Genomic DNA, 144,179 nt, shown 5'->3' on the forward strand with positions numbered 1-144,179 from the left:
CTAATCCCAGCCTACAGTAGCCACCCATCTGCTTTCTATTTATATGCATTTACCTTTTCTGGATATTTCAAATAAGTACAGTAATGCAATCTGTGGCTTATGTCTGGCTTCTTTCACTTAGCATTATGTTTTCAAGGTTTGTCTATAATATAGTATATATCAGTAGTTCATTCCCTTTTATGGATGAATAATATTCCTTAGTATGCATATACCAAATTTTGTTCATCCATTCATCAGTTTATAAACCTTTGAGTTTTTCCCAATTTTGGGTTATTGTGAATAGTGCCGCTATGAGCACTTGTATTCACATATTTGTTTGAATACTTGTCTCCATTTTTTTAGTGTATTCCTAAATGTGTAATTGCTGGGTCATATAGTAATTCTATGTTTACCTTTTTTGAGGAAATGCTAAACTGTTTTCCACAGTGGCTTCACCATTTTACATTCACACCAGCAATGTTACAAAGTTCCAATTGCCAACACTCACTACTTTTCCTTTACAAAAAGAATTATAGCCACCCAAGTAGATATGAAGTGGTTTTCATTTAAGAATGAGATTAAGAATTTTTTATGTGCTTTATGACCATTTCTATATTTTTCATTCCTATTCAAGTCTTTTGCCCATATTTCAGTTGAGTTGTCTTTTTGTTGTTGATTTGTAAGAGTTCTTTATATATTCTGGATATGAGTCCCTCATTAGATATATGATTTGCAAGTGTTTTCTCTTATTACATAGGTTATCTTTTCACTTTTTTGATAGTGTCCTTATATATGCAAAAGGTTTTTTTAAAATTTTGATGAAATCCAATTTCTCTCTCTGTTTCTTGGCAGTGCTAGGGATTGAAATCTGGGTCTTGCACATGCTAGGCAGATGCTGTACCACTGTGCTATAACCCTAGCCCCAAATCCAATTTTTCTTTTTACTTTTTTTTGATCATGCTCTTGATGTCATATGTAAGAATTCACTGCCAAATCCACAGTCATAAAAATTTATCCCTGATTTCATCTTCTAAGACTTTTATTGTTTTCTCTTAAATTTGGACTTTGATGTATTTCAGGTTAATCTTGTATATGGTATGAGATAGAAATCTTTTTGTTTTTGCAGTACTCAGGATTGAACCCAGGAGTGCTCTATCACTTAGATACACCACATTCCTTTTTATTTTGTTATTTTGAGACAGGATCTTGCTAAGCTGCCCAGGCCTCAAACTTGTAATCTGCCTGCCTCAGCCTCCTGAGTAGCTGGGATTACAGGCATGCATCCCTGCACCCAGCTCAATTTTATTTTTTCACATGTTATCTACTCGTCCTAGTACTATTTTGTTTTGTTTTTGTTTTTGTTCTTTTTGTTTTTTGGTACTGCAGATTGAACCTGGGGGGCTTAACCACTGAACCACATTACCAGTCCTTTTTATATTTTATTTAAAGACAGTGTCTCACTGACTTTCTTATGACCTCACTAAATTGCTAACACTGGCTTTGAACTCATGATCCTCCTGTCTCAACCTCCTGAGTTACTGGGATTATAGGCACGCACCACACCTGGCTGTCCTAGCACTATTGTTAAAGAGACTCTTCTTTCTCCTTTGAATGGTATTGGCAAACCTGCTGAAAATCAAGATGTGTGGATTTATTTCTGGACTCTCAGTTACATTGCATTGATTTATAGGTCTATATATATGCCAATTCCACACCATTTTTTAATTACTGTTGCTTTGCAGTAAATTTGAATCTGGAAAGTGTGAGTCCTCCAACTATATTTTGTTTGTTTTCCTTTTCAAGATTATTTTGATCTCTTGGGGTTCCTTGCAATTCCATATGAATTTCAGTTCAGCTTTTCTATTACTGAAAAAAAAAAAGACCTTTGCGATTTTCATATGGATTGCATTCAATCTGTATATCTCTCTGGGCAGTATTACCATCTTAATAATCTTCCAATCCATGAATGTGGGATGTCTTTTCATTTACTTAGGTCTTTAATTTCTTTCTGTAATGTTTTATATTTTTCAGTGTATAAGTCTTTTTTTTTTTTAATCCAAAATGTGTTTATTAGGATGTTTTCCCACTCATCTTGATTCAGGCTGCTTTTAGCGCTGCTTCCTCCTGAAGGAACATCCTTCTGTAAGTCTTGCTTTTCCTCCCGTAGGCTGGCAGAGGACAGTTGAACAGCCAACACATAAAACTACTGTTTGTGCATGGCTAAAAACTGTCGTGATTTTATAGCATCCTGGGCATTTCACATCCATGAAATAGGAATTGGGGCTCTGCACCAGGTGCTTCTTCTTGTGTTTCCTTTTCTCCTCTTATGGAGAGGGATGAAGGAGATCTTTTGAAGGAGAGGTATGTTCTCGTGCGGAGGTCGTCACCGCCAGAAAGCTCAGTGTATAAGTCTTGTATGTCCTTGGTAAAGTTATTCTTAACTAGTATACTCTTTTTGATGTTGTCATAAACAGGGCAATGTGGGATTTTTAAAACATGCAAGAGATTTGAACATTAAAGACTGAATCAGTAGAGGGAAAGAGACTGGAGATAAAGGAGGGTGAGAGGAAACTTATATACCAATGTCACTGAGGAGGTAGGGGGAATGGGATACAGAGCACCAGTGGAAGGATTAGTCATCAGGAAAAAGGGCACCTCTTCTAGTGGGTTAGGAGAGAAGAGTGAGGAGAGGACAAGTTGTATGCTCATGAGTTTGTGTGCATTTCACGGAAAGAAATTGAGGATATTGCCGTCTGGGGTCTTCTATTTTAAGTGCAGAAGAATTTGAGGTGAGGGGGGAAAGAAAAGGGAGATGTAGGAGGTGGAGGAAATGGGAATTTGGCAAAGCTGTCATGGCAACTTGAACAACCAAGCAGAGGTTACTATGAATTTTTAGTGGCTTCTATCTGAGCAATTGTATGAGTTCAGAATTGACACAGGGAAAATGGGGAGTTGTATTCATCTGGGATTGGGGCTGTGATGAAGAAACAAGGCACATGAGTTGAGGATATTATTGGCTAGAGAATGTCAGCTTAGATAGATTTACTCTTTTCAGGGGAGAGGTAAGTTACATTTAAGTCAAGAGGGTAAAATATTAGTCAGTGAAGATGTAGACCAGAATGAACATTAGTAATATGGCTGTTCAGCATTCAAACACTCTTCCTATTTGGGAGGAATACTAAGATGGGTTTAGAGGCAGGGTCCTACCATGCCCTACTGTAAACCTGGGAGAGGGACATATATTTCTTCTCCCTATCCCCTGGTAGATGGTTCCTTAGCACTAGGGACTCAGCATGGCCAATCATATGATCCTGCACGGAACTTTGAATATTGAGGGAATGACACAAAAATGTGCAGGTTTATTTAGTGATTTTTCAGGTAGTTACTGCACAATCAAGAATCCAATAGTACAGTAATAGTGTTAAGGGAGAGTAGGGTCCAGGAATGTATAGGCAAGTGTTCACTTAAGAGTGAGAGCAAAAGGATTATCCTATCACACCATTCCTGTAGCAAAATCTGAGCTATCATGCCATCTTTAGGTTCATGTCATGCCACCCCTAGTTTATGACCTTGCCTGGTTCTCCAGGCCTCTCATAGATTCCACCAGTGACCTGACATTCTTTTCTATTAGGATAGATGGGATTTGCTTTGACAAATTAAAGAATCTTAACTATTTGACTCATATAAGCTTTATTTCTTGCTTTATGCAAAATCTGCAGGTGTAGTAGTTTTATAGCACATATTCCTTCCAAGTGGTAACTCAGGGATCTGGGCTGATGGAACATACCATCTCATGTCTTTGTCATCTCTCCTCCATGATTACCACATTAGAGAAAGAGAATGGGAGGATGGAGCACTAGTTCTTAAATGCACAGTCCATTGACTAGAGCTAGTTACATGGGTTCACCTAATTCTAATGTTGGGAAATTCAGTAAACTGTAAATGATTCTGCTGTACCTTCTAATTACAATGATTTCATTTTCTGCTACAGTTAGCCAAAGTCATTGCTGAAATGATGCACCATTTGCAATCAATAACCATGACTAGTAAAGGATATGGGGGTGAAAATATTTTAGAATATATATCTTCAATTTTTTTCTGATAATGAAAGTTTTACGTGTCAAAAATTTGAACATTATATAATAATTAGTGAAGAAAATGAAAAGTCCTTAATAATCCCACATCCCAAGATAGTTATTATTAATAGTTTGTTACATATTCTTTCTCTATATATTTTCTAGGTCAATAGTAGTAGTTTTATATAAACAAAAGTTTCACACTACACATACTGTTTTGTAAATGCCTTCTTCACTTAATGCTATATATTTGACATTATTCCATGAATGTGACATAATTACTTGAGCAAGTACCTATCAATGAACAATCAGCGTTTCGTTTTTTTAAAAAAAATTTTTTTTAGTTGTAGGTGGACACCTTTTTTAAAATTTTTTTAATGTGGTGCTGAGGATCGAACCCAGGGCCTCACACATGCTAGGTGAGGGGTCTACCACTGAGTCACAACCCCAGCCCAGATTTTCATTTTCACTGTGGGTTGCATCCAAATATTTTTCCAAATGTATAATTTGACTTCATTTATAATGTTATTCACCAAGCAGAAACTTAAAATCTATACTGATGAATGAATCTGCTTTATATTGTTAATTGGGAAAAAAGTGAAGAACAAAAAATTCTATATAGTATTACTATTTGTTTAAGAAAAAGAGAATGGGAATATTCATATTTGCAAAAGAAACAATGGAAAAACAGGCAAGAAGTAATTAAAATGGTCATCTACGTGAGTTAAGGGGAACAGATGGATGGGAACAGGATGCAGACAATAATTCTCAGCATACACTTTTTATATGGTTTTGATTTTTGAATTATTCGTATTAGCTTCCCATTGCTGCTAAAAGAAATTACCAAAAATAGGATTAAAATAACATAAATTGGGCTGGGCATATAGTTCGTGCTAGGTCACTTACTTTACATGTACAAGGCCCTAGGTTCAATCCCCAGTACCACAACACCCCCGACACAAATTTATCTTACAGTTCTAGAGTTCAGAAGTCTGAAATGGATCTCACAGGGCTAAAAGCAAAGGGAATGTTCTTTCTGGAAGTTCTAGGTGGGGAATTCATTTTCTTACCTTTTCCCACTTGTAGAGGCAACCTGCATTCCTTGGTTTATGGTTCCATCTTCAAATCTGTCTGTCTGTCTCTCTCTCTCTGTCTCTCTCTCTGTCTCTCTTTGTCTCTCTCTCTCTCTCTCTCTCTCTCTCTCTCTCCCTCTCTCACACACACACTCTCTTGCTCTCTCTCTCTCACACACACACACTCTTGTTCTCTCTCTCTCTCTCTCTCTCTCTCTCACACACACACACACACACACACACACACACACACACACACACTCTTGCTCTCTCTCTCTCTCTCATCTCTGCATCTATTGTCACACCGCCTTTTCTGATTCTCCTCCCTCTTTACACTTATAAGTACACTTGTGATTAGACTAACCCCACCCAAATAATCCAAATTAATGTCCCCATCTCCAGGTCCTTAACTGGATCACATCCACAAAGTTCCTTTTGTCATGTGTTTTTTTTTTTTTTTTTGGCGGTGCTGGGGATTGAACCCAGGGCGTTGTGCAAGCACTCTACCAACTGAGCTATCTCCCCAGCCCTTGCCATCTGTTATGATCTGAATATTCATGTTGCCCCAAAATTTATGTGTTGAAAAATAACCCTTGAGGTGATGGTGTTAAGAGCTATGGCCTTGAGGAGGCTCCACCCTCATGAATGGGATTAGTACCCTTAAAAAAGAAACCTAAGTGAGTTTGTTAGCCCCTTTTTGTCCATCAACCATATGAGATTGCAGCAAGAACACACTAGCTATGAGGATCAGTCACTCACCAGACACTGAATCTGCCAGTGTTTTGATCTTAGATTCTTCCTCCAGACTTGTGAGCAATAAATTCTGTAGTTTAAAAGTCTAAGGTATTTTGTTGTAGCAGTTGAGCAGACTAAAACACCATTTAAGGTAATATCAGCATGCAGACATCTTCGAGAGATCATTATTTAGCCTCACATAACATATAAATAAATTATCTATTCAATAAAATAATAAATATTGGACATGGTGGCACACATCTGTAATCCCAGTGACTCAAGATCACAAGTTCGAGGTCAGCCTCAACAACTTAGTGAGGCCCTGTCTCAAAATAAAAAGGCTGGGACTGCAGCTCAGTAGTAAAGTGCTCCTGGGTTCAGTCCCCAATACCAAAATAAAATAAAAAATAAAATAAACAACAAAACAAAATAAGATGAAAACTATAAAGGAAATCTTTTCCTTTATAGTTTCTGGGTTTTGAGTCACATAAAAAAGGTCTTCCCCATTGTAGACTACAAAAATATCTATTCACACTTTCTTTTAAAACTTTGAGTGATATTGTAACTAATAATAGTAATAATAGTTTATATTGGGGTATAATTTACATACAGTGAAATGCTCAGATCTTAAGTGAAAAGTTCAATCAGTTTTGACAAAAGCATGAACCCATGTCACCCACATCTCTATCAAGATGTAGAACATTTCCATCATCCTAATGACCCTTCAACATCAGCTGCTCCCAAAAGTGCCATTGTTCTGACTTCTATCAGTTTTAGAGTTTCATCTAGTTTTATCTGCTCTTGAACAATATAAAATGGAATCATACATTATGTGCTCTTTTTTGTGTGGCCTCATTCACTCAGCATAATGATTCTGAGATTTGTCCCAATTGTTGCCTGTATCAAGAGTCCATTACGTTTATTGCTGAGTAGTCCTTCAGTGTGTGGCTGTACCATAGTTTACCCATTCACGAGCTGATGAACATTTGGGTTTTCCATTGTTTTGGTGATAAAGTATGACTGGTTTTTTAATATGTTTTTTAAACACCTGTAATTCATTTTGGTGTAAGCAATGAAACAGTGATGCAACTCTATTTTTGCCAAATCACAAGACAATTATCCAAATGCCATTTATTGCACAATCCATCTGTTTACCAATAAATAAAACATTGTCTTTGATACCCTTAATTTTCTATGGACCTAATTTTTTTCCTGAACATTCTACTGTGTTCCATTGATTTAGTTGTTAGTTTTGAACCAGTACCAAGGTGTTTAAATTCTTATATCCTCATGATGTCCTTCAGTAAATGTAAGACTGGTTATTACTCATAACTCATTTTTATAATTTTCCTGATTATTTATGGATTCTTATTATTATAAATGGATGCAATTTATAAATGCAATGTCAGTTAAAAATTATTTGAGCTAGACATAGTGGCATATGCCTGTAATTCCAGGGTCTCTGGAAGCTGAGGCAGGAGGATTGCAAATTCAATATCATCCTTGGCAACTTAGCAAGACCCTCAACAATTCAGCAAGATCCTGCCTCAAAATAAAAAATAAAAAATGACCAGGGATATAGCTCAGTGGCAAAGCACCCCTGGTTCCAATCCCCCATCCCCCCACAAAAATCATGGTTATTATATTAGTTATTTATTGTTGAGTTACAAATGACCACAAATTTAGTGGCCTAAAACATTTATCTCATAGTTTCCATAGGTTGGGAATCTAAGCACAGCTTAATTCAGAGTCTCTCGCAAGGCTGCAATCAAAGTGTTAGTCAGGGCTGGGGTTTCATAAAAAGGCTTGAAGAGCTTGACAGTGCCCACTTCCAAGATCTCCAGGTTATTGTCAGATTTTCAGTTTCTCAAAGACTGTTGGAGTGAGAGCCTCAGTTTCTGGCTGGCTGTTGGTCTTCAGTTCCTTGACACATGGACTTCACCAACATGAAGACTCACTTTGTCAAAGCCAACAAAGGAAATAGGATGTAGCTCAGTGGTAGAACAGTTCCCTAGCATGTAAAAGGCCCTGGGCTTAATCTCCAGCAACACAAACACCACACACACACACACACAGAAAGAGATAACAAGAGAAATAATTATACTTTAGCAAGAAAGAAGTCACAGTTTAATATAGTCACATTAGAATGTGGGAAACATTAGCAGGGGGAAACAAGTCTCTAGCAGACACCAAAGGGGAAGGCATTACACAAGTGTGTGACTACCAAACATCACTGGGAGACATCCTAAAGTCTACCTGCCACAGTTACCAAGAAATGTAAGTTATAGTAGGTTTTGTGGCATTAACTAATTCAAAATTTGCCAAAGGAATATCCTAGAAATCCCATAGCATATGGGCAAAAGAAAGGGTACGGCTCTTTTCTTATAACCTAGATCAATTGTATTGCCAAGAGAATTATGGTCTCTGGCAGAAGAGGAGACTGCAGACTCTTAAGACCAGGTAAATAATAACTACTTCTGTTTGTGTAGCGATTCAGAATTTTGGAGTCATATTTAATTTGCTTCTCCTAACAACCCTGTGAGGTAACCAGGTAATGAAACTAAGATTCAAAGAGGCTATGATGGCCACACCAGGTCTCACAATTTGTGGGTGTCAGAGATGGAATGAGGTCATTTTTCTGCCAAGATGAGATTTGACTCCTCCCCTAAGTAAAGAAGAGCTTGCTGATCCCAGAACTGTTACATTCTGAATAAGCTCAGCATTGCCAATATAACTTTCTTAAAAGACAATGATGAGATGGGGTTTCAAGATGGCGGACTAGAGAGCAGCTGCATTTCATGTTGCTCCAGGACACAGGATTCAAAAGAGGAGATAGTGAGAGACTTGGGACCAACTCAAAGCTGCTGGGTGAGTCTCTCCCATTGGGGAGGTGTCCCGGATGGGGCGGTAGCCCTGGAAAGCAGGGAATTTGTGAAGTAGAGTTGTTTGGCGAGACGCCCCTCCACCCGCTGGAGCGGTAACCACGGACAACTGGGATCATCGTAGAGGAGGCGGCTCAGCACAGCACTTGGACTCAGAGCAACCACTGGGGCTCCGGGCGGCTGCCTGAGGAGGAGCTGCGTGGTGAGCTGTTTGGACTCAGAATGGCCGCTTCTGAACACTGGGGGGTTGCCCGGAGGAAGAGGAGAAGCGTGGCGGGTCGCTTGGTCTAGGAGTGACTGCATCAGAGCCACAGGCAGTTGCCAGAGGAGGAGCTGCGTGGCCAGCTGTTTAGACTCAGAGCAACCACTTCTGAACACCGGGGGCCTGTCCAGAGGAGGAAGAGGAGAAGCGCGGCGGGTCGCTTGGTCTAGGAGTGACTGCATCAGAGCCACAGGCGGTTGCCAGAGGAGGAGGCAAGTGGTGAGTTGTTTGGACTCAAAGCAACCGCTCCTGAACACTGGTGGCCAGCCTGGAGGAGGAGCGCAGTGGGTCGCCTGGTCTCTGAGCCACCGCTCCTGAACACCCCGGGGGCTACCCCGAGGAGGAGGAGGAACAGGGTGGGTCACTTGGACTCGGAGTGACTGCCTAGGGCAACGGGCGGTTGTCGGGAGGAGGAGACGCGAAGTGAGTTGCTTGGACTCCTAGTGACTGCGTCGGAAACCGGGCGGCTGTCGGGAGGAAGAGGTGTGTGGCGGGTCTCTGGGTCTCGGAGTATTGTACGGGGCTCCAGGTGGCAGAGGAGGGGCCGCATAACTAGGCGATTAGGTGCAGAGCAGGGTCCCAGGACCTAGGCGGCTTCTTGGTGGAAGAGCTGCACAGAGACACGCCTAGGGGCAGAGTGAAGGTTTCAGGACTGCGGGCAGATTCTCTGAGGAGAGGCAGCCTAAGGAGACTCGCCTGCAAAGGGTGAGGCTCCCAGGCCCAGGAGGTAGGTCCGGGCCCCTGGGAACGTTGCAGAGGAAGACAGCCCAGCCCAGGCGGTAGTTGTAGATTGAGGGGAACCTCTAGGAGGGGAACTGACCAGCAAGACCTCCCCACCGGATGAGTCTTCCCTGCCGGGTGAGGTTTTCCCACAAGGACGGTAAAACCAGAGACACAGGCACAAATAGGCCTTGCCTCAGCCCGCAGCCTAGTTCCCCTTTGGATGACCATTGGTCAACAAGTGGAGGCACCTCTGCCCACTAGCAGGGAATATACCTCACCTGAAGACCACCACCCCTAGAGAGGCAGCTTCCTTGTGGAGCACCGCATTATCAACTTCCTCCAAGACTGCAGGCTACTGTAGGATAAGAGGAGATATACTAGCAATCTTCAGGGACATTATAAGTCAGTAGAGGAAATCTGCAATATCTCAATGACCCACTGATTCCTGAACAAGATGAGAAAACAAGGGAAGAAAATGCCCCAAACAAATCTAGATGTTACATCAATAAAATCCAATGACAGCATGGCAGAAGAAATGACAGAAAGGGAGTTCAGAATGTACATAATTAAAATGATCAGGGAAGCAAACCATGAGATGAAAGAGCAAATGCAGGCATTGAATGATGAGATGAAAGAGCAAATGCAGGCAATGAATGATAGCAACAATCGACAGTAAAAAGAGCAAATACAGAAAGCAAAAGACCATTTCAATAAAGAGTTAGAGATATTGAAAAAAAACCAAACAGAAATCCTTGAAATGAAGGAAACAATAAACCAAATTAAGAACTCCATAGAAAGCACAACCAATAGGATAGAACACCTGGAAGACAGAACCTCAGATATTGAAGACAAAATATTTAACCTTGAAAACAAAGTTGAACAAACAGAGAAGATGGTAAGAAATCATGAACAGAATTTCCAAGAACTATGGGATAACATGAAAAGGCCAAATTTGAGAATTATTGGGATTGAGGAAGGCTTAGAGAAACAAACCAAAGGAATGAACAATCTATTCAATGAAATAATATTAGAAAATTTCCCAAATCTGAAGAATGAAATGGAAAATCAAGTCCAAGAGGCTTATAGGACTCCAAATACACAAAATTACAACAGACCCACACCAAGGCATGTTATAATGAAAATACCGAACATACAAAATAAAGACAGAATTTTAAAGGCTGTGAGAGAAAAGAACCAAATTACATTCAGGGGGAAACCAATACGGATATCAGCAGATTTTTCAATCCAGACCCTAAAAGCTAGAAGGGCCTGGAACAACATTTTTCAAGCACTGAAAGAAAATGGATGCCAACCAAGAATCTTATACCCAACAAAACTTACCTTCAAATTTGATGATGAAATAAAATCATTCCATGATAAACAAAAGCTAAAAGAATTTACAAAAAGAAAGCCAGCATTACAGAACATTCTCAGCAAAATATTCCATGAGGAAGAGATAAAAAACAAAGAAGCAAATCAGGAAAGGGAGGAATTATCCTAAAGGAACTGTCAAATAAAGGAGGAACCAAGTTGTGTCAAAAAAATAAATAAATAAATAAAATTTAAAAAATGAACCAAATGACCAGGAATACAAATCATATCTCAATAATAACCCTGAATGTTAATGGCCTGAATTCATCAATCAAAAGACATAGACTGGCGGACTGGATTAAAAAGAAAGATCCAACAATATGTTGCCTGCAAGAGACTCACCTCATAGAAAGAGATACCTATAGACTAAAGGTGAAAGGATGGGGAAAAACATACCATGCACATGGACTCAGCAAAAAAGCTGGAGTATACATCCTCATTTCAGATAATGTGGACTTCAAGCCAAAGTTAGTCAGAAGGGATAAAGAAGGACATTTCATAATGCTTAAGGGAAGCATAAATCAGCAAGATATAACAATCATAAACATCTATGCCCCAAACAGTGGCTCATCCATGTATGTCAAACAAATTCTTCTCAATTTTAGAAACCAAATAGACCATAACACAATAACACTAGGTGATTTTAACATGCCTCTCTCACCACTGGACAAATCTTCCAAACAAAAATTGAACAAAGAAACCATAGATCTCAATAACACAATCAATAATTTAGACTTAACAGACATTTATAGAATATGCCATCCAACCAAGAGTGAATACACTTTCTTCTCAGCAGCACATGGATCCTTCTCTAAAATAAACCATATATTATGCCACAAAGCTAATTTAGCAAATACAAGAAGATAGAGACACTACCTTGTATTCTATCAGATCATAATGGATTGAAGTTAGAAATAAATGAAAGAGTAAAAAACAGAAACTACTCCAACACCTGGAGATTAAACAACATGCTATTATATGATGAATGGATAACAGAAGATATTAGGAAGGAAATTAAAAAATTCTTAGAGGTAAATGAGAACAAAGAAACATCATATCAAAATCTCTGGGACGCTGTGAAAGCAGTACTTAGAGGAAAATTTATTTCATGGAGCACATTTAATAAAAGAAGTAAAACTCAACAAATAAACGACCTAACACTACAGCTCAAAGCCCTAGAAAAAGAAGAACAGACCAACACCAAAAGTAGTAGAAGACAGGAAATAGTTAAACTCAGCTGAAATCAACGAAATTGAAAGAAAAGAAACAATACAAAAAATTGACAAAATAAATAGTTGGTTCTTTGAAAAAATAAACAAAATTGATAAACCTTTAGCCACACTAACAAAGAGAAGACAAGAGAAAACCCAAGTCACTAAAATTCGGAATGAACAAGGAAATATCACAACAGACACAAGTGAAATACAAAACATAATTAGAAGCTATTTTGAAAATCTATACTCCAACAAAATAGAAAATTTCAAAGACATCAACAGGTTTCTAGAGACATATGAATAGCCTAAACTGAACGAGGAGGACATACACAATTTAAATAGACCAATTTCAAGTAATGAAATAGAAGAAGTTATCAAAAGCCTACCAACAAAGAAAAGTCCAGGACCAGATGGGTTCTCAGCCGAGTTCTACAAAACCTTTAAAGAAGAGCTCATTCCAATACTCCTCAAACTATTTCATGAAATAGAAGAGGAGGGAACCCTACCAAACTCATTCTATGAAGCCATTATTACCCTGATACCTAAACCAGACAGAGACACATCGAGGAAAGAAAATTTCAGACCAATATCCTTAATGAACATCAATGCAAAAATTCTCAACAAAATTTTAGCAAATTGCTTACAAAAACATATTAAAAAGATAGTGCACCATGATCAAGTGGGTTTCATCCCAGGAATGCAAGGTTGGTTCAACATCAGGAAATCAATAAATGTAATTCACCATATCAATAGACTTAAAGTCAAGAATCACATGATTATTTCGATAGATGCAGAAAAAGCATTTGATAAAATACGGCACCCCTTCATGCTCAAAACACTAGAAAAAATAGGGATAGTGGGAACATTTCTTAACTTTGTAAAGGCCATCTATGCTAAGCCCATAGCTAATATCATTCTAAATGGTGAAAAACTGAAAGCATTCCCCCTTAAAACTGGAACAAGGCAGGGATGCCCTCTTTTACCACTTCTTTTCAATATTGTCCTTGAAACTCTAGCTAGAGCAATTAGACAGACCAAAGAAATTAAAGGGATACAAATAGGAAAAGAAGAACTCAAACTATCCCTGTTTGCTGATGATATGATTATATACTTAGAGGAACCAGGAAATTCCACGAGAAAACTTTTAGATCTCATAAGTGAATTCATTAAAGTAGCGGGATATAAGATCAATGCACATAAATCTAATGCATTTTTATACATAAGTGATGAATCTTCAGAAAGAGAAATTAGGAAAACTACCCCATTCACAATAGCATCAGAAAAAATAAAATACTTGGGAATCAATCTCACAAAAGAGGTGAAAGACCTCTACAGTGAGAACTACAGAACACTGAAGAAAGAAATTGAAGAAAACCTCAGAAGATGGAAAGATCTCCCATGTTCTTGGATAGGCAGAATTAATATTGTCAAAATGGCCATACTACCAAAAGTGCTATACAGATTCAATGCAATTCCAATTAAAATCCCAATGATGTACCTTACAGAAATAGAGCAAGAAATTATGAAATTCATCTGGAAGAATAAAAAACCCAGAATATCTAAAGCAATCCTCAGTAGAAAGAGTGAAGCAGGGGGTATCGCAATACCAGACCTTCAACTCTACTACAAAGCAATAGTAACAAAAACGGCATGGTATTGGTACCAAAATAGAAAGGTGGATCAATGGTACAGAATAGAGGACACGGACACAAACCCAAATAAATACAATTTTCTCATACTAGACAAAGGGGCCACAAATATGCAATGGAGAAAAGATTGCCTCTTCAACAAATGGTGCTGGGAGAATTGGAAATCCATATGCAACAGAATGAAACTAAACCCATATCTCTCACCATGCATGAAACTAAACTCAAAATGGATTAAGGACCTCGGAATCAGACCAGAGACTGTGCATCTTATAGAAGAAAAAGTAGGTCCAGAGCTTCAACATGTCGGCTTAGGACCAGACTTCCTCAACAGGACTCCCATAGCACAAGAAATAAAAGCAAGAATCAATAACTGGGATAGATTCAAACTAAAAAGCTTTCTCTCAGCAAAGGAAACTATCAGCAATGTGAAGAAAGAGCCTACAGAGTGGGAGAAAATCTTTGCCAATCATACTTCAGATAGAGCACTAATCTCCAGAATCTATAAAGAACTCAAAAAACTCTACACCAAGAATGCAAATAATCCAATCGACAAATGGGCTAAGGAAATGAACAGACACTTCACAGAAGAAGATCTACAAGCAATCAACAAACATATGGAAAAATGTTCAATATCTCTAGTAATAAGAGAAATGCAAATCAAAACCACCCTAAGATTCCATCTCACCCCAATTAGAATGGCGATTATCAAGAATACAAGTAACAACAGGTGTTGGCGAGGATGTGGGGAGAAAGGTACACTCATACATTGCTGGTGGGGCTGCAAATTAGTGCAGCCACTCTGGAAAGCAGTGTGGAGACTCCTTAGAAAACTTGGAATGGAACCACCATTTGACCCAGCTATCCCACTCCTTGGCATATACCCAAAGGACTTAAAATCAGCATATTACAGAGATACAGCCACATCAATGTTCATAGCTGCTCAGTTCACAATAACCAGATTGTGGAACCAACCTAGATGTCCTTCAATTGATGAATGGATAAAGAAACTGTGGTATATATATACAATGGAATATTACTCAGTCATAAAGAATGATAAAATTATGGCATTTGCAGGTAAATGCATGAAATTGGAGAATATCATGCTAAGTGAGATAAGCCAATCTCAAAAAACCAAAGGACAAATGATATCGCTAAGAAGTGGATGATGACACATAATGGGGGGTGGGAGGGGTTAGTGTTAGGGTTAGAGTTAGGGTTAGGGAGGGGGGCAAGAATGGAGGAAGGAAGGACTGTATAGAGGGAAAAGAGGGGTGGGAGGGGTGGGGGGAAGGGAAAAAATAACAGAATGAATCAAACAGCATTACCCTATGTAAATTTATGATTACACAAATGGTATGCCTTTACGCCATGTACAAACAGAGAAACAACATGTATCCCATTTGTTTACAATAAAATTAAAAAAAAGAGAGATGGAATGAGAGCCTCAATCTTCATAGTCCTAGCTTATTATACCAGAGGACCTATTCTAAAACTTGGGAATATGTTTTTCCTGTTCAATGGTCTTTCCAACCATCTTCGTTCATCTCTGAGTTCTTACCTTTTCTCAGTTATTACTAGCCTGTCAGTAAACCTCATTCCATATTTCAGAGTTTTTGTAGGGATCAGGGAAAAGGTTTGTAAGATTCCCAACACACTATCTGGCACACAGTAAGTTGTCAATAAATGGAAATTATTAGCTGTTATTAGCCTTTTAACAGGTCCAGTCCAACCTCACTGCCAATTGCCTCTAATTCTGCTTCTTCCCTCTAACCTCTGTGTTACCACATCCCAAGGTGCAGCTTGCTCTCAGAATACATTAACCCCTAATAAATTTGGGCTGGGGATGTAACTTCATGGTACAGCATTTGCCATGTGTGAGGCACTGGTTTCCATTCCCAGCACTGAAAAATAAAGCTAATAACTTTTATAGGCAGACATTGCCCATCTCCAAATACTTCTAATAGTGTGGGTTCAGCTTTTTTTCTGAATTAAAAAAGCAAACTATTGAAATGCAAGAATAACACCTAGTACCCAAATATTGGTTTCTAAATGCTATTTTTATTACCAAAAATAACCAGAGCTTCATAGGAAAATGACTGATTCCAGTGCTAGGGCAGGGAAAAAATAAGAGGGCTGGAGCATCTTCTAGTGTCAGAAAACAAGGAAATGAAAGAAAAATGGAGTCAAAATGGCCACAAGGACAAAGAAGCAAGTTTAGAGGGAATGATGGTTAAATCTAATTGACAACTTGACTGGATTGAGAGGTGCCTAAAGAATTAATAAATCATTACTTCTTGATGTATCTGTGAGGGCACTTCCAGAAAAGATTGGCATGTGGATCAGTGAAATGAGTGGGGAAGAATCACTATGAATGTAACCAGGCACCATTCTAGCTTTTCCTTCTGGAATGGGTGTGTTTTCTGTTGCTGCTGCCTTTAAACATCAGACTCTAGGCCTTTGGACTCTGAGACTTGCACCAGCAGCCCTCCAGTTGCCTCTTGGGTCTTTAACTTTGGGCTGGGGATGAAGAACTACGTCATTGGCCTCTAGTTTTGAGGTTTCCAGCTCTCCAGCTTGCAGAGGGCCATTGTGAAATATTTTAGTCTCTGTGATCATGTAAGCCAATCTTATAAACCATCGATCAATCAATCAATCAATCCATCTATCATTTTTCTATCTAGATACACACACACACTCAGACATGCACATTTATCTGCTTGCTACTGGTCAAATAAAATAAGGAACTATATTAATATGTTATACCCTACTAAATAAAAGAGATAACCATGAGTCCATAAAGATGTAAACAAGTGCAAGAAAAAGGAAAGGTCTCCTTTACAACTAGAAAGATCAACTAATACATGTAATTGTTTCTACATGAAAAATTGGTGGGTTCAAGTTTGAATAATTGTATATTTACATAATCATAAGGCATCTTTCCACAAGATATTTATTAGTTATGGTAACTTTACAGAAGACTAACCTGGTGGACACTACCTTAAACAAATGATCAAAGCTAGTATGACCATTAATAGGACAAATAAACATCATATGTCCCGATATCACACATCAAAAAGGACATAGCATCACTTCCATGATATTTCAACCAAAATGCATAACCCAAATCTAATTATAAGGAAACACCAGACTCAAATTGAGGGATAGTCTAAAAATAACTAGCCTGCACTCTTAAAAAATGTCAGTATTTTGAAAAGCAAAGAAAGATTGAGGAACTCTTCAATACCGAAGGAGACTAAGAAGACATAACAGGAAAAAAAAAAAAAGACATAACAACCAAATGCACATTATTCAGAGAATTGTTGTTTTTGTTCTTCTTCTTCTTATTATTATTATTAGTAGTAGTAATTGAACCCGGTGATTGAATCTATGGGCCCTTAAACACTGAACCACATCCCCAGTCCTTTTCACATTTTATTTTGAGACAGGAACTCACTAAGTTGTTTAGGGCCTCACTAAGTTGCTGAGACTGGCTTTGAACTCTCCATCCTCCTGCCTCAGCCTCCTGAGTCACTGGAATTACAGGCGACTGAACCAGCTCATACAATTATTTTGCTATAAAGGATATTGTTGAGGAAAATTAGTAAGTTGTGAATAAGATCTGTAGATTACATATATAATATTATTGCATCAATGTGAATTTGAATTTCACAATTTTTGAAAATTGTTTTATGTTTACGTAAGACAACTTCTTGCTTAAGGAAATTCACAAAGTATTTAGTAATAAAAAGGCATTGTGTCTACAACTATCAATTGAGACAGAAGAAGAAATAGAATAGGATAAGCAAATATGGTCAAATGTTAACATTTGAGGAATTGAGGTGAAGAGTATATAGCAATTCTTTGTACTATTCTTGGAACTTTTCTGTAAGTCTGAAATTGTCAAAACAAAGATTTTAAAGAAAAATCCTAATTAAACAACACAGCTAAATAACATTTACAAAAACCCCACAGCTACTATCATATTTATTTGTGAGAAACTAGAAGCTGCTCCTACAAGATCAGGAAAAAGACAAGGATGTTCACTCTCACCACTCCTATTCAACATTATACTGGAAGTCATAGCTAATGCAGCAAGATAAGAAAAGGAAATAAACAAATATATCACTGGAACAGAACGGAGAGCCCAGAAATAGACACAAAATACAAACGACTGATCTTTGATAAAGGAGCAAAGACAATTCAATAGAGAAAGGATAATCCTTTTAACAAATGCTGGAACAACAGGACATCCATATGCAAAAACATTAATCTAGACACAGACCTTATATCATTCACAAATATTAACTCAAAATGAATCATAGGCTGAAAATGCAAAACTATAAAACTCCTAGAAGATAACAGAAGAAAATCCAGGTGACCCTTACTTTTGGCAATGAGTTTTAAGATACAATACCAAAAGCACAATGATGATAGAAAAAACAAGTTGGGTTTCATTAAATTAAAAACTGTTCTGCTGAAGATATCTTTAAGAGAATGAAAATAAAAGCCACACAAGGGGGGAAAATACCTGCAAAACATATATCTGATAAAGGATTAGTATCCAAAACACATATAACACATATGAAAATCTCCCTCTCTCTCTCTCTCTCTCTCTCTCTCTCTCTCTCTCTTGCTCACTTTGAATTGAACCTAGGGCTTTATGAATGCTAAGCATGCACTCTACCATAGAGCTATACACCCAACCAACAAAGCACCTTTAAAACTCAACAATAAGAAAGCAAACAATCCATTTTAAAAATGAGTAAAATATCTGAACAGACACTTCACCAAAGAATATACATAGCAAAGTAGCATGGGAAAAGATGTTCAACGTCATGTGTCACCGGGGGATTTCAAATTAAAACAACAATGATACCACCATACACCTATTAGAATGATTAAATTCCAAGACATTGACAGCATCAAATGCTGATAAGGATGTGGAACAACAAGAATTCTTATTCACTGCTCATGGGAATGCAAAATGGAACATCAATTTTGGAATACAGTTTGGCAGTTTCCTAAAATATAAACATCCTCTTACCATATAATCCAGAAATTGTACTTGGTAGGTACCCAAATGAGTTGAAAACAAACATGAACACAAATGTTTAGAGCAGATATTTTTTCATAATTTCCAAGACTTGAAGACAACCAAGATGTCCTTTAGTAGATGAGTGAATAAACATATTATGGTATATCTATATGATGAAATATTACTCAGCAATAAAAAGAAATAAGTGATTAAGCAATGAAGGTACATGGACAAAACTTAAATATGCATTTCTAAGTGAAGGAAGCCTAAATAACATATGATTCAACTGTATGACATTCTGGAAAAGGCAAAACTATGAAAATGGAAAAAGATCAGTGGTTACCAGGGTCTTGGGTGGAGTACAGAAGACTTTTTAAAAATTTTTTAGTTGTAAATGGACACAATACCTTTATTTTATTTGTTCATTTTATGTGGTGCTGAGGATCGAACCCAGTGCCTCATATGTGTGAGGCAAGCACTCTACAACTGAGCCACCATCCCAGTCCCACAGAAGATTTTTAGGGCAGTGAAACTACTATGTCTGATTCTATAATGGTGAATACATCATTATACATTTGTCAAAACTTATAGAATGACCCAGCGTCTTGGCAGGCTGAGGTAAGAGGATCACAAGTTCAAAGCCAGCCTCGGCAACTTAGCAGGGCCCTAAGTAACTTACAGTGACCCTGTCTCGAAATAAATATAAAAAACGATGGGGATGTGACTCAGTGGTTAAGCGTACCTGGGTTCAATCCCTGGTACCAAAAAAGAAAAAAAAACTTATAGAATGAGCCAGGTACAGTGGTTTGTGCCTCTAGTACTAGCTACTTGGGAGGCTGAAGTAGATAGATCACTTGAGCCCAGAAGTTTGAGACCAGCCTGAGCAACATAGATAGTGAGACTCTAAAAAGAAAACAAAAAGCAAACAAAGAAAAAAAAAACCCTCAGAATGTACAATAGCAAGAGCAAACCCTAATGTAAACTATGGTATTTAGTTAAAAACAATGTATTAATAGTGACTCATTGTTAGAGTTTGGATCTGGAATGTCCCCCAAAAGCTTACATGTTGAAAGTTTGGTCCTCTGTTAGTCCTTGAAAACTGTATCTTGTCACTCACCCCTTCCCACTAATTTTTCTGGCCACCATGAGTTGATTCACTCTGCTCCACCACCCACTCCCCACCATAATGTTCTGCCTCACCAAAGGCCCAAAATGATGGAGCCAAATGACCATGGACTGAAACCTCTAAAACCATGAGCCAAAATAAATCTTTCCCCCTCTAATTTTATTTTCTCAGGTATTTTGTCACAGCAACAGAAAGCAAACACACAAATAAATCTGTTATAATAATTATACTGCACTAATGTAAGATGTTAACAATAGAGGAAAGTAGGATAGGGTCAGGGATATGGGACCTCTCTGTACATTCTACCCAATTTTTATATAAATCTAAAATTGTCAGTAGGTCTATATGTATTTCTTTCTTTCTTTCTTTTTTTTTTTTTTTTTTTGCAGTGCTGGGGATTGAACCCAGGGCCTTGTGCATGTGAGGCAGGCACTCTACCAACTGAGCCATATCCCCAGCCCTATATGTATTTCTAAAGAGGAATAAAGTACTGCTATATGTTGCAACATGGATGAACCTTGAAAACATTGTGCTAAGTGAAAGAAGTCAGTCACAGAGGACACATTTTTATGCTTCCATTCCACTTATATGAGATGTTAAGAATTTGCAAATCTATAGATACAGAAAGTAGATTAGGTACCTAGTTATGGAGGGGGGACACTGCTGGGCAACAGTTAAGGGGTGTAAGCTTTCTTTTTGGGGAAATGAAAATATTCTAAAACTGATGGTGGTGATGATTGCACAACTCTGTGGATATACTAATAGCTGTTGTATTCTACACTCTAAGCAGATGAATTATATCTTAATAAACATATTTAAAAGAGCAAACATCATAGCTGCACACCCCCACACACTACTCCACATCCTTGTCCACATAACCTGTAAATACAGTTGGCCCTCACATCTGTGATTTCCACATCTGTAGATTCAAACGACTGAGATTATGGGGGAAAAAGTTAAAAATTGTGTCTTTACTGAATATATGCAGACTTTTTTCTTGTCAGTATTCCCTAAATGATACAATATAACAGCTATTTACATAGTATTTAAATTGCATTACATATTATAAGTAATCTAGAGATGATGTAAAGTAAATGAGAGGGGGCTGGGGCTGGAGCTCAGTGGTAGAGCACTTGTTTGGCATGTGTGAGGCACTGGGTTTGATTCTCAGCAGCACATATAAGTAAATAAAGTAAAGGCACTGTGTTCATTTACAACTAGAAAAAATAAAAATAAAGGGAGGATGTGTGTAGGTTATATGAAATAGTACACCATTTTATATAAGGAATTGAGTGCCTATGAGTTTTGGTATCCAAAGGGAGTCCTGGAAACAGTACCCCTAGGATACTGAAGCATGTACAGGTTCAGAAAATCCACACAAAGGCCATACCAGGGAGCGAAAACAGCGGAGGTCTCCAGTGGAGAACTAGGGAACCGAGGGTGAGGGATAAGACAATTATTTTCACTGTATATCTTTTTGGGTCATTTGAAGGCTTTGTCCTGCATATGTATTCCATACTTCAAGTTCCTGTAAAATACTTCCCAAAATAAGACACAGAATATCAAACCCCAAACCTGGCCAAACAAATCTGAAGAAAAAAATATAACAAAAGAAATGCCAAAATGGCATATTTACTCAATGGAATATTTTGCAATCATTTAAATGGTGTTTATAAAGAATTTTAAAGGGAACTGTTTATATGAAAGTGGCATTATAGAACATACAGCATGATCCCAAATATTTTTTTAAGATTACAATGTAGGCTAAGTACACCAAGATGCTAACAGTGGTTGTGTTTGGGTGGTAGAATGTTTTCATCAATGAACATGTATTAGTTTGGTGGAGATGGGGGTTTATTTAGTCATTTTGGGACTTCTGGGCACAGGATGAAGTTACTCATGCTCCTTGGCTCAGACACATTATCATTATTAGCTCATTTAAGGTTCCTTTTTCCTCTTTTTTTTTCCTTTGAAATATTGAGAATTTAACCCAGTGGTGCTTAAACATTGGTTACACCCCCAGACATTAATTTTATTTTTTAAATTTTAGACAGGGTCTCACTAAGTTCCAAGCTGGCCTTGAACTTGCAATCCTCCTGACTCATCTTCTTGATTCCCTGGGATGAGAGGTGGAGTTTCACCACACCTGTACTTAGTCCTATGGTTTTGGCAAGTCACCCTGTGCCTGTTTCCTTACTTACAAGGGAGAGGTAAAATAACAGCACATAACAGAGAACATTCCTTTATTTTCCATCCCCCATTCCTCCCATCATCTTGGTTATGACCTGGCTGATTCTGACTGCTGGGCAGCCATACCCTGCTTCAACTGGGTATGCTTCAGTTTATATTCCTTATAAACCACGCCTCTGGGCAGAGGGGAGATGCCAGGCAACAAGTGATGTCTTACATGCCTTTTTTGGGCAAGAATGTGCAATCACAGAACTCAACCCCAATTTCTTCCTGCTTCCTCTCTCTCTCTCTCTTTCCAGGGGTGATCTACCTCTACCGCTGAGCTACATTCCCAATCCCCTTTTTAAAAAAATTTTTAAATTTGTTCTAATTAGTTGTACAGTAGAATGCATTTATATATTTTGATAGATCATACATAGAGTATAATCTCTCATTTTTTCTGATTATACATATTGCAGGATCCCAATGGTCATGCAGTCATACATGTACATGAGGTGATAATGTCTGATTCACTCTACTATCCTTCCTATGCCCATAACCCCTCCCCTCCCTTCACTCCTCTCTACCTAATATAAAGTAACTCTAATCTTCCATAGCGCCCACCCCCCATTATTGTAAATTAGCATTCACATATCAGAAAAAACATTTGACCTTTGGGCTTGGCTTATTTCACTTTAGCATGATATTCTCTAACTCCATCCATTTACCAGCAAATGCCAGAATTTCATTCTTCTTAAGCTGAGTAATATAAAACTATGGAATGCTTCATGAATTTGCATGTCATGTTTGCACAGGGGCCATGCTAATCTTCTCTGTATCGTTCCGATTTTTAGTATATGTGCTGCTGAAGTGAGTACCCCACCCCTTTTTAATTTTCACTTTGACACAGGGTCTTGCTAAGTTTTCTTGAACTTGCCATTTTCCTGTCTCAGCCTACTGAATTACTGGGATTACAGGCATGGGCCTGAACCCAAATTTCATTCATCAATCAACTATTCATGCACTTGACTTCATTCAATGAATTTTTACTGACCTTTCATCTGGGACAGGCCATGCTTCTGGGTTTTGCTAGAGCTCCTCAGGGTGCTTCCAATCTGATAGGACAGAGAGTCCCAGGCATCAGGTCCACAAGGTGCAGGTACAATGGGGAGTTTTAGGAGATGTGGAAGCCCAGGTGAAGCCCAGATGACAGGGTTAGATCTAACTTGGGAATCAAGATGGGCTGCATGGATGAAGTCAAGCTTGAACAGCTGAGTTCATTGGGTTGGGGGAGCCAGTATGAAGATACTTCTATACAGAATACATTGCAGAGATACCCAGAAAAGTGAGATCCTGGGACATTCTAGGAAGCACTTATAGTTAGTTAGTGGTCAGAGCATAGTGTGTGAGGTTGAGTTGCAAGAGCTGAGTTTTGAGAGGTTTGGCAGGGGTCAGAACTTTGAATGATCTTACTATCAAAGAAGGAGTTAAACCTTTAGTATCATAGAAGGGAAGAATCTGTTGGCTTTTGGGTTGATGCCCTCTCACTGTGGGTGTGTGGCATGTTAGTTTGAAGATGGTTAGTTTAGAAGCCAGGATTTGGGGACATCCATCATTAACAGATGTTGAGGCTAGAGCAGGATGGTAGCAGAGGATGAGGAAGGAAGATAGATTTGACAGAAAGGAGAAAATCAAATGCACTCGGTCAGGGATTTGCTATAAGAAGACAGGAGTTCGTTGTGCACATAAGACAGGGAACAGAGGAAATGTATTGCACAAGTTGAAGGGGGTGAGTAAGACAAAGATAAGGGCCAGAAGAACTCTGAGAGCTGAGAAATCAGTGTGGGATAGAACAGGCAGAAACATCTTTCAGGAAAAGGGGGAGTTCAGGCTAGTACTGTGTGACTTTGGACCAGTCATGTTATCTTTCTCTGGTCCTTTAGGTTTCCACCTGCTAAATTGGGAGAAAGAAAATGATAATTATGAGGACTGAATTACATAAGAGAATGTTCAGGAAGTACCTAACCCTATGGGCGATTTGGAGACGGAGGCAAGTGGCAGGTGTGTTTGGGTCAGGAGAGAGTGAGGCTGGGCTGCTATTTGTGCAATAGTGTTGCCATAGGCAGGACACACATACATACAAGATGAAGGGGGTGTGTGTCTGTGTGGAGGGGAAATGTGACCCAAGCAAGCACATGTGTGTTGGATTTGGGGGTGTCAGAGGCCAATACTGTCACATCAGCCTTACTCAGGGATATCGCATCTTGCAGTCAGCAGAGAAGGACTTCTCTGAACTGTGAATCCCAGATTGCCATTTCCTTAGGAAGTACTCAGGCCTGAGAGGTCCAAGACCTTTGCATTCCGATTTCAAGGCAGCATCAAAATTGCTGTGTGAATACAACTACAATGTTTCAAGAAAAATATGGAAAAATTTAAAATAATAAGGATCCTTCTATTTTTTAAAAAATTGCTGTGCGATGCTAAGTCAGTTCTAAACCACTCTGGGCCCCTGGTTTCCCATATGAATAAGAACAACAAAAAGACATATGCATGCATGTCGGTAGCAAGATGGATTAAGTGTTTCCAGAATCTTCCTCCAGGTATGTTATGCTTCAATTCTATGACTCTGAGTCCTTTTTTAAAAAAAGTCTAGTCCTGCCAAGCACAGTGACATATGCCTGTAGTTCCAGCTATTTAGGAGGGTTAGGCAGAAGGATTGTTTGAGCTCAGGAGTTCAAGGCCAGCCCGGGCAACATAGGTAATAAGACTTCCTCCCCCCCCAAGAAAAAGAAAGAAAATGAATAAAAAAGAACAAAAACAAAAAGTCTAGTGCTGTCTCAGTCCCTGACTTATTGTGTGGCCTTGAGCCAGATGCTGGACCTCTCTTGGCCTATTTTCACATCTGAAATATCAGGAGATTGGGAAGGAGAGTCTCCAACATCCAATGATTCTCCCTAGAGGACGCTCACCCTCATCTCCAGCTGAAAGATTCAGGCAAATCAGAGGAAAGTGAGGCGCTGGTCACAGACGAACCCCCTTCCAAATCTTCCGTCTTCTCCCACTGCCCTCCCCTCCCCACTGTCAGGAGCTTGCAGCACTGGCTCGCTTGCCAAACTTGTTGCCATGACAACGGGTTACAAATAACTCAGATGCAGACGAAGATTTTAACCCAAGAACTGCTGGGCCAAGGGCTTCTTGCTCCCTCCCCCCGACCAGACTGAGGAAACAATCCAAATTCTTTAGGATCTGTTTGCTCCCCTGCTGACAAGCTTGCCAAGGTTCCTCAGTGTTACGAGAATAAGTCCTGGCATTGCAGGCCCTCTAAAAACCTGATTTAATTCTATCCAATCACATTTCTCACTTGCTTCCATTAAAAAGTGATCACTCCTATTTTTTAACACCTGCTGTCTGCCAAGCCCTGTGCTGGATGCTTTACATATAGTACCTAAGGAAATCTTACCCCAAACTCTATCAGGTAGACTCTATTATTCTTTCTGGGACTGTATTCTACCCAGGACACTATGTTGTGGAGGGGAAACTGAGGTGCATGGATGTAAGGATGCCAGGGAGTCAAAATTCCAACTCAAATCTGTAAGATTCCCAAACCCATGCTTTTTCCATGGTTGATGGCTCACAGATGTTGGTCTCCATACTTGGTATATCCAGATAATATAGGGGCAGTTAAAAATTCAGATTCTAATGGCCATTCAAGAAGGTGGAGCCCAGTGTGGTGACACATGCCTGTAATTCCAGTGACTCAGGAGGCTGAGGCAGGAGTCACAAGTTTGAGGCCAGCCTCAGCAATTTAGTGAAGCCCTAAGCAACTTAACAAGATCCTGTCTCAAAATAAATAATAAGACTGGGGATTTAGCTCAGTGGTGAAGTGCCCCTGGGTTCAATCTCTGGAACAAAAAAAAAAAAAAAAAAGAAAAAGAAAAAGAAAAGTAGAAGGCAGAATGCATTTATTTCCTCTAATTCCTGAGACTCCATAAAATAAGAGCAAAGGAATCAAGGGCATAAACTCACAACTCCAAAGAGTTCTCATCCATGGGAGAGATATTTTGATAATGTTCTGGTCAGCAGAAAAGGGCTAGAGGGGTGATGACTAAGAAAGCAGGGCAGGGAAAGACATAAGCATAATCCACACCTGGCGGGGCACCCACCAGGAGATAGCTGATCTACCCTGCAAACCCTGGAGAGGTACAGAAAAGGTACCCTGATGGTAGAAGCAAGACATACAGCACCAATCAGGGGTTAAAGTCCATTTTGGAGCCAGGAGCAGTGGCATACACCTGTAAACCAAGTTACTTGGGAGACTGAGACAGGATTGCAAATTTGAGGCCAGCTTAACAATTTAGTAAGATTCTGTCTCAAAATAAAATAAAAGGGGCTAGGAGGTGTACCTTGGTGGGTACATCTCCAGTACCACAAAAAAAAAAAAAAGAAAGAAAGAAAGAAAGAAAGGAGGAAGGAGAAAGAATGAGCATGTTGGAACCACTGATCTTCCCCACCTTCCTTTTACCTCCTCCATGTTCTCCATGTTTATGGGTAGAAATTACAAGAGTCAAGCACCTTCACTTCAGCAAAATATGAGGTTCTCCAAAGAAATCAAACAGTCTCAGAACAAAGTCCTCCACTTTCTGACTTACAGGTCTTCCAATAGATTGTGTAGGTCCCTACGCAGTTACTATAGAGGGAAGTCTAACAGTGGACTTGACAAAGCCCTGTTCCTTAGGGCTCCATATCAATGAACTTTTTGATTTCCTCTTTAATCAATGAGTTGATAGATTTGAGCATTTGTGAAAAATGTGCTAATAGATCTATGAACAAACTGATGAAACAAATGGAAAAATTGTGACTAGGCATGGTATAAGTAAAAATATATCAGGCAATTATTAAATTCAGGAAAACAAAAGAAAATGTGAAAAATAATCCAGGTAATAATAGCACATTTCTCAGTTTTGTAGTGAATACTAATTTATAGGAATTGAGATATAAATATGTTAGACAAAAGAAGACTGGGGATATAGTTTAGTGGTATAGCACTTGCCTAGCATGTGTGAAGTCCTGAGTTCCATCCCTAGCAACACGCACACACACACACACACACACACACACACACACGCAAATTAGAAAAAAAGAAGGGAAGGAAGTAGGGGTATGTGTAGAGGGGGATAAAAATTCTCTTCTACCTTATGAGATATCAAGAGATAATGTTTCAAACTGCTAAGTTAAGATAGTATAAGCATATTATAAAGAATCATGGTAGTCCATCAGTTAAAAATCCTTTGAATTATAAGCAATAAAAATACCCAACTGACAATGGCTTAAACACATATGGCTTTATTTATTTATTCATTCACTTTTTTAATTAACAGGAAGTGCAGCATGGGTTCAGCTGCCTGATGGGGAAGTGAATTCCTTCTAATTATTTCTTCCTTAATGTGTTATCTTTATCCTCATATTCATCTCCTCACGTTCACAAGATGGCTGTCATGGCTCCAGGCAGTACACCTATATTTCAGGTAGAAACAAGAAGGAAGCGGACAGGATCAGCTATGCATGTCTCTTTGCTCAGGAAATCAAAAGCTTTTCCAGAAGGCCCCAGCAAACATCTCATTGGCCATAGCTAGGTCGTATAACCACCCTTAGCTTCAAAGGAGGCTAAGAAAGCATCTGACTCTTCAGCCACTGAGTGTAATAGCAAGGAGAATTGGGTTTGGAATAATAAAAGCCAGAAGAAGCAGCAAAAAAAATCCCCAAACAAACAAACAAAAAACAAAACAACCAACAACTAAAACAGTTGACAGTAGTTGCCTCTAGGAAGTAAGACTTGCAGTCAGAAGGAGTGAGACAGGATATGGCTGGGTTTTACTAGGCTTAGCACTATTTTATTTTTTAAACTATGTGTATTGCTTTGATAAAATATAAAAATGAAAAAATAAAGTTATTGTTTCTATGAAAAAAAGTTTATGGATATAGCTCAGTGGTGGAGTGCTCCTGGGTTCAATCTCCAGTACCATAACACAAACAAAAGTTTAAAAATTAAAAGTTGGTAGTAGTTTTCTGTCACCAGAGCAGTGGGCATCAGTTCACCATAGAAGCAAACCTACCTGAATAGGCTTATCACTTAGACCAAGGTATCTTAGGTATCTGCCACCCATAGAGAAAACTGTGCTATCACCATTAATGTCAATGTGGTTGGTGGAAACCAGGGCAGCTCTGTGTAGCAGTTACAAGGGTTGCCTGTGGTTAGAATGCCATGGTGCAATTTCCTGCCTGCCATTTATTACCTCTGTGACCTTGGGCGAATGACACCTGGGAACTTCACTTTCCTCGTTTATGAAATGAAGGCAATTCAACGGCCTGGTACAGAGTAAGCAAATATTATCCACCATGATTAAAATGTTAACTGTTCCATGTAGTGACATAATCTGAGTGTAGGTTAGCAGTATTCTGCTTTCACTAAGTTAATATTTTTAAATCCTAAGCATGGATTTGGATTGGACTGTCACTGAAAATTACTGTTTGTGAGAGATGTACATTAGGATACATGCAGGTCTGAGCTGCTGTTGACTGACTCCTGTTGGAGGGAACCCTGTAAAGAGGAATGAGATTTTGATTGTTGGTTCCACTACAAATATTGTTAATATAACTAATAAACCATCCACTCTGTGAAATGTGCTGCTGACTACTATGATCACTGTGTGTGGGCCATGGGGACCAGGGTCACCATTGTGAGGTGGCTGTGAAAATGTACCAGAAAGAACATAAATATATGGAGTGTTATGTTGGAGCAGGAAATGTAGCTAGTCTGGGAGTAAGGAATGGGAAAATGATCTCTCTCTGATGCCAAGGTGAGAACTGGGGCTCTGGAATGCAGATAGGAAGCACATGGTCAAAACTATATAGTTGGTGGAAGGTAATCTGGCCCACACAGGCTATCAGACTAGGGGTCTATGGAGAGGGACAGCCAGGAGGCAGCTCTCCTCAGAGGGGCATGACTGATACTCTCTTGGAGAGGTAATATCTGTTATTCAATTTAATTTTTCCTTTCTGGCCTGCTAATTATCTGCTGTTATCCCCAAACTCCAGTAAAGTACTATTAAGTATACATACAAAGAAGATATTGCACCTATTTAAAAAAAGGATGCTATGAAAAAGACACCTTTGGGTTACTGGAGACTGGGAAGGATGTTGGGGGGAGTATGTAGAGAGGTAGAGGTGGATAGGAGGAATAACCCCTCATGTTCTATGGCACAGTAGGGTAACCATGGTTGACAACATTTAATTATACATTTCAAAATAGCTAGTAGAGAGGATTTTGAATGTCCTCTACACAAAGAAATGATAAATGTTTGAGGTTATGGATATGACAATTACCCTGATCTAATTGTTACACATTGTACACATGTATTGAAATGTCACAGTACAGCACATAAATGTACACAATTACTATGTGTCAATTAAAATATTTTTAAAGGCATCTTTGGAGAATAAGAGTGCTTAGAAGTTAAAAATGACTGCCAAAACTAAAAAGTCCAATAGAAGATAGTCAAAAAAGTTCCAGGATTCAGAATTAAAAAATGAAGGCATAGAAATTGAGAGTAATGGACAGACAGAAACACACATGCACTTATTCAAAGAGAGAGAGAGAGAGAGAGAGAGAGAGAGAGAGAGAGAGAGAGAGACAGAGAGAGACAGAGAGAGAGGAAAGAGATATGAAAAATTATGAGAGAAAATAAAGAGACAAAGACAAACCATCTAAGGAGATCAACATCCAACTAATAGGAGTTCTCAAAAGAACAGAGAAAATAAAGGAGAGAAAACTAGCAAAGAAATAAAACGGTAATTTCTCAGAATAGAGGGATGTGAGTCTAAAAGGGCTCACTCTTCAGGTGCGTAGCAAAATAGATGAGGGGAAAACACACATCTGGACATATTACTGTGGCATTTTAAAACATCGGCTATGAAGAAAAAAAACCATAAGCTTCCAGAAGTAGTGAAAACAGGTTGCTACCAAAAGAATGAAAATAATATTAGCATCTTACTTCTAATCAGAAAAACCATGTGTTAAACGTAATACCCTCAAAATTCAGAGGAAAAATTATTCTAACATAAAATTCTAAAACCAAACTATCATTGAAGTATGATGGTAAAAATAACATGTTTCACACATTTAACGAGCCTTAAATTTACCTTTCTCAAGAAGTTACTTGAGTCTGTTCTCCAACAAAATGCATGACCAGTCAGGATTCTTGGATGCAAATAACAGAAACGGATGCTAGTAAACTTAAGCAGAAAAGGTATTTATTGCAAGGTTATCAGGTAACTCACAGGAGTCCAGAAAATCAGGGTAAGAAAGTGGGGCAGGAACTAGGAGGCTAGGCAGGAAGAACCAAAGTTAAGGTTCTACTGTAGGAACAGCTTGGTTAGAAGGCAGCCACTGCCACCCCCATTGCTGCTCCCAGTGCACATGATATACCACTGCACATGAACTCTACATCCTTGGGTCTGTTACTTTGCCTTTTTGGTTGTGGATGTCAGGGTTCAGTTAATCGTAATGGTGCATTATGTGGCTGTTCTTTTCCTTTATTATTTTGCCCCCTCAGTTCCTATGCTCACTCCCATTCTCCTGTCCATTATGGCGAACCTCTCCAGTATAATTAATGTGTATATCTTTTGAATTCATCTTCCATATGTTTATTTGGATATATGCATACCCATGAAAATATGCAGTGTTGTTTTACATTTATATAAATTATAATATGGTATAAATCTTATTCTGTTTCTTACTTTCTTCATTCAACACTAGGTTTGGGGATCTACTCATGTGGCTATATGTAAATGTAGCTTACTACTTTTAATTGCTTTATACTTTTCCATCCTATGGATATACCTCAGTTTGCTTATCCAGTTCCATGGTGACACCTAGATTGCTTCCAATTCCCACTACCACACACAATGCTACAACAACCTCAAATGTATTTCCTTAGGACCTGTGTGAGAATTTCTCTGGAACATATACCTGGGAATTTCTGGGTTGCATGGTATACACATACTTAATGTTGTAAGACACTACCAAACTGCTCTGGAATACCTGTACCAGTTTATGCTCCCATCAATTGTTGTCCTTTTTCTCACATCTCCTCATCAGCAATTGATGATATTTAGCTTTCTATATGTTACCACTCTTATAGTGATTTCTCACTGTTTTAACTCATTTCTCTAACGAACAGAATTGACAATCTCTTAATATGTTCAAATTTTTGCCTGTGTAAATTACTCTCCATATCCTATGATCATTTTCCTGATGGTTTACTATCTCCTTTTTTATTGATTAATCTGTCAATTTAAAACATAACAAATATAGTCTCATCTGTTATCATTCTGTTAATTTGTATATTTCTGATTTCTGTGTGTTACTGACTCCAGATTGAAAGCTGTGAACACAGTATTCAGCCCTTGCTATCTGTTGCACAAGGAGAGGAAGTATCTGACCACCTTTAGTTTCCATAGTAGGAAATCCAGGGCCCTGCCTCCCATCAAGCCTCCCACTAGGGAAGAATCTCCCCCAAATAGCACTGTGATTTAGATGCTAGACCAACATTAGAGTTCACTTGGTTGTCCTACACCCACATATATCCTTTCTCCCGTATTCACACTTTGAAAAACTGCTTCCACTTAATATAGTGGCAATACACCTCATATCACCAAATCTGTACTCATCCTTTCCAAAGGGAGATGACCAAAAACAAAATGCTTTCAGATATAAGCAATAGAAAACCCAACTCAAACTGGCTTAAATAGTAAATGCAATTTATTGGCTCACTTAACTTAGGAGTCCACAGGCAGGGAGACTTCAGGTCTGGTACGATCTGGAATATGGTTCCATTTCTCTGTGATTCTCTTGGCTCTGCCTCCTCCACTTGTCAGTTCCAGCCTCAGGAAAGCCTTCCACATATTCACAAGATGGCTAACAGCAGCAACAGAGCCACATGCTTCTTTGTTCAGATACAGGAAAGAGGGGCTACCTCTTCCTTCAAAAGCTGAACAAAATTCCTAAGCCTCAGTATAATTGGATCATCCCTGAACCAATCATCACTTGGCTGGGGAACGAAATTACTCAGGTCAGTTTATACCAATAAGGGCCTATACCTAGAGCTGCTGGTAGGGTCAATCCCACTCAAATTGCACAGTTGTTATACAATGGGGGAGGAATGGAATGGATGTTGGAAAATAACCACAATGTCTTCTACAAGGGAGTAACTAAGAAAGAGGAAGATATGGGGTCCAAGAAAGATTGGGTCCAACCCAGAAGAGTAATGAAGGGACGTCCCAGGATGACAGCTGTGCCGCAGGCCTACAGAGCAATCAGTCCAAATTGGAGCAGGAAGACGGAGGCTCCAGGAGGAAGGTATCTGGGGAAAAAGGGGATTCAAATGATTTTATACTTTCCTTGAAAATTTGAAATAATTTGAGAAGATGATAAGTCAGACAACGCAAGGGAAAAAAGAAAGGCATTTAGAAACTGCAGGAAAAATACTGTATATAGAAAGATAGGTAATCCTATTGGATCTTTATGGAACAATATTTACATAATCATAAAAGCATAATACTTTATTGAATTTAAACTTTTAGAATGAACTATCAGCAAAGTATGGATGACTTAATTACGGTTACAGACAGAATGTAAACATCATTAATCTTGTTAATATAAAAGTCAAAGTAAAGATGACAGAATTAAGAAATAGAATATAAGTCTATTAGTTAAAGGTTAAAAGGTAAGGAATAGAGGATATATAATTGGCCATATCTCTATACTGAAAGCATAGGAGGAGGGTAGTTAGGTGGCATAAACAGCAGGATGTCAACAATGACTAAAATTGATAGATAAGTTGATAAATAGAAAATTTGTATATTATTTAGAGATATGAGGATAATTACCAGAAAAACTAAAAACAGTTAAAGGTAGACTAGTAGATTTTCAGGTCAAGATGACAGACTTACCATGTGTTTATCTCCACTCCCTCTTGAGATCCTGTTAAAATGATCATAAAGGAATAAAAAGGTATAAAAACACAATGATGAAGAGAATGGGAGCAGGTCCATCCGCAAAAGAGAGATTTCAACAAATTTCTGGAAGATAAGAAGTAAATGGAGTAATGGTGACTGATGAAGCATGGTGGAGGGAGCCATAGCCTGGAATATGCATGGAGGAAATGTCTCTGAGGAATGAGTTGGTCTTTCTCTGCAGAAGCCTGGAGACTCTTGGGTCTTGACAATGCCAAGTATGATGAAGGGTTGGGAGTGAGATGTGGGGGCTGAAAAAAGGGAAGGCCGTATATCAAACCATCAACCCATTCTCTTGTGTACAATTCATAGCAGTCAGGGAGGTGTCTACTTATTAGTCCAAAACCAGAGGGTTCTTCTCTAAGGAAACCGAACAATCTCAGAGAAAAGATCTTAACATTCTGGCATTCAGGGACTCTACAGCACATAGTTAGCTTTTCTTGAATTATCTATCCTAAAGGAAAATCACAAGTTCCTTAGCACTGCCCCCATACACAAAGTTTCCAATCAGATTTTCATTGCTACATTTAAAAATACCAGCAAACAACCATGGATCAACAGGTTTTCTTTGAGAACAGACTGAATCATGTAATAAAGAGATCAAAATAAGCAATCAAGGGAAAAAACAATCCCAAATGAAATAGATATTTCAAAGAATAGAAGGAAATATAAAAATACCTATATTATTTTCAGAGATATGCAAGATTATAGTACATCCATAAAACAAGAACAGAATGCTATAAGAAAGGAAAAGATAAATGAATGAATACTTGCAAATTTAAAATGTAATTGTCAAATAAAAGGAAATGCAACAGAAGGGTTGAAAGATAATGCTAAATCTTCCCCCAGAAGGTAACCAAAAGAAAAAAACCAGAGACGGAAAAATCTAGGGAGAAAGGGGAGTGGGAGTGAGAAAGAAAAAGGAGGGAGAAAAAGATGGAAAACAGGAGAAAATGGATTAAAAATTGTAAAAGACATATCTGCAAGTTCCACCATCCAACTTTATTTCCAAGAAAGAACAAAGAAAATAGAGAAGAGGAACATATCAAGGAAATAACATAAGAGAATCTTCCAGAGTTAAAGGGAAATAAAAGGACGTAACAAGTGACCAGGCAAATGAATGACAAAAGATCCCAAACTGAAGCACATAATTATGAAATTTTAGAACAGCAAAAACAAATTCTTTAAAAATAACAGGAAAGGGGGTAGATGAAGTAAAAGTACTTTTCCCATTCTTTCCACCAATTAAAAATCCTTCAACATTATATGTAAACATAAGACTCTGAAAGGTGGAAAGATGGTGGCAAATGTTGTAGGGAACCAGGTAGTAGAGAAGTGACAGGGTGGTGAGTTACCTGAGTTTTCACCTCAGATATCCAAGAATTATGGTCAGAGAAGTCATCAATTAGACAATAACTGCTCTACTCCACTCGAACACCACAGAAGAAAATTGTGGCCCTATACCCACTGCACCAATAAGGGAATCTAGACTTCCACCCTGTTTGTAAACGGATTGCCCCTTTCTCTTCCCACTGAGAAGTTGCATGGGTAGCTGGAACTCCCATCCTTGCATAGCAGTAAGGAGGAAACCCACCCCCTACTGTATCAATGGAGAGTGGGAACTTGAATTTGTACACCCACCTGACATTAATGAGGCAGTGTTCCCTCTTCCACTGTCAGAGTGGTGTTGGAGGAGGGAAGCTAAACCAGAATATTTAAATAAGATCCAGAATCTTGATTAGGGATGCAGCACAGTGGTAGAGTGCTTGCCAAGGGATGGTCCTGGGTTCCATCCCCACTACCACCAAAAAAGAAAAAAAAAATCAGCATCTCATAACACAATACCCAAATGCCCAGGTTTCAACTGAAAATCACTCATCATACCAAGAACCAGGGAAATCTCGAATGAGAAAAAGACACTCAATAGACACCAACACTGAGATGACAGAGATGTTAAAATAATCTGACAAGAATTTTCAACGAGCTATCATAAAAAATGCCTCAACGACTAGGAACATGTTCAAAACAAATGAAAAAGTAGAAACTGTCTGCAAAGAAGTAAAAGATATAAAGAACCATATGGATAATTTAGAACTGAAAAATAAAAACCTCAGTGGTTGGGCTAACAGCAAAATGGAGAGGACCAAGGAAAGAATCAATTAACTTGAAGACAGAGCAATAGAAATTACCCAGTCTGGAAAACAGAAAAAAGTAGAGTAGGGAAAAATGAACACAGCCTTGGTGACCTGTGAGACTATTAAAAAAGATCTAACATTTGTGTGCTTGGGTTCCTGAAAGGAAAGGAGAAAAAGTGATGGGAAAAGATACATATAAAGCAGTTATGTCTGTGACTGATAATCAGATTTTTGCTTTGTTTTGTTTTGTACTGGGGATGGAACCCAGGGGCATGTTACCAGAGCTACATCTGTAGTTTTTTTTTATTTTTTGAGATCAGATCTTACTATTTGCCAACACTGACCTTGAACTTGTGATCCTCAGACTTCTTATCATCAAAACTGGATGCTAGAAGAAAGTGGAGCAATGCCTTCAAAATTGTGTGGGAAATGATATCGAAACTCCAATTTTATAGCCAAGAGTGAGGAGGGAATAAAGGTATTTCTTGATATGCAAAGACTCAGTAAGTTGACTTTTTATACAGCCTTTCTAAAAAGGTACTTGAGGATGTGCTTCATCAAATCAATGGGAAAAACAAGCAAACAAAACAAAAACCCTGGGAATTAGTAAATAGTGAATATAATCCTGGAAAGCAGTGAAGGGAAATCCAAAAATGATAAGGTATAAATTATGCCTTAGAAAACAACTTTCAGATTTGAAAAGGGAATGAAGGGTTCCAGAAAGAAGGTCTCCTGGGGGGACATAAAGTAGATATGGAATAATTCTGAGTGTTAATGGAAATTTTGAAAGAAAAAAATGGAATATAAAATCAAATAAAATAGTAAAAGAAGAAAAATTAGAAACCTCAGAAAAGAGAGTTTGCTATAAGAAAAAATCATAAATTTCTTGGCCCTAAAAGGAAGAATAGAGCCAGTTATGGTGATGTATACCTGTAATCCCAGTGACTGGGGAGGTTGAGGCAGGAGGACTGCCAAGTTCAAGGCCAGACTGGGCAACTCAGTGAGACCCTGTCTCAAAATTTAAAAAATAAAATAAAATTAAGAATATTTACATAGTCATATTAATAGCTATTTATTGCCTTTCAACTTTGGGAATCAAACAGTAAAAATACCAAAACCAAACCAACTCCCTCGGTCATATTTACAGAACAGAATTCAATGTTGTTGGGTTTGAAAATATAAAAGGCCAGATGACAGAGGTTGGTAGGTTAACAGTGGGAACAAGGGCTAAAGGAAAAGTGTATTTTCTCATCTAACAAAATGCTGAACAAGAAATACTGTCTCTAGTTCATAGAACAAAATATAAAGGTGTTAAATAAATTCCAAAAGTTGGGCTGGGGCTGGGGCTCAGTGGCAAAGTGCTTTTCTCACATGCATGAGATCCTCAGCACCACATAAATAAATAAAATAAAGGTATTGTGTCCATCTACAACTAAAAATTTTTTTAAAATCCAAAAGTTAACCAATAAACTTAACTATATTAGAAGCGGGAAGAGTTGACCTTGGTGTAAATGATCTAAATTCTTGCCTGTCACAGAGGACATCAGTATGTAATGTCTGAAGTTGATGATTTAAAAAATGCCCATATATTATTTAGATATGAAGACAATTGGAAGAAATAACTGAAAATGGGTGCTGAAAGAGTGGGAGTGGGAATGTGTGGGGCAGTAAAAATTCTTGCTTTTTATAAGTCCTTCCATATGATTTTTTCAGATTTAAGTTTACTATATAACATGCATTCATTACTTCTATTCTTAAATATTTTTAAAATAAAATGAACATTTAAGGAAAACATTAGTTTTAAAAATCAAAAAAACAAACAAACAAAAAACCAAATCAAAGCAATACTCCTATCCATGACTCCCCTCCCCACTGTATTTCCTTGTCCTTCCAGACCTACTGCAGCAGAATATAATATAGTTTGGGAAAATCTGCGGTCTCTCTTCCTGACTCTCCCTTAAAAGTAGCCCCTGCTCCCACCAAACTGGAATGTTAACAAAAACAAAAACATGGTATATTTACTCTCACCTCCTTATGTCTCATCTTGCAGACCTGAAGTCTTTTCTCATCTCCACCAGTTGGGATCCTCCCTACTCTTTAAAGTTTAACTGAGCAATTGTACCTCTTCATAAATGTCTTCCTTGTCCCCTGGTAGAACTCTCTCCCTCCTCAAGGGCTTGCATACGTCCTCATTCATGCCTCCAGTTATGATACTTACATATACTTTACATAAATTATTTAGGTCAGTGTTTCATGCCCCCAATCTTCTTTCACTTTAGCTACCAGTCTGAGATTCCTAATACCAATCTGTCACTCCCCTACTGTTCATAGGATCAAAGATAAACTTCATTACCTAACTTCTAGCACTTCTTCCACTGCAATGGACAATACTTGAAACCTTTCCATATAAATTTGCTTAGGCAACTCTTCTGCTTGGAATGTTCTTTCCTCTCTTCCCACAGAGTAAACACCAATCCTTCTTTTAAGACTCAGTACGCCTTCCTCTATAAAGGCTTTCCTGAGTAATTCCTCCAATCTTCCCCACTCCAGTGGTTCCTAAATGCTCACTTTGCCTCAACTAGACTTCTATTGTATCATCTGCCACACTTGGTGCACTTACCTGATTATTTATCTGAGTCCCCAATTAAACTGTGAATTCCTGGAAGGGCAGGGAGTACATGTTAACCCCAGAACCTAGTACAGGGCCTGACATGAAGCAGGAATTCAAAATATACTTGTAGAATGAATGGACAGAAAAACAATGTGAGTGACTACAGCAAAGAACGAATGAATGAGTAAATGTTTATATACATTATAATGCATGAATAAACAAGTGAATGAGGTATGAGTTAGTGCATGAGTAATAAATGAACAAATGATAAGTAGATGTGTGAATGAGAAAAAAATAGTCAATAACCGAATGAAAAGTGTATGTGCCAGTGATGGCATGGGAAAGAATGAATTCCCACCTTCACATCTTGCTTCAAACCCACCAGAAAGAATTTGAGCCCTGCTCCCCACCCATCTGAACTGCACACCACAGTGTTAACCTTTTTTAGATTGTAAGGAACAAAGACACACTCAGGTTAGTGATTGGGATTTATTAAAGCATTCACAGGGAAATAAGGAAGACAAGAACAGTTACACAGGCAGCCTCGCTGAAGAACAGAAACTTGAAAATGGTTTATGATCCAAAGCAGCTCTAGAGCCTGGCTTATCTTGTCACCCCCTCAGCTGCAGGCATCTGTTGCTCCCTTCTCTAGTGTTTCCCAAAATGGTGACTCAACTACTTTCTGGCTGTATTTATACTCCTCCTACTGCTACTGACTAACTTCTTTCTGCTCCCCTCATTGCTAGCCCATGGCTTCTGCTGCCTCCCAGCTCCTGCAGCTCCGAGGCTCTTGGGGCTTCAGTTCCTATTAATCCGTGACTTCTCTGCTGTAGCTTCTGCCTGCACTGTAACTCCTGCTGTCTCTTCCATTTCTGTTGCCTTGCTGCCATGTGGTTCCAGCTACTTTGTGGCTCTTGCAGTCTCATCGCTTCTGCTGCTTCTTGGATCTTGTCTCTTCAAGCCTTCTGCTGCTTCATGGATCTCACATGATCAATTTTGACTCATGTGTTCCGTTCTTCATGGCTCTTGCGACACTGTGGGTCCTATTGTTTCATGGCTTCTACATCCTTTTGGCCCATTGTTGCCTTGCTGCTTCATGGCTTCTGTTATCTTGTGGCTCCATGATCTCATGATACAAATATCTCATGGCTTATGACTTTTGAAGCTTTCTCTTTGCTTTTGCTATTTAGTTTCTGGCTACCCCTCATCCACCACTTCTGCCTCATTAAATTCTAATTAATTGTTCACTTCTTAACACCTCATATTCAGTCTCCCTTAAAGATCTGATTGTTTCATGCATTTTCCATTAGAAACACACCACCTCTATGAGGTGGAATCCTTACACCAAGTCCACCTAATAGGCTTCTGGCTAGCCTAGAGATTGGCTGTCTTGAGTCAGGTACTATCCAAATCTAGCCATCTTTGGCCAGGTCTGTGAGGTCACATGGTACAGAGCATGACAACTTTTGCTAAAGAAACCTCTTAGAAATGACTGAGGGCATGGCAGGTTTGATGAGGGCTTCCAAAAGGGGGCAGTGTAATTGGAAAGCATCTTGTTCAGCCTGTACAGTACATTGTCCTTCATGGCTCAACCTAAGTCCCACCTTCTCCCTGACCACCTCTGCTGGTCCTGATCTGCAATGATATAGATCAAGACTGAGGCTCTAGAGGTGATGTGCAAAAGGAACTTGGGTTCCAGATCTGGCTCCAACTCTTTCTAATAGTGGGACCTTATTCCCCTCCAAGGGCCTCAGGAAGGGGTTGGGGAGTCTCTCAGTTCCCATGCAGGTCAACATTTTGGGCATCTATGTTATTGGATAAGGGATATGAGTCTTACCTGGGAAAGCCCTCAAAAACATCTCTTGAGATAGGAAAGAGGGAGTCAGAGTCCTGGCTTGAAGGAGCCTCACTGTACATAGGAGGTGCTTAGCCAAGACTTATTGAACTGAATGAATGAATCAATGGCTGGGGTGGGAGAAGTGAGAGACCACACAGCACACAGAATGTTGAACTGATCAAGGGAGGAGCTCCAGGTGCTGAGGAGGCTGGAAGGAGATTCTAATTCAGATGGATGAGGAGACAACTGGGATAGGGTAGGAATCTTGGCTATTTGTGGGTACTCATTCTATCCTCTCAATCACCCTCCACATCCAATAATCAGTCACCTAGTCCAGTTCATCATTTGAACAGCTCACATCTTATCACTTCCAATCTATTCCTATTGCCCTTGCCCTACAACAGGCTTCCTGGTCTTTTCGCCTAACTAATCTCCCTGTCTCCATTCTCTTCTCACAAATGCATTCGTTCATGCATTCATTCATTCAAATATTTTATTAGGTGCCTGTTTTGTCAGGTACCATGCTTTCTGTAAGGGATGTACATGTTATTCAGAGACAAAATAAGCAAATATAGGGCTGGGGATATAGCTCTGTTGGTAGAGTGCTTGCTTTGCAAGCACAAGGCCCTGGGTTCAATCCCCAGCACCGCTTAAAAAAAAAAAAAAAAAGCAAATACAGTGCAAGAAGTTGAATAACAGGGAAACTTACATGCATCCACTATGACTATCTAACCCATTTTCACCCTGGCTGGCTGGCCAGAAACAAGTTAATTCATATCTAGAGTACCCTCTGCTTAAAACCAGTTTTGTGTTTATCCCACTGCCTTCAAGCTATGGGTCCCAAATCTGCAGCATGCTGGTCATGTGACCTTTAAAAGCATTAACGAAAACTAAATTGCTGAAACTGTTTAGAGGTTGGGACCCAGAATGGCCTGTAGGTTTCCTGTGTACAGACAGTATGGAAACCACACTGTCCCACCAAACTCTAGCCAGGCCTACAACCCTCTTCCATTATGCTTCCTGACTACCCCTAGCTTTCCTTGTTGTTTTTCCTTTACCCCAGGGATCTTTATTCTTCAGTATTCCTGAATTGCTTTGCTATTTCTTGCCTTCAGGTCTTTGTGCATACATACTGTTTCCACTACCTGGAATTCCCTTTTTCTTTCTCAACTACCTAATGCCAACCAGTCCCTCAAGTCTCAGTTCAGGTGTCACCCCCTAGAGGATGCCTTCCCTGAATCTATCCAAGCTAGATGTCCCTCCTGTGATTCTGTCAGAGAACTGATCACCATATGGTTAATGGCCATCGTATGAATTACTTCCCCAACTAGAAAGCGAACTCCTCAAAGGCAGAAAAATGATTTGACTCATCTTTGTGTTCCTGGTATACCATACTATCATTCCCAGAGTGAAGCACATAATTAAAGGAAGATATTGTTGTGGAGTACTCTCAACTCCTTAAACCAAGGCAAATGGTTCCAGGGTATAAAGGAGTCAACTTGGTTCCTCCAACAAGCCCTAGAGATTCTACTTGGATCCAGCTTGCTTAGAAACACACCTCCTCTGAGCACAGCCTTCACTGACTTTTGCTGCCTTGCAGTGACAGGAAGTGGTGGGGCACAAGAGGAAAGAGCAGCAGGCAAGCACTAAGATCCAAGTGGAACTCTGGGCTCTGTCACTAAACCACTGGAATCTTGGACAAGTCATCTCACCTGCCCTTTGGACCTAAGTCTTTGAAGATCCTTTGTAGCACTTATGTGTCAAGGCCTTAGCCCTTTATATCTTGAAAGGTAGGGACTAGTTATCCAGGTTATTCTCCACACCTACTGAATCAGATTTCCAGAGGCGGGACCAGACCGATTTATTTTTAAAGAGTTCCACAATCCTTTGGATGTGGGGGTGCAGCAGGGAGCTGCTGCTTTTCATTAAAGCCCTTCTGTACTATTTTCACCTGTGTATATGTTGCTTTGATTTTTAAAAAGGGAAAAGGAAAAGCTTCACAAATAATTAATTCTGATGTACAGCCAAAGTTGATAATCACCTTTATAGTAGAAAAAGCACTAGAATGAATTGGAAGACCTGGTTTCAAGCTCGCACTGCTATCTGATAAGTGGATCACAAACCCTTTTAGGGTCTCAGTTTTCTCATCTGTAAAGCAGGGAGAATAGCAACCACTACCTTTAAAAAGTTGTGGTAATCTAGATATGCCAGCTAAATTGCTTCAAATATATTCACATAATCTTCCTTCACTGCTGCAAGGTAGGTGTTTATCTCCTTTTATTTTTTGGTCAGGGCTGTGAATCAAACCCCAGGTCTTATACATGTTAGGCAAGAGCTCTACCACTGAGCTACCCATCTATAAGTCCTATTTATCTCCTTTTATAGAATGAGGAAACTGAGGTTCAGTGAGGATGTAACTTGCCCAAGTTTCTACAGCTAGGATTTGAACCAGGTCTGATCCCCAAACTGTGCCAGCATTAGCCAAATTATGGCACATATACCACTGGTGGTATGTGATTTCTTTGGTTGAACACAGACAATTTTTTTTTGTTTAGATGTCATGCCTTTTAATACGTATTAGAAAAATACATAATTAGCACATCGAACTGCTGACTTCATGGATATCACTACTTAGAATGAAACTGATGTAGATAACAATGTTAGACCTCAATCACCTCACGAAAAATACTGAGTAAATAGTACAGGAGGGTAATTTGGAAATATCTATCAGAAACAAATATATAAATATCCTATGACTCTGCAATTCCACTTCTAGGAATCAACCCAGGTAAACTTTCAGACACACAGACACACTTTCACACAGATACAGGGATACTCCTATGTAGTATTTTGTAATAATAAAATTTAAAAAAGTCTTAATGTCCATCACAAGAGAAATGGGTAAATAAAATGTGGTAGAGTCATATGATGGCAATCTATACAGCAATTACAGAGGGTGGATTGATCTACACTTAGCAATGTGTAGCTTTCAAAAACACTGTTAAGCAAAGAAAGCAAACTGAAGAACAATTCAATATACCATTTGCATTAGACATGATATTTTCAGCAAATTCATATATGTATGTAAAATATTAAAGTCTAGATGGAAGCGTAATAAACCTAACAGCAGTTAAGAGGGGAAAGAGTAGGAGGGGGAGTAGTTGTAGTTGAATGAGGCTACCTTTATCTGTAACAATCTAATTTCTTAAAGAGAATGGATTCATGCATTATTCGTGTAGTTAGAACTCTGGTGGGGGGCAGCTAGGACTTGAACCTAGGGCCCTGCACATGCTAAGCATGTGCTCTACCAATGAACTACACCTTCAGTTGATTTAACTTTTTAAAAACAGAAAAGCAATAACATGGATCAGGATAAGACAAGTATGATGATGTATGTGAATGAGTGAAGGCTGAACTCATTGCATCAGGCTTTGTTGCCTTTACAGTCCTTACACCTAATGAGGTTAGGTCCCAACAGGATTCTCACATATTAGGCCCAGGTTACCTCTCCTCCTAGTTCCTCACAACCCAAATTGGGGCCCAAGCACCCAGTTATACATGGTTGAAGCTATAGGCTTTCTCGGGCCTTTCACTTACTAGGTAAACCCCATCATTTCCCTGGAACTTTCTCATTAACCAGAGCACCTCCAAGATTTGGAGGTTCCTTCTGTCCCTAAAAGCCAGGATCAGAAGCCCTCAAGGGTCCAGGCATGAGAAGGCTTGTATTCTGAGGGGTCGGCACCTAGTTGGCTCCACACATGGATAATACCTCCAGTGAGGAGCTTGACATCATTAAATCCTATGAGGTAGGTAATATTGTTAGCCCCATTTTACAGATGAGGGAACTGAGGCACAGAAAGGTAAAATGGTAAAATAACTTGCCCAATGTCAAACAACTACTAAGTGATAAAAAGTGGGACCAGAACCCATAATTGTCTGTCCCTAGAGCCCATGCTTTGCTTCTAGTGCCTGACCAAATCCTACCAATCTGTCAAGGTCCAGCTCAAACATGATCTTCTCCAGGAAACCTGGAGGTGATCATCCTCTTCTCAAATTGAACATTTGGCTAATCACTATAATTCATGAATCCACTACATCTCCTTACTGGGATACAGATCATGTCTAATTTAAACTCAGTAATCTAAGGAGAGCCTGACAAATAGAGGGTGTTCAGTATGTATCTGATGAATATAATATGAATGAGCAAATGAGGGCAGTTTCCAGTGACTGCCTAAGACTCCTATGAGATCCCGAGTACCTTTGCCCAGCTCTGGGTGCTGTCATCCTAAGGTCTCTTGGAATCAAATTCAGCCTAGGCTTCTTCTAAAACAGGTCTCCAATATTTTTTATTATTTTGCAAACACACCCACATGCACACAGGCAAACATACATAAGCACACATACATACCCACACACTCAGTGGGCCAGGAGCCCAAGGGACCCATGATTATGGGTGATGGGGGGACAGTCTGGGAGTGGGTGGTATGGACAGATGGCCCTGTTCAGCTCAGTTCAGCTCAGCTCAGCACCTCCTTCCAGAGGCCAGGATGCTCCCTGTAGCTCAGGAATTTTTGCTCCAGACCTAATATCACCTCTGTTCCTCTTCGTGCTTGATAGCAGTGCCTAAATCCCATGACTACACCAAACAGGGCCAGGAGGGAGGGGAAAGTTGGGTGCCAAATATTCAGATTGGGAGAGGGGCAGTTTAGGAATCCAGACAGGACGGGAGGGCAGAACTACTGCTACTGCTCATTGGGGTTGGGGTTGGCATCTGGGTACTTGGTGAGGTCGAAGGTCAGGACTTTGCTGATCACACAGTCCCCTTGCTGAAGGAGGAGGGAGAAAAAGAAAAATAAAATTGTAAGGAGAGAATTAAGAGGGGTCTAGCGCCCCAGGACCAGGGGCCTCAAACCCTCCTCCCTACATATCTGCCCATAGCCCAGGCAATTGTTCTCTCTGGTGTGAGATGATGTGTTCAGTCCCATGTGCCTTCTCTCCCTGCCTATTTTTGCACTCTCCTCCTTTCTCCACTGTCTGGCTGTCTCTTCCTGGCCTTTACACCTGTTCCCAAATGTAACAGCCTTGTCCGACTAGGCTGGCTAAGCCTCCAGGGCAGGGCTCCAAGGAGCCCAGATGGCCGTGCAGGACTTGATTCCCTATGCTCCCCCGCCCCTTGCCCCTCCACTGTAGCCTTCCCTTCCTGCCCTGGGAAGTCAGGCAGAGAGTGGGACTGGCTCCTGAGCCAGACCCGCCCTACCTCAGGATAGACTCCAATGAGGCTCTCAGCCTTGGTGTAGAACTCCTCCTTGAGAGAGATGACAATGGCCTGGAAGTTGCAAGTCGACTGCTCCTTGATATAATTTGCCACCTGTGGGGGCAGGGGGAAGGTGCCGGGCACTTAGAAGGGCTCAAACCCTAACACTCCCCCCTGTGTTTTCCAGTCAGAACCAGTAGGGAGACAGGGAGGGGTTGGGGGTGGAGTGGGGCAGGAAGAGAGGCTGAGAGAAGGCTACTGACTACAACATTGAGGATAACCCAGGGCCCAGCCTCCCGGGCACAGAGAGCAGGCTGCAGGAACGGCTAAGGCACACTCAGGAATTGCTCCCTGAAACCCAGTCCCAACCTGAGGTCCTCCCCCGCAGGGCCCCATCTTCCTTGCACCCACCTTGCCAATGTTGGTGTTATCCAAGGCAGCATCGATCTCATCCAGGACGAAGAAGGGGGCTGGCTTGTAGCTGGGAGGGAACCAGTAGGTGAGCTGACACTGAGGGGAAGCGGGTGGCAAGGCACGGTGGGACAGCCCCAAGGCCCATCAACCAGGTCAGCTTCCCCCTTCAATTCGTCCAAAACTAAAAAACCCAGGCCTTAATGTTGCCTGAGCCCCTAAAAGCCAATATATCAATGTAGCCCTCCTCTGCATCCAGTCCTATGACCCAGGATCCTGGAGAACCATGAAAAATGGGGTCTTCTCAGGAGCTTCTAGGCTGGCTGGGGGATGGAGCTGTCCTCCTCTCTGTTCATACTGACCAAGCTATCCAGAGGTCCACCCGACCCCAACACACCATGCTCTGCCATGCCTCCTTGCCTCTGCACATGCAGCACACTTGGTCCAGAATGCCTGCAGTCTCCCTGTATAACTCATCCTTTATACTGCTGCTGAAGTGTTACTTGCCCTCAAAAGTCTTCCCTAGCCCACCCACACCTTCCCCCGGACTGGGTTAGGTGTCTCTCCTCTATGTATCTACAGCACCCACGCTCACCCAGTTACAACACTTAGCACATTGTGTATGTGTCTGCCTTCCACTAATCTGTGAGCATCTCTAGGCCAGAGACCATGTCTGACTCATCTGTGTCCCCAATCCCTCCACAGGGTCTGGTACAGAGAAGCACTCAAGAAATGTTCACGGCATGACGCTGTACAATCAAGCACTAAGTTATGTAGGGGTCAGACTCAAGTACTATTGGCGTTCAGGAGAGGGAGGTCAGCGTATGCCACAGTGGTCAAACAGGGCTTCCTAGAGGAAGGGGAGGAGAATGAGGAGATATGAAGGTGTGGAAGGTGACAGTCAAGCTAGATTTTCACAGAAAGGGCTTATTAGCCAGCAACCATGTGAGCAAAAGCCTAGAGGTAGGACTGAATACATGCAGGGGCCAGTGAGAACATGCTGAGTAGATGAGGGTAGATGGGGAAGACAGGTCCAGGAAAACCAAGGCAAGATATACTGTAGTAGACAGGAAAACAGGGATGCAATCCAGATGCTACCAGAATATTTTCACCTCCGCAGACCTTTGTATATCCTCAGGCCCCAGAGCCTCTGGTGGCCTCAGTTCAGTCTCTCCACCAACTGCCCTGGGGGCAGAGCCTTACCTGTGGATGGCAAAGAGCAGGGCCAGAGCTGCCACTGTCTTCTCCCCGCCTGACAAGTTGTCCATAGGCCGGAAGCGTTTGCCAGGAGCCACACAATTATAGTTGATACCATCCAAGTAGGGCTCCTCAGGGTTCTCAGGGCCCAGGAATGCCTAGGGGAGAGCAGATGGGTCAAGATAGGTAGAGAGACTGGAAGCCTAGAGGGAAGAGCAACTGAGAATAGTAGAAGCTGGCTGGGTAAGGGGCTCCAGCCTACCTGGGCACTGCTGTTACGGGACAGAGCCTTGTAGATCTCATCAATGTTAGTAGCCACAGATTCAAAACAAGCATTGAAACGGTCAAAGCGCTCCTTCTTAATCTGTTCAAAAGCCTGTTTGGCCTTCTTTGCTCGCTTTCGGGCTGCCTCAAATTCTGCCGGAAGGAAGGACAGACGACTCCTCAGTGCCCTGGTTCTGCCAGGGTTGAGGACCACACCCTGGCAAGAATGACCTGAAAATGACTATCCAGAGAAGGAACATTTCACAAAGGGAGAGGAATGCCTGAAGAAGGTCTCATAATGATCTGTATCCCATGGGTGGGCTGCTGGACAGTCTAAAGGAAGAAACATGGATTCCTTCCTGGGCTCTATTGTTAACCATCTATTGTGACCTTTAGTCTCTAAAAAGCAAGTGAGATAATCTCACCAGTTTAGGGTATCTGGGAGTTTTAAGTAAGAAAAGCATGCAAAAACAGGAACTGTTGTGATGTAACAGTAGGACCTTAGAATACCTTCAGTCTTCTGCCCTTATTTGAGGCCCCAGAAGAAATTCAAACCTTACCATCTGAAGTCTCCTGGAACTTGTCTCGTACACTTTCCAGCTTTTCCATGGCCTTCATGTTGGGGGCAGCAATCCGCTGAAGCACACTCTGCTGCTCATTCAGCTTTTGCTGCAGTGTGTTCATTTCTTGCTTGATCTCCTCCTCAGCCTGGGCATCCTGTAACCCCAGCAATGTAAGCCCAGCAATATTAAGGAGGCCCTGGTCCTAATACTGAGGCCCTTTCAGAAATGATAAACTCAATGGGGCATGGGCAACTGCTCCTCTATAGAAGGCAAGTTCTTCTCCAACTTGGCTCCTTCCACCTGATCTTGCCCATGGTAACTGTTCCCACCATCCCTGAAAATTACAGGCTAAAGCTGTTTTTTCATCTCTAGTCCTCCCAGGCCCTGCCAACCTCTTTGTCTCTGGAAAAGCAGCTGGTGGTGCCCCTCCCTGGCTCTCAGCCCAGGCCATGAGCCAGCAAGCACCATTCCAGGGTGACCTACAGGCCCCCACAAAGGCTGCTATAGACTCCTTCAGCTCCACAACAACTAAGGCAACTCACATTTTCTGCTTAGATCACTACATCTGAGCAAATTCTACTCATTTGATTTTAGGTCTTGTAGTTATTGTAATACATGTATGGGCTTGTGCCTTTTTGGCACTTTTAATTAATAACTATTTACTGAATGCTTACCAGGGGCTATCATGTTCTATGAGCCTTAATCTTGAGTTCACAGAGCTCAGGGGCTAACAGTGGACACATAAACAAACAATCAGAATACTAAGGGATGAATGCAAAACAATGATAAGGAGACAATGCTGAATCAGCACAAAATAAGGGTCCCTAACTCAGACTTTGGGGCCAGACTAAGCTAAGGCATACAGGATGAATGGGTAAGGATGAGAGCAAAGGCAAAAGCAGGGGTGGGGCCATTCCTGATGCACAATATATTGAATTAAAAGTAATTCAAGAGTAATTAACTTTAATAAATTTCAAAAGCAAACAAAAAGTCAATATGGCAGTAGTAGCAATTATGTATGTGCATGCTTGAGTGTGTTCATGAATTCATACAAGTGTGCTGAGGAAAAGCACAGGAAAAGAAGCTGGATAGACAAGTGGAAGCCAGATTATGAAAGGCCTTATAAGGTTTAGTCTTTATCCTAAGGGAGGCCATGAATGATTTAAAGAATATATTTACATTTTAGAAAGCCCTTCTGAAGATCTCTTTACACTGCTGTGAAGTGGTCTCCAGGATAGGTTTTTAAGTGAAATATGAAAGGTGCATAATAGTGTACTATCTTTTATCTAAGAGAACAGGAAGGTATATGAATATATTTGCATGCAAATATATTTGTATTTTAAGCATATAAGCACAACAAAAGGATAATCCAAAACTAACTAAAAAGTGACTTATTGAGAAAGAGGTAAAGGGACAGGAATACAAGTTAGAGTTCACTCCATGTATACCTTGCTTTATTTTTTTGTGGTCCTAGGGATTGAACCTAGGGGTGCTCTACCACTGAGCTACATCCCTATTATTTATTTACACACACACATGCACACAAACACATACACACACACACACACACGTACATATATAGAAAGTCTCACTAAGTCACCCAAAGCTGGCCTTGAACTTGTGATCCTCCTGCCTCAGTTTCCTAAGTCACTGGATTACAAGAGAGCATCACTGTGCCCAGCCCATGTACCTTGTTTTTATACTTTTGGTTTTAGAACCACATGAAGATATCATATAATTATAAAATAAGATCAAATCAAAATGTGAAAACCACTGAGTAAAATACTGTTGGGCAACAAGATATTCATGAGATGCCAAAGCATCACTCTAAAGATTACTCATTAATGATGAAGGTTCAAGCATATATTTAGCACTAAAGGACCTGGCAACTGACACTAATAATGGGCAAACCATGATACAATACATCTCTTGATAAGATGCAACATCAAGTATACTGCATCACAAATGTAACGCTCTTGCAAGAAAAAAAATTTAGCCCCAATCCACTAGACTAGACAAAGTTCCAATTTATAGACAATACCAGGGTTGAAATAACACGTTAAAGAGGAAAGGAAACCAACATATCCACAAGGTGGGACATTTTCTGAGACAACTCAGACTCTGAAAGACCAATGCCATGATTAAAACGTGAAGGGACTGCCTCATATTAAAAGTAAATAAAGAAGGGGTGGGAGGGGTGGGGGGAAGGGAAAAAAATAACAGAATGAAACAAACATTACCCTATGTAAATTTATGATTACACATACGCCATGTACAAATAGAGAAACAACATGTATCCCATTTGTGTACAATAAAAAAAAAAAAAGTAAATAAAGAGATATAACAACCAAAAGCAATTCATAATTTTTGATTGGATCCTAACTTTTTAGAAAGGAAAGAAATTACAAAAAGATAATTTTGGACCACCCAAGAGAATTCAAATACAAGTTTAATAGTAAATATGAAATAATATGAAATTATTATTCATTTTTTAGGTACAATATGGAATTGCAGTTATGTAGGAGAATCCCTTATTTCCTGTACACCGAAAGTATTTAGGGTTGAAATATCATAACATTTGTACTTCATTCAAAAGGTTTAGGGGAAAAAAAGGTGTATAGTGGGGTGAGAGGGAGGCAAAGAAGAGCAATGAGAGAAAGCAAATGTGGTAAAATATTCACTGATGAATCTAAAGCGAAAGGTGTTTGGGAATTCACTGTTCTATTCTTTCAACTTTTCTATAAGTTTGAAGCATTTCACAATTGAAGAAGGGAAAAAATAAACTAAAATCCTAAAAAAAGCAATTCTTAAAAATAGAAAACAAAACAAAGAAACCTAACTATACATTAAGCTGGTTAAACACTCAAGAGAATTAGTTTGAATTACATTAAAATATAGCAACATGACTATACATGCTCAACGAGCTTAATGACAAAAAGAACCTCAATAAAATCTTTCAACTATTTAAAACTATATTCAATAATCAAATTGTTACTAATATCTTATTGTGATCCTTAAACTATTATATAGAGTAGGATACAGTAAATATGTTATTATGTTAGTGTTGCTAGGAACCAAGATTTCCAGTAAGAATAATTAGAGACTCAAACATAAAATCAATGATATTAAACTGTGAAAATTATAATTTCAATTGGAAGTATCAAATGAACTCATGGTGCATTTTCCCTTCAAAATAAAAAATGCATTTAGTGGCCCAATCTACTGAAAAGTTCTAGAGGCACTAACCAACCCAGCAGTCATGAGCATTCTAGTGTCCAGATGGTAGTTGCTAAATAATAACATTTCCCACTAAAAAAAGCCAGAGCTTCTTGAAGAAATGGCTCATTCCAGGTCTAGGCTGAGAAATGTAGAGATGAGCATGGACATATCAGGAAGCAAGGAAGATGACAAAGCTACAAGGGTTGCATCAAAATGATTCAGAAACCAACTTGAATGCATTCCCACTGGCCAAAGATAGGACAACCTGAGCACCAAAGATAACCACAACAAACTGAAACATACTAAATGTGTTTAAATTCATAATGACACAAAAACAATTCAGTGGACAAATATTAAGAATACCAAGGAATCAATTCCCTATTTTATAAACAGATGAATAAAGGGAAAGAATTGAACACATTGTTTTGCTTTAAACTACTTCAGGGTTACCAAATGATGAGAAGTATGTCTCTATGTACTGTAGCGAATAACAAAGAAATGATAAGATTAAGACTACCTTTCAGCAACCCCCAAATTGATTAAAGGAGCTAAGCAATCATTTTCATGGCTGCAAACCACACAAAAAGACCTACAACCAGACATTCTGTATTTCCTGATGGAAGTAACATCACCACCTGTGAGGGAGTCGCAACTACAACAAACAAGCCAACCCCCAAATTTAAGTCTAAACAAGCCTCTATATCTGTGCTGTCCAACAAGGTTACCACTAGCCACATGGAAGTGAAGTACTAATTTTATGGATTTTTAGTTCATTTAAATTGAAAACCAGATAATTCAGTTACTGGAAAATTTTTAAGTATATTTGGAACAACTTGGGTATATGGGTCTCCTTTTTCAACTGTAAATTTTAGGAAATCTAAATACAGATCAAGTATTTCTGAGGCTATTTTAGCATCTGAACTGAGATGTGCTGTAAGTGTAAAATATATACTGGATTTCGAAGACAGTACAAAAAAAGATCGTCAAATATCTCATCAATAATTTTTAAAGCTGGTTATACTGGTTGGTACATTTCTACAGTCCCCACTATTCAGGAGGCTGAGGCAAGCTCACTTGAGACCAGGAGTTAAAGGCCAGCCTGGGCAACATAGCTAGATCTTTCCTCAAAATATAATGATGATACTTTTTATATTGATCACATACTGAAATGATACTTTTGGATATGCTAGTATTAATAATATAGTATTAAAATTAATTTTTTTCTTATAACTTTCTAAAATATAGCTACTAGAAAATTTAAAATCACACATGAAGTCACATGTTCTTTCTATTAAGCAGCACTGATTTATGGAACTGAATGCATTCCTACTGTCCAAAGATGGGATAACATGAGCTCTACCCACTTACAGAAACTATAGCAAACAGCAGAACTATTTTTGTTTTGCTTTGGGAAGACAGTTACTGAATGTAATCAGCAAACTAAAGTGTATGGAAAATTCTTCAGGAGAAATGAGTCAATTTTTTCAATAACAAATACTACAAAGAAAAATAAAAATGGATAAAAGGGGCCCCATAAACCAAACAGACTTAAGAGATATATCAAATGATTTTATCAATCATTCTTATCTATCTATCCATGAAACATCTTATTTGACTCCCAATTCAAGCAAGCAAATTATGAGAATGTGAATGTGTATGCAATACTCAAGTACATGTAACACCTATCATCATATTAAGGAATTATTATTTTTTTGTGGTGCTAGGAATTAAACATAGGGCTTCTAGCATGTTAGGTAAATGCTGTATCACTGAGCTATATCTGTAACCAGGAATTATTATTTATGACAATGATAGTGATTCTAAGTATTTTGAAGGATGTTTTTCTGTTTTGAAGGTAAAATCTGCAACATTAACAAATGAAATGATATAATGTTTATGATTTACTACAGAGTATGTTGAGGTGCAAATGAAACAAGTTTGGCAATGAGCTGATGGTGGCTGAAACTGGTGATAGCTACATGAGGGAGCATTTTAATTTTTTTTACTTTTGCATGTGAATTTTTCTATAATAAAAATCTAAAAATAAAAAAGATCAATTTGAAATGGCTCCCACTGGCCAAGAATGGGAAAATATGAGCATCAAGAAGAAAAATGACTTCAATGGACCCAAACATATCAAATATATCCTAAATGGTTAAGTTTATAATGAACACAAATTAAAAACCTCATTGGTCACCTTTGAAAATTACAAGGGTAACCAATTCATCATTCTGAAAGCTGGGAAACAAAAGAAAAGGATTAAATATTTATTTATCCTATCTTTCCTGTACCAACTGTTCAGTAGTCCCATTATCCAGAGTGGATATGTTTCAAGACCCTTAGTGGATGCCTAGAACCACAAAGTAATGAATGCTATAGTGTATTTTTTTTCTTATATTCACATATCTCTGACAAAGTTTAATTAAGCACAGTATGAGATTAACAATAAAAACAATTATAGCAATACACTATAACAAATATGGGAATGTGGTTTCACTCTCAAAATATTTATTGAACTGTACTATGATACAATGCCTATGTGATAAGATTAAGTGGAGCTAAATGATGTGGGCATGTAGGCATTATAACACAGCATTAGGCTACTACATTAAAGTTACTTGATACCACCACAGTTGATCTGATAACCAAGATGGCTAAGTGATTAATATGGGGGGGTATAGCATATAGTGTGGATATGGTGGACAAAGGAATGATTCATGTCCCTGGGGTTGTAGCAGGAAGGCAAGATTTCATCATGCTGTTCAGAATGGTACACATCTCATAACTTTTTATTTGTGGAATTTTCTATTTTAATAATTTTGGACTGCAGTTGATCAAGAGTAACTCAAACTTTATAAGGTGAAGCCAGGAAGGTGGGGGCAGGGATACCATATTTCAAGGGAACTAGTTGATATGACAAAGTTTTTTTTAGAACTGCCAGGCACAGTGGTGCATGCCTGTAATCCCAGTTTCTCAGGAGGCTGAGGCAAGATGATCATAAGTTCAAGACCAGCCTGGGCAACTTAGTAAGAGTAAGACTGTCTCTCAAAATAAAAACTAAAAAGGGCTACAGATTTGGCTCAGTAGTGGAGCACCACTCGGTTCAGTACCTAGTACCTAAATAAACAAATAAATAAATACCATGAATAAATGGAAGAGGAATGAAAAGAACTGGATTATCCTTTTGCAACACTTAACAGATCTAGGCAATGACTGTCAACACCTGCTAAAACCAATTTGTTAAAAGGTAATAGGGAACTTCATAAAAATGGACCACCCAAACCAAATGATTATGGTTTTCTTTTAAAAAAAATTGTATTATGTAAATTATTGAATATATACAAAACCTCAGAGAACAATATAATGAAACCCATGTACCTACTACTTAGTTCCAACTATCAACTCATGACCAATACTCTTCCACCTATACTGCCCAACTTCAAAATAATCCATTATATCAAAGCAAATCTCAGACATTCATTTCAACCTCAAATACTTCAGTATACATCTCTAAAACAGGGTTTCTAAACCACAGGTCTATTAATATTTTAGGTTGGAATATTTGCTGTGGGGCTATTCTGTGTACTGTAAGGTTTTAGTAGCATCCTTGGCATCTGCCCACTAGATGCTAGTAGTAATACCTGCTCAAGCCATGACAAGTGGATGTGAAAAGAGTGTCTCCTACATTATCAAACGTCCCCTGGGGGACAAAATACCCACCCGACTACTAAGAATCACTGTTGTAAAAGATAAAGATAAAAAAAAAAATGAAACCACAAGACCATTATAGTAACCTAAAAAAATTAACAGCACTTCTCTAACATCAAAAACATCTGGTCAGTGTCCAAATTGCCCTGTTCTATAAATTGTTATAGGTTTTCCAAAGCTGATTCCAAACACAGTGCAATTACCTAATATGGCTCTTAAGTTTCCTTACCTTCTAAGTTCCCTCTTCCCTCTCTTCTTTACAATGAATTCAAGTAAGGTGCACACATTTCAATGGGTTGATTAGTCTTAGTCTGTAACAGCTCCCCTCCCTCTTTTTCTTCCATTTATGAATGAAATCAGATCTTTTCCCCCTTGTTTCTCATATGTAATCCCAGCTACTCAGGAGGCTGAAACCGGAAGATCGCTTGAGCCCAAATTTGAGGTCAGACTCAGCAACACTGCAAGACCCTGTCCCCAAAATAAATATGTAAAAATAAACAAATTTCCCCCATAGTTTAGATTTGGTCAATGTGTCCCTGTGCTTTATTTCACAGGTTCATCTGGCATCAGTGTTTCTTACACAATCAGCCCTCTGCAATCTCAGCTTCAAACAACCATGGATCAAAAATACTTTTAAGCAGGTCGTGGTGGTCGACACTGTTATCCCAGTAACTTGGGACACTAAGTAAGGAGGATCACAGATTCAAGGCCAGTAATTTAGTGAGACTATGTCTCAAAATGAAAAAAATAAATAAAAAGGTCTGGGGATATAGCTTAGTGGTGAAGCGCCCCTGGGTTCAATTCCCAGTACCAAAAAAAGAAAAAAAAAAAAAATTTAAATGTGCCTATACTGAACACGTACAGAATTTTTGTAATTATTTTCTAACAGTAGTGTAACAACTACTTAACATTGTATTAGGTATTATAAGTAATCTACAGATTATTTAAAGTATAAGGTATATATACATAAGTTATATGCAAATACGACAGCATTTTTTGTAGGGACTGGTGCATCTACAGACTTTGGTATCCTGGTGGAAGGGGCAGATTTCCTGGAATCAGACTGAGAGAAAAAGAGAGAGAGAGTGTGTGTGTGTGAGCTGGCACGCAGGTGAGCACACAAGACAAATGAATGCACCATGACAACAAATATTCATAATGTGATACAAAAGGAAGGTCACAAGTACACAGCACCAACTATGATACATTCTTTCCCCCTCCCAAAAAAAGAAAGGACTTTTTTTTTCAGTTCTAGGGATTTAACTCAGGGTCTTGTGCATGTTAGGCAAGTGCTCTAACACCGAGTTACATCCCCAGCCCTGCACCCCTCAAAAGAGAGAACCTAAATTCAATCAAAATCTAAATTTACCTACCAGTTGATAGGAAACGGGGAATAAAGAACATGTTAAATAACATCATGGGGACATTATCAGCCAAATTCAGAATGTGGAAAGTTAGAACTTTGATAGTGTTTGATCAATGATAGTGTCTTTCATAAATAAATAGAAAAAACAACAAGGGATAGAAAAATGTTATAGGCTAGTAGCAACCAATTTTAACATATGGACCTCAATTTGATCCTGATTTGAACATAAACTGAGAAAAAAGTGGGAGGGACTTTTCATAGAAATATAAACACTTATTGAATATTAGATTATTACAGAGTTATTCCAGTTTTTTAGACATGCTGCTGTGGTTAAGAGTCCTCATATTCTAGACACACTTGCTGAAGTAATTATGGATAAAATAATGTCTAGAATTTGCTTTAAAATAGTCCAATGGTGGTGGTGGGGGTATAAAAAATGAGACTGACCATATGTTGCTAACTGTTGAAGCTGGGTGATGGGTGCCTGGCATTCATTATATCATTCTCCTTACTTCTATATATGTTTGGAAATTTGCATAATTTTTTTAAAATCAAGTCCCTCTGGATAATGATGTGATATGGATTGGAAAGCATAAACTATTTAGGAGGTTCCTAAGAGTATGTGAGATGAGGGGGCTGGGGTTATGGCTCAGTGGTGGAGCACTTGCTTAGCATGTGTGAGGTGTTGGGTTCAATTCTCAGCACCACATATAAATAAATGAATAAAATAAAGGTCTATCAATATCTTAAAATGTACTTAAAAAGTTACATTGTTAAAAAAATGAGTATGTGAGATGAAAGTTGCATTCCCTAGAGAGATGTTGCAAACAGAAAAAAGAATTCAATATATTTAGGAGGCAGAATCAATGGGACTTGATATGTAAAACAAGAGAGGGAGGAGTCAAGCATGAGGCTCGGATTTCTGGAAGACCATGTGGTTGGCGCCAAGATAAGGGACAGATCTGGGAGGAAGGCTAGAGTTTGAGGTAACCTGTGGGACCTAGCACAGAGACAGCAGCTGAGGCATGGGGAATGAAAAGGGACAACCAGGATGATAGAATGCTATTATGAGGAGGATACCTGGGACATAACAATGTGGAACACCTGAGGCTAGTCTGTTACTATACACAAGCCTTTTGTCTGTGTATTTGAGCTCTGATGTGTACATACATGAAAACTGGTAACTAGCAGCAAACATGGACAAAAGCAATTGGGGGTTAAGGGTAGGAGATGTACATGTGTCTATTTGTACATATGAGGAAGAGACCTTGGCTCACAGCTCAATCCTCCTCTTAGCAGCTCTCTCCTTTCCGAGCCACGGTCTCAATAGGCTCCAAGATGGGCTGACCCATTCTCTCTAGACAGCAAGGAAGATGCTCCCCACACCCATGGTTGATCCTCACCTTCAGATCCTCACACAGGTCACCGTAGTCAATCTCAATGAGGGCTTCTCGTGCATAGATACTGGAAGTTCTCTGAGAACCACTCACTGACTCCTCCCCTTGGGAGCTACCCTGTGATGGTGAGAGAGAGAGAGTCAAATGGAGCAGACTGGCCAGGAGGGTGCCCTTCTAGTGGAAGGTTAGGGGCGGGTTCCTTTGCAGTTTTCAATGTCTTTGAGGAAGCACCTCTCAGGAATGCACTGGGGCAGAACCAACAGAGACTTTGCAGGCAAAAAGACATGAATTTTCAAAACAGGGATCTACCTCTTACTAACTGTGATCCTCAGCAAGTCATGATCTTAGATGCTGAGCTTCTTCATCTGTAATGTGGACTTTTTTTGGGGACAAAGCCTGCCTCACAGGACCACAATTAGGATTAGAGGTAATTATGTAACATGCTACCATGATGCCCAGAACATTTCTAGTGTTCAAAATATTTTACTGAATTGAACTGAGATGCTACTTGGGAAGAGGAAGGAAGAAAGACACATGGGACAGAGGTACATTACCAGGTAAAAGATATATATGAAATTTCTACCTCCTCTTGGTTAATATTTTCCACCCACTAGCTACCAATTTTCACTTCCAATGGATAAAATGCCTTGGCTCCCCTATTGTCTTAATGTCACTCCCTTTCCTGTAACTAAGCTTCCTCATCTCTGCATTGCTGATGCCCCTTAGCCAACCCTTTCCTGGCCAAAATCCCTTACTGCAGCTAAGCTTCAGGTCCCCCAGTTTCCCATCTTCCTTTGTTCTTGGCTAATGTCCCTCATTTCCCATACCTACCAAATTCATCACTGCTGGAGCTAAACTAACTTGTGTCCCTAAGATTAATGAATTACTTCATCCTTTCCTGGCTCAACTTTCTCATCACACACTGGCCTGCAGCTCTACTCCCAATTTGCCTTTCCTCTTACACCAAGGCCATTTTTTTGGTAGGTATTAGAAATTGAACCCAGAGGCGCTTTACCATGGAGCCACATCCGCAGCCCTTTTATTTTTTTGAGACAAGGCCTCGCTAATTTGCTAAGTCTGGCCTTGAATTTGCAATCCTCCTGCCTCAACCTCCTGAGTTGCTGGAATTATAGGCATATGCCATCTCTGGCAGCAAGATCATTATTTTTTTAACCTTACCTGCTCTCTTCTCTCACATGTATATCCCTTTTTATGTTCCTCCCACCCTCTGCCCACTCTCCTTCCCTCTGTCACCTGCATTCTTGGTCACTTTTACCCCCATCCATGGTTAATTTTGTTCACAGCCCATTACCACCTACCATAATACTCACCTCTTCCTGACTAATATCATCCATGGTGCCCTTTGACAGAGGCAACTTGATGTCCTGCATCTTGCAGGCCTGTAGCAAGTTGTGGCGATCACTGCGCTTCTGTTCAAGCTTGGTTTCAATGGCTGTCACCTCCTTCTGTAAGTGGGTCATTTCCCTAAAAAGTTCAGGGAGGTAAGTGAGACCCAAATCTGACAGGCTTCCTCTTCTACCTACTCCTCCCTCCCTATACCTGAGCCCACTCACTTGTTGGCACCCCCCAGTTTCTTCCGAATCTCTTCCATCTCATGATTCTTGTCATTCACTTCTGACTTCTTGGCCAGGTGCTGATTCTTCAGGTCTTGTAGTTGGGCCATGGTCTCATCTATGATCTTCATGTGTCTTTGTTCCTCCTGGTCCCAACAGGGAACAGGATAAGACATGAAGGTTTTCTCATATCACTGTAAGATCTTCTCTTGCCCCACCCTTCCCAACAGGCAGTTTGTTGGAGCCACTCATCAATGTGCTTTGCTTTCACGCCCCCATAACCTCTTAGCCTTCTTTATCTTATTTGGTTGCCCTTCCCCAAAACCCTAGTTACGTAAGTTACACTAGACAAGTTCAAAGTATAGAAAAAGAATAAAGGAGAAGGGAAGTATTCCCTTAATCCCACTAGCCAGAGATAACCAATTAACATTTTAGTATAGTTCCTCTCAGCATTATTTATAAATAGCTTTACATAATTGAGACTAGGTGGTAACTAAACAAGTCTGCATTCTGACAATGCTATATTTGAGCTTTTTTTTATAAATCAAAAATTTGTCAAGTATAGTATAACATGTTTTGTAAAAACCCACACAAACAATACTATGTATTTCTAAGAGTATGCATATATGAATGGACATGTATTTAAGTAAATCCAAAACGTCTCAAAGAATACAACTATCCTGGGCTTACCTCTGCAAAGAACAAGGGGACTAGGATTGAGAGTGGTCAGTCACAGGAGAATTGTAACTACTTGTAAAGTTCTGATTTTTGTATTGGAAGAATTTTTTTTCATTTTGATTTTAAGAAGTCATATAGGGCTGTGGATATAGCTCAGTTGGTAGAGTGCTTGCCTCACAAGCACAAGGCCCTGGGTTCAATCCCCAGTACCGTGCAAAAAAAAAACAACAACAAAAAAAGAAGTCATATAAAGAGGACATATTTGCAACTTACTCTCAAATGGTTCAAAAAAAAATAAGCATATACAGAGGGAGTATAAAGCAAATGTGGTAACATGTTCATGACTGATGAATCTTGGTGGTTGGCAGATAGAAGTTCTTTGACAGTTGGCCTTTCTTGTCTTCAGTTCTGCATCCAACCAACCACAGATCAAAAATACATGAGCTGGGCGTGGTGGCACACGCTTGTAATCCCAGCAGCTAGGGAGACTGAGGCAGGAGATCACAAGTTCAAAGCCAGCCTCAGCGAAAGTGAGGCACTAAGCAACTCAGTGAGACCTCGTCTCTAAATAAAATACAAAATAGGGCTGGGGATGAGGCTCTGTGGTCAAGTGCCCCTGAGTTCAATCCCCAGTACCAAAAAACAGAAAAGTTCTGAAAAAAATAATAGTGCCTATGCTGAATGTATACAGACATTTTTCTTGTTATTATTCCCTAAATATTAAAGTATAACAACTACTTGCACAGTCTTACATTATATTACATATTATAAATATAAAGATAATTTAAAGCATACAGGAGGATATATACATGAATTATGTATAAATAACACCATTTTATACAAATGACTTGAGCATCCTCAAATTTGGGTGTATATGAGGGAGGGTCTTAGAACCAGTCCCCCACGACTATTGAGGGATCACTGTACTACTCCTGCAACTCTCTGCTAAGTTGAAAATTATTTCAAAATAGTAAGTCCAAAAGTCACATAAATATGTTATCCTGGATCATCAAGATATAAATCTAGTCCTGCCCTAGGATTTTACTGCCCTATCTGAAATTGCATTTAAGATTCCAATGACACCAAGAGGACTACCTTAATCACAAGGGGTTAATGAAGAAAATACACAAGAATGATGAAACAGATATAAAACATAAAAGTCAAATGATATGTTCAAACCAAGAGAAAATCAAACCATATCAAGAGGGAATGCTGTAAGGAACAAAGGTTTTATGGTAACTTAAAGAGGAAAGATGTAGGAAAATAAAAGCCATCACAGAATACACGTTGACACAGGCATGCTAAACTCCAAAGAACTAAGATACAGTAGCCACTAGAAAAAAAAAAAATCACACTGTGAAGTGATGGGATTTCAGCAAAACATCATCATCTGTTGCACCAAATGAATACAGTTAATCTAAATTTGGGGTTGGCAATCTTTGAGGCTATACCTCTAAAGGTACTTTCAATTCACTCTTACACTATTAATTCTTCCTTCTTGCCATCTCTGTAGGCTCCCAGGAATCCTTGTGACTAGTCCAGCATGTCTTAAGACCAAACCCAGCAGCAGACAATGAGATGTTGTACCTCTTACAGTCAATACAAACGAGTGACTGTAGGTAACATAAATACAGAATAGCTCAGGATGCTGGACCTCAAAGGTAAGGCCAAGTGTGATTCCCAGAATTAGGTGAAAGGGACTACTAAGGGAAATGCCATGAAAGTTTATGTTGACAGAGTAGATCTAATGAGTAAATATGAAATATGAAAAAAACTGGATTTAGTTGCCAGACATAAATTCTGTGGATTATAAGTGGATGATGACACATAATGGGGGGTGGGAGGGGTTAGTGTTAGGGTTAGAGTTAGGGTTAGGGAGGGAGGCAAGAATGGAGGAAGGAAGGACTGTATAGAGGGAAAAAAGGGGTGGGAGGGGTGGGGGTAAGGGAAAAAATAACAGAATGAATCAAACAACATTACCCTATGTAAATTTATGATTACACAAATGGTATGCCTTTACTCCATATACAAACAGAGAAACATGTATCCCATTTGTTTACAATAAAAAAAAGAGGAAAAAAAAATAAATAAATTCTGTGGATGTGAAATAATAAAAAAAACCTAGTTAGTTCAGTTCCTCAAGGCTATTCAAGAAATGGCTCCAGCAGATTAGGGGCTGAAAAAATTATTGACCTTCCCTGAGTATTTTTTATCTAGCTCAATTAAAATATATTTGTTAAAGGACTTAAAATCAGCATACTATAGTAACACAACCATCAATGTTTATAGCAGCTCAATTCACAATAGCTAAACTATGGAACCAACCTAGGTGCCCTTCAACAGATGAATGGATAAAGAAACTGGTATAAATATGCAATGGAATATTACTCAGTCTTAAAGAATGAAATTTTGGCATTTGCTGGTAAATGGATGTAACTGGAGAATATCATACTAAGTGAAATAAGCCAGTCCCAAAAAACTAAAGATGAATGTTTTCTCTGATATGCAGATGCTAATTCCCAATGGGGGGGAAATAGAAGTACTTTGGACTAGACAGGGGAGTGAAGGGAGGGGAAGGGGAATGGGGGTAGGAATGACAGAATGAATTGGACATTATTACCCTATGTCCATATACAATTAAATGACCTTCACATCATGTACAACCAGACAAATGAGAAGTTATACTCCATTTATGTATGATGTGCCAAAATGCATTCTACTGTCATGTATAACTAATCAGAACAAAGAAAACTATATATAATATATATATATACACATACACACACACATATACATACATATATATGTCACTTTTTTAAAAATCTGAATTTTATTCATTTTGGTAGTATTTGTTTTGTGAGTTTTTCTTGGCTTTTAAGTATTCTAAGTATATATTTCAGTAACATCAAGGATTTAAGCCAATGTCTTAGGGGAGAGTTTGGCTTTAAAAGGGTTCTCTGTATTACTGAAATGTGAAGACCAATAAAGTATATAAATACGTATATTGATGTACCATGATGTGCCAAATTCCCACTTTCCAAGGGGCATGTGGGTAGTTACCAATTTGGAACTATAAATTACACTTGAAATAAACATCAATCTTTTTGCACAAAGCTTTGCCAGTGATCTCGATGATCTCTTTAGGTATTAGAGGGTTATTCCGAAGCCTCCTGATGGATGATGCCATACTGTGTAAGAATGCAGTTCTTCTGTACCATAACTGGTACTGAGTATTGTTCTTTTTTGTTTTTAAATCTTGAGTAACAGAATAAAAACAAACTATACCCAATTGTTTCTACTTTAATTTATTTGATTTCTAATAAGGATAAATTATTTGTATGTGTTCATGAGCTATTAGAATTTCTTGAATTGTTTATGCTACTTAACCACTTTTCCCCTATTTGTGTCTTGGTGTTTTTCTTATTAATCTAGGTGAGAGATTCATAAACTATGGACATTACCCTTCTGTCTGACATATTTACTCAAATTTTTCCTTTTTAATTTTCTCCTTCCTTACCTTCTTGAGTTTTTCTATCTCATTTTCATCCTTTTTCACTGTCTGTTCCCACATGTGTACTTTATCCTGGTCCTCCTTCAGCTGGTTCTTTTCAAAATCCAACTGGATGCCCAAGCGAGTCTTCTGATTTTCAAACTCCAAACTGAGGAGAGAAAGATGAACTAGGCCCAGGGCTCAGGGCCTCCAAATTACTGCCAGATTTCAGTCACCACCACTTCATCCACTGACATGCACATAAAATTGTTCTTAAAAGTTAAAAAACTAAATTCCCCTGTGGACATGGCACAAGGCAGGGTAAATGGTCAAAACCCATTTATCACCCTTCAAATGCTGGAGACTCCAGCACCTTTCCATTTTCCCATAAGAGGGCATAAAAAGGTCCATCTGAACCCACCAGCTATGGTTAATTCTTATTTATTAAGCTTCTATGTACTTTACACATTATCTCTAATCCTCTAATCAATAGCTTCACAAGTAGGCATTATTATCCTAATTTTACAAACAGAGAAAACAGGCTAAAAGACAAAAGACCTTGCCCAAGGCCACACAGCTAGTAAATGGCACACGAAATTAGAACCCAAGTCTAACACCTAAACCTGGGTTCATTCCCATGCATCATCATCACAATATAATGTAGTGGGTTTAGAGTATTGGTGTCCCAACACTGCCACTTAGTAGTAGTGTGATCTCAGGCAAGTTAGTTATATTATATTCTCCATTCCTCAGATTCTTCATCTGTGAAAATAACAACAGTACTTACCTCAGAATTACTGAGAGATTTTTCTCAATGAGTTAATATTAATAAAGTTCTTAGAATTATGCCTGGCACACAGTAACTATTCAATAAATTTTACTTATGCCGGGCACGGTGGTGCATACCTGTAATCCCAGTGGTTCGGGAGGCTGAGGCAGGAGTATTGCGAGTTCAAAGCCAGCCTCAGCAACTTAGCGAGGCACTAAGCAACTCAGCGAGACCCTGTCTCTAAATAAAATATAAAAAAGGGCTGGGGATGTAGTTCAGTGGTTAAGCACCCCTGAGTTCAATTCCCGGTAGAAAAAAAAAAAAAAATATATATATATATATATTTAGTTAGCATCACTTCCAGGTATACTAAATATATTCAGCTCATTTTTGCCCAAGGGTTTTGATTCTTTTCAGCATCCCAACCACTGCCCAAGATTTTAGAACCTCTTAAGGGGCAGAGCTTGGGTAGTACAAGACCATGGAGAAAATACTAGATCCTTACTATTGTCCTATCCCCCATCTTTTCAGAAACTCAGAGTATAATAACCAGTATATAGACACTAGCAGGTCAGGCAGGGTTAACAACTTTCAGCTGCCCCTCCAACCCCCAATATAGTGTGACAGATGCTGCCAGATGTCATGCTAGCAGCTTAAACCTATTACTCACTATAAGCCAAATGGAATGTAATTAACTCTATAATTTTGAGCCACGCAATTTTAAGTCTAATCTCCTAAGTATGACTCATAAAGTCCTCTGTGATCTGGCCCCTGCTGACCTCTCCACCACCCCCGCCTTCCTCCTGACCCTGTTTTATGCTCTAGACATTCAAAACTACTTAGTATCCAGAACAAGGCATGCTCTCTCACACCTCCAAGCATGCTGTTCTCACTGCCAGCAACTCTGTTCTTCCGCCACTACCTGGTTGGCTAAATCCTACTCACTCTTCAGGTCTTCAGTTCATCAATCCTTGTTCTGTAAAACCTTTCCTAGTGGTTCAGAGCAGGTTCTTAGTTTCTGTTATACTGTGCTGGGTTCCTCCCTTTTTGCACTTCAGTTGCAGAATTGAGTTAACCAAACCCCACAGCTCATAACACTTATCACTGTCTATGCAAGACCCTTCTGTTGTCTCCTTGTTTTAATTCCCAATTTCCACTCCGATTACCTTACCTATTATTAATACATACCACAAAGTGATATGTATACACACACACACACACCCTTAAAAATGCATCTTTATAAAATGTTGTTTCCGGCTGGGCATATAGCTCAGTTGTTAGAGTGCTTGTCTAGCATGCACAAGGCCCTGGGTTCAATCCCCAGTACCACCAAAAAAAATGAAAATAAAAATAAAATAAAATGTTGTTTCCAAATTTGCACAAATGCTTGGTGTTATAATTTTCATTCTTATTTTTTCAGTCAACACTGTTTATAATTTATCCATGTTACTGTCTAGAAATCTTGCTTTAAACTGCTCTACAGTATTGCAGTTTGTATAGTCATTTAACTATAAGTTAAATAAAGTCACATTTAACTTATACTTTAACCTAGTGATAGCCAATCAATTGTTACCAATGTCCTATTAACATAGATTATGCCAAGATGAACAACCTTGAATAGGCCTCTTTGTGATACTGTGGTAAGACTCTCTGGCATGTGTGTGTGTATGTGTGTGTGTGTGTGTGTGTGTGTGTGTGTGTGATCTCCATACTAAGGAGGACATATTTAGACTAATTTTCATCAAATATTGCTACATTTTTTTCTTTTCTGTAGTACTAGGGATTAAACCTAGGGCTTTGCACATGCTAGGCAAGTGCTCTACCACTGAACTACATCCTCAGATCTTGCTAATTGCTCTTAACTTGTATCCCTCTGGTTAAGAGACTGAACATTAATTCCTGTTAGCCATCCAAGTTTCTCTCCATAAAATGCCAACTCTATCTTCTGCCCATTTCCTACTTTTTTTATTTGTATTTTTCCTTTTACTGACTTGGAGCACCTTGAAAATGTCCTCTGTATTTTATATCTACCTAAATTACACTATCAATCACACTGTTCTGTTATCATTGATCTGTCTGTTTCCCCAAGTACTCCATAAGCTCCCTGAAAAAAAGATCCTCCAATTCAATTCTATATCCTTTCAGCCTGGCCTGTGGTAGGAGTGCAATGAATATTTACTGTATCAGTGAAGGGCTAGATAAACTGTTGACTGAGACCCAGGATCCAGAGGGTGACCTCCTTTAACAATGACTATGTCATGTTCACCTGTCTTACCCTCATCTCTCCTAGGCTCCTTTAATACCTAGCACAGGACAAACTGATATAAGATTATTGAATGAATTAAAAAACTAAAGTGACAAAGAGAAAAGCTTACTTTATTCTGGCTATTCCTTTAACCTAGAACCCCACCACCCAATCAGAATAATGAGAAAAAAAATCCTAATGTTTATTACTCTTAGCAGGTGCTAAGTATTATGCTAAATACTTCACGAGCATTATTTCATCCGATCCTCCCAATAATGTCACAAGATAGGTCTCATTATTATCCCATGTTATAGAAACTGTAGCTTATAGAAGTCAAGTCACTGACCAAGATAAGAGCTGCAGAGTTCATTTAATCCAGGTAAACCAAGTTTAAAACTGGCACTCTTAATCATGATTCTGTCATACTGCCTCCCTCATTTCCCTGTTCTTTGAGGCTTACCTATAATAAACTATTTAGGATCTAAGAGCTGGTCCATGTCTTATGACGGCATTTGACTTTCAAGGATGTCAGGTTGGAAGCTAAAGAGCATCCCAGTGTTTTCTACCAATACCTCTACCTACCGCTTCTTGGCAATTTCATTCTGTCGCTTCACCTTCTCTTCCTCAAACTCCCGGATGTTGCGCACACCAATCTCCCGACAAAACTCTTCAAACACCTCATCTTCTACCTGAAGGGAGAAGCCAGAGAGTGCAGAGGTTCTCTTGGTCAGAATCTGCTTCAAATCCCAGTCCTGCCCTGATACACATGCTGGCATGGCTTACCCCCTACCAACCTGGTTCATCTTCTCTTTCAAGTCCTTCATTTCTCTCTCTCGGCTCTGGATAATCCTCTTGATATCATTAATGCGAGGCCCGAAGTTGGCCAGCTCACTCTCCAGCTTGGACTTTTCCTATAGGCAACGGGTTGAAAGAAAAGAGACCAGATTCCTTGGAGGACAAGTGCTACCCTGTTTGCACTGGACTCACGATTAGGAAGGACAGGCTCTCCACACAAGAGAAAACCTGACTTTGCACCACCACCCTAGCTGAGTCTCCATTATCTCTTGCTGGAGCCATCACATGGCTTCTTTCCTGGCCTCCAGTTTAACCAGTTTCAATCCACAGGACTGGGCAACACAGTAAACATCTTTAACTACAGGTACACAGTCCCTTATCTATAGATACCCTGGAACTATATATGTCCTAGAATTCAGAACTTTTTTTAGATAAAGGTAAAATTTTTTATTCACACAAATACACACGTAATTTTGCATATAAACACACTATACATTATATTGCACCTCCAGAGTAAGCTGGGGGAGTACCCAATAATTGAAAAACACATTAAAATACCTAGAACTGTGCCCACCACCCACAGGGATTGAAATTCCTATGGCTCACTTTCAATTCACTTTTAGAAGTTCAAAAATTTGTTGAATGAATATGCTAATAATAGCATCTAACACGAACTGAGCACCTACTGGTCTAAGTACCTTACAGGTATTAACTTGTTCCATCTTTGTAAGGATCCTATAAAGTAGATATTAATTCCCATTTTATAGATAAAGATGAAAAAACTGACACTATGTAACTTGCTGAATGTTATACACATAGCTGAGCCAAGATCTGAACCCCTGACTGTCTGATGCTGTGCTCTGCTTGGTTTTCAAGAACAATCTGGGCAGAGAGGAACAAGTTCCCCATCCCCAGAGAAACCTGACTAGGAAAGTGAGGAGGACCTTTGGAGGACAGGGCTAAAGGCCAGGTCCCACCTGGAGATTTAGCGCCAGATGTCGTGTTTTGGTTTGTTCTAGGTCACTCTGTGAGTACTTGAGTCGCATCTGCAATCCATGGGCCTGAGACTGCACCTGACGCAGCTCTGCCTCTTTCCGCTTTGCCTTCATTTGCTCCTGAAGAAGACAAGGAAGGGGTAGGTAATAAGAAGGCAAATCAACATGGGCCAGAACCCCCTAGGGACCAGGGCTGTCCGTGGCTTACTTTCAGCTCCTCTGTCAACCGCTCCTTCTTCTCTTTTAATTTGTCTACTGCTTTCTCATCCCAGCGCCGTGCCTTGGCTTTCAGGTCACTGGCTCCACCAGAGATGACTCCTGACTTCTGGAACAGGGTCCCATCCAGTGCCACTGTCTATACACAGTATAGAGAAGAGAGAAGGAGAAGCTAAACAGGAATCTCCATTACTAAAAGTGTTCAGGGGATTCAAGATGGCAGACTAGAGGGAGGCTACGTTCCTTTTTGTTCTGTAACTCAGGTTTCAAGCAGAGGATATCTGTTTCTTGGTGAGGCAGTTTTTGCTGCTTATCGATCTCCTGTGGTTTACCCCATTTGTCTACTGCAATCACTTTCAGTCTGCCAGCATACTGACACCTTTTTGAATGCAGATTGCTGTCAGGCACCTATCATCCACCATTTGCCTGCCTCTTGCCTGTCCATCGCCTGCCTTTCACCTATGCATCACCCACCGCCCGAGGTTCACCTCCCAATCGTCCGACACCAGTAAGCAGACTGACCACAGACCACCAGTGGAGCGCCAGCTGCCTGCTGTTGCCTGAAAGTTCACTGTCACAGTACCTGCAGGTTTGGTTACACACGGCTGCTGCCATTTTGAGACAAAAGCCAGGCCCCATAGGACCCCTGGCCGGACTGACTGAGCCCCGTCTCTAGGATCCCTTAGCGTGACCCATCACTCCCTGCCTCTGGGGCCCTCACATCGACTGACTGCTCCCCGCCACCAGAACCCCCGATTGATTGCATCCCACCTCCAGGATCTGGCAAACAGACTGACCACACCCCACTTCCAGGACCCCTGCCCAACCAACCGCCCCCCACCTCCATGACTTCCAGCCAACCACACCCATACCCCAAGCTGCGGCTCCCCATTTGCCAACACATTGGAAGCCAGAGTGGCTATCTTGGATAATCCTGGACGCCGTAGCTCCGATCTTTAGGTGGGGCAAATCCCATCCTGAGATGCCTGCTGGAGACTTAAAGCTCATTGTCAGGTACCTCTCATACATCAGGTTACTGAAGACTGGGAGGTTTGATTACTATATGACTGTTATAGTGTAGATTTTCTTTTTTTCTCCTTATTGAAAAATTTTAAGTTTTTATTTCCTTACTTTTCTTGCTCTCTTTTCCTTTTGTTTACCTGTTCCCTCAGCGTCTCTTTCTCCCTTTTCGCATGTTAACAACCAACTTCTTTTGATTACACTCTCACTCTTTCTATTATCTAGAACTTCTATATATTCTTTTCTTATCCCATTAACAGCTACATCCTACATCCCTCTGCATCCTCTTTGTCCTCCATTAGAAACTATAGACCTTATCTATTTGTTATACTGAAGATAATAATTGAACTCATTCTGTTTATTATGACAATATTGTTAAAAGTGTTCAGCTCCAACCTGGTAAGGGAATCCGTACCTTGTGGCGCTGATGGCCTCCAAAGGCAATGCGGCGGGCATCTTCCACATTGTCACAGACAAGGGCATTGCCACAAGCATACTGCAGGGCTTTTTTGATGTGAGGTGGCTCATAGCGAATCACATCAATCACTAGCTTGGCCCCTTTCAGCTCCCGGAGTTTTTCATCCGTAGGTTTCACCTGTGGAAAGAAGCTCAGTAAGTGGCAGAACATGGAAGCCCAAGAGGAAGGGCCCTCCAACACTGCCCTGACCCCATTCTCACAAGCCTCACCTCCAGGTAGTCAAGAGGCAAAAAAGTCTCAGGCTCCCCACGCTGCTCCTTGATATATTGAATACAATCCCGGCCTGTCTTCTCTGAGTCTACAATAATGGCATCCATGTTCTTGCCCAAAACCTTGGTCACAGCAATCTGGTACTTCTTTTGTGTGGGCTGACAGAGGTCAATGAGGCGACCATACTAAGGAAAGAAGGAAGAAAAAAAAATTGAAGCATTAGTCTTTAGAGAGCTGGTTTAGGAAATCTCAATTATCAACTTAGAAAGGGCAGGCTACAATCTCTATCAGAAACAACATAACTATACTTCCTACTGGTCAAACTAGCCAGCTAGTTCTATATCTGTGTAACCCTACCTCATGTGAATAGGAATGGAATGAGGGGGGTACTTGCTAGACTAGTGCTGCCTGCAATTTAGAGCTGCACAGTGACCAATCCTAATGTTCCTCCTGAAAGTGGAAACATTTGGTTTAAGAGGCAAGCAAAGGAATGACTACATGGATTATATAATGTAGGAAAACCAACGTTACATTAATACCTTAAAAGAGGCTCAGAGCAAGAGATGACATTATCTTTCAGCTCAACTATACCAAATGCCTGAAAGGGTGAAGGTACAGGTTCTCCAACACTATTCCTGCTTTTAGAAGTTGACGAGAGTGAATGGAAGCCTATAAACCTGAGCTGCCTCACCCAGAAGACATTTACATATGATATGATAATGGACTAGATTAATTATTAATGAATAACTAAAGAATAGTCTAGTAATGTGCCAGTTTCTTTTGACTCATGATTGTTCTGCTATAAGGGATTTGTACTCAAAGACCAGGGTGGACTGTGATACTGTGAAATAAACATTTAGAGTTGGGTGCAGCACTGCATGCCTGTAATCCCAGGGAGACTAAGGCAGGAGGATTGCAAGTTCAAGGCCAACCTCAGCAACTCAGCAAGGTTCTAAGCAACTCAGCGAGACCCTATCTCAAAATAAAAAATAAAACAAAGGTTGGGGATGTAGCTCAGTGATTAAGTACCCCTAGGTTCAATCTCTGGTACCAAAATAAACAAACAAATAAATAGGACTGGGGACTGTGGATGAAGCTCAGTGGTAGAGTACCTCTGGCTTTAGTGCCCACTACTAAAAAAAGAAAAAAGAGAAAAAAAGAAATACATGTTTAGTCCTAGTCTCCAGTTCCTTACATACACAGCTCCAAACACCAGAGTGATAACATGGTGTTAACTGGTCACTGGTCACTCCTAGGTAGGTTCAATATGGGAGTTAGTCATTAGAAAGACCAAGGCAAGATTAGAAGGTTAAGACCAATAGCCCTACCCACCATAACCTCTGGTGAGGGGAAGATAGGCTGCAGGTTAAGTTGATCAGCAATGGTCAATGATTTAATCAATCCTACTATGTAAAGAGGTCTCCATAAAAACCTCAAAAATTCTGTGTTCAGAAACTTCTAGATACCTGAAGAAGAGGTGGTCCTTGGAGAGTGGTGTGCATATTGAGGAAATAGAAACTCCACAACCTGGGCTGAGATGTAGCTCAGTGGCAAAGCGCTTGCCTCACATTTGCAAAGCCCTGGGTTCAATCCCCAGTTCCAAAAACAGAAGAAAAAAAAAAAAAAGAAACTCTACGACCCTCCTCCCATACTTCACCCTATGCGTCACTTCTATCTGTATCCTTTGTTACATCCTTTATAAAAAATGGGTACAGCTAAGTGTCTCCCTCACCTCTATGAGCTGCCCTAGCAAATGAGTCAAATTCAAGAAGAGGGTCATGGGAACCCTATTTATAACAGGTCAGTAAAAACCACAGGTCACAACCTACCACTTACAATTGACATCTGAATTGAGAGGCAGTCTTGTCAGACTGAACCCTTAACATGTGGGATCTGACACTAAGTAGACAATGTCAGAACTGAACCGAATTATTGAACACCAAGCTGGTGTCTGGAGAACTGCTTGGTGTGTGGGGAGGAAAAAAATCCAAATATCTGGTATCAAAAGTGAAGTGCTGTATTAACTGTGTGAAAGTAAAGCACCATGGTATTTTCCCATCTCACAGAGAAACAGAATCCCCATCCTATTATGGCTCCAAAGCAACAATGACTCAAGGGAGTCATGTCTGAATCCAAAATCACTTTTCAAAACATCACTTTTACCATTTCACAGACCACTGCAACCCAGGCACTATGTCAAAAATGTTATATACATTATATCAAACTTTCATAAGTACCTAGCAAAATAAATCTCTTTTAATAGTGACCCTACATCACCCCCAACCAAAACCAAGTATGGTTTCCTAAGAACCATCAAATAAAGAATAAGATTTTCAAGGCCAGGAACTGACTCTAATTCATACTTATCTCCCCAGCAGTACCCAGAGGAATGATCAGGAAATATTTGTAGAACTAAACTAAGTTGAACTCAGGGACAGGATAATTCAGAGGGCTAATACTCAGGGAACAAAGGAACTCAGAATTTGGTGAAAGAGGTCAACAGATCTGATATAGTCCAGGGTGTCCCTAAAAGCTAATGGCCTCTCATGAAAATAGAAGGGAGAACAGTGGAGTAGTAGAAGGGGACAGAGGGGGAGGAAGGAGGGCTAGGAAAGGGGATAATAAAATTAACCAAATTATGCCATGAGCTTGTATATAAATTCCACTTTTATGCAAAATTGTAGCATACCAATTAAAGAAAAAACAATAAATAAAGCTAACAGGCTTATACATGTCAAAGGTGGTCACATGGAAGACTGCAGAGCTACTTCCTGGGAAAATAATTCCAGCACTATGATCCTTTCCCCTTCCAAAGTCTTCCCTGGTTTCCCTATCCCCACAAAGAGGAGTGGACACAAGACAAACCCTTCAGGAAGATGCAATTAGTATGGAAAAGAGAACATAAGCTTAAGGGTCAGGACAAATTGGGTTTGAATTTGCAGTTCTTCTGCTTACAAGATATGTTTCTTTGGATCAGTCTCTGAGTCTCAATTTCCCCAACTATAAAAGCAAGATTTAGCAACCCTGTCCTCACAGGGTTTTGGGAAAACTACACGATAGTGGGTATGAATAAATGCGTAGCAAGACTCCTTTTTCCTGTCTTACCACAGAGCCAGGGTAAAGGCGCTTGATGCTTTCCATTATCTCTGCCTTTCTCTGCTGACGGCTGCTTTCCTGGCGGTCAATGCGTGCATCCCCCAATTGCTCCATCACCTGATTCAGCTCCTTATTAATCTCATCAATTCGTCGCTTGGCCATCTCCACCTCCTCAGTCAATTCTCCCTCTAGCTTCTTCTGCTCCTCTAGGGACTGCCTATAAAGTAACAGAACACAAAAGTTACCCAGACTGGTAGAACAATATTCCTGACTGAGGGATTCTGGCCGTCCCGCCTAAAAAGGGACAGGACAGAAGTGGAAGGAGAGGAGAAGGCTGCTGAACCACATACTTGCTAGTAGTGATGTATTCCTCCAGCTTTTCAATCCGCTTCTGATTCTCTTCAATCTCTCGTAATTTCTGCTTGATCTTGGCCTAGGTAACAAGTAAATTCTATCACCAGGGGCTAAGCCAGTTAACTCCAAGACCACAGGGGCTTACTCACACTCTATATGTGACCACTCATCCAAGAGCCCAAGAGTCCAAGATTAAATTCAGGAAGCCTACTTAAAAGGAGACAAATAGATAGTGTCCAGTTTGGTCTGCTAACTTACAGAGGTCATCCAGGGTTCCAGAACCTCTCATAGGTGTTGTCCCCACTCCAGGATTCCTTACCAATCAGAGGATCAAACCAAGGCAAAGTAAGCTTCACAGGCCTTTCTGAACCTTTTCTTCATCTATTAAATGTGGATTACTTCCACTTCATAGAATACATGTTAAGCACTTAATACAGGGTAATAATTAACATCTACCACATTCTTTTAACTATTTAAAATAAGTGCTTAGCAGAATGCCTAGAACATTTCAGGCTCTTGGGGCAATATGACAACTTTCTATCATCATCATCATCATTGACATTAGAAAAACAGTAAGTAAAAGTATACCTAGTAAGAGGGTAAGAATATGAGCTTTAGAGTTAGACTGCCTGGGTTCATACCCTGGTTCTACTGCATAATAATTATATGACCTCAAACAAATGACTTCACCTCTGTGTTTCCTTATTTGGAAAGTGAGGATAATACTAACCATCCCACAAAGGTAGTCATAAATGAAGAATTAAGTGAGTGAATATATGTAAGGAACATTACCTATCACACAATAAGTACTTAAGAGTAAGCTACTGTCATTATTGTTAAGACTATCATTATTTCCTTTTATATGGACCATCATTCCTAATATTTTTGTGTGCTGGGATTGAACTGAGGGCCTTGCACTTGCTAAGCAGGCACTCTGCCACTGAGCTATATCCCAGTCCCCAGCCATAATCTTGTAACTTTTGCCCACCTCTGTCTCTACTTTCTTCCGCTCTTCCAGATCCAAACGGTCCTGGTCAGCTTTCTGATCTCGATTGAACTTCTCCAGCTCCTGGGCTAAAGTGGCTGCTCTCTTGCTGGCTTCTTCTTTCAGCCGGTGGTATTTCTTTACCTGTGGTAGGGAGAGAAAGGAGGATAAGAGTCAGCCCAGATCAGCCCAGCAATCTCCTCTCAACCAACTCCTTCCAAGGCTTACCTGATTCTCCTCCAGGGTCAAGTCTCTGCCCTGACTCTGACTCTCCTCTTCCATTCGTTCTTCAAACTCCTGCCGGGCCTTCTCCACCGAAAGCATCTCCTTCTCCAGTTCATCCATGTCACCTTTACGCTTCTTATAGTGCTTCTGAGCATTCTGCAGAGACTTCTTAGCTGCTTCCAGCTTCTTGATTTTGTGGGAGGTATTCTCCTTGGCTTTGATGTACTGAGGTCGCTTCTGATTCAGCTCTGAGTCCTTCTCCCTTTTGCCAGAGAGAAAGGGGACAATCAGTACTGTGGAAGAAGGGAGGAGTGCCAGGCTTTTGACTTAAAGAAAGAGGGGCCTGTGTTCTCCAGCTATTCTCAGTTAATCTAATGTTCCATGGATATTCAAAAAAGGGGCAGTACAACTACTACCTGGAACTATACCTATAGCCTCATGGTCTAGCCCTTTAGAGTCAAGAGGCAGTCTTGTCACCTACCTCTTCTTTCTCCTGTTTGGCCTCCTTGCTTTCAGCTACAAAGCTACCACCTCTGCTCCAATGTCATGCCAGGCCAGACCCTTTCATTAATAACATCCAAGAAGACCCTCTTTTACTGAGTTGTCCTTCCTTTGATCTAACTATTTCAAAGGTCTTTCATGTTTCAGTTTTCCTCTTCCAGGACAGTCTTCTTGGTTATTTCAATGGCTGGGCCTTTACTGCTTCTTCTAATCTGACAAGGCCACCACCCCTACCAAGTTCTCCCTCCTCTGAGAACCTGTCTATTCAGGTTCTAAATACTTAAATATTTTATCTGTTTTAAATGCAGGTCAAGAAATGTGTCTGGTTCTGGCCAAAGCAAGTCAAGTAGATAGAGAAACTAGTACAGGCCCTGGACTCTAGGCTCAAAGGAGCCCTAGGGAACAGCACAGATTCCCACAAATTGCAGGCTCAAGTCTGCTTCTTACTTGATCTCCTTCTCGATCTGCTGCTGCTCCCGCATCATTTTGCCCAGCTCCTTCTTCTTCTCCTTCAGCTCATCCTCTACCTTGTCCATTCGCTTCTTGTCTTTCTCAATCTCTTTGTTCTTTGAGGCCAGTTCCTTGTTGAGTTTCTCAATTTCTACTTCATTGTGGTAAAGCTTAAAGAGTTGCAGCTGTACCTGAGCTCGCACCACCTCGTCTTTCAGGCGCTGGTAGCGGTCCGCCTATGCAAATGGAATGGGGACAGGGTGCATCAGTAAGGCATTGGCTCCATTCAGGCCCCTCAGTCAAGAGGTAGCCCAGCCACCTACCTCTTCTTTCTCCTGTTTGGCCTCCTTTCGTTCAGCTGCAATGTTTTTCTTGCGATGGTAATTAAATTGTGTGTCCTCTTCAGCCTTCACCATTTCCTTCTTTCGCTTATCATACTCCTGGGCCAGCTCCCCAGAGCGACTGATCTCTTCAAATAGAGCTGTCCTTTCTTTGGGGTTCTTCATGGCAATAGATTCCACAGCACCCTAATAAAGGTCAAAACACTCTCCCATTTAGACCCTAGCTAACTCAGTTTTCCCTGCTCACTCTCTCTCATTCATTCAGAAAAAGGCCATTGATCCCACTCTTCCCAAATTTTCCCACATTTCACACTTGGGTTTTGAGGACACACTCTCTGCTTCTGAGGAGCATAGGGAGCAGAAAAGACAGACACAAAGATAACATAGTATTATGAACACTGACAGAAGCAAAACAGAAAAAGGATTAAATGATGCTTGGAGGACAGGAGAGTGGTAAAGATGCCTATCTTGGAAAGGCTTTCCAAATGTGACATCCAAGCTGAATTTTTAAGATGGGGGTTGGGGATATAGCTCAGGGGTATGGCACTCAGTAAGCATTTGTGAGGCTCTGGGTTCAATTCCTAGCACAGGAAGGGAGGGAGGGAGAAAATTAAGAGAAAAAGGTTATTCCATGGGGAAGAAAATTAATATGCAAAGACCAGTGGGGTAGAGATAGCAGGTGAATTTGGGGAAGTACAAATGGTTTAATTAGGCTGGAGTACAAGGTTATAGGGAAAGAGTATTGGCAGATAAGGCCAGTAAGGTGGGCAAGAACCAAGGGAAAGTGTTTCCTGAATGACAAACTTAGAAGTATGAATTTTCACCCTAAGGCAATTATTCTCAAATTTTAGCAGGCATCATAATAAATTGGAGAGCTTGGTAAAACAAACTGCTGTGTCCAATCCCACAGTCTCTTCAGTCCACAGGTCTGGAATGGGGCCTAAGAATGTTCATTTTTAACACATTCCCTCGTGGTGCTGCTATTGCTGGTCTGGGGACTATAATTTGAGAACATCATAAAGCAGGAAGAAATCACTTAAAATTTTTTTTTTTCCTGGTACCAGGGATTGAACCCAGAGGCACTCAACCACTGAGCAACATCCTTAGCCCTTTTTACATATATATATTTTTAGAGACAGGATCTCACTGAATTGCTTAGAGCCTTGCTAAGCTGAGGAAGCTAGCTTTGAACTCACAATCCTCCTGCCTCAGCCTCCTGAGCCACTGGGATTACAGGTGTGTGCTACCATGCCCAGCAATGAAAAGCATTAAGGAAAAAGAGAGAAACAGACTTGTGTCCTCATAAGAAGAACCTGACCTAGAGGATAACTGGAAGGGGCTGGAAAGGAATCAGGAAGCCTAGTAAAGAAAGTGCTACATTAATCCAGGACAGAAATGATGAAGCAGACCCAGCAGGGGCTAACAAAAAGCAAATAGCCCATAACTGTTTAAAATGCCCACCTGAAAGACAAGGAAGTTACGAGCTTTGATGAGAATGCCCAATTTCTCTAATTCCTCACTGTACTCATGTAGCTGCACCACTTTGTTGTTGATCTTGTATTCAGAAGAACCTCCTATGAGACAAAGCATGAGTTGGCAAGGATCAGGCCACCCTCCTATCCCACCAACTAGTCTTGCCACCTCCTAGGATCTAAAGAGAGCTTTCTGACCAGCCTTACCCACCTACAATGACACGAGCAAAGGTGCGATCCTCAGCACCCTCCTCAGAGTAGACCATGCTGACAAAGGCCCGGTTGGCAGCTGGTTTGCCCACAGGAGCTCCATGGATCAGGTCCCGCAGGGTCTTTACTCTCAGGTTGCTGGTTTTTTCACCTAGCACAAAGCTGATGGCATCCATGAGATTTGACTTACCTAAGGAAGGAAGGGAAAAAACAGAGGAGGGAAAGTCAGGAAAATGGGGAGAAAAAAATAGTATAAAGGAGACACTGAGAGGAACAGAAATGTCCTTTAATTAATCAGTGCTCAGATTAATATAAGAGACTACTCCTTTGCCCTCATAAAAACTGGGCCCAACCAAAGCTCCAAGTCAAAGATAGGAAAAACAGTTCCCTTGCAGTTATTATTTCTAGCAGCCAGAAACTAGAATTCCATCTAAGGAAAGAGTTTATTCATAAAATGGATTATACTAACCACCCTTAATAATATGGGCAAATGCCCACTATAGGCAAAACAAGCAAGATACAAAACTCTAGCATTTGATCTCACCAATGTAAAAACAAAAACAAAAAGACGTGTTTGAAAAGGGAAATAAAGAGTTTTTTAAAAATAGGTATGGAATCTCAGTGTTGCAAAATGAAGAAGTTCTGGAGATTTACTGCACAAGAAAGTAAATATATTTAACACTACTGAACCATATACTTGAAAAGTAGTTCGTTTGGTAATTTTTTGTTATTTTATCACATTTTTTGAAGGGCTTATTACAGTTATTGTACAAAAAGCACACAGCATCAGCTATAAAGTATCTTATAAAAAATACAAAATCTAAATCTAAACAAGTCTTTAGACTTATATCCGTTTCTAAGAAATACAACAGAGGAACCTGGTAAATGATACCATGAAGAAATTTTAGGACAGACACAGATTGTGGAATATTCTACAAGACAATTGCCCTGGTCCTTTCAAAAAGTCAATGTCTGGGTATGGACACACCTGAAGTAGAGTGCTTGCATGCGCAAGGCCCTGAGCAACACAAACACACACACACCTGAAGTAGAGTGCTTGCATGCGCAAGGCCCTGAGCAACACAAACACACGCGCGCGCGCACACAAAGTCAATGTCTAAAAAGAAGAGTTGAGAGAACCATTCCAGAACATAATCAAATGCTATTTTGGGAAAACAATTAGGAAAGCTTGAATAAAAACTGGATAACTGATGACATGAGGAAATTAATTTTCTTACTTGTGATAATGGAATAGTAGTAATACAAGAGAATGACGATTTTAGAAAATGAATACTAAAGCACATAGGGATGAAATGTCATGAAGCCTGCAATTTATTTTTAAATGGTTAAGCAAAACACATATAGCTGAGCATGGTGGTGCATGCCTATAATTCAAGTTACTTAGGAAGGCCAAGACAGAAGGATCACAAATTCAAGGCCAACCTAGGCAATTTAATGAGGCCATCTCAAAAGTAAAAAAGGACTGGAGATGTAGCTCAGCGGAAGAATGCCCCTGAATCTCCAGTACTACAAAACAAAGAGGAAGGAAGGAGGAAGGGAGGAAGGAAGGGAGGAAGGGAGGAAGGGAGGAAGGGAGGAAGGGAAGAAGGGAAGAAGGGAGGAAAGGAGGGAGGGAGGGAGGGAGGGAGGGAGGAAGGAAGGGAGGAAGGGAGGGAGAAAGGGAGGGAGGAAGGGAGGAAGAGAGGGAGGAGGAGGGAGAAGAAGAGGGAGTAGGGAGGGAGAGGGGGGAGGGAGGGGGGAGGGAGGGAGAGGAGAGAGAGTAGGGAGGGGGAGAGAGGGGGAGAGAGAACAAAGGAACACATACGTATTTGCAAATTTTCATATTAAAAACTTGGGGCCAGGTATGGTGATGCATGACTCTAATCTCAGCTACTTGGGAGGCTGAGGCAGGAGGATCACAAGTTCAAGGCCAGTCTTAGCAACATAGTGAGATCCTTCCTCAAAATAAATTTTAAAAAGAGTCAGGCATGGTGGCACACGCCTATAATCCCAGCAGCTTGGGAGGCTGAGGCAGGAGGATAGTTAGTTCAAAGCTAGCATCAGCAACTTTGCAAGGCCCCAAGCAACTTAGTGATACCCTTTCTCTAAATACAATGCAAACAAGGGCTGGGGATGTGGCTCAATGATTAAGTGCCCTTGAGTTTAATCCCCAGTAGCAAAATAATAAAAATAAAAAAATAAAATAAAATCAATTTAGAAAAGGACTGGAGATGTAGCTCAGTGGTAAAGCACCCCTGGCTTCAGTTCCCAGAACAAAAAAAGGAATTAAAAAAATGTTTACATTGGGGTTGGAGGGTGAAGAGATAGTTTAACTTCCATAAATGCTACCTCAAGATTCTCCCCAAATGTGTTATATGACTGAACTGAGGGCATAATATTCAACACCAATCTACCCAACCATAAAAATGGTCCTTTCATGGAAGCATTACAGTAATTAAGACTGTGCAAAAGTTGGGGATATAGCTCAGTGGCAGATAGCACAGTTGGCATGACAGAAGTCCTAGGTTCAATCTCCAGCCCTTTTTAAAAAAAAAAAAAAAAAAAGCTTGGGCTCACATTCAACAGACCTAGGCCAGGTTCTAATCTTAGTTTTGCTCATTTTTTCTTTTTGCTTTTTTTGAGGGCGGGTGGTGGTGGTGGTGGCGGTGCTGGGTATCACACCCAGGGTCTCATAAATGCTAGGCAAGCATTGTACTAGTGTGCTATACCTGAGCACAAGCTTCACAATTTTTTAGCTGACACTCCCTCAGCACAAGTTTCACTATTTTTTTTAGTTGACATTCTATCTCCTCACCTGGAAAAAAAAATGAAAAATGACTTACAAGTCTTAAAAAAAATGATTGGCACATGGTTCTATGTTGAAGTGGCAGGAACACAAGCTTTAAAGTATAGCAGGCATGGGCTCTGATCCCAGCTGAGAACCATAGGCAAGTTATTAAATCTCTGTGCCTCAGTCTCCCCATTCAATGATATCTGCCATCTAGGGTCACTGTGACAATTTAAATGTAAAATGTCCTAGGACTGGGGACGTAGTTCAGTGGTAGAGAACTTACCTAGTGTCTGTGAGGCCCTGGGTTCAACCCCCAGCACCATACACACACATGCACACAGAGTCCTAGGACTTAAGGGTGTAACTCAGTAGCAGAGTGCTTGCTTAGCATTGGTGAGGGAGGCTCTGGGTTCAATCCCCATCACTCATTTATTTTAAATAAATAGAGCCCCAATAAAGTACTTGACACACAGTAGGTACTCAATAAATGACATATCTAGCCTAACACAAGTCTGGACTCAGCTGTTTCCCTCATCACAGCAGGACTATCTAGCACATCATGCAAACCAGGTGTCAATCGTTTGTTTTTTGTTGTTGTTGTTGTTGTTTTTCTTTTTGTATGGAAGACTGAACTCAGGGGCACTCCACCACTGAGCCATATCCCCCGCCCTATTTTGTATTTTATTTAGGGTCTCAATGAGTTGCTTAGTGCCTCCCTTTTGCTGAGGCTGGCTTTGAAATTGTGATCCTCCTTCCTCAGCCTCCAGAGCTGGGATTACAGGCCTGCACCACTACACCCAGCCAGGTGTCAATCTTTTAGGTACCAACTTCCAACCTTTGGGCTTTTCCTGTGATCTCCAAAGACAAGAACATCTCACAATCAAAAGCCTCTGTACTCACACAAGCATTCAATATCGTAAACATTTCTATAACACATAGTATGAGCTGTACACTAATAAAATGTTTCCAGGAATGTCTTTTATTTACTTATTTATTTTTGGTGCTGGGTATTCATTTACCACTGAGCTACATCCCCAGTCCTTTTTATTTTGAGATAGGTTCTGGCTAAGTTGCTGAGGCTTGTCTTGAACTTGTGATCCTCCTTCACCCAAGTCATTCTATCACATCAACCTGTCCCATTTCCTGCACAACATTTATGACAGTCTAGTATCTTATTTCCTTCTTTATCTTCTTTCCCTGGTACTCCCCCCCCCAAATTGTCAAGGCTGACCTCAAAGTTGTGATCCTCTTGCCTCAGTCTCCCAAGTAACTGGGATTACAGGCATCTGCTACCATGACCAACCAACTCTAGGACATTTTTGATGGTCCAACCTGGGGAGTGGGGGATACTGTCATCTAGTGGACAGAAGCCATGGATGCTGTCAAACATCCTACAATGCACAGGACTATCCCCACAGCAAAGAATTATCTCCCTGAAGTGCCAATGTTGAGAAACCTTGCCCTAAGCAGACCAAACCCAGGCAAGACTACTTGACAGAATGAAGAGTCTCTCAGGTTAGAAAATTATTCGCTAAAACATCTCTGAGGTGTAAGAACACAGCAGGATTCCAAATGGACCACTTCTGGGGGTAGGTGAGAGGAATCCATGGGGTGTCATTTAGAAATGAGGAGTTAAGATACGAAACAGACTCTAAAGACACCACCCAAGGCATTATATCACATTAACCTTATTTCCTGCACAACATCTATGACAGTCTAAAGTTATCTTATTTCCTGCTTCTTTATCTTCTTTCCCCTCTAGAATACAAGTTCCCTGAAAGCATGAACTTGGTTTATTCTATTCTCCACTGATTCCACAATTTGAACAACTTATAAACATTAAAACATTCAACAACTTTGGTAAGTGAATGAGACCAGGCTTTTGGCGGCTTCCGTGTTAGGAAAGGCGGAAGTTCTAGACAACAATTTCTTAGGTGAGAACCGGGACTCCAAGCACTCTAAAGATTCAAGCGCTGGGTTCAAAATTCAAAAGTGCCGCCTCTGGAGATGAGTAAAAAGGAAGGAATTGGAGCGTACCAATACGAAGCGGGAGGGGGCGCTAGGTTGAAGCGGTGTACCGTATGGGACCGCAGGACAGGACCGAGCGATAAGCGGTCCCATTTTCCGGAGGGGTCAAACTGGGCTGGGAAGGCAGAACCAGACAGACCAGCCGGGAGCCGCGCAGCAGGAAGCCAACAGCTGGCAGCTGGCTCTGGACGCGCCTCTTTTGGCGGGAGGGGGCAGTGGGCGGGGAAACGTACAATTTGGCCTGTACCACTAGGACTGGAACGGGGGCCGCACAAAACTCGCGCAACTGACACCTGAGGAAGAGGTTCCAGTGAGAGCACCTGAGCGGGAAGAGTCGAACTCCCACCCCCCCCGCCCCAGGAGAGGCAAGGAACCTTTTAGGCTTCACAACGGTTCAGGTTACATAGACTGGGTTGTACTACTTTGGAGTCGGATAGGGGGGTCCAGGCCAGGACGTGCGTAGGGCCGCAGCAGGGTTTATCTCACCAGAGCCATTGGGTCCAATGATGGCGGTGAACCTCTGAAATGGTCCGATAATCTGTCGACCCTTGTACGATTTAAAGTTCTCGATCTCAATCAGTTTCAGGAAACCCATGACGGCGGCGGCTCCAGCGGCGGTAGGAGAGGCCGCGCTGTAAGCCGGGGAACCGAGGTTGCCCGCGCGGGAAAGGCCGCAGTGCAGGCCGGGCGGAAGGTAAACCTCGCGAGAGTAAACCCAGGCCAAACGGCATATCCGGCTTCCTGCGCCAGTGGAAACTAGGGGCGGGAACTTCGGTCTGACGTTGAGGTTTTGTTGAACCGTTGCCCGGGCTCGAGCGAGGATCGGGGCCCGCCCCTCTTTCTTGTTGCGTGGCAACCACAACCGCTGCTGCAGCGGACTAAGTTGTAGAGAAGTTGGTGCCAGGAGGACTCAGAGCAGCTTTTGGGATCGGAGAAGGCAGGCGGGACCTGAACCTACGCTTGCCGAGACAAGTCAGAAGTCACAGCAAGGTTATGCCCCCACCCCAGGGCAAGTGAAAGGTGGGAATTCTGCTGTGACTTCATTTAGTGTAGACAGCCTGAATGCTTAGACAAGGACAGGGTCAGGAATTAGAAGGACTTCTGGGAGCAGAAGGCAGGACGGAAAGTTAGGGCCAGTGGGAGGATTCATTGTTTAGGTGTGCTTAGATTTTGCTGACGGTAGGTGAGATTGGAAAGGAGATGGCGAGTTAAAGGGGAATGGGGTTCACCAGGAGACAGGGAAGCCCGGAAAGGCTATCGCCACAGACACTGCCCATATCCTGCTTCCCTCCAGCTCCTCCAAGCAAGCTTAGAAACTGCCGCCATAACCCAAGAGCAGGCTTGGACCTAAATCCAACTAGGAGCTACAAAATCGGTATTCTTTACTGAGAAATCCCAGGGGCCAGGGGTCAGGGGCCCTAAGCCAGTGCTCTGCACCTGCATCCTTCTTCCCTTCATGCCTCTCCCCCATGCCATTTCCACTGCTGCATACCCCCTCTGCCACCTTCCTTTTCTTTCCCCCTTCCTCTTTCCTCTCGGTTCTCTGACTTCTACCTCCCCACTCCCTTGTTGCCTTCCTTCTTCTTCCTCCTCTGCACCTCTGACACTCTCCACTCAGTTCCCCACCTTTTTCAATCCATCTTCACCAACCTTTCATCCCCCTATCATCTGTCACCTTATTCCTATTCATTACTAAGGTCATGGCCTTAGCAGTCCAAGAAGCTTAAAATGCCTACTGAATCTTCCCAGTCAGTGATCTTATATTGTGGTGGCATTTGGAACTGGTAGACTGGGGTTGTTGCCATTCTCAGATGTGCAAAGGATCTGATGGTTGCTGTAATCACTCCTGTAACTATTTTAAAAATTATGTCTGAAGGCTGGGAAGAGTCCTAAAGATAAGACTCTTCCTAAAGACCAGTCCAGAAAAGTGAGAAAGTTTGGTTGATAGAATCAAGTTGTTATGGGGCACAACTTAAGAACAGACCACTCACCACTGAGAAGTCCAAAGTTGAGAGTCTTTATTAAGCCGACCGGCTGGCTGTCTCACACAATGCCCCCCAAAAATGGCTATTGAGAGAACAGCCCCGACCCTAGGGTTGTAGGGGTTCTTATACCAAAAATCACATTAATCATAAGTATCTGTTGCTATGATTCAAAATTACAAACTAACATGAGATCATCGACAGAGGGGGAAGTGGGTCAAAATGACCCTTACCGAGGTACAAACTAAAGAATGGTTACTAACATCCAATCTCCGTTCACATGGTACGTTGTTTAGGAGCGACAGGAATCAAAAGAGAGCAATTTTTCATTATATAAGAATTGTCATTTTGTATTGCTAAACATATCACACTAAGCAACTGATGATGGGCATAGAGGTGGGTGCTCCCATGGGAGAAGCTAAGCAATTGTTGATGGGTACAGAGGTGGAGTGTTCCCATGGGAGAAGCTTATTTCCTACATAACATGGAGTCTCAGAGCAAAATGGAGTCTGTTTAGTCATTTCCCTTATAGTCTGGCCTATAACATTCTCATGGAGCCAAATCTGTCAGCCCATCACAGAGTAGGGGAGCCATAAATTAAGTTCACTTGGAAGAAAAAGTCATGGTCAGGCAGAGGAGGCAAAATGACCAAGGACAGCTATTTCACATTAGTCACAGAGAAAGAGAGAATTATTGTTCCTTTCTTTTTCTTTTTTTTCATTGCTGGGGCTAAAACTCAGGGCCTTGCATGTGCTAGGCAAGTTAGGCAAGAGCTCTACCACTACTAGTACTTCAGTTAGTCCATTTGAAAAGATGAAATGGGACTTGGGGTTATTAAATTGGATCTCTATCATATCATATATATCATATCTCTATCATATATATAAAATGCAATTCCAAGTAGGTTAAAAACAAATAAAAAAGGTAAAACTTTAGAAATTTTAGAAGACTATATAGAAGAACATGACCTCAGGATAGGAAGGAATTTTTAAAATAATAACCACTAAGCTCAAAGGAAAAAAAATGGTAATGTGACTACATTCAAATTCACTAGTATTCATCATAAAGTGAAAAGTTGCACAGAGAAAGCCTCTAAAATACAGATACCTTATTATCTGAGTTCCGTGGAGATGTTCATTTTGTCATTGTGCTTCATAACTGACATGTGTTAACCATATTCTTTTGTGTTTATCAATTGTTACCTTAAAATTACTTTAAAATAATAAGTAAATTAAAAGTCACAAATTTGGAGATATTTACCACATTTATTTATTTTTACAGTACTGGGAATTGAACCCAGGGTCATTCTACCACTGAGTCTACATCCCTAGCCTTTTTTTTTTATTTTTATTTTTTTTTGGTGGTGCTGGGTATTGAACCCAGGGCCTTGTGCATGCGAGGCAGGCACTCTACCAACTGAGCTATATCCCCAGATCTTTTTTTTTAATTTTGAGATGGGTTCTCATTTAATTGCTGTGACTGGCCTGAAACTTGTGATCCTCCTGCCTCAGCCTCCTAAGTTGATAGAATTGTAGGTGTATGCCACCACACCCAGCTGACAAATGTAATTTTAAAAAAAAATGACTGTGGAAAAAAGTCAACAAAAGTAGGGTGATTATAAATAACAATAAAGTACTGTATATTTCAGAAAGCTAGAAAAAAGGACTTTGAGTGTTTTCACCATAAGAAATGATAAATGTTTAAGGACATAGATATGTTTACTCTGATTTGAACATGATATAATGTATACATATATCAAAACATCACATGATGCTCCATAAATATTTATAATCTTTATATTTTTATGTATCAGCTAAATTCTAAAAATGCAAAAGATGAAATGAATAAAATATATGAATTGGTACTTCACAGAGAAGTAAACAAAAATGGTTGAACACATGAAAAGATATGAAACCACATTAGCAATAAATAAAATTCCAGTTAAAGTCAGTAATTATAGTTTTATACCCACAAACTAAAAAATTTAAGTCTATAATACAAAGTGTTGGTTAGAATGTAGAGTGACTAGAGTTTTTGTACATTATTGTGATAGTGTAAAGTGGTATGATCTCCTTTGGAAATAACTTAGAATTATAAAGTTAAATATGCATATATTCTACAATATAGCACCACTTCCTTTCCTGATACACACACACACACACACACACACACACACACACACACGAGAAACATTCCCACCTGCATATATAAATCTCTCAATCTATAAGTCCTCTGTCTTTTTCTGCTGCAATTAAAAAAATCTTTAACTGAGTTGTTTGTCTTGCAGGGTCCTAGTTTCTTGAACCTACTTCAATCAGGCTTTCATCCCTACAACTCCACCAAAGATGCTCCTGTCATGGTCATCAGCAACCCTCATGTTCCTACATCAGTCAAATCTCAATCCTCATTTTACTTCATCCATCATCAGTTGATCACTCTCCTCCAAAAGCATTATCTTTACTCGACTTTTGGAACACCACAATCTCCTGGTTTATCTCCCATCTCACTGGCCATGCCTCCTGTCCTTGTCTCCTCTAGGGAATTCTTATCCATCTACACATACTCCTTAGAGATCTCATACAGTCTCATAGCTTTATATTTCTTTGTGTTAGGGGGCTGGGAATATAGCTCAGTGCTAGAACACTTGCGTAGCATGCTCCGGACTATGGGTTTGATCCTAGCACTGCAAACAAACTAAAACAAACAAAAAACAAAACCAAAAACCCCCACATTTCTTTGTATCATTCAGGTTAGGCTAAATTATACTGAGGTTACAGGTTAAAGACAACCCTTAAATCTCAGCAGCTTATAAAAACAAAAGTTTAGCTCGGTACAGTGGCACACATCCAACAACTTGAGGGGCTGAGGCAGGAGAATCACAAGTTCAAGGCCAGCCTGGGCAACTTAGCAAGACCTTGTCTCAAAATAAAATAAAGAGGACTGGGGATGTAGTTCAATGGTAGAGGCACCCCTGGGTTCAATTCCCAGTACCACAAAAATAAATAAATAAAAATAGAATATAAACAAAACCTTATATCTCATTTAAGTTTCTTGTCCATTGTGGGCTGGCTGCATCTCTGTGTCATCATTCCAGGACTTCATCATTACAAGACCCAGGTTGAAGGAGCAGCCCTTACATTTAACAGTGCCAGTCTCCTACATAGCTGAGAGACGAGAAAGAGCACTTAATGGCTCTTAGTTCTACTTGGGACTGAATATATCAATTTTCCTTACATTATAAAGGTCAAAGTAAATCACATGGCTAACCTCAAGGAGAATGATATTAGGGATTCGTAATCCTTTCATAGGGAGAGACAGCATTTTTTAATAATAATAAAATTTCCTATATCGTATGTATGCTATCAACAGATGTCTAACAGACCTCTCAAATTCAACATGTCCAAAGATTATCCTCCTCCACTTGTTCATTCCGTAAAGACTATTCAGTTGATGGCAACTCCATTCATCTGACTGCCCAGGCCCAAATCCTTGACATCATTTAAAAAAATTTTTTAGTCATAAATGGACACGATACCTTTACTTTATTTACTTATTTTTTTAATGTGGTGCTGAGGATTGAATCCAGTGCCTCACGTGTGCTACATACCCAGCCCCCTTGACATCATTCTTGATAACTCTCTCACACTGCACAATCCTCTCTCACACTGCACATCCAATCCATCAAGAAGTCCAGTCTTCCCTGCCTTCAAAATATATGCAGAATCGGCTAGCGATGTAGCTTAGTGGTAGCGCTTGCCTGATATGTGCAAGGCCCTAGGTTTGATCTCCAACATGGCCTGATTACTTCTCACCACCTCTGCTGCTACTAAACCAGTGAGTCATCATCATCTCTTACCTGACAACTGCAAAAGACTAGCCTGGTCACACTAATTCTAGCCTTGCCTTGCCTTGCCTTTCCCCTGTCTGTTCTTAACACTGCAACCAGAGTTGTCCTTTAAAAAACAAAGTCAAAACATAGCATCACTGCTCAAAACCCTCCAATGGTTGCCCACTTCTTCCAGATTGAAAGACAAAGCCTTTATAATGGCTCACAAATTCTACATGATCTGTCCCCCATTATCTCTCTACTGTCATTTCCAATCTATCTCTCCTTCACTCATTCACTCCCTTCAGTCATACATGCCTCCCTGCTGTTCAGGAACATGAACCTCTCATGCTTCCATCTTAAAGCTTTTGTGCCTGCTGTTCCCTCTCCCTGGAATACTCAATCTCCAAGATACCTACATGGGCAATTCCCTGACCTCCTTCAAGTATTTGCTCACATGTTGCTTTTTCAGTTATGCTTCTCCTGATCTCCATATTTAAAAATCACAACACTCTCCCATTTCCTTGGCACCTCCAATTCCCCTTACTCTACTCTATTTCCATATTGCTTACCATCTTCTTACAAATTATTCAAGGTACATTTTATGTTTTACTCTTTATTGTCTGTCTGGCCCCACAAGAAAGTAACCTCCACAATAACAAGAGTTTTGTCATATTCTGTGGTATCTCCCAAATGCTTAATAGTGTCTGGTCACTAGTAGATGCTCTATGAATACTTGTTAAATAATAGGATAAATGCCAAATGGAAAAAGCAAGATGCAAAATATATACAGCCTGATATTTTATAAAGGTCAAAACCAAGAAAACTTATAAAAATATTTTTCAGAGATTCATACACATACATAGTACATTAATAAACATTAGGGAGGAAATGGTAACAGATTTTGGGTAATATATGGGGTACTGTTGGAGTAAGAAAAAGAAAGAAGAAACAGGACAATGCAATGGTATTGATAATATTCTATTAAGTTAGGCAGTTGGTGTCTTTATTTTATCATACTTCCAATCTTACATCAAGGTCATATATATTTTCCTGTATATATCAACTACTTCACAGTTACGAAATTATTTTTTAAAAGAGATCCCAAGTGGTTATAGGAGTTAAGGAATGATGTTCTACACACAGGAACACCACTTACAAAGGCCCAGAGGTAGGAACAGTAGTGTTGAAATATTTGATGGGAAGCCAGTGTGCCTGGAGCATGGGTTATAAGACCAATTGGAGAGGTATACAGGCATTGGATCTTAAAAACCCATGGTAAGGAGTTTGGATCTGATTCTCATCGCAGTGGGAAGCCTGTGGAGGATTTTAAGCAGTTGAGAGACATGATCAGATTTGTTTGCAAAAGTTTTTTGACTGTGGCTTTGGCTGGCTCACATGTCAAAAGTAGGTTTCCCAAAATGTGAAAGGACACAGACATTTAAGTCCTTGAAACTTTCATTTTACTAGAAAATAATAAAAATAAAGGGGAAAAATTATTTCAGTAAAGAAAACTTCTGGTTGCTGTGTGATGAGTTGGGCTATAGGAAACAACAGAGGAAACTAGAAGACCAATCTGGAGACCTCTGCAGTCATTCAGGAAGGTGACAATAGTGGCTTTGAGTAGGGCTATTTTGAAAGAAGAGGGAGTGAGGGAAAAGAGGAGTTAAAGGATGCCCCCTGAGTTTTTGGCCTGAGCAACTTGGTGAATGGTGGTACCACTTACTGAAATGGGGAAAACTGAGTAGATCATGAGAAAGGGTGAGTGTTGTCAATGCCTTTGAGGTTTAGAAGCATGAGCAGGGTTCAGATCATGAAGCACCTTATAAATTTGGCAAAGGGGGTTGGACCTTATCTTGTGAGCACTGGGGAGCCATTTGCTTTAAAGCTATTTTCAAAGGTTTTAAGTTAAAGAGTGCCATGGTCATATTTGCTCTCAGAAAGATCACTCTGGTGGCCAGGGCAGAGAGGATAAAATGGAACAAGGGAGGCCAATGAGGAGACTCCTGGGAATATTGCCTGACATCAGACTGTGACACCTGAATTAGGGTGGTGACAGCAGAGATGAAGACACAGATATAAAATATTTCAGGAAGTAAAATCAGTAGGAATCAGTAACTGGTGAGATACTGTAGGGATAAAGGCAAGGAGGTGGGATGTAGTCAAGGACTGTGGTCAGCACTGATGGGCTATTCCATCTTCCCTTCACTTCAGATGTATAAGCTAGGCCTGTCAGCAGATCCCAAGGAGGTGGCAGCCATTGAAGCTAGAAGAAATCGAGAAAAAGATCGACAAAGCCGATTCTTCAATGTGCGGAACCGAGTCATGGGGGTGAGTGGGCAGTGGGGTCATTTCACAGAACTGGGACTACCTCACATGACTAGAAAGGAATACAGCAGTACCTTTCCCTGACTCAAGCAGGCCCTAGGGCTGGAAAGGAAGGAGGAAGGTGGTACCCACTCCCATAGGTCCAAGAAGAGGTTGGGAAGGATGGGGTGGTGCAGGGGAAGAGACCAGGGGTGACAGTTGACTCTTTTCTGGTAGCTCTGGGCCATGTGGTCTGGTTCTTGAGAGGCAGGCCACATGTATCCAAACAAGATCTAAAGCATGTTTGGTATTATGTATGCCTAAGCCATTTCTGCAAAGGTAAGTGATATACTGCTAACCAGACTGAGGATGAGAGACTGAAGGGATACTCAGTCTCTACTGAACTGCATTCACTTTTATACTACTTTGGAATGTTTTCAATGAATTATAACCAAAATAAAGAGAAAATATTGATGGTTTAATAAATTTAAAAAAGGATTGGTAGGTGGATGGAAAGAGGCGATGCAGCATGGTGTTCTGGAAAAGACACACTCTGTTTGAGGTCAGGTCTGCGGTTTGTTAGATGTGTGGCTTTAGATAAGTCACCTTATTTTCTCTGAGCTCCATTTCCCTCTTCAGTTAAATAAAGGAAACACTGAGGTGGCAGTTCTGACAACTAGAGCATAGTGCCTGACACAAGTAAGCAGTTGGCTACATTTGAGTGGTCTGATGGAGATCCAGGTGACAAGTATTTCCTCAGGGACTGCTCTGTTGCAAGCACTGTCTCAGTCAGTGATGATACAAAGATAACCAAAGTTAAGTCTCTCTCATGAAAGAGCTCATAGTCTAGTGGAGCAGGTAATTGAGACAAACTTCAATGTAATATAGACAATGGATCCTAGATTTTGGAAGCAGAACCTCCTGAAGGGTCAGAGAAGCAAAGCCTGAGCTGTTCTTGAAGGGTGAATTGGAGTTTGGGTAGATGGGAGGAAAGTGTTCCAAGTAGAGGAAGCAGTTAGAACAAAGGCTGTGGGTTCAAAACTGCCTAACATGTGCAGGGAACTGGAAGCACAACCCCCAAGGCTAATGTGAGGGGAGACAGGGGAAAGGGTGCAACAGATGAGGGTGCGTGAGAAGGAGGCAGAGGCTAGACTATGGAGGCACTTACAAACCATGATCATGGGTTGGAACTTTATCCAGTAAGTCCTAAGGAGCTACAAGAAGATTTTTAAGTGGGTACGTTCTAAGCAGTTTGTGTTAGAGCACTCAAGGACCCTACTGGGCCCCTGCCCTGATTTAGCCCCTTTCTTTGAGGTCCAGGTGGATGTTGAAGCCCTCAACAACCAGGTAGAGGAGAAAAAACTTCGGGAAGCAACAGAGCAGAGCAAGGATGCAGCTTATGGTAAATTTCCAAGGCCAGGGGTGAAACCAAGAGCCTGAGTAGGCTCAGGTAGGGCAGTTCTGCCTGAGGCCCTAGGGTGGTGAAACAAACCAGATGGCCTTTGGGAGTAGAGGCCATGCTAACTGGGCTCTGATCTTCCTGTGGTGCCTTCCCATGTCCCTGCCCATCACCCCTAGGTACTAAGCAGGTACAGTATGATCTGGTAGCCCAGATGCTAGAGAAGGAAGAAGCAGAACGGGCACGTCGACTGGCCAAGAAAATCCAGGATTTCCGGGAGCAGAAACAGCAGCTCAAGAACAGGCGTGAATTTGACCCTTGGGATCCAGACCGACTCCAGAGGGAGTTTCCAGTCTATCTCAATGACAGTGATACCTTCTATGGCCCAGCCAGCATGCAGTGCTTCTTTGGGGAGGACCTGGAGAGGGCCACAAACCTGAGAATGCAGCAGGAGCAGTTCAGGTACAGCCTGGAGGGGCAGTTGCAGGAGCAACAGCAAGCCAAGGTTGATGAGAAATGTGCAGGTAAGCAGTCAGGCCCTCTGAACTCAAGCATCCCAAGGTCTAGCAGGCAACTATCCTGAGCTAGGTACAATACTCAGGAGGCTAGAACTGTGTGTGGAGGTCATTACCCATTACCCATACAACTGATGCTAAAAGTTTAGGTTGTGCAGGCCCCAACTTCCTGGACTTCTTTAGTAACTGACAGTGTAGCTGTTGTTCATGATTAGCCTGGCACTCCACTTATTACCTGGGGACAGCACAGTATACACACCTAACAGCTCTGCTCCTTCCTAGCTGGTTTGGGAAATGAATGTTCCTTTCTGTGCTTCAATTTTAATTAATTTTTAATTTTTATTTATTTATTTTGGTACTGGGGATTGAACCCAGAGGTGATTTACCACTGAGCTACATTTCCAACCCTTTTTATTTTTTAAGACAGGGTCTTGCCAAATTGCTTAAAGCCTTGCTAAATTGCTGAGTCTGGCCTTTAACTCAATATCCTCCTGCCTCAGCCTCCCAAGTTATTGGGATTATGATCATGCACTACCAAACCCAGCTTAATTAATTGTTAAATTGTTGGATCAAACCCAGAGTTTCATACATGCATGTTCAGTTCTACCACTAAGCTAAACCTCCAAATTTCTTCATCTTTAAAATGGGGATAAACCAGGCCTGGTGGTACCTGCCTGTAATCCCCATTTCTAAGTAGGCTGAGGCAGGAGGATCACAAGTTTGAGTCCAACCTGGGCAAATTAGTGAGACCCTATCTCAAAATAAAAAATAAAAAGGGCTGGGAATATAGCTCAGTGGCAGAATGCCCCTGGGGGGTTCAATCCCCAGTACTGCAAAATAAATAAATTAAATGGGGATAATAATCCAAATCACAAAGAGTAGCTACTATTATTGTATTGTCTGTGGCCACATCCTTTTCTTACATCAGAGGAAGCCCTTTAGGAGCAAGTACTATGTCTCATCTGTTTGCACTGCTCAGCTTCCAAATCACCAGTGTCTGACAGGTCCTAGAAACGAGATCATTGTGTGGATAGAGTGGAAAAGAATGCCAGTACCTTTGCTTGTGCTATGCCCTCAGCCTGGAACATCACTTGTTTGCTCTTTTAGTCCATCTACAAGAACACTTCTTCCTGGAAGCCTTCCTGTCACCCACCACCCAGAGCCTTCACACCTGTGCATGCTAAGCATGCATTCTACCACTGAGCTATACTCTCAGCCTCCAAGCCTTCATTATGCCTTGTATACATTTCTGCCATTGTCCTTACCAGATTGTGGTCTAATGATCTGTCTCCCCCACTAGACAGGGAGGCAGGATCTAATTCTGTGGTATCATAAGAACCTAACACATGGCCCTTATGGTGAGGCTTGGAGAGATGAAATGGTTTACCCAACACTACACATTTCAGAGGTGGCAGAGCTGCATTGTGACCCAGGTTGCTGCACTTTGGCTGTCCCTAGCCCCAAAGAATAGCTCCTCCACATCCCTACAACTTGGACACTAGCTCCCTCCCAAGTATACATATACCTACATAAAATATACCTATATAAAACTTGTTGACTAAATGGCTGAATGAATGAACCAGGAATGGAGGAAGTTGTATTTCTCTATGTAGATATGCTCAGTGACCAGCTGCACTTAGCCATAAACATGCAGGCTGCCCACCTGGCCAGGCTGGAGGAGTCCTGTCGCATGGCCATGATGTTTGCCAATGCCAATGCCAACAAAGCCCAGGTATGGCCTGATCCATCCGATGCACCTGGTCCTCCCAACCCCCTGAACAAAATCCTGGGGAACCTTAGCCATGCCTTTCCCCTCATATCCTTTCTCAAATCAGTACCAGCATTGTCATCTGCCTGAGGACACCCCCTCCATCTAAGGTGCTTCTTAGGGTACAAGTCACCTCTCCCTACTTCCCGACACAGAATGATTTGAGAACAGAATATTGCCCTCTACTCTCTAGCCTCTCAGTCTAAGGCCTTCCTGAGTGCAGAGAAGTTCCCTATCCATTCCAACCCCTACCTTTAGGATAATTAAAAAAAAAAAATGCAGTGTCTTTTCCTTCTTTCCCTGAGATGGAGGAATAGGGCCATGTTTCTCCCACCACTGCAACTGAGAGTTCCTTGAGGCTGGGCACCCAAATACTTATATTTGCCCACCAGGCAGCAGAAGTGGCTGAGCGGCAGCGCCTTGAGCATCAGCGCCAACAGGAGGCCAACCTCATGGAGATTCAGAACCAGATCACCAGTGACTTACTAACTGAGAACCCCCAGGTTGCCCAGAATTCCACGGCTCCCCACCGGGTTCTGCCTTATTGCTGGAAGGGCATGACTCCAGAGCAGCGAGCTGCCATCAGGAAAGACCAGGAAACACAGTGCCGTGAGAAGGAGGCAAAGCACCAGGCTGAGCAAGCATTGGATACTGAATGGGAAAGCCAAACCATACACTTGGCCCAGGCAGCACTGGAGCTAGAAGAGCAGGAGAGGGAATTGTGTGCAGAATTTCGGAGGGGGCTGGGTTCATTCAACCAGCAGCTGGCTAAGGAACAAAAAGCCCAGTGAGTTCTAGGGGGTAGCACTGGGGATGAATACCACAGGAGGGTGGGGAAGGATGGTGGGGACCAGAGAGAGAGGGAAAATATCAAGTGAGGCCTCTGGACTTTTTTTTTAACAGGCAGAATTATCTGAATTCAATAATCTACACTAATCAACCTACAGCCCAGTATCACCTACAGTTCAACACAAGCAGCCGCTGAGCTCAAGATGGTCATCTCTCCCTTCTCTCCCATCAAGCTTACAGATGAAAATGCTACATACCCCCACCTCTCACCTCTAATCCATTCCCCAGTGGGAGAGAGCTAAGACAATATCCCCACCTTCTACCCTAAGTAATAAAGTTATTCACTAAAATCAAGTCATGTGTTATTGTAACAGGACATACAAAAATGTGAAGAACTGCCTTTCCCATCCATATGTTAGGGCTCTGCACAACCAACCCTGTCAAAGCCTTTACCTTTCTCCCCCATGCCAGATTCACCAGCACAAAGCACTGCCCACACAGTAAGAAAAGAATTTATTAGGCACAGAGGATGACTAGCAAGCAAAGTCAGTAGTACCCTAGGGGAAGATGAGGCACAGGAGTGTTTGTTTTCCCTGCCTTCTCCCTTCAAGGTTGCATGCGGATGGCCCCATCCAGCCGGATGACCTCTCCGTTGAGGAATGGGTTCTCAATTATGGTCTGTACCAGATGAGCATACTCAGCAGGGTCACCCAGTCGGCTGGGGAAGGGCACCTGGCTGGCCAGGAAGTTGCGCACTTTCTCTGGAAGGCTGGTCAGCAGTGGGGTGCCAAACAGACCTAAACAAGATAGAGTCAGAGACCCACCCTTGTTTTTTTTTTTTTTTTTTTTTGGGTGCTGGGGATCGAACCCAGGGCCTTGTGCTTACAAGGCAAGCACTCTACCAACTGAGCTAACTCCCCAGCCCCCCCACCCTTGTTTTCATATTTACTTTGTTGTTCTTCAAATCAGCCCTACTTCTTGGTGTGTCTCTAGAGCATAGAGATGGAAGGCTACTGTTGCTTAGGTGGTGGATACCTGCCCCTCTCAGGTCTGCATGGATCCCACCCAATCCCAGTTGCAGCAGAAGAAGATATGTCTACCTGGAGCAATGGTCATCACCCGGATGCCTATTGGAGCCAGATCCCGAGCAATGGGCAATGTCATACCCACTATGCCTCCTTTGGATGCAGAATATGCAGCTTGTCCCACCTGGAAAAAAAGTAAAGGTCATAAGTGAGAGAGCCTAACAAGTCAAGAGGAGGCACAAGCCTGGCCCCTGATCACATACCTGGCCCTCAAAGGCAGCCACACTGGCAGTGTTGATGATAACCCCACGTTGGCCTCCCTGGTCTGGTTCGTTCTGGCTCATCTCACCAGCAACCAGGCGGATCACATTGAAGGTACCCATAAGATTCACCTGGAGAATGAACAGAGACATGGTGTAGGGCCTCAGGCAGAGGCAACCTTTTGTTCTGTAACAGCTTTGGGGATAACCACTCCCAGAGAACTCATTCCCACTCCTGGAGAACCAACAAGGTCTTACATTGAGAACTCGCTGGAAGTCCTCCAATGTATGGGCTTGGTTCTTTTTTACGTTGTATGTCTTAATGGCCACTGCAATACCTGCACAGTTGACAGCCACATCCACACGGCCAAACCTCTCCTTTGCTAGAGTCAGGGCTGACTGCACATCATTCTCGGAGGTCACCTTCAAAGGGAGAAACAGAAAAGGTATTAATTTGCCATCACACCCTCTCATCACTAAACCTGGGGGAGAGGAGGCCCAGTCCTTGGGTAGAAACAGAATTGTGTGAGCAAAAGACAGATGAAGAGAAAGGGTTATAGTAAAACTTGAGAGTGGGGTGAAGGTGAATATGTCAGGCATTATACAGCAGTGTTGCAAAATACTTTTCAAATCTATACCATCTTCTGATAAATTCACATACCCCTGGTGATTCTCAACTGTCCTAGAGCACAGCATTAATACAACCCTGTTTTGAGAATTTTTGATAGGAACATAAAACTAGCTTTTTTGGTATCCCTACTAAGATGATTTTATGAAAATAAGTTTTTCAACTTTGTAAAAGTAAAACCATTAAGGTACACTATGCCTTTTCAAATTATGCATACCCCCTCCTAGTGGTTCTGATAAGTCCAATTTCTGAGGCTGTGGTGGATTTCAACTTTAGAGTCCTTACTGCAGGTACTGCTATAGTGCTTGAAGGCTTAGGCCAAAAGGGACAAGAAAATGGGTCTACCTCTCCCACAGATGACAGCTTTATGGAACCCCATGGGTTCCCAGATAGGTGCTGGTGGTCTCATGTACACCCTGTGAAAGTTGACCCCACTTACATCAGTTGGGGCAAACACGCAGCTCTTTCCTAACTTCTTGGCCTGGGTCTCACCACCTGAGTCGGGCAGGTCCAGAAGCACAGCAGTAGCCCCCTGCCTCACCAGTCGCTCCGCGGTGGCCAGACCAAGACCCGAGGCTCCTCCGGTTATAACTGCGACCAAGCCCTGAGAAGAGACAACATCAGCAACTACCCGGTCCACCCTTTCACACGCGGGTTTTCAGACTTATGAGGGGAAGTGGGTGGGGGCGGGAGATGTCCCAAATGTGCTTCCCCTCCTCACTGAAAAGACCGCGAGGGAGGGCAGGAGGGTGAGGGGGCGTCATTCCCAAACAGTTCAATGACCCCACATATACATACATATGCAGCGAACTTTCACCTTACAGAGCCCAACCTCCGCCGCAATACCCGCCCACAAAAGCAAGACCCTTTCTTCCTAGTTCCCGGCTGCGCGGTCTCAGCCTGCATAGCGAGGCAAAGAGCGGTCTACCTTCACGTTCCGACACGCCGCAGCCATCTTGCTCCTGCCTAACCACTGGAGGGCTTTCCGTCCATTTATAGCACAGGTGCTCGCTGATTGGCTGAAGTGGCGGTGGTGCCTACGGAGCGGAAATTCCGCCGCGGGGGACGTAGGGGCGTGGCCTGCTTCTCCCGAGAGAGTCTTGGTGTGATGTTTGTAGAGATTTATTTCACCAGGAAAAAGGACCCCAAAGCAGCTGCTCGATGTCACCCCATTCCTTTTGTCCTGCTCTCAAGCTGGCCATTTGTCAGGCGGCCAGCTTCCCGGGGAAGATTGAAGGGGAGTCCCCTTCTCAGAAAAACCGTTCAAGGAAATTTGAGATCCCCAGGCACTGGGGATACTTGGATAATAAAAGACTCAGTGCCTTCTAAGAGGGTACGATCCAGTTGGAGAAAGATAATTAAACTACAGTTGGAGAACCGGCACGCCTGTAATCCCAGCGGCTCCATAGCCTGAGGCAGGAGAATCGTGAGTTCATAGCCAGCCTCAGCAATTTAGCGAGGCACTAAGCAACTCAGCAAGACCCTGTCTCTAAATAAAATATTTTAAAAAGGGCTAGGGATGTGGCTCAGTGGTTAAGTGCCCCTGAGTTCACTCCCCAGTATCAAAAATAAAATAAAACAAAGAATAGTTGGAGGAAGACGATTACAGTGCAGACAACAGAAGGGACAAAGAATCAATGGAATGAATGAATGAATGAATTTATTTAGTGGTGCTGGGGAGCAAACAAAGCGCTCCACCACTGAGATACATCCTTAGCCCAAAAACTGGATTCCAGAACACACAGATGAGGAGATCCAAGAATGGAGATTCTGAAATTCAGAGAGGTGCCAAAGAGAAGTATGTTGAGGCACAAATAGAAATGCCAGAAAAGATCATAGAGACATGAATGTGGAGAGTCACTAAGAGATGCTAGGAGGCAGACATTCTGATACAGATACTGTTGAGAAGCATAAACCCAGAGAAGTCCAAAAGCCCAGATCACACATTGTCAATTTTATCTTAACCTGAAACTTACTTAAGACCCAGGTTTTTGGCCATTTTAGAACATCTTTTGGTTAGCATCCCAATAGAATCTTTTTTTTTCTTTTTTCTTTTGGTACTGGAGATCGAACCCAGAGGTGCTTTACCACTGAACTACATCCCCATCCCACCCGTTTTTAAATTTTGAGTCGGGGTCTCACTAAGTTACTTAGGGGCTGAATAAATTGCTGAGGCTAACTTTGAACTTGCAATCCTTCTACCTCAGCCTCCCAAGTCGCTGGGATTACAGGCCTGTACCACTGTGCCTGGCCCCAATTAGAATTTTGAGTCCAGTCTTCTTTCTATACTTTTCCCCAATCCAAGGCCTTCTGCCAATATTTTTTTTTTTGATACCAGGGATGATTGAACTCAGGGACACTCTACCACTGAGTCACATCCCCAGCCCTGTTTTGTATTTTATTTAGAGACAGGGTCTCAATGAGTTGCTTGGTACCTTGCTTTGCCACCCAGGAAGAGTTCTCTCTGGGCCTCCTACTTGTTGACAACTACCACACTCATGTTCACTACACCATATTCATCAAAGACATAGCACCAGACTCATAATATTTATGTCTACATGAAGTGCTCCCATCAATTGATAGAACTCTTTGCTGACCCAGTATGCTCCAATCACAGGGGACTCCTTTTTGTTCGTCTTCACATTAGCTGTTCACATTAACTGTTCTGCTTGAAATGCTCTCCTAATCTTTGAATTCCTGCCTTTAAAATTATTTTTTACTTATAAATGGACATAATACCTTTATTTTACTTATTTATTTTTATGTGGTGCTGAGGATTGAACCCACTGTGCCTCACATGTGCTAGGCAAGCATTCTACTACTGAACTATAACTTCAGCCTAGATTCCTGCCTTTTTTTCTGGCATTCATTATTAAATTTAAATGTCACTTCCAGAGCGGCCCTCCCTGACCACTCAAGCTATAAACAGTCATTGTCCTGTTGCATATTTGAATTCTCTACATAGAATTTACAGATCATTCATAATCCTTCCAAAACTGGGGCTAGATATATTTTGGAATTCAAATTTTTTCAATTGTAGAAAGAAAGACATACAGTATATATTGTATAACTCTATATATAGCATATACTCTATATTACATAACTACTGGGAAAAGTTTAGATCATGATAAACATGAAAATATCTAAAAGTTATGAAAATTCACATTGTGTGAATAAAGTCTACAAATAGACTCACACTACTTCGGGTCAGGTTTCGTTGCCTAATGAGTTTGGACTTCCACGTTTGAAAAAACAGCCATATGGTTTTTAGAACTTTTGGCATTGTGTAATTGTGCCTGAAGGCTTTTAACCTGTACTCTGGTATAACTTGGCCTTATTTGTGTAGTTCTTCCCCTGCTAGAAGGGGAATGTGTTGAATGAATGAATGAGTCTTAGGGGAATTTGCAGGCTTAGTTTCATGATCTCTTCATCTGCTCAGTTCCAGGGATCTTCACTTCCTCTCCACTTTAACCGTCTGTGCAGGTCACACTATTGCCTTGTCATCCCATGTACCTCCTTGGCACCTACATACCTCCTTCTCTCACTCTGACCATTTCCTCTGAGCTTCAGGTATCTCCTCCATCACCTCTTTTATCTCCTTGAACCCTGTTGTTTTGTGGGCCTTTACATTTTCTTTCATCTTGGCAGTCTCTTTCTACTTTTCTTTTGGTCATTGTAGACCCACTCCCATTCCCCCTCTCCCTTTACCCATTCTCACCAGCACCTTTCACCTATTTGCCCCTTGACATTATACCAATTCAACTCTTGACTTTTTAGCACAGACTCTGGAGCCAGAGGGTCTGAGTTTGAATCTCAGCTTAGTTTACCTCCTGAATGGCTTTGGACTAGTGAGTTAACTGCTGTACCTCATTTTCCTCTTTGAGTATAATCAAAGCAGTCTTATAGGGTTATTGGAGATAAATAAGTTGACAACTGTGTAAAAAAAGAGAAGCATTTAGAACAACAGTTCTTGGCCTGTAGCATGAGCTATGTAAGTGCCAGCTACTCTTATTCTTCAGAGTGTATTTTAAGCTTTTTTTTTCCTTTTTAATTTTTTTCTTTTTTTTATTGTTCTATTTAGTTATACATGACAGCAGAATGCATTTTGATTCATTGTATATGAATGGAATACAACTTTTCATTTCATTATCATTAGAGTCACACCATTCATGTAATCATACATGTACATAGGGTAATGAAGATTGCCTTATTCCACCATCTTTCCTTCCCCTTCCTCTCCACTTCCCTCATTCCCTCTATACAATCCAATGTTCCTCCATTCTTTCCTTATCCCCTCCACCCCCCATTATGTATCAGCATCCACTTATCAGAGAAAACATTTGGCCTTTGGTTTTTTGGGATTGGCTTATTTCACTTAGCATGGTATTCTCCAATTCCGTCCATTTACCTGCAAATGCCATAATTTCACTCTTCTTTATGGCTGAGTAATATTCCATTGTATATATATATATATATATATATACCACAATTTCTTTATCCATTCATCAATTGAAGGGCATCTAGGTTGGTTCCATAGTTCAGCTATTGTGAATTGAGCCACTATAAACATTGATGTGGCTGCATCACTGTAGTATGTTGATTTTAAGTCCTTTGGGTATAAACTGAGGAGTGGGATAGCTGGGTCAAATGGTGGTTCCATTCCAAATTTTCTTAGGAATCTACATAGTGCTTTTCAGAGTGGCTGCACCAATTTGCAATCACACCAGCAATGTATGAGTGCACCTTTTTCCCCACATCCTCTCCAACACCTGGTGTTGCTTGCATTCTTGATAATAGCCATTCTAATTGGAGTGGGATGAAATCTTAGGGTAGTTTTGATTTGCATTTCTCTAATTACTAGAGATGTTGAACATTTTTTCATATATTTTTGATTGATTGTGTATTTTCTTCTGTGAAGCGTCTGCTCCTTAGCCCATTTATTGATTGAGTTATTTGTATTTTTGGTGTTAAGTATTTTGGGTTCTTTATAAATTCTGGAGATCACTGTTCTATCTGAAGTATGTGTGCTAAAGATTTTTTCCCACTCTGTAGGTTCTTTCTTCACATTATTGATTGTTTCCTTTGCTGAGAAAAAGTTTTTTAATTTGAATCCATCCCATTTATTGATTCTTGATTTTATTTCTTGTGCTTTGGGAATCTTGTTAAGGAGGTCTGGTCCTAAGCCGACATGATGAAGATTTGGGCCTACTTTTTCTCCTATTTGGTGCCATTTTTAACTTTTCTTATGCTGTGAACGCTACTGGCAGTCTGATGAAGTCTAAGGAACCCCTTCCCATGCATGTATTTCATCAGACAAATATAACTGCAAAAGAAACCAATTACATTGAAATACAAGGACTCAAATAACAGGAAGCACATCTGCAATGTTAGTGATGTATTTATTTGTTAACACATTAAATAACAAGCTCTGTCACCAGGTCTAATCACTACTAGACTCTGAAATGGTGATATTATTTTGAGAGCTACGTAACAATTGTAAAGTGCTATGAAAATCTGACTTCTGTTGGTAACAAAGTCACAGGTACTGTTGATATTACTGTAGTTAGTTATTCAGCACTGCTTAGAAGGACATGCTTAATTTCTGGTAGTGATAGTGGAAATAAAGATGCAACAACCTCCATCCAAATTTATGGGCTCCTTGAATTCTTTCCATTGACTCCCCAGAGGCCTGTAGGCCCTGGCTTAAGTACTGTTTTTAGAGAAAATGGAAACCATTAGGGTAATGCTTCCTTTCTTGTCATTTCAAAAATTTCCCTTACCCACACCATCCATTCCTTGGATCTCAGAGAAGAGAGGTCTTGTTTGGGGCTCCCCCTCTCCACTGGGCTGTATCCCAGCACTTCCCACTTTCTTGGAGATTTGTGCCATTGAGCATCCTCCCTCTGTACCGTATGCATCTCTGCCTCATTTTGATCAGAAAGTAGGAAACAGAACTGGGCGCTGTGGTGCACACCTGTAATCCCAGCAACTCGGGAGGCTGAGGCAGGAGGATCACAAGTTCAAGGCTAGCCTCACCAACTTAGTGAAACTGTCTCAAAATAAAGATTAACTCTGTAGTAAAGTACCCCTAGGTTCCATTCCAAGTACAAAAAAAAAAAAAAAAAAAAGAGGAGGACATAGAAATAGAGCAATCCAATCCAACCTTATACATATTGGATCCTTATCAGTTTGGATGCTCTTCTCATGGGAACCTGGGGACCAGAGTTGAGCCAAGGGTCATGGCAAGAACATCAGATCCAGTAACATCCAGCATTATGTCACAACTCCCAATGAATATTAGCCCTACCTCTTTGCTTTAACTCCTTCAGTGGACTCTTCTCTCCTCATTTTTAAGGCTCATCATAATATGATGACTGCTGAGTAACTTCAGTCTGTATAACACTGTATTTTCTGATAATAACGCATGACTTGATACCCCCACAATGATGTTACCAGATCAGATTAAATTTGAATTTCAGGTAAACTATGAATACTTTTTTTTTTAGTATAAGTATTTTGTTCAATATTTGGGATATACATGTACTTAAAAATATTTGTTATTTATCTGAAATTCAAATTTGTGAGCACCTTGTATTTTTTGCTAGATCTGACAACTCTACCCCACAGATAATTCCCAGGATGGTGAGATATCCCTTCTCTCAGGTGCCCACAGCCTCAGTATGCCTACCTCTGAACCAACACTTGCCCTCCTGGGAGATTGGGGATATATTCTCATCTGTGTATCCTTGCTAAGCATTACATGACTTGGCACAGAATGGTTGGCCTTATTTGCTGAGCAAATGAATGCATATGATTAACATTATAATAAACCTGTATCTTCCTGACACTACACAGTGTCAGTTCCACTTATATCCACCTTCACATCACAACCGTGGAAGACTACCTGGAGGTTTACACATCAACCTGTCAGGGACTCAAAAAGCTGAGACTAATCTGCAGAATCAGTTAACAAAGTTATACAGGATTAGCTGAATTTTTTGTTTTATTAAGCTTTGCTTCTTGGAGTGGAGTAGGAGTGGAAGGGATATGGCCATATCCTAACAATATGGAAGTCAAGGAAAACAAAAGGAGGGAATCAATGGAGGAAGTGGGGAAGGAAGTAAAGGAGGTATGGAGAGCCCGAAGGAAAGCAAGAAAGCAAGCAAGTCGGAATAAAGTCGAGGAAGGGGAAGTCAACTGGCACCAGATCCTGGAGTGACGCTGGCGGCAGAGTGCAGCAGCCAACCAGGAGACAGGCAATCTGTGCAGGAGTCATTCTTCCTCCCTGAACTCCTCGCTACCCCTTCTGCTAACCAGGCAATGCAGAATGTTACCATCTGCTCATGATCAGAGGCAGACGCCTGGGACTTGGCCCTTTCTGGTCCTCCTAGCTCTCCAACCCAGGAGGTAGTTACTCCAACAGCTCCCATGGCTTCCATGGCTAACCAAATCCCGATGATAAGCAGAGTGTGATAATCCCTTCTGCCTTGTGTCTGCAGGGGTCGGGTTAAGAAAGACTCAGAATGGAATAAAGGACTGTGGGGGAGAAGAGTCAGTTGGCTATGGGGAGCCTGCAGAGTAGGGGGTGCCCATTCTGGGCACTTCAAAGGCAGTTTCCATAATGAGTCAGGACCATGCATCCACTAAAAGGATGGCTGTGGAATCTGAGTTACTTCATCACCTACCAGCCTAAATTTTCTCTACCGTGAAGTGAGGATATTCTAGTGGATCATATCTGCAAGGTTTTAGTAGTAACAGTGGTCAGTAGTAATAGTTGTGCTTTGTGCTGTGCTGTTCAACCTATGCCACTTGCACTGTGCAAGGCTGTCTTAAAGGCAGATATGTGGGGTGCAGTAGGGAGACCTTCATTCTCCATCATGGGGAGCCCAAAATGACAAAAGGTCTGAGAGAACTCCCATGAAGGGTTCAGGCAGGAGGCAAGTTCCTCTTTCATTTTTGCCACTTCCAGATGAGGAAAACAATATACAAGCTCTGGATAGAGATGTCCATCCAGGCTGGACCCATTATAAGCAAAGTCATTTTAGATATACCATGTTTGTCATTCACTCATGCATTTTTTTTTAAATATATTTTTTTACTTGTTGGTGAACCTTTATTTTATTTATTTATTTGTGGTGCTGAGAATCGAACCTAGTGCATCACACATGCTAGGCAAGCACTCTATCACTGAGCTACACCCCCAGCCTCATATATTTTGTTTTTGAGACAGGGTCTCTCACTATGTTGCTCAGGGGGCCCTTGAACTTCTGGGGTCAAGCAATTTTTCTGCCTCAACCTCTTGAGTAGCTGGGACTACAGGCACACACCATTGTGCCCAGTCATTCAAATATTTTTAAAATAGACTACTAACTAAACAGAAGGATTAAGACTCCAGGGCTGGGTAGATAGCTCAGTCAGTAGAGTGCTTGCCTTGCAAGCACAAGGCCCTGGGTTCAATCCCCAGCACCGCAAAAAAAAAAAAAAAAAAAAAAAAAAGACTCCAGTATGAGGCTATCCTATAGGCCTGACCAACTGAGCATGAGAAGACCAGCTCCTGAGACAGGAAGGAGGGTGGCAATGGTACAGAGACGCACAGGTCTAGCTTCTTGCTGCCACCTACCTTGTTGGAACATGTGATGCATTTCTACTTCCACCAGCCTCTTCCTCCCCCAATCAGTTCTTCACAAGGTAGAGGTGTTACCTATGAATGTAGGAGTGTCTCTAGTGAATCCTACTATGGAGTCCAGTACAGCAACATGGCCTCAAATGGGGGTCTGTTAAGGATGTAGACAAAACTGTGTTACAGCGACAGGTCACAGAGGGCGATACAGGACAAGTGTAGCTGCCTGGGGTGGTTTAGTCTGGCATGGGACTGGTGTTGGTTGACCCTCTCACCTGGACTGCATTGTAGTACACCCCCAGGGAGATTAAAAACCAGAGGACAGAGGGGAGTAGGTGTATTAGAGCAGGATGAAACCCCTCCAGCCTGTCCTCATATCTTCATGCCTTAGAAGAGACTCAGTCTAATGTCTTCTTATCCCCAAATCATCTGTCTCCCCAACCTCTGCCATGAAAGGCTAAATTTGAATAGTAATTATGACTCCTGGTCCCTCAGTCCTCCTGGTAGATCCAGGGACCTACCCTTATATTTGGGGGGCTCTGAGTCAAAAAGGGAGGGTGGATGGAGTTGAGGGAACTGCTGTGGATATACCCCTGGACCAGGAGAACTACTGCTTCTTCATCTGCCACTGAGATCAAAGAAGACCCTGAGATGGTTCTTGTATGTGACCAAAAGAATGACTTCAGACTACTAATAAGGAAGTGAAAACAGATAGGATCATTCACCCTACTCTCAGAACCCTGTAAAGAAAGGGAAGGGAACTACTGGAGGTTCTGATGCAGGTGTGAACTCACAGAGGCTTGGGACTATAAAGCCTAATGCTTCTTATTGACAAGGGAGAAGAAATGTATCTTGAGAAGGGTCAGAGGAATTTCCAAAAGGAAAGAGGAATTAGACTCAGGACCACAAGGGTCTTTAGCATAGGTGTTGGAAAAGAAATTCAGCATAAGTCAGACAAAGGCATAAACAGATTTATTTCAGAAGCAAATACACGTTCAAGAGAGAATATGGGCTATCTTGAGAGTTAGAAACCCCTTCTTGTGTTGGAGGTCCAATATTTATTGAAGAGTTGTAGTTAGGGGCTGGACTGGAGGTGCAGTAGAGTGAAGCCATGCAATTCCCCACCAGTTTTCCTTGCACTTCAGTATTTCCCTCATTTTACAAGGGCACAGGGCCAAGAGCATGTTGGTCAAAATTTACAACTGTGTTTTCTGCATCTCAGTGGCTCCTGGGCATTTCATGTAAGACTCTCTCTTTACCCTAAATCCTTATCTGATCCTCCACCCACTACTTTGATTGAGTAATCTTTTTTTTTTTTTTTTTTTTTTTTTTTGGTACCAGGGATTGAACTCAGGGGTGCTAACCACTGAGCAACACCCCCAGGCTTATTTGTATTTTATTTTGAGACAGGGTCTCACTCAGTTGCTTAGGGCCTTGATAAGTTGCTGAGACTGGTTTTGAACTCATGATCCTCCTGCCTTAGCGTCCCAAGCTGCTGGAATTACAGGTGTGCACCACTATGACTGGCTGATCCTGTAATCTTAAGGGTTGGCTTAGTGTGAAGATTCATCTTCTATGGTGGCTTCTGGTGGACAAGGGATGATGACCCTGCCTAGTCAGGGGTTTAAAATCTCATGCTGACTGTTCTAAAGGAGATGGACACTGGTCTTGGTTGCAGGCATGGGTTGGAATTCTTGTGTTGCCATCTTCTTAATGAGGAATTATTATAATCTGGAAGACACAAACTTTATCAGATTAAAAGGCAACAACTAATCAGTAAGAGCAGAAATATAGTTATCAGAGTTCCTAATAGTGGTAACAGCCCAATGAAGTTAAGCAAGTAAGTGTTACCAATTTTATTTGTCTGTACACATCTCAGAATCTGGATTATTTTTTAAAGCATGTCTTTCAGATCAAACAAATTAACTCAAGGAAAACCTATTATTTTATCAGTCTCTTCTGATAGTTATTAACAGACACTCAAGCATAAGACCCATTTCTCTGTAACCTTTATTTCTTTTGGTAGGGCTGATGCCAATGCACATCAAGGTACATTTAAAAGGATAAAAGTATTTTTCCTTAAATGTCCATGTATGTCTTTTCTTTGACTTGCCAGGTATTTAAGCCCAAGTTAGCAAAAAAAATTGACCTTGTTCCTATGTACTGTTAAAATCAGCTGAGATTTTCCAGCGGTCCCTCTTGGGAACTTGTGAGAAGCCTCTTGACTCTGTTACCTTTCTTCTACCAGTTGTGCCATCTACCAGAATGGGTCAGGGTCTTGCTGACCACATGTGGCTTCCCTTGGAAGCATCAGGGACATTTCCCTCTTCAATGACCCTCCTCTGTGCAGAATGTGTGCATATTTGTTTCTGTTCTCTCTGGTCCTCACAATACCCCTGATTGGGAAGTTGGGTGATTCACCAGAGTTGCGGAGCCCTTAGAGAGAGGTCCTGTCATTCCCTGACCTTAGAGAACAAGGGCCAAAAAATCGGCTGCTTTTTCCTTAAACCTTTTACTTTCTTGGCCTTGGTCTCCAAGTTTGGGTTTTTAAACATCCAGCAGGCCAGATTCACTGGTCTTGAAGTGGGAGTAATGGGTTTTAGCTTTAATGTCTATAAATTATCAGTTACCCCTTCCATTTAATTGGGGTCAGTATTAATACTGGAAGTCAGCATTATATCCTTTCTCTCCTGTAGGTGATGACTTATTATCTTAAATTATCTCAGGTTGTTCCATTAGAAGTAGTACTTCTGCAAAATACTAACAGGCAATGGTTATAAGGTTTACAAGGAAAATACAAAATGAAATTAACAAGAACAAAATCATATTTAGTTTGTATAATAGTTTGAACCAAGAAGCATAATTTTTGTAATAACATGAATGTATTTTTGGTATCTACTTAGCCTCTACAAAGACCCATAAGTTTATCAACTTAATCACATATGAAATCCTTCACAAGTTTTACTTTCTTTTAAAACTCTTTTACAACTTTTAAATATCTTTTATAATTTTTCCCAAACCTTTAATTTTGTATTATATCCTTCTTTATTTTGAGATCACAGTAATTTTTACAACAAAAATCTATGTTTTGAAAATAACTTTAAATGTGCTTAATTTTAGCCTACTTTGGAGCCATAAGAGACAGAGCCTTATCTCAGGTGAGGCCAGCATTTTAACAAATCTTAGTTAAAGTGTCTTATTTTTGAAGCTGACATTTGCCTCTTTTGAAAATATGATTTTACTAAGTTCTCATATGTTGTTTGTGAGTCTATCTGAATATCAGCTAATCTAATATAACATTACATACCATTAAATCTAAAACATGAATCAAACAGAAAGACTAAGAGAGCTCCTAATTTCCTTATAGAAAAAGTGGCAAAAAGTTTTCATATTCCACATAGTCAACCTCTAAACAAATCAGGCTTTTCTTATTACCTTTCCAAAAATATATTTAAATTCCCATTCAAGTGCCAAGTGTATGTGTAATGAGTAACAAAACTTATGTAACATATATATAATATATATATATATATATATATATATATATATAATGTTTACCTTTGTCCAGTTACAAAACATTAAATGACACAAATAGATCTCCAATGAAATTTGAAATTTGTTATTTTTATATAAATCCAAAAGAGGCTATCATTACTGTTAGGTCAGAATTTGGGTGACTGTAGGAGGGAGAGTGGAGCAACTGAGACAAAGGGCAGCGCACCAAACGGTGATCAATCAAACGGGCAAGGAAACTCCACTGACTCTTAACTCCACCTGTTGACCCTTAATTCCACTGACCCTTAACTCCACCTGCTGACCCTTAACTCCATCTGTTGACCCTTAACTCCATCTGTCACTCAGCAGGATCCCCTCCCATTCTGGCCTATAAAGACCCTGGGCAGCCAGGGCCATGCGTGATTTTCTCTGGCTCCCTACCCTGATGTGTGTACCTCAGGGGGCTGGAAATTTCACCTGAGAGCCAAATTCCAATGAAGCTTGCTTTGGCCGCATTCTGTACGATTTTATTAGGCCGCTAGCTGTGCCCCCAAGCTTACATTTGGTGTCAAAACCCAGGAGGGTTTTCGGGCTTCCCCCTATTGGGGTTGAGGCCCACCCCCTCCCTCAGAAGAACCAGGAGATTCCGTTCTGTTCTGCTCAGCTCTGCCTCATTCTGCTCCATCCTTTTTCTTTATTCGGGTAAGTTCCCTAGGATTTTTCCCATTTGCCATTCCAATCTTCGCCCTCCATTCCGCAAGGGGTCTGTCCATTGCGTGTGCGCCATAGGCCCCCCACCCATTCTGTTTGGGCTCTGGTAGCCGTGGAGATGTCCTGGCCTCCAGTTAGCCCCCTGTTTATTCTGTTCCGGACCCCCAAAAGTCGAAAGACGTCTTGGCTTTTGGCCTGTCTGCCATTTTTCCAGTGTGCACAAGCTGAAATTGGGATGCCTTTTTTTGCTTCTGCATACCTCTGGGTAAAGTTGGACAGCTAATGGGAAATACTGGTAGCTCATTGAACCCCAAAACTCCTTTGGGCTGTCTCTGCTGTAATTTAACTAACTGGGACTCCCCCGAAGACTTAAGCCATAAGCAGCTAGTTTTTTATTTGACCGTGGCCTGTCCTCAGTATGTTTTAGATAATGGCTCAAGATGGCCACCAAAGGGCACTCACCACCATTTGCAAGCTTTTCATTTTGGAATTTGGCGCTCGCCCCACCCCTTTCTCGACCTGTTCCACCACCCAAGTTCTCCTCTCCTGGCTGGTCCCAAACCCCACCCCCTCCATGCTCTAGCCAGAATTCCCCCTTCTCTTCCTGTTCTCCTCCTCCAGCTGACAGTCCACCCCTTCCTCCTGCAGCAGCTCCTCTTACTCCTCAGAGCCCTCCCACCTTCTCTCTTCCTCCTCTTCCAGAACGTCCCTCCACCCACTCCATTCCCTCCTTCCCTGTTAGCACTTGCACATGATCTCTTCAGACCCTCCCACTCCCTAACCCAGAACTTTCTCCTCCTGAGGTGGCTGGTGCAGAGGGCATTGTGGGAATCCAAGTTTCATTCTCACTCCAGGATCTTTCCTAGATGAGAAACGTTTAGGGTCTTTCTCTACTGATTCCTTTACTTATATTAACGAATTTAAATATCTTTTCCAAACTTATAGTCTCACCTGGCATGATGTTCATGTTATTCATTCTTCCACTCTCACTCCAGACAAACGAGCCCGTATCCAACAGGCAGCACAGGACCACGCTGACCAAGCCCATTTAACGGACATAACTTTACCCACAGGAGCAGCAGCGGTTCCAATAACCAAACCAAACTTGAACTATCAGGAAGGCCAGCAAGGCCACCATTATTGTGCTCACGTGGTCCGATATCTCATAGCAGGCATGCAAGTAGTCTCCAATAAGGTGGTAAACTTTGATAAACTGAGGGAAATTACCCAGAATCCAGATGAGAATCCAGCTGTGTTTCTTAATCGCCTTACAGAGGCCCTTATTAGATACACTAAACTGCCCCTCTGGGGCAACAGTGCTAGCAACCCACTTCATTTCTCAATCAGCCCCTGATATAAAGAAAAAACTCAAATGAGCTGAGGAGGGCCCTCAAACCCCTATCTGAGATCTGGTGAAAATGGCTTTTCCTTCCCAGGTTTCGGTCATAGGAATTGATGGGGAAACCCTCCTTCCCAAGCAGAACAGCTAGATTAGCCTGTGCCCTGGAGGGACATCCTTTTACACACTTGTTCCTAGTTATTCCCTCCTGCCCAGTCCCCCTCCTAGGAAGAGATGTTCTCCAACTCCTAGGATCCACCCCACAGCTTCTTCCCAGGTATACTGCTAGTGCTCACCTTCTTCTACCTCTGTTTCATACATTCTCTAGCACCCCCAGACCTGGTCAATCCCCAAGTCTGGGACACTCCCAAGCCAATCCTTATCCAACTGAAACCTCAAGCTAAGTTTCCTTCACGTCCCCAGTTTCCAATTTCCTGTATGTGTTCTTTACAGTTCCCCTTCACCCTGACTCCTATTACCTCTTTGCCTTCACATGGGAGGATCCTACATCCTTTAGGTCTCAACAGCTGACATGGACAGTTTTACCCCAAGATGGGCCTCAGGGGTTGATGGTAAAGTTTACACAGGGCCAACAGCTAGCCGTCCCATGGCTTCACTTAGAATCTGGAGTGCTATACTCAGGTAATTCCTCAGGTCCACCTAACCATTGAACAGGAAAAGGAGATCCAACGCCAGCTCAATGTAGCTACACAGCCTCATACTAGCCCTTTCTCATGGCTTATTCTGATACGTCAAGGTCTTCAATTTCTCAATCACTCCAGAGTCAATAACATTTCAGATTGCTTTCTCTGTGCAGGTTTGGACCAGACCCCCCTAACAGCTGTTCCTATGAGTACCCTCCTTACTCCCCTATTTGTGATAGGATTTCTGCTAATGATTGCTCCCTGTCTTTTCAGGTTTGCCCGGAAACGCATGGGTGAGGTGACCAGGGTGACATACAACCAGATGCTCCTACACTCTTATAGCTGCCTCCCCACAAACCTAGAACCCAAACCTTTTTCTCCCCACGATGCCCCCTGACATGCAGGAAGTAGCCAGATGGACTTCAGTGCCCTATATCGCCAAAAAGGTCGGGGTGTTAGGTCAGAATTTGGGCGACTATAGGAGGGAGAGCGGAGCAACTGAGGCAAAGGGCAGCGCGCCAAACGATGATCAATCAAATGGACAAGAAAACTCCACTGACCCTTCTCCACCTGTTGACCCTTAATGCCACTGACCACTCAGCAGGATCCCTGCCCATTCTGGCCTATAAAGACTCTGGGCAGCCAGGGCCACGCTGGTTTTCTCCAGCTCCCTACCTGACCTGTATGGTGGGGGGGCTGGGAATTTCACCTGAGGACCAAATTCCAATAAAGCTTGCTTCGGCTGCTTTCTGTCTGATTTTATTTGGCCACTAAACATGCCCCTGAGCTTACAATGACAAACAACTGTAGTTTGGAGAACACCAGCGTGGTAGTGTTTTCTTAAGCTTTTGCATTTTAGAAGGCACAAATGTGTTTAATACACAAAAACCAGTAATAATTAGCATCACAGAGCCTTTGTATATTAGCTTTTACTTTGAAAGTAAAATTAAGAATCTGTAGAGTCAGTGTTTATTTAACTGAAGTTACAAAGCAATCATTTAAAAGACTTTAAAACAGACAGGTACTTAAATCCTAATTAAAAAAATTTACCTTTTATTTATACACGGTGCATGCCAGGCAAGCATGCTACCACTGAGCCACAATCCCAGCCCCAAACCTTAATTTTTAAGACTGTTTCCCTAAAAAAACTAATATGCATAAGAAATTATCCCAATAAGAGCAGATCAATGTTTCAAGAAAACTTTGTTGTTCTAATACATAGAGGATTAGATTCTGACTTTATATAGTACATTAAATTTTGGTTTTTTAATTTTTAGTACCAGGGATTGAACCCAAGGGTGCTTGACCACTGATCCACATTCCCAGTCCTTTTTATTTTTTATTTTGAGACAGGGTCTCACTAAATTACTTAGATTCTTGCTAAATCTCTGAGGCTGACTTTGAACCTGCAATCCTCCTGTCTCAGTCTCCTGATCCCCTGGGATTAGACATGTCTGACTTTATATAGTACATTAAATTTTGGTTTTTTAATTTTTAGTACCAGGGATTGAACCCAAGGGTGCTTGACCACTGATCCACATTCCCAGTCCTTTTTATTTTTTATTTTGAGACAGGGTCTCACTAAATTACTTAGATTCTTGCTAAATTTCTGAGGCTGACTTTGAACCTGCAATCCTCCTGTCTCAGTCTCCTGATCCCCTGGGATTAGACATGTCTGGCAATCCATTAATTTTAAAGTTTTTATTAGGTGTTGAGGGACCTTTATTTGTATGTGGTGCTGAGAATCAAACTCCATGCCTCACACATGCTAGGCAAGCACTCTACCACTGAGCCACAACCCAAGCCCAATACATTAAATTTTGACCTTAGGAAAAAACCTTAAATAAACTGGGCTTGATGGTGTATGCCTATAATCCCAGAGACTCAGGAGCCTGAGACAGGAGAATCACAAGTTCAAGACTAGTCTCAGTAACTTAGCAAGGCCCTAAGCAACTTAGTGAGAACCTGTCTCAAAATTTAAAAAATTTTAAAAGTGCTGGGATGTAGGTTAATGGTAAAGTGCCCCTAGAATAAATCACCAGTCTCCCACCCCCCACAAAAAAGAAAAGCACTTAAAAGACTTTGTGGGGCTGGGGAGATAGCTCAGTTGGTAGAGTGCTTACCTCACAAGCACAAGGCCCTGGGTTCAATCCCCAGTACCAAAAAACAAAAACAACTTTGACTGTGTTAATTATAACCAACTTATCACATACACGAACTTGTAGATTTATGTTCTACAAGCCTTTTGTAACTTAGACTTTACCATACAAAATGTATTTTTCATTCAGAAATATTCACTTTTCCTTACCAAAAATATATTTCCATACCTATAACTTTCACTATCTTTAGTTGTTGATTCTTAAATTTATATTCTGAAATATATCCTTGCAAAAACTTTAGAGTTAGACAAATTACTTATTTTAAATAAGATGAAATTGCATTTTACAGATATTTTTCTCAGTACAACTTTTTTTGCATTTTTACATACAGAATTACATCTGTTAATTAGAATTTTAACTCTTAGTAACCTTGCTGTTATTGAAGAACTAGAAACAAAGCAATCTCAAACCATTCTTTCCATATATCAACAATTTATAAAAACATGTTTATTAATGAACCCAAGTTATAAAATTTTAGATGAGTATTTGAATTTATATTTACTAGTTGATGTTTTAGTACTTTGTTATGGCAGCTGGCACAAATATACACAAGAGACCCATGTCTGAGTTCAAGCAATGGTTCATTGACAGAGTCTGCCAGGCTGTCCTTCAGCAAGGTGCAGCAGCCTGCAGGAAAAAACTTAACTATATAGTCATGTACAATGGAGTAGTTAAAAAATAACCCACCTGGTCCTGTGATTGTTATTTGGCTGTTTGCTATGGTTGCAGCAGTTAGGTACTCTTTGGAGGAGGGTCTTATGGAAAGGTCATGCCTGGGTGGGCAGGTTCTGATTTTCAAAGTGGAGTTACTTTTGTCCTAAGGACATAACACTTCAACTTTGCAAATTGATTAAATATCTTCTCTAATACATTTATAAATTTCATTTATATCAAACCTAATCTACCTATGTTTTAAAATATTTTTATTTGTAGATGGACACAATACCTTTATTTAATTTTTTTAATGTGCTGCTGGGGATTGAACCCAGTGCCTCATACCTGCTAGGCAAGCAGCTCCACCACTGAGCCACAACCCCAGTCCTAATCTACCTATTTTTAACAGTTAATTTTAGGTTACCAATAAAAAACAAAATATCAGATAAGCACAGGTAACATTTTAAGTCATCTTTTATCTGCCAAAGAAAATTTCAAAAGCAAATATTATGGAAAGCAACACTTTGATTTGCTGACCACCTAGAAAAACATGTGGGTTAATAATTTTACTTTACCAACAAATTTATTTTTCAAAGATTTACTTAAGTCATTTAAACTAAAAGGTATTTGGATTTATTGTCTTAAAATTTTATAAGCTTATAAATTTATAAGCCAATTTGGTACCATGCAGACACAACATAAAATATGCACATGTACATGAATATACACAGAAAACACTTTATAGCTTTCATCTAGATTTACCATTTGCCAGGGTTTTTTTTTTTTTTTTTCAGTCACCAACAGGTCAGATATCCCTTTTAACCTAGAAGCAGAAAAGAAAGTGTCTCTTGAGACAGGCAAAGGAATAGAAAGACAGGGCCCAGGCATGACCTTTCCATTAGACCCTCCTCCAAAGAGTACCTAACTGCTGCAACCTTAGCAAACAGTCAAATAACAATCACAGGACCAGGCGGGTTATTTTTTAACTACTCCATTGTACATGACTATATAGTTAAAAAGTTTTCATAGACCAGGTATTGGGCACCCATAGGTAGGGCACAAGAAATTTAAAGCTTCTCAAGGGCCCTCAAGAAAATGGCGGGAGCCCCAGTGGCTCCACCTGGCAGTAGTAGCAGGATGGCCCTTGCCATCAGGGGAGAGACTGCAGCAATACCAGGAATTGAGGATGGTAAAAATGACCCACGGAAACAAGAAGAAACGGGCCAGAAATGGCAGTACCATGCTGGCTAAGAAGATCATCATTAAGAACGGAGGCACTCCTTAAGGAACAGGTTCTCCTAGTGTTTATCTTGCAGTTATTGTCATCTTTTGGGAGTTTTTTGCTTGGGGACTATTGATGGCAACCCACGTTGGTGGTGTTACGTGAAACCTTCCCTAAACATACATTTCTGATGAATGGCCTAATTCAAGGAGTAAAGGATTTATTGTCATTCCTCAGTGCCCCACTTATTGGTGCTTTTTCTGATGATTGGGGCCGAAAATTATTCTTGCTAACAGTATTTTTTGCATGTGCCCCAATTCCTTTAATGACAATCAGCCCATGGTGGTACTTTGCTGTTATCTCTGTTTCTGGGGTTTTTGCAGTGACTTTCTCAGTGGAACTTTAATACATGGCAGATATAACTCAAGAACATGAAAGAAGCATGGCTTATGGACTGGTTTCAGCAACATTTGCTGTAAGTTTAGTCACCAGCCCTGCAATTGGAGCTTACCTTGAACGAGTGTATGGGGACAGCTTACTGGTGGTTCTAGCTACAGCAATAGCTTTGCTAGATAGTTGTTTTATCCTTGTTGCTGTACCAGAGTCATTGCCTGAGAAGAGGCAGCCAGCATCACGGGGAGCACACATTTCCTGGGAATATGCCAACCCCTTTCCATCCTTAAAAAAGTGGGTCAGGATTCCATAGTGTTGCTAATCTGCATTATGGTGTTTCCTACCTACCAGAGGCAGGCAAATATTCCAGTTTTTTTCAATACCTTAGGCAGATAATGAAATTTTCACCAGAAAATGTTGCTACATTTATAGCAGCCCTTGTTATTCTTTCCATTATTGCACAGACCTTATCTTGAGTTTACTTATGAGGTCAATTAGAAATAAGAGCACCATTTTATTGGGTCTAGGATTTCAAATATTACAGCTGGCATGGTATGACTTTGGTTCAGAACCTTGGAAGATGTGGACTGCTTGGGCAGTAGTAGCCATGTCTTAAATTACCTTTCCAGCTGTTAGTGCACTTGTTTAATGAACTGCTGATGCTAATCAACAAGTGTTGTTCAAGGAATGATAACAGGGGCTGGGGATATAACCCAGTTAGTAGAGTGCTTGCCTCACATGCACAAGGCCCTGGGTTCAATCCCACCACCACAAGAAAAAAAAGAATGATAGCGGGAATTTGAGGATTGTGCAATGATCTGGACTTAGCTCTTTATGGATTTATTTTCTACATCTTTCATGTGGAACTTAAAGAACTGCCAATAACAGGAACAGACGTGAGAACAAATACAAGTCCTCAGCACCACTTAGAACAGAATTCCATAATCCATGCCCTCCCCCCTTTCTCTTTGGAGTCTGTTTGGTACTTTTGGCTCTGCTTGTTGCCTTGTTTATTCTAGAACATAACAATTTAAGCTTATAGTCCAGCAGTTGGAGAAAACACTGTGACAGTCTCAGCCATCCTCAGTACACAAGTGCCAACAGAAGCCAAAGAACTTTTACTCCAGGACACAAATGTGTGATGACTGAAATCAGGAAGATTTTTCAATCAGGAAGATTTTTCTATCAGCACCAAGGTCTTAGTTTTCACCTGTAGTTCTGGATGTACATTCCATTTCCATCTGCAGTGTACTTTAAGATTGTCTTAAGAAATTATCTGCATGAACTCTGGAAACTGAAGAAAGAACTGGATAGTTTTCCAAAGATGTTACAATTCCTTTTGAAAAGAAATCTTTTGTTTATTAGCACCAATTTCTTGTCAATAAACTGTTGTATTACACATCCTTTAATTAAAAACTATGTATGTAACTTCTTAGATATTAGCATATGTCTCTGCTACCATTTCCTTAAGGTGTTGAGCTTTAACTTTATTTATGTAGACTCTCAAACAGTATGGTTGTGGACCTGTTCATTTTAATGTTATAAAATTGAGTCAGATTTTAATATTGTAAAATCTTGGATCAAATAATTCAAACCCTTAATGCAGATGCACTAAAATAAAGAATTGTTTGCATTTAAAAAAACTTAAAGTTGTACTAAAATCTACAAAAGACCAATGGGAAGTTATACTCCATTTATGTGTGATGTGTCAAAATGCATTCTACTGTCATGTAGAACAAATAAAAATATATTTAAAAATTGTACTGAAATCTGAATCATGTTTCAAGCTTGTTTCCAGTAATTTTATTTTAAGCATTATTCACTACTCTTTCTGAAGTGAAAAAAATATCAGCCATTTAGAATTTAAATTGGGATAGTTAGAGCCTATAATTCTAAAAATGCTGGCTCAAATTTGTTCCCCAGCTACTTCTTATACCACTGTTCTTTTAATGTTTGCATAATCATAAACCTCAACACTTGAATACATAATCTAAAAATTATATAGCAAAGCTAGTAGCTTTGATAATGTCAATGTGATATCTATATGTATCACACACACACATATATATATATATATATGTGTGTGTGTGTGTGTATATATATATATATATATATATATATATATATATATATATATAGTGACCTTTCAGGACTGTTGCAGAAACACTTTATTCACAGAGCTAATGTTTGTCCTAAATTTTCAGAACCCTAGAAGAGAGCTTTATACAATTACTGATGTGAATTTCTCTAAAGCATGTATTTTGTGTCCAGTTATATTATTTTAAAAAGTGGTACTTCATAAAAATTGTACTTGAAGTATAGTTTTTAAAAAAAGCAAGTTAAAGCTTCTCACTAAATGAATGCACACAAGATGTAGAATTTCAGAAACCACAACAGTCTATCACAGATGTCTTTTTTGTGTGACACAATGAGCAATATATTAGAGAATAGAGGACATAGACCCAGGGGACGCCTATGTGGTTGGGGATGGCTGGAGCAGGGTCTACCAATCATGTCTGGACACAGCCAATGGTTCAGGTGGCCACTTGTCCATGCATGAGGTAGATCCATATCAACCATCACCACTGTTTATTCTCCTTTTAAGAACTTTTTTTTTTTTTTGGTACCAAGAATTGAACCCAGAAGTGCTTTATGATTGAGTTACATCCCCAGTCCTTTCTATTTTTTATTTGGAGACAGGGTCTCACTGAGTTGCTTAGGACCTTGCTAAATTGCTGAGGCTGGCCTCAAACTCACAGTCCTCCTTCCTCAGCAGCCCAAATTGCTGGGATTACAGGTGTACACCACTGTGCCAGGCCATAGTAGGATATTTTAAAGGGGAGTATCTCTTTCTATTTCCTTTAGTCCCAAGTGAGTTTGAGAGTTAGCTCTTGAATAATTGCCTAAGATAGCAACTGTTAGGTTTAGAAAGGGAGAGCACAGTTCTAGAGAGACCCGGAGTGGGATTGACCTTCAGGGAAGAAGTTTATTACAGCCGATAGCACAGTGGGGTCTGAAGTAAAGCTTCAGCCCAACCAGGGAAAACAAAAGATTCTTTTTAAGGTCTCTTAGAGAAGGAGAGGTGTTGCACCACAAGAAGGTGGGTCTTAGGTCAGTTAACATTACCAAATTAGGTTAAACTACTCATTCAAAGGTTTGTGCTGGGGCAGGTACATGGAAGACCCCAAGTCTACCTTTTGGTGAAAGGAAAAAATTCCACAGAACCATGGGCCTGGTTAAAATGAGACTTTGGAATGGGGCAGCTACTTGGAATGTCCCATGTCCATCTCTGTGTACAGAGAGACAGACTAACAGAACCACAGGCCTGATGAATATGTCACCTTTGGTGCATGATATTTCAGCCTTTTTGCTTATATACAAAAGAAACAGATAGTTTTATAGGAAAGAAGGTAGGGGGCCTTTCAAGGGGAGAAAGGGCTATTTCCCGCTGAACTGGGGCATGGCTGGGGAGAAGTGACCTGAAGTCCTCATTCTCTATAAGGTGAGGCATGGGCAGTTCAGGATATTTTATATCAGGGAAGTCCAGAGGTCTATGGTTGCAGTTGGTCAGTGACTAGATGATGTATGCATAGGGCAGTGATCCTTCTAGGACAACAATAAACTATAGAGCAAAACATTGCTTTTTGCAATTTGCACAAAAGCAATTAGTATTTCCAGCCAGTCTCTCAAAACCACGAAGACAGTAACTCATTAAAGGTTAGGGTGAGATCCAGCATGCTATTGATTTGTTAGTGGAGGCCATTTAAGGCTTTAGAAATATTAACAGAGTTTTTATAAATACATACACGACAATTAGCTTTCATAATGGCACAGGTGTCCCCTTGAACTGTAGTTAAGATATCTAAAGCCATCTGATTTCTATAAAATAGTTGTTTTTATTGGTGATACTTGTGTGTTTAGTAGAGGGATCCTTTATGTCATTTAGGCCTCTCTTGGTATAGTTAGTTAGGGTTTGCATGTATCACCTTACATCTTTTTTTTTTTTTTTTTTTTTTTTTTTTTTTTTTGTGGTGCTGGGGATCGAACCCAGGGCCTTGTGCTTGCAAGGCAAGTACTATACTGACTGAGCTACCTCCCCAGCCCCTCACCTTACATCTTTAAAACCAAACTGAGGAATGAATATTGGGGATAGATAATCACACCAGTGAAAACCAAAAACACAGATCAGGTCTACCTGTGTAGGAGGTTAGGAAGAATTGTAGGTCTGTGAGGTCAAGCTCAAATTGATTCAAGACATACTTTTGACAGGTAGAGTCTTTTGTGATAGTTATTATCAGGTACTCCCATATAAGAACCCTTTCTTTATAGCCTCCTATCTTACTTACTTTTAGTAGAACTGACACAAATGTACATTTCAAGTTACATTAAAAGAACCACTGTCTTTTCTTTTAAATGTCCATGTATAACTGTGCTCCTATCAGATGTTTAAGAGCAAGTTGTCAAAAAATTGACCTTGTTCCTTTCTACTGTTGAAATCAGCTGAAATTTTTCAGGGGTTATTCTTGGGAACTTTTGAGAAGACTCTTGCCTCCTTTAACCTTTCCTCTGCGAGTTGTGTCATCTGCCAGGATGGGTTAGGATCTTTATTTAAAAAATATTTTTAGTTGTAGATGGATACAATACCTTTATTTTATTTATTTATTGTTATGTGGTGCTGGGGATCAAACCCAGTGCCTCACACATGCTAGGCAGGTGCTTTACCACTGAGATATTAACCCAGCCCATGGGTGAGTATCTTGTTGATCACATGTGATTTCCCTTGGAAGTAGCAAGGATCTTTACACCCCTAGTGACCCTTCTTTTTGCAGAATGTGTACTAGTTGATTTCCTGTTCTCTAGGGTCCTCACAATATCCCTGATTGGGAGATTGGGTGACCCACCAGAGTTGTAGGACCCTTAGAGGGGACCTATCATTTCCTGAGTCCTGGCTGATCTTAGAGGGCAAGGGCCAAAATATTGGCTAATTTTTCCTTAGCCTTTTTACTTTTTGGTTTCCAAATTTTTGGTTTCCAAGTTTTGGTTTTTAAACATCTAGCAGGCCAGTTTCACCAGTCTTGAAGTGAGAGTAATGGATTTTAATTTCTTTTTTAAAATTTATTTTATTTGTTCTAATTTGTTGTACATGACAGTAGAATGCAGTTATACATTTTGATAGATCATACATAGAGTGTAATCTCTCATTTTTCTGATTATCCATATTGCAGGATCACATTAGTCATGCAGTCGTACATGTACATTAAGTAATAATGTCTGTTTCATTCTACTATCATTCCTTCCCCCATACCCGTCCCCTCCCTTCATTCCCCTTTACCTAATATAAAGTAGCTCTATTTTTCCTTATTCCCTCATCCCTTATTGTGAATTAGCTTCTGCATATCAGAGAAAACATTAGCCTTTGGTTTTTTGGGATTGGCTTATTTCACTTAGCATGATATTCTCTAACTCCATTCATTTACCAGAAAATGCCAGAATTTCATTCTCCTTTAAAGCTGAGTAATATTCCATTGTTTTATATATATATATATATATATATATATATATATATATATATGGTCTTCAACAGATGAATGAATAAATAAAATGTAATTTTCTTTATTCATTCATCTGTTGAAGACCATCTAGGTTGGTACCATAGTTCAGTTGTTGTGAATTGAGCTGCTATAAAGATTGATGTGGCTGTGTCTCTAGTTTGTTGATTTTAAGTCCTTTGGGTATTAACTGAGGAGTGGGATAGCTGGGTCAAATGGTGGGTCTGGTCCAAGTTTTCTTAGGAATCTCCATGCTGCTTTCCAGAATGGCTGCACCAATTTGCATTCCCACCAACAATGTATGAGTGTACATTTTTCCCCACATCCACACCAACACCTATTGTTGCTTGTATTCTTGATAATTACCATTCTGACTGGAGTGAGATGAAATCTTAGAGGAGTTTTGATTTGCATTTCTCTAATTGCTAAACATCTTTTCATATATTTATTGATCAATTGTATATCATCTTCTGTGAAGTGTCTGTTCAGTTCCTTAGTTCATTTATTGATTGGGTTATTTGTTTTATTGGTGTTTTTTGAGTTCTTTATAAATGCTGGCGATCACTGCTTACATGTGCTAAATATTTTTCCCCAATCTGTAGGCTCTCTCTTCACATTATTGATTGTTTCTTTTGCTAAGAAGTTTTTTAGTTTGAATCCATCCCATTTGATTCCCCCCCCCCCCTTTTTTGGCACAGTGCTGGGGATTAGAACCCAGGGCCTTGTGCTTGCAAGGCAAACACTCTGCCAGTTGAGCTATATCCCCAGTCCATCCGTTTGTTGATTCTTGATTTAACTTCTTGCACTTTAGAGGTCTGTTAAGGAAGTCAAGTCCTAGGCTGACATGGTGAAGATTTGGGCCTACTTTTTCTTCTAGTAGTCACAGGGTCTCTGTTCTAGTGCCTAAGTCTTTGATCCACAGTGAGTTGAATTTCATGCAGCATGAGAGATAAGATTAATTTCATTTTGTTACATGTGGCTTTCCAGCTTTCCCAGCACCATTTGTTGAATAAGCTATCTTTTCTCAGTGAATGCTTTTGGTACCTTTGTCTAGTATGAGATATGTGTATTTATGTGGGTTTGTCTCTGTGTCTTCTATTCTGTACCATTGATCTACATGTCTGTTTTGATGCCAACACCATGCTGTTTTTATTACTGTAGCTCTGTAGTATAGTTTCAGGTCTGGTATTGTGATACCTCCTGCTTCACTTTTCTTGCTAAGGATTGCTTTGGCTATTCTGGGTGTCTTAATTTTCCAAATGAATTTCATAATTGCTTTTTCTAGTTCTATAAAGAATGTCATTGGGATTTTAATAGGAATTGCATTAAATTGGTATAACACTTTTGGTAGTATGGTCATTTTGACAATATTAATTCTGCCTATCCAGGAGCATGGGAGATCTTTCCATCTTCTAAGGTCTTCTTCAATTTCTTTTTTTAGTGTTCTGTAGTTTTCATTGTAGAAGTCTTTCACCTCTTTTGTTAGATTGATTCCCAAGTATTTTGAATGGGGCGATTGTGAATGGGGTAGTCTTCTTTATTTCTCTTTCAGTGGATTTATTACTGATGTATAGGAATGCATTTGATTTATGGGTATTGATTTTGTATCCTGCTACATTGCTGAATTCATTTATTAATTCTAGAAGATTTTTGGTGGAATTTTTTGGATCTACCAAATATAGAATCATATCATTGGCAAATAATGATAGTTTGAGTTCTTCTTTACCTATTCGTATACCTTTAATTTCTTTCTTCTGTCTAATTGCTCTGGCTGGAGTTTCAAGGTCAATGTTAAATGAAAATGGTGAAAGAGGGAATCCTTGTCTTGATTCAGTTTTTAGAGGGAATGCTTTCAATTTTTCTCCATTTAGAATTATGTTGGCTTTGGGTTTAGCATCTATGGCTTTTACGATGTTGACGTATGTTCCTACTATCCTTAGTTTTTCTAGTGTTTTCAACATGAAGGGGTTCTGTATTTTGTCAAATACTTTTTCTGCATCTATTGAGATGATCATATGATTCTTGTTATAAGTCAATTGATATGATAAATTATGTTTATTGATTTCCATATGTTGAATCAACCCTGCATCCCTGGGATGAACCCCACTTGATTGTGGTGCACAATCTTTTAAATATGTTTTTGTATGAAAGTTGCCAGAATTTTATTGAGAAGTTTTGCATCTATGTTCATCAGGGATATTGGTCTGAAGTTTTCTTTCTTTGATGTGTCTTTGTCTGGTTTTGGTATCAGGGTGATATTAGCCTCATAGAATGAGTTTCGAAGGGTTCCCTCCTTTTTTTTTTTTTTTTTTTTTTTTTTTACAGTGCTGGGATTGAACCCAGGGCCTTGTGCTTGCGAGGCAAGCACTCTATCAACTGAGCTATATCCCCAGCCCTCCTTTTCTATTTCATAGAATAATTTGAGGAGTATTGGTGTTAATTTTCTTTGAATGTCTTGTAGGACTCAGCTGAGAATCTGTCTGGTCTTAGGCTTTTCTTAATTGGTAGGCTTTTAATGGTATTTTCTTTTTCATTGCTTGAAATTGATCTGTTTAAGTTGTGTATGACCTCCTGATTCAGTTTAGGTAGGTCATATGTCTCTAGTAGAAATTTGTCAATGTCTTCAATATTTTCTACTTTATTGGAGTATAAATTTTTACAATAGCTTCTAATTATCTTCCATATTTCAGTCATGTCCATTGTGATATTTCCTTTTTCATCAAGTATTTTAGTAATTTGAATTTTTCTTTTTCCCTTTGTTAGTGTAGTTAGGGGTTTATCAACTTTATTCATTTTTTTCAAAGAACCAACTTTTATTTTGTCAATTTTTTAATTGTTTCTTTTGTTTCAATTTCATTGATTTCAGATCTGATTTTAATTATTTCCTGTCTTCTACTGTTTTTGGTGTTGATTTGTTCTTCTTTTTCTCGGGCTTTGAGATGTAATGCTAGGTCATTTATTTGTTGACTTTTTATTCTTTTAATAAATGAACTCAATGCAATGAACTTTCCTCTTAGAACTGCCTTCTTAGTGTCCCAGAGATTTTGGTATGTTGTATTGGTATTCTCATTTACCTCTAAGTATTTTTTCATTTCATCCTTGATTTCTTCTACTATCCATTTGTCATTCAATAGTGTATTACTTAGTCTCCATATGTTAGAGTAGTTTCTATTTTTTATTTTATTGTTGATTTTTAATTTTAGTTCATTATGATCTGATAGAATTCAGGGTATTTTTTTATTGTAAACAAATGGGATACATGTTGTTTCTCTGTTTGTACATGGATTAAAGGCGTACCATTTGTGAAATCGAATTTACATAGGGTAATGTTGTTTGATTCATTCTGTTATTTTTTTCCTTCCCCCAACCCCTCCCACCCCTCTTTTCCCTCTATACAGTCCTTCCTTCCTCCATTCTTGCCCCCATCCCTAATCCTAACTCTAACCCTAACACTAACCCCTCCCCCCCATTATGTGTCATCATCCACTTATCAGTGAGATCATTCGTCCTTTGGTTTTTTGAGATTGGCTTATCTCACTTAGCATGATATTCTCCAATTTCATCCATTTGCCTGCAAATGCCATAATTTTATCATTCATTATGGCTGAGGATTATTCCATTGTATATATATACCACAGTTTCTTTATCCATTCATCAATTGAAGGACATCTAGGTTGGTTCCACAATCTGGCTATTGTGAATTGAGCAGCTATGAACATTGATGTGACTGTATCTCTGTAGTATGCTGATTTTAAATCCTTTGAGTATAGGCCAAGGAGTGGGATAGCTGGGTCAAATGGTGGTTCCATTCCAAGTTTTCTAAGGAATCTCCACACTGCTTTCCAGAGTGGCTGCACTAATTTACAACCCCACCAGCAATGTATGAGTGTACCTTTCTCCCCACATCCTCACCGACACCTGTTGTTGCTTGTATTCTTGATAATCGCCATTCTAATTGGGGTGAGATGGAATCTTAGTGTGGTTTTGATTTGCATTTCTCTTATTACTAGAGATGTGGAACATTTTTTCATATGTTTGTTGATTGCTTGTACATCTTCTTCTGTGAAGTGTCTGTTCATTTCCTTAGCCCATTTGTTGATTGGATTATTTGTATTCTTGGTGTATAGTTTTTTGAGTTCTTTATAGATTCTGGAGATTAGTGCTCTATCTGAAGTATGATTGGCCAAGATTTTCTCCCACTCTGTAGGCTCTTTCTTCACATTGCTGATAGTTTCCTTGCTGAGAGAAAGTTTTTTAGTTTGAATCTATCCCAGTTATTGATTCTTGCTTTTATTTCTTGTGCTATGAGAGTCCTGTTGAGGAAATCTGGTCCTAAGCTGACATATTGAAGATTTGGACCTACTTTTTCTTCTACAAGATGCAGGGTCTCTGGTCTGATTCCGAGGTCCTTAATCCATTTTGAGTTTAGTTTCATGCATGGTGAGAGACATGGGTTTAGTTTCATTCTGTTGCATATGGATTTCCAATTCTCCCAGCACCATTTGTTGAAGAGGCTATCTTTTCTCCATTGCATATTGTGGCCCCTTTGTCTAGTATGAGAAAATTGTATTTATTTGGGTTTGTGTCCATGTCCTCTATTCTGTACCATTGATCTACCTGTCTATTTTGGTGACAATACCATGCTGTTTTGTTACTATTGCTTTGTAGTATAGTTGAAGTTCTGGTATTGCGATAACCCCAGCTTCATTTTTCCTAGAATACAGGGTATTATCTCCATTTTTTTGTATTTACTAAGAGTTGCTTTGTGGGATAAGATATGGTCTATTTTAGAGGAGGATCCATGTGCTGCTGAAAAAAAGTGTATTTGCTCATTGATGGATGAAATATTCTATATATGTCTGTTAAATCTAAAATTATTGACTGTATTATTTAGTTCTATAGTTTCTTTTTTTATTGTAAACAAATGGAATACATGTTGTTTCTCTGTTTGTACATGGAGTCAAGGCATACCATTTGTGTATTCATAAATTTACATAGGGTAATGTTGTTTGATTCATTCTGTTATTTTTTTCCTTCCCCCACCCCTCCCACCCCTCTTTTCCCTCTGTACAGTCCTTCCTTCCTCGATTCTTGACACCCTCCTTAACCCTAACCCTAAACCTAACCCTAACCCTAACGCTAAACCCCTCCCGCCCCCATTATGTGTCATTATCCGCTTATCAGCTAGATCATTCGTCCTTTGGTTTTTTGAGATTGGTTTATCTCACTTAGCATGATATTCTCCAATTTCATCCATTTGCCTGCAAATGCCATAATTTTATCATTCTTTATGGTGGAGTAATATTCCATTGTATATATATACCACAGTTTCTTTATCCATTCATCAATTGAAGGACATCCAAGTTGGTTCCACAATCTGGCTATGGTGAATTGAGCAGCAATGAACATTGATGTGGCTGTATCTCTGTAGTATGCTGATTTTAAGACCTTTGGGTATAGGCTGAGGAGTGGGATAGCTGGGTCAAATGGTGGTTCTATTCCAAGCTTTCTGAGGAATCTCCATACTGCTTTCCAGAGTGGCTGCACTAATTTGCAGCCCCACCAGCAATGTATGAGTGTACTTTTCCCCCACATCCTTGCCAACACCTATTGCTGCTTGTGTTCTTGTTAATCACCATTCTAATTGGGGTGAGGTGAAATCTTAGGGTAGTTTTGATTTGCATTTCTCTTATTACTAGAGATGTTGAACATTTTTTCATATATCTGTTGATTGCTTGTACATCTTCTGTGAGGTGTCTGTTCATTTCCTTAGCCCATTTGTTGATTGGGTTATTTGTATTCTTGGTGTATAGTTTTTTGAGTTCTTTATAGATTCTGGAAATTAGCGCTCTATCTGAAGTATGAGTGGCAAAGATATTCTCCCACTCTGTAGGCTCTCTCTTCACATTACTGATAGTTTCCTTTGCTGAGAGAAAGCTTTTTAGTGTGAATCTATCCCAGTTGTTGATTCTTGCTTTTATTTCTTGTGCTATGGGAGTCCTATGGGAGTGTTAAGGAAGTCTGATCCTAAGCCAATAAGTTGAAGTTTGGACCTACTTTTTTCTTCTATAAGATGCAGGGTCTCTGGTCTGATTCCGAGGTCCTTAATCCATTTTGAGTTGAGTTTTGTGCAGGGTGAGAGATATGGGTTTAATTTCATTCTGTTGCATATGGTTTTCCAGTTTTCCCAGCACCATTTGTTGAAGAGGCTATCATTTCTCCATTGCATATTTGTGGCCCCTTTGTCTAGTATGAGAAAATTGTATTTATCTGTGTTTGTGTCCATGTCCTCTCTTCTGTACCATTGACCTACCTGTCTATTTTGGTACCAATACCATGCTGTTTTTGTTACTATTGCTTTGTAGTATAGTTGAAGTTCTGGTATTGCGATACCCCCTGTTTCATTCTTCCTGCTAAGGATTTCTTTAGCTATTCTGGGTTTCTTATTCTTCCAGATTTATTTTAAAATTGCTTGCTCTATTTCTGTGAGTTACGGCATTGGGATTTTAATTGGAATTGCGTTGAATCTGTATAGCACTTTTGGTAGTATGGCCATTTGACAATATTAATTCTGCCTATCCAAGAACAGGGGAGATCTTTCCATCTTCTCAGGTTTTTTTAAATTTCTTTCTTTAGTGTTCCGTAGTTCTCATTGTAGAGGTCTTTCACCTCTTTTGTGAGATTGATTCCCAAATATTTTATTTTTTTCGATGCTATTGTGAATGGGGTGGTTTTCCTAACTTCTCTTTCTGAAGATTCATCACTTATGTACAAAAATGCATTGGATTTATGAGCATTGATCTTGTAACCTGCTACTTTACTGAATTCACTTATGACTTCTAAAAGTTTTCTGGTGGAATTTCCAGGCTCCTCTAAATATATAATCATGTCATCAGTGAACAGGGATAGTTTGAGTTCTTCTTTTCCTATTCGTATCCTTTAATTTCTTTGGTTGTCTAATTGCTTTGGCTAGAGTTTCAAGGACAATGTGGAATAGAAGTGGTGAAAGAGGGCATCCCTGCCTTGTTCCAGTTTTTAGGGGGAATGCTTTCAGTTTTTCACCATTTAGAATGATATTGGGCATGGGCTTAGCATAGATGGCCTTTACAATGTTAAGGAATGTTCCCACTATCCCTATTTTTCTAGTGTTTTGAGCATGAAGGGATGCTGTATTTTATCAAATGCTTTTTCTGCATCTATTGAAATAATCATGTGATTCTTAACTTTAAGTCTGTTGATATGGTGAATGACATTTATTGATTTCCTGATGTTGAACCAACCTTGCATCCCTGGGATAAAACCCACTTGATTGTGGTGCACTATCTTTTTAATATATTTTTGTATGCGATTTGCTGAAATTTTGTTGAGAATTTTTGCGTCGATGTTCATTAAGGATATTGTCTGAAATTTTCTTTCCTTGATGTGTCTCTGTCTGGTTTAGGTATCAGGGTAATATTGGATTCATAGAATGAGTTTGGGAGGGTTCCCTCCTCTTCGATTTCATGGAATACTTTGAGGAGTGTTGGAATGAGCTCTTCTTTAAAGGTTTTGTAGAACTTGGCTGAGAACCCATCTGATCGTGGACTTTTCTTTGTTGGTAGGCTTTTGATGACCTCTTCTATTTCATTGCTTGAAATTCATTTATTTAAATTGTGTAGATCCTCCTCGTTCAGTTTAGGTAATTCATGTCTCTAGAAACTTGTGATGTCTTCAAGGTTTTCTGTTTGTTGGAGTATAGATTTTCAAAATAGCTTCTAATTATGTTTTGTATTTCACTTGTGTCTGTTGTGATATTTCCTTGTTCATTCTGAATTTTAGTAATTTGGTGTTTTCTCCCTTTCTCTTGTGTTAGTGTGGCTAAGGGTTTATCAATTTTGTTTATTTTTTCAAAGAAACAACTATTTATTTTGTAAATTTTTTCCAATTGTTTCTTTTGTTTCAACTTTCGTTGATTTCAGCTCTGATTTTAACTATTTCCTGTCTTCTACTGCTTTTGGTGTTGGTCTGTTCTTCTTTTTCTAGGGCTTTGAGCTGTAGTGTTAAGTTGTCTATTTGTTGATTTCTACTTCTTTTTTTGAATGTGCCCATGAAATAAATCTTCCTCTAAGTACTGCTTTCATATTGTCCCAGAGATTTTGATATGATATATCTTTGTTCTTGTTTACTTCTAAGAATTTTTTTATTTCCCTCCTGATGTCTTCTGTTATCCATTCATCATATAATAGTGTATTATTTAATCTCCAGGTATTGGAGAAGTTTCTGTTTTTTATTCTGTCACTTATTTCTAATTTCAATCCATTATGATCTGATAGAATACAAGGTAGTATCTCTTTCTTCTTGTATTTGCTAACAGTAGCTTTGTGGCATAAAATATGGTCTATTTAGAGAAGGATCCATGTGCGCTGCTGAGAAGAAAGTGTATTCGTTCTTTGTTGGATGGTATATTCTATATATTCTGTTAAGTCTGAATTGTTGATTGTGTTATTGAGATCTATGGTTCTCTTTATTCAATTTTTGTTTGGAAGATCTATCCAGTGGTGGGAGAGGTGTGTTAAAATTGCCTAGTATTATTGTGTTTTGGTCTATTTGATTTCTGGAATTGAGAAGGATTTGTTTGACATACATTGATGAGCCACTGTTTGGGGCATAGATATTTATGATTGTTATGTCTTGCTGATTTATGCTTCCCTTAATGTCCTTCTTTATCCCTTCTGACTAGTTTGGCTTGAAGTTCACATTATCTGAAATGAGGATTGATACTCCAGCTTTATTGCTGTGTCCATGTGCATGGTATGTTTTTTCCCATCCTTTCACCTTTATTCTATGGGTATCTCTTTCTATGAGATGAGTCTCTTGCAGGCAGCATATTGTTGGATTTTTCTTTTCAATCCAATCTGCCAGTTTATGTCTTTTGATTGATGAGTTCAGGCCATTAACATTCAGAGTTATTATTGTGATATGATTTGTATTCCCAGTCCTTTGACCCATTTTTGTTTTTTGACATGATTTGGTTTCTTTCCTTTATTTGGCTATTCCTTTAGGCTAGTTCCTCCCATTACTGATTTGCATCATTGTTTTCATCTCTTCCTCATGGAATATTTTGCTGATAATGTTTTGTAATGCGGCTTTCTGTTTGTAAATTCTTTTAGCTTTTGTTTATCATGGAAGGATCTTACTTCATTGTCAATCTGAAAGTAAGTTATGCTGGGTATAAGATTCTTGGTTGGCATCCCGTTTCTTTCAGGGCTTGGTAATGTTGTTCCAGACCCTTCTAGCTTTTAGGGTCTGGATTGAAAAATCTGCTGATATTCTCATTGGTTTCCCCCTCAATGTAATTTGATTCTTTCTCATCGCGGCCTTTAAAATTCTGTCTTTATTTTGGTGTTAGGTATTTCATTATAATGTGCCTTGGTGTGGGTCTGTTGTAATTTTGTATATATGGAGTCCTATAAGGTCTCTTGTACTTGGTTTTCCATTTCATTCTTCAGATTTGGGAAATTTTCTGATATTATTCATTGAATAGATTGTTCATTCCTTTGGTTGTTTCTCTAAGCTTTCCTCAATTCCAATAATTCTTAAATTTGGCCTTTTCACGATATCCCATAATTCTTGTAGTTTCTGTTCATGATTTCTTACCATCTTCTCTGTTTGGTCAACTTTGTTTTCAAGATTAATATTTTTCTGCAATGTCTGAGGTTGTCTTCCAGGTGTTCTATCCTATTGGTTATGCTTTCTATGGAGTTTTACTTGGTTTATTGTTTCCTTCATTTCAAGGATTCTGTTTGTTTGTTTTTTTCCAGTATCTCTAACTCTTTATTGAAATGATCTCTTGCTTCCCGTATTTGCTCTTTTAACTGTTGATTGGTGCGATCATTTAATGCCTGTGTTTGCTCTTTCATCTCCCTCCTTCAATGTCTGCAATTTGCTCTTTCATCTCCTCATTTGCTTCCCTGATTGTTTTTATTATGTACATTCTGAACTCCCTTTCTGACATTTCTTCTGCTGTGCTGTCATTGGGTTTTATTGATACAGTATCTAGGTTTGTTTGGTACATTTTCTTCCCTTGCTTTCTCATATTGGTCAGATTTCAGTGGGACTCTGAGATATTGCAGATTTCCTCTATTGGCTTATAGTGTCCCTGTAGATTTCCTGTATATCGCCTCCAAGCCTTCAGTAGCCTGAGGTCTTGGAGGAACTTGATAATGCAGTGCTTCCGAAGAAAGCTGCCCCTAGCCCGCTACTGGTTCCAGGGCTTGGAGCTGGCTCTGTGCGGAAAGGCTCTCACTGGGTGGCCTGCTCCAAGAAGCTGGCCTTGGAAGGAGCTCACCACCAGAGGGAGCAGGGCTGTTTGGGGAAGTCCCTGGCTGCCCTGCCTTGGTCCCTGAAGCCACCTGCAGGCCTGGGCCCGCTGCTGGGTCCGGGGCTTGGAGCTGGCTCTTTGCAGAAAGGCTCTCACTGGGCGGCCTGCTCCGAGAAGCTGGCCATGGAAGGAGTCTGCCGCTGGAGGGAGCAGGGCTGTTTGGGGAAGTCCCTGGCTGCCCTGCCCTGGTCCCCAAAGCTGCCTGCAGGCCTGGGCTCACCGCTGGGTCCGGGACTTAGAGCTGACTCTGTGCGGAAAGGCTGTCACTGGGTGGACTGCTCTGTGAAGCTGGCTGTGGAAGGAGCCCACTGCTGGAGGGAGCAGGGCTGCCTGGGGAAGACTCTAGCTGCCCTGCCCTGCTCTGAGAAGCTGCCCCTATCCGGGCCTGCCATCCAGGTCGAGCTTCACCCGGTGGGGGAGACTCACCCCGCGGCTCTATGTTAGTCTGAGTCTCTCAATGCCTCCCCTTCTTGAATCTGGAGCGACGGGAGGTGCAGTCACCCTCTAGTCCGCCATCTTGGATCCCCTTCTATAGTTTCTTTATTTAGTTTTTGTTTAGAAGATCTGTCCAGTAGTGAGAGAGGTGTTTTAAAGTCACCCAGTATTATTGTGTTATGGTTCTATCTGATTCTTGAAATTGAGAAGGGTATGTTTGATATACATAGATGCTTCATTGTTGGAGCATAATATTTACAATTATTATGTCTTGCTGCTGTATAATTCCCTTCAGTAGAATTAATGACCTTCTTTGTCCATTATGATTAACTTTGGCTTGAAGTCCACTTTATCTGGTATGAGGATGGAAACCTCTGTTTCTTTACACAATCCATGTGAGTGATATGTTTTTTCCCATCCTTTCACCTTCCATCTGTGGATGTCTTTGCCTATGAGGTGAGTCTCTTGGAGACAGCATATTGTTGGGTCTTGTTTTTTAATCCAATCTGCAAGCCTATGTCTTTTGATTGATGAGTTTAGTCCATTAATATTCAAGGTTGTTACTGAGATTTGACTTATATTCCTGGTCATTTGGGTTATTTCTGTCTTTTAATTTGATTTAGTTTCTCTTTTGACTATTCCTTTAGTGTAGTTCCTCCTTTGCTGGTTTTCACTTTTCTTTTTCACTTCATCCTCATGAAATATTTTGTTGAGAATGTTCTGTAGTGCAGGCTTTCTAATTGTGAATTCTTGTAACTTTGTTTATCATGGAAGGTTTTTATTTCATCTTCAAATATGTAACTTAATTTTGGTGGACATAAAATTCTTGACTGGCATCCATTTTCTTTCAGAGTTTGAAATATGTTGTTCCATGATCTCCTAGCTTTGAGGGTTTGGGTTGAGAAATCAGTTGAGATCCTAATTGGTTTTCCCCTATATGTAATTTGCTTTTTTTCCCTCTCACAGCCTTTAAGATTTTATCGTTATTCTGTATTTTAGTCATTTTCATTATAATGTGTCTTGGCATGAGTCTGCTGTAGTTTTGTATGTTTGGGGTCCTGTAAGCCTCCTGTATTTGATTTTCCATTTCATTCTTTATGTTTGGGAAATTTTCTGATATTATGTCATTGAAAAGATTGTACATTCCTTTCGTTTTTATCTCTGCTCCTTCTTCTATCTCAATAACTCTTAAATTCGGTCTTTTCATGTTATCCCATAATTCTTGGAAGTTTTGTTCATGGATTCTTACAATTTTCTCTGCATGGTTGACTTTATTGTCAATATTAAATATTTTGTCTTCATTTTTTGAGGTTCTGTCTTCCAAATAGTCTAGTCTGTTGGTGATGCTTTCCTTTGAATTTATAATTTGATTTATTGATTCCTTCATTTCAGGGATTTCTACTTGTTTTTTTCCCATAATTTCTAACTCTTTATTGAAGTGATCTTTCATTTCCTATATTTTATCTTTGATTTCACTCTTTATACCATCCTTTGCTTCACAGATCAGATTATGTACATTCTAAACTCCTTCTTGGACTTTCTTCTATTGTGTTGTCAGTGTCTTCTCTTATTGGGGCATCTTGGTTTGTTTGTGGAATTTTCTTCCCTTGTTTTTTTTTTTTTTCATGTTGCTTGTGTGTTTTCACATCTAGTCGTATGGATCTTCAGCAGCACAGATTCTACCTTGTAGACCTATATTGTCACTGAATATTTCCAGTATTCCACCTTTAAGAGGGAGACCAATATCAACAACACCTAGTGCAAACAATATACAACCTCAAATCTAATAGCTCCCAGCAAGGTATCCACTGGCCTCCTCACTGTAAACAGAAATAATGAGTTCAATCACTGTTCACAATAAAAACAGAGAATTTGCCAAACAGATTTACAATCTCACATAGTGCAAAAAGAAAGAACAGAAACAGTGCAGGACATGGTGTTCATGAGGGAGAAAGAGAGAAGCCAGAAGCAAAAATCCACAGGGAGAGAAACCAACAGAAATTTACTGTTATGTGGAGAAAAGGTAGAAAGGGAATCTAGGAAGACAGACAAGCAAGAGGAAGAATACATATAAAGAGAAGAAAAAAATTAAAAATATAAGAATATACAACAGAACTGCAAAACACCATGCATATATTACCATCTTCAACAAACTGATGCACAAAAAAATACCCCTGCTCCAAATATGGTGGAGAGAAGTGCCAGAGAAGAAAAAAATAAAATAAAGTAAATCTCGGTAGAAAATTGAACTGTCTCTGCCAGTGTCCAAAAGCTTCTCAGCCCTGTCTATGACTTCCCACAAGACTGCCTGGCTCAGACAGGCCCTAGAAGACCCAGTCACTATTCCACCAATCTGGGCCTCAGATGTCCTGGGTTCAGCCATGTTGCAGTCCCAAGATCTCAATGCCACTGGAATTTGGAGAGACCACCAGGGATGAGCAATCCTGAGAAACAGTAACCAGGTGCAGCACCTGCACTCCTAGGAGGAAGACCCTAGTTGCAGCCAAACCCTTAGCACCCTAACATGAACCTTCAGGTCCTGGCTGGTGTCCCCAGACAGGGACAGTTTCTCCCCAAGATGGCAGTGGCAGCAAACCCAACACCCAAACAATCCCAGGCTCTGGCCGCTGTCTCAAATGGATGTGGCCACATGCAACCAAACCTGGAGTCTCCCTGGCAGTGGACCTCTGGGCAGTGGTGGAAGTGATAGTAGCAGGAGTTGGTGGCAGCAGATAGGGGGGCAGCAGCAGCTGCAGATGTCAGTGGCATTGTCAGCAGGTGGGGAGACTGCAACAGCAGTGGCTGTGGTGGTGGCTGTGGCTGCAGCTGCAGCAGTACCTGAAGAGGAGACCTCCAGTTGACCTCCAGGGAGCAGCAGCAGCTTTAACAGCAGCTGTGTAGATGGCAGTTGGGTGTCTGAGGCAACGTGGAGGGCAGCAGACCTCTGGGTGATGGTGGCTGTGACCAGCATCAACAGCAGCAGCAGCACCCAGAGAAAAGACCTATGGACACCTGTGACAGCGTTGTCAGGGGCAGCCTGGGCAATTTAGTGAGGTCCTGTCTCAAAATAAAAAAGGACTGGGGATGTAACTCAGTGGCAGATCACCCCTGGGTTGATCATCAGTACTGGAAAAAAAAAAAGGAAAAAAAAAACAAGATCCCGGGGCGGGGGAGATAGCTCAGTCGGTAGAGTGCTTGCCTTGTAAGCACAAGGCCCTGGGTTCGATCCCCAGCACCCCCCCCCCAAAAAAAATAAAAAACAAGATCCCAGTGTCTGGCATCATTAACACCTAAGGTGTGTTAGGAAATGTGACCTCTTGGGAGGTGGTTAGATCATGAAAGTAGACCCTCTAGAATGGGATTGGTGCCCTTCTAAACAGATCCAAGAGAATTGGTTACCCCTTCCTCTAGGCGAGATATGGTGAGAAATCATCATCTACAAACCAGGAATCAGGTCCTCACCAGACATTGAATCTGCTAGTGCCTTGATCTTGGACTTCCCAACTTTTTGCGGGGTGGGTACTGGGGACTGAACTCAGGATACTCAACCACCGAACCACATTCCCAACCCTATTTTGTATTTTATTTAGAGACAGGGTCTCATGTAGTTGCCTGGTGCCTCGTTTTTTGCTGAGATTGGCTTTGAACTTGCAATCTTCCTACCTCACCCTCCGGAACCACTGGGATTACAGGCATGCACCACCATACCCTGCCTTGGACTTCCCAGCTTTCAGAACTGTGAGAAATATATTTCTGTTGTTTAATAAGCTAGCCAATTTGTGATTTTTTTTAGGGCAGCTTGAATGTGCTATGATAATCACTTTTGTCTCAATAGCTTGAAGGTGTTGCATGGGCTAGGTGTAGCTGTGTGCCAAGTGCTGAGTTTAACCAGCGTATCAGACCAGTTATGAGGTTATTCAAAATGCTGGGTTGGCTATCTTTTTAAAAAGTAACCACAAAAAATGAATTTGTTACCCTATTACAAGACCCGTACTAGCTGAGCAGTGGGGATGTTCGACACTTCAATGGAGAAATGCCAGTGACAACTGTACTGGGGAACGATATTTGGAAAGTGACTTCATCCAACTAAATGAAGGCCTCTTTTCTCTCCTCCTCCTATTCTCTTCTCTCTCCCCCTATTTTAATGAGTATTGTTCTACTTCAGCCTAGTGCTATGAATAAATCTCATTTGAGCATGCTAGACAAGATCATTTTAAAATTTTTGTTAATTTGTTTTAATTAGTTATACATGACAGTAGAATGCGCTTTGATACATCATATATAATGGAGTACAATATTCCTTTCTTCTGATTATACCTGATGTAGAATCCTACTGGTGAATGGATAAAAAGATCATTATTTTTGTATTTGTTCTTTTTAGATATACATGACAGTAGAGTGTATTTTGACATAACACACATACCTGGAGTATAATTTATTCTAATTAGGATCCCATTCTTAGAGTTGTATATGATGTGCTTCACTAGTCATGTACTCATATATGAGCAAAGGAAAGTTCTGTTCCATTCATTTTACTGTCTTTCCCATTTCCATCCTCCTCCCTTCCCTTCATTCCCCTCTGTATAATCCAATGAACTTCTATTCTTCCCTCCCCCATCCCTTATTGAGTATTAGCATCCACATATCAGAGAGAATATTTGGCCTTTGGTTTTTTTGAGATTGGCTTCTTTCACTCAGCATGATAGTCTCCAGTTCCATTCATTTACCAGCAAATGCCATAATTTCATTCTTCTTTATGGCTGAGTATTATTCCACTGTGTCTATATACCACATTTTCTTTATCCATTCATCTGTTGATGGGCACCTAGGTTGGTTCCATAGCTTAGTTATTGTGACTTGAGCTGCTATAAACATTGATGTGACTATAAACATTGATTATGGTGATTTTAAGTCTTTTGGGTATATACAAAGGAGTGGAATAACTGGGTCAAGTGGTGGTTCCATTCCAAGTTTTCTGAGGAATCTTCATACTGAGTTCCAGAGGTGTTGCATCAATTTGTAGTCCCACCAACAATACATGAGTGTACCGTTTCCCCACATCCTTATGAACATTTACTGTGACTTGTATTCTTTTTTAAAATTTACTTGATTTATTGTACTAATATTTTATGTGGTTGGTCAGTTTATGTTCACTCTGACTTGGGGGCAATGTTTTTGATTTCTATGCTCAAAGTTGCTCAGTTGCTATAAGGCCCCCCCCTTAGGTGCCAACATGGCACTGGCCGAGCTTCTCTTCCTGATTTTACTCCTCATAACTTCTTTCCACTGGCGCGAACTCGCACCCAATCAGTGCTGACACCCTACCCAGACCCCTAGCAACAAGGCTCACCCAATCAACCATCACCCTGTTCCCCAGCAACAAGGCTCTCCCAATCAACTCTCACCCCATTTCATGCCCCAACCAATCAGCCTCTTCCCGGCCCTATATAAGTATGTGCATTTTTAAAATAAAACGGGACTTCTCCCGTGATTTGCTTTGGACTGTGGCTTCGTGTGCTTCTTTCATTGGTGCCGGAAACCCGGGAGGGGAAACTCCTCAAATATCGAGGACCCCCTCCATCTCCCCTGGTCAAAGCTTCTCGCCCTCGTCCACCTTCTTGAGCGCTGGCTACCCTGCAACCACCACCAGTCAATTCTAGGTGAGTCACCCCTCAGGAGGCAGCTGCCCTTAACTTGACTATCGAAGGGTGTCCTGACCGTGATTGTCCGTCAGCCCCTGACGTCTGGTTATAGGGAGGAGACCGCACCCCACCTTGGCCTTCATGACCACGGTGGACTCCTAGGCGCCTCTTTCCTCCCTCAGTCGGGTGGGAGGGGACAACAGACCCCTTCCTCTTCTCTCTTCTCTCGAACTTTCTCTTCTCTCTCCTCTCCTCTTCCACACTGACTGGCAAAAGCCTAGCACTAGGTACTCCGTGACCTCTGCCATTTCGCCCCAGCAGGGAATATCTCGGGTGACGACCTGACTTTTCCCTTGCCACCGACTCTATCAAGTCCCATGAATGGTTTCGCCTCCTTGGGGATGCCTGAACGAGTCGCCCATTCACTTCCCCCGGTCCGGAGATATCTCTCTCTCTCTCTCTCCCTCCCCTCCTCTGCCTCTCATCTCCCTCACTTCCTCTCCACTGTAAACAATGGGGCCTCTTCTTCCCCCCTTAAAATGCCTACTCTCCAACTTGGCTCGTCTCTCACTCCAGGTATTAAACCTAAAACCCTCATTAAATTCCTGCACCCAAGATTGGCCTTCGTACCTGTTAGACAATCTTAGTTGGTGGCCTCCTGAAGGCTCCCTTAATCCCCAAATTCTCCAGGATCTTTTCAATTACTGCCAGTGCTCGAAAAAGTGGAAGGAGATCCCTATGTTGAAGCCTTTACCCTCCTCTGTTCTCACCCCAATCTCTGTTCTTCCTGCAGCCCTCATCAGGTTCTCCTCACCTGCAAACCCTCCCTTACCACCGAGCCTGCCACCTCCTCTTTCAATCCCGTGGACAAACCACCCCCCTACCCTCACCCACCTCCTTCTGTCCCTTCCTCTCCTTCACCATCCTCTCCTGAGTCCTCTTCACCATCACCCTCCCCTGCCCCTAACTCCTTCAGCCCTTCAGCCACTAGGTCGCACTCCCAAACCACCCATTCCCATGTCCTGGCACCCCTTCGAGGGGTCGCTGGACCCAAAGGGGTTATTCGGGTGCATGTTCCATTTTCCATGACTGATCTCACCCAGCTTGAGAAGAGATTGGGCTCTTTCACGACTGATCCCACTACATATATCTGGGAATTCCAGCGGGTCCTCCAGGCTTACAGTCTCACCCACTGTGACATCTACATGCTTTTAGCCAATACCCTTCTTCCTGAAGAACGTAGGCGGGTATTGGAATTAGCCCAAGCCCATGCAGATGACACCCACTGTGTTAATCCTAACCATCCTGCCGGCCCCCATGCGGTTCCTGAACAGGACCCAGACTGGGACTATAACACCACAGCCGGAGTGCAGCTGAGAAATCAGTTTGCTGCCTGCATAGTTGCTAGCCTTAAGAAGGCAGTTAATTTGCAAAAAATCCAGGAAATAATGCAGAAAAAATATGAAACCCCTTCTGAATTTTTAGATTGTCTCACTAAGGCTCTCCCAAGACCTCCGATGGTAGACACATCCTTATGACTTATTTTCTATCTCAAAGTTACCCTGACATTAAGGCTAAATTAAAAAACTTGAACAAGGGCCTGCAACACCTCAGACCAAAATTCTGGCTATGGCTTTCAAGGTCTTCCATAACCGTGATGAGGAAGCTGGACGCCGCAAATACCAGAGATATGAAAAGGCAGAGCATAGTAAGTTTCAGATGCTCGCTCAGGTCCTTCAAGGAACCCCCCAAACACGGCGCCAACATCATCCACAAAGTAAAACTCCTCCAGGTTCCTGCTTCAAATGTGGAAAACAAGGTCACTGGGCAAGAGCATGTCCCAACCCAAGGACCCCTATTACCCCTTGCCCGAAATGCCAACAAATGGGTCACTGGGGATCAGACTGTCCCACCTTCCGAAGGTAAGCTGTGGCCCTAGGAACCCTAACGCTGACCTCCTCGGCCTGGCACACAACGATTGATGGGGCCTTGGGTCCTCCTCCCTGGCCATCACTGTTGACAGGCAGGAATCCAGGGTGGAAATTCATGTGGATGGGTACCATATTAACTTCCTCTTAGATACTGGAGCCACATTTTTGGTCTTGAGGGAGTTTTGGGGACCCACAATGCCATCATCCTCTCCTATTGTCGGGGTACGAGGGAAATCTATACTTCCACTAAAGACCCCTCCCCTTACATGTACCATAGAAAATTTCCCATTCTCATATTCCTTCTTTGTCATGCCCCAGTGTCCAGTGCCACTTCTTGGTAGGGATATCCTCTCAATCCTCAAAACCACCATCTCGATACAGCCGCCATCTTCCCCCACTCCACACTTCCTAATGGCCCTCCTCACAGATGATCACACAATTCCCTTTTGCTCTGACTGGGCCGGGCCACTAGAGGGCCATCCGCACACCCACTTTCCTGTCCCAACCCACCTCATCAATCCTATCATATGGGACACCCAAAGCCCCTCCAAGGTCGTTTGCCCTCCCGTCCGCATTCACCTTAAAGATCCCAACCAGTTTCCTAGTCAATCCCAGTATCCCTTGTCCACCGCTGCCCTACTTGGCTCCAGCCTATCATACATGATCTTATAACTAAAAAATCCTTCAGCCTACCCATTCTCCCTATAACACCCCATATTAGCAGTTAAGAAATCTAATGGTACCTACCAGTTGGTACAAGACCTTCGCCTCATTAATTCCTCTGTTATTCCTATCCACCCCTGGTCCCTAACCCGTACACTCTTCTTTCCCAGATCCCGGCCACCTCTACCCATTTCTCTGTTATCGATTTAAAGGATGCCTTTTTCTCTATTCCCCTTGCACCTGAATCCTAAGACATTTTTGCATTCACCTGGACTGACCCCAAAACCAGACATTCACAACAACTCACATGGACTGTCCTTCCTCAGGGTTTTAGGGATAGTCCCCATATCTTTGGGCAGGTTTGGCAGTGGACCTGGAAGGCCTCCACTCAGCCTGCCCTGACTCCACCCTCCTTCAGTATGTAGATGATCTCCTCCTTTGTAGCCCTTCGGCTGAAATCTCCAATGTTGACACCATCAACTTACTCAATCACCTAGCCCAAAAGGGGTATCAGACCTCCCCGCAAAAGGTGCAAATCTCTACACCCACGGTCACCTACCTTGGGTTCCTCATTTCTCACGGAGAAAAGGCTATTACCACTGACAGGAAACACCTCATTAACTCTCTCCCCACCCCAAAAACCAAGGCCAAAATTTTTATCTTTTTGAGGACTGGCAGGATACTTCAGGGCATGGATTCCAAATTTTTCCCTCCTAGCTAGACCATTATATGATATGGCAAAGGGCCCCCAGAACGAGCCACTACTTTCAACTGCTGGATGACCTTTTCAGACACTCAAACAAGCACTCCTTCGATCCCCGGCCCTTCACTTGCCTAATTTATCCAAACAATTTCTCTTGTATGTTCATGAAAAGGGAGGCCAAGGTTTGGGAGTCTTAGGACAAAGTACGGTCCCACTTTTGCTCCAGTGGCCTACCTTTCTAAACAGCTAGATCCCACCATTAGAGGGTGGGCACTTTGTCTGTGAGCCCTAGCTGCCAGCCAGGTCCTCCAGAAGAAAGCTCATAAGCTGACCTTTGGATCTCCTCTTACCATTCTTTCGCCACACCACCTGAAGGATTTGTCAGCCTACAAGGGACTCCAGTCACTTCCCCCCTCTAGGGTGCTTTCCTTACTTGTATCTTTTCTCCAGAATCTGGCGGTATCCTTTAAACCTTGCCCTCCATTAAACCCTGCCTCTCTGCTCTCGACCTCCCCTCCCCCGGCTGATTTCCCCATACACAGTTGTACAGAAACCTTAGAAACCTTTTTACCCTGTCCCACTTCAATCTCCGAAGGCCCTTTGCCACATCCTAACCTTATTTGGTTTACGGATGGTAGTTCATTCATGCACGATGGCACTTGGAGAGCAGGATACGCTGTTGTCTCCCATTCAACAACAATAGAAGCCAACCCTCTCCCACCAAACACTACTAACCAACAGGCCGAACTTCTGGCAGCTATTTGAGCCTGTAGATTGGCAGCAGGGAAAGCTCTATCCCTCTACACAGATTCTAAATATGTTTTTCACACTTTGCTGTCCCATGCTGCCATATGGAAGGAAAGAGGACTACTAACATCCAGGGGCACTTCTGTTACCAATTCCAAACTTATTTCTTACGTACTCAGGGCTGCACAGTTGCCCTCCAGGCTTGGAGTCACTCATTGCAAGGCACATCAATCTGACTCTTCTCCCATCACAGTCGGAAACTCTAGGGCTGACCAAGCGGCATGGGCAGCCACCCTCAAAACCCCTCCACTGTGCTCATGCTCACCCCCTCTGGCTATATGCATGAGGAAGACCATAAACACTTTTTTCACTTCCTTCATTCCCTGTTCCACTCTAGCCCCCAAAGCCTGGCAACCTTCCTCCAATCTTTCTTCTCCCTGTTTGCGAATGACAAAGCCCTCTTACAATACGTATCCTCGATGTGTCCCATCTGCCAGCGAACCAACACCAACACACCCTTGCGGCCCAAACCTTTTCCCTCTCACCAAGCCTGTGGGCACACCCCTGAGGCAGACTGGCAAGTTGGTTTTACCAACATGCCCAGGGTTAAACACATAAAATATCTGCTGGTCCTAGTAGACACCTTCTCTGGCTGGGTCGAGGCCTTTCCCACATCCAACAAAAGAGCCTCTACAGTAGCCTCCATTCTGATGACGGAAATCATTCCTCGATTTGGAATGCCCACCTCGATCCAGTCTGACAATGGCCTGGAGTTCACCTCACAGATCACCCAGTCTCTCACTCAGACTCTGTCCTTTCCTTGGCATTTCCATTGTCCTTATCGCCCACAAGCATCAGGGAAAGTTGCAAGAACAAAACGAACTCTCAAAGATATCCTTACAAAGCTCACCATGGAATTAAGTATGGATTGGGTGAAGCTACTTCCTCTGGCCCTTCTCTGCCTGTGGGCTCTGCCAAAGAAACCCTCACTCCTTTCCCCCTTTGAGATTATGTACGGCCACCCTCTTCTTCCCCCTGGCATCTCACCAAAAGCCCGGCCCCTTCCCGAGAACTATGCCCTACCCCTTCTCTTCCACCTCCGAACTGAATTATGGAAGCACCAAGACTGGCTTCTCCCTGACCCCGACCTCTCCCAGAATTCCCTCCCTCTAACACCTGGTCAGTTTGGGTACTATTGTCCCCCGGGAGAGAGAGACCCCCTCAAACCAAAATGGGAGGGCCCAACTTCAATGATCTTGTGTACTCCGACAGCTGCCAAGCTGGCCCTCCCTAACAATCGGCTTACTCCATGAATTCATATTTCCAGGCTAAAGCCAGTCTCCAGTTCCCTGGGCCCCTGAAGAAACTCACCTGGAGTCTTCGGCAACATCTTCCTGCGGATCTCAAATGAAATACTCTTGCTCTACCTCTCCTCATAAACCCTTAAAGCTTCATTTTTCCCGCGTCTCCCTTCTTGAGCCAGTTCCTGAACATGATCCATGTTAGTCCAGCCGTAACCCCTATCCTCCTACCCCTTCTCCTTATGCCCCTCTTAATAACCTCCACACCTTTCATGTGGAGATTTAAGGTGAGGCAAACATACACAGAAAAGAACACCAAGACCACCTCTCTGGCAGCAACAGCCGACTGTCCCCTGATGGGTTGCTCTGGCGTTATTCATATCTTATTTCCCCTGACCACCAAGCTATTTCAACAGGCTACCCACCCCTACCTTTGCTTTTTATACGATCAAACCCAAGATTACTGCAAATGGTGGCCTGACACCTAGGGAGGCTGCCCGTATTGGTCTTGCAGGGTTCATGATGCCTTTTCAGGACAGCTGAACATAGGCATCTTTTCCTACATTAGCAATGCCCACACCTACAATCTCACCATCAAGGATTCATGGGATCCTCAGTGGGCTTCCAGAGTAACTGCTTCCATTTACTGTAACGGATATTTTCTCACTCCCTGTGGATCCCTCCACATATCTCAGGAATATGTCTCTATAGGCACCCAGGTGTCTCAGGTATCCTCTGACATCAAGCATTCAGAAAAAATCATCATGCAGGCCTTACAAAATTCCTCCTCCTCCTCCAGCTTGTTTTACTCCTGGCTTCAGATACTAAAAGACACCATTGGCCTCCTCAATCCCACCTTT

The 144,179-nt window shown here is 40.9% G+C and overlaps 4 protein-coding genes, 1 non-coding gene and 1 pseudogene across 11 annotated transcripts; 2 read left to right on the forward strand and 4 right to left on the reverse strand.

The window, feature by feature from the left end:
- Positions 1-2,065: 2,065 nt before the first annotated feature.
- On the reverse strand, positions 2,066-2,328 carry LOC124972134 (40S ribosomal protein S27-like). Its single transcript, XM_047536367.1, has one exon. It carries the CDS (start codon positions 2,244-2,246, stop codon positions 2,088-2,090), a length of 159 nt encoding a protein of 52 aa, XP_047392323.1. The 5' UTR covers positions 2,247-2,328; the 3' UTR covers positions 2,066-2,087.
- A 20,736-nt stretch (positions 2,329-23,064) lies between these two features.
- On the reverse strand, positions 23,065-23,172 carry LOC124972810 (U6 spliceosomal RNA). The gene has a single exon (XR_007106583.1). It is a non-coding gene; the product is annotated as a U6 spliceosomal RNA (small nuclear RNA).
- A 4,480-nt stretch (positions 23,173-27,652) lies between these two features.
- Smc1a (structural maintenance of chromosomes 1A) lies at positions 27,653-82,936 on the reverse strand. 5 transcript variants are annotated; one of them, XR_007106474.1, is made up of 27 exons: positions 82,739-82,936; positions 77,435-77,623; positions 77,213-77,325; positions 75,734-75,937; positions 75,408-75,646; positions 74,463-74,721; positions 74,238-74,378; positions 73,246-73,328; positions 72,905-73,112; positions 69,799-69,984; positions 69,527-69,706; positions 68,084-68,230; positions 67,858-67,995; positions 66,880-66,996; positions 66,668-66,774; positions 63,099-63,240; positions 58,904-59,049; positions 58,661-58,814; positions 57,336-57,446; positions 47,637-47,793; positions 47,075-47,229; positions 46,819-46,970; positions 45,616-45,685; positions 45,208-45,318; positions 33,305-33,433; positions 30,494-32,715; positions 27,653-27,808 (listed from the first exon to the last, which is right to left on the reverse strand). XR_007106474.1 is itself a non-coding variant. In XM_047537027.1 (26 exons), the coding sequence occupies exons 1-25, from the start codon at positions 82,845-82,847 to the stop codon at positions 33,312-33,314; spliced, it is 3,642 nt and encodes a 1,213-aa protein (XP_047392983.1). In that variant the 5' UTR covers positions 82,848-82,935; the 3' UTR covers positions 32,592-32,715; positions 33,305-33,311. The 5 variants fall into 5 exon arrangements, 4 of the variants coding, with proteins under 4 accessions (XP_047392984.1, XP_047392983.1, XP_047392981.1 ...); XM_047537027.1 differs by lacking the exon at positions 27,653-27,808 and having other exon boundaries at positions 32,592-32,715; positions 33,305-33,335; positions 82,739-82,935; XM_047537025.1 differs by lacking the exons at positions 27,653-27,808; positions 30,494-32,715 and having other exon boundaries at positions 32,748-33,433.
- Ribc1 (RIB43A domain with coiled-coils 1) lies at positions 82,747-95,184 on the forward strand. Of its 3 annotated transcripts, none has more exons than XM_047537031.1 (7): positions 82,747-82,946; positions 90,275-90,391; positions 91,688-91,769; positions 91,946-92,290; positions 93,895-94,013; positions 94,442-94,836; positions 94,953-95,184. In XM_047537031.1, exons 2-7 carry the CDS (start codon positions 90,275-90,277, stop codon positions 95,032-95,034), a joined length of 1,140 nt encoding a protein of 379 aa, XP_047392987.1. In that variant the 5' UTR covers positions 82,747-82,946; the 3' UTR covers positions 95,035-95,184. The 3 variants fall into 3 exon arrangements, with proteins under 3 accessions (XP_047392987.1, XP_047392986.1, XP_047392988.1); XM_047537030.1 differs by lacking the exon at positions 82,747-82,946 and adding an exon at positions 83,145-83,272; XM_047537032.1 differs by lacking the exon at positions 82,747-82,946 and adding an exon at positions 83,158-83,242.
- A 150-nt stretch (positions 95,185-95,334) lies between these two features.
- On the reverse strand, positions 95,335-97,761 carry Hsd17b10 (hydroxysteroid 17-beta dehydrogenase 10). Its single transcript, XM_047537033.1, has 6 exons — positions 97,680-97,761; positions 97,191-97,355; positions 96,382-96,546; positions 96,127-96,255; positions 95,939-96,047; positions 95,335-95,635 (listed from the first exon to the last, which is right to left on the reverse strand). The coding sequence occupies exons 1-6, from the start codon at positions 97,704-97,706 to the stop codon at positions 95,445-95,447; spliced, it is 786 nt and encodes a 261-aa protein (XP_047392989.1). The 5' UTR covers positions 97,707-97,761; the 3' UTR covers positions 95,335-95,444.
- Positions 97,762-115,568: 17,807 nt separating this feature from the next.
- LOC124972673 (hippocampus abundant transcript 1 protein-like) lies at positions 115,569-117,130 on the forward strand (annotated as a pseudogene).
- The last annotated feature ends 27,049 nt before the right edge of the window (positions 117,131-144,179 follow it).

Source organism: Sciurus carolinensis, chromosome X (genome assembly GCF_902686445.1).
Source record: "Sciurus carolinensis chromosome X, mSciCar1.2, whole genome shotgun sequence".
Classification (NCBI taxonomy): domain Eukaryota; kingdom Metazoa; phylum Chordata; class Mammalia; order Rodentia; family Sciuridae; genus Sciurus; species Sciurus carolinensis.

Bases quoted from the DNA above. Each gene is read 5' to 3' on its own strand.
- LOC124972134 (XM_047536367.1), bottom strand. From the start codon at position 2,246: ATGGATGTGAAATGCCCAGGATGCTATAAAATCACGACAGTTTTTAGC.
- Smc1a (XM_047537025.1), bottom strand. From the start codon at position 82,847: ATGGGTTTCCTGAAACTGATTGAGATCGAGAACTTTAAATCGTACAAG. The intron at 74,379-74,462 runs GTAAGCCTTGGA...TCCCTACCACAG, and splicing joins TGACCCTGGAGGAGAATCAG to GTAAAGAAATACCACCGGCT. The intron at 69,985-72,904 runs GTAAGACAGGAA...TTCTTTCCTTAG, and splicing joins GCCTTTACCCTGGCTCTGTG to TATGGTCGCCTCATTGACCT.
- Ribc1 (XM_047537031.1), top strand. From the start codon at position 90,275: ATGTATAAGCTAGGCCTGTCAGCAGATCCCAAGGAGGTGGCAGCCATT. The intron at 90,392-91,687 runs GTGAGTGGGCAG...TTTGAGGTCCAG, and splicing joins TGCGGAACCGAGTCATGGGG to GTGGATGTTGAAGCCCTCAA. The intron at 94,014-94,441 runs GTATGGCCTGAT...TTTGCCCACCAG, and splicing joins CCAATGCCAACAAAGCCCAG to GCAGCAGAAGTGGCTGAGCG.
- Hsd17b10 (XM_047537033.1), bottom strand. From the start codon at position 97,706: ATGGCTGCGGCGTGTCGGAACGTGAAG. The intron at 96,048-96,126 runs GTATGTGATCAG...CTTTTTTTCCAG, and splicing joins TGGCTGCCTTTGAGGGCCAG to GTGGGACAAGCTGCATATTC. The intron at 95,636-95,938 runs GTAGACATATCT...TATCTTGTTTAG, and splicing joins GGTGATGACCATTGCTCCAG to GTCTGTTTGGCACCCCACTG.